Source organism: Schistocerca cancellata, chromosome 4, assembly GCF_023864275.1.
Source record: "Schistocerca cancellata isolate TAMUIC-IGC-003103 chromosome 4, iqSchCanc2.1, whole genome shotgun sequence".
NCBI classification, from domain to species: domain Eukaryota; kingdom Metazoa; phylum Arthropoda; class Insecta; order Orthoptera; family Acrididae; genus Schistocerca; species Schistocerca cancellata.
Window position 1 is genome coordinate 543,545,855 of NC_064629.1, and position 144,179 is coordinate 543,690,033.

Below are 144,179 nucleotides of genomic sequence, written 5' to 3' on the forward strand. Positions count from 1 at the left end.
ACGAGTGGAAATGTACCCGTGAACGGTATCGGAGCCAGTCACTTGAACCTGGCTAAGATGATATCAGAGAAGCACTATTAGAAGAAAATGAGTATAAACTACAGGGGGAAATCCACCCCATTGTGAAAATAAAAGTAGGACAAGTGTCATGCACAGCTATAATCGATAGCGGCTCTCAGCGATATGTGGTAGCCTTTTTGCGAAGTGTCGGGAATCAGTTAACCCACTGACTCTCACAATACAGAAGAAGAAATTAAGATGTGATTTAATATGCAAATGTAGTGACATTTCGCAATAGACGCGTTTCGAATTCAAAGGGCATAGACTGACTGAGAATTTATTTTTCATCCCTAAAATGACCACTGATATAATAATCAACATGGACTTCCTGTGTCAGCAGAGGGCTGTGCTGGATCTAGCACATAGGGAGTTGACTCCTGGGGGAAAAAATAAAGTCAAAGCTCGATTTGATGAACAAGCCATCAAGCACAAATTCCGGTAAGCAGCTTGAAATTACAGTTCATGAACCGCAGTGATGATCAGGTCAAGAGGATGATGGAAGATTTAGGGAACCTTTGCAGATTGTACCGTGGGACGTCTTCCTAAAATATTTCCAGAACGCAATAAAAGTATTTCCACATGGCACAACCTTGTTGCCTCCTATAACTCTACTAAGAGCGAACATCTTCCTGCCGTGATCCATGAGCTACTGGACTTACCTCCAAGGACACACCAACATCATAGAGCCATTGGGGAAGTATATGGCTCACGGGAGAAAGCGCAAAGAGTGATGGGACCAGAATGCGCATTTGCAAGAGTTTAAAGTCGGGCAAAACTTGTTGCTAGAAACACATCGTTTGTCCAGTAAACAGAGTAAATTGTGCCTCAAATTCCTTGCAGCCTGTTACTGTCCCTTGAGAATACGTAGGATTGCGCATGCGAAGGCCGTCGTGACTGAATCTATCAAAACAGGAAAGTCGCTAGGGGTTCACCACGTGAGCCATCTCAATCCATTTGTGGAATGAGTTGAATTGCTTGAGGAACATGTGATGCAGAATTGTAAATATTGTACATAGATATTCAATAAGTCAGAAACAGGATTTACGTAGTAATAATTTGTGTGCTAATCCCTGTAAATTGTGGAAAGAAGAAGTAAGAACAGAGGCAAAGTACATGGATGAGATTAGGAAGACGTCGGTGATAATGTTTAATTGCATATGGAATGGTTTTGATGTTCAGTACCAAGGAATACAGCAAACAGAATGTATGTTATTCGATTCAGAATCACTTTGGTACACAGAAATATACTATTTGAGTGTGACGGGAGACTGTTTAGTGACAGAGGAATGTTTTCAAAAGAATATGTACGTTCGGCCGATGCTATTGAGCACCAGATAGCGTTGAAAATAAAGGTAACCAAAGAGAAAGGTACACATAAAATGTTATGATGTAAATGTTGTAGAACGAGTTTTGCGAAAGTCGTGTCAGAAAAGAATTGCATTTTAAAAGGTGATCATGAATCGCTTTTACGTGTTGTGTATGATCTCACTAGGAAGTGACTTACCATTTTGTTTGTGGTCTCACGGCAGTGTGCTTGGCCGCTATATTATGCTGGCCTTCAGTGGAAGAGACGAGAGGTGTTAGGAAATAGCCTGCTCTGCGTAACTACGTACGAGTGCACCGATATCGTGGATAAATATGTAGTTATTTTGTCTTCGTTGGTAGACATGAGAGACGTTATGACATGGCCTGCTCTGTACGATGATGTATGAACGCATCTTAATATTGGGGATTAAGATGTGACTCGGCACATGAAAGTTAAGTGGAAATCATGTTGCCGACACGTAAGATCTGAATAAATGATGTGGGAAAGGAAGTAGGTGTAAATCCTGAGTGCATGAGGCAGCTCTAAAGTATTCTGTGACAACATCTGTCTGGAAACATCTGTCTGGTTAATTATCAGTAATTTTAGATTTTGTACTAAAATGCTTGTTTTCCTCAGGCACCACCTTATAAATAAGAATGAAAGTTTTTCTGTGCGCAGCTCGTGGTATCGCGGTAGCGTTCTCGCTTCCCGAGTACGGCGTCCCGGGTTCGATTCCCGACGGGGTCAGGGATTTTCACCTGCCATGAGATAACTGGGTGTTGTTGTGTCGTCTTCATCATTCATCCCCATTTCGGTCGCAGTAAGGGAACGGCAAACCACCTCCATTAGGACCTTACCAAGTACGGCGGTGCGGGACTCCTGGATCGTTCCCCCTACGCTCTCTCAAGAAGCACGGGACTTCATTTCCATTTATCCACGGAAGATCTGTGTGGTGTATGGATGAAGAAAGATGACAGGAGCAGCGCCATGGAAAAAGATGAAATCGTGGAAAATAGCGTAAGCATTTAACTCAGCAAAAAAAAAAGTACTGATCATACAGAAATGAAGAAGGCAACATGTCAAAACTATAGTAAATCTACATTTGTGTTGTATCAGTATATTGGCCGTAAAAACTTTTATTAGAAAGAAGTGTCAAAGGGACCCACGAACATGCCTTCGTATATACTATGCGCAACCACATATTCAATCCTGTGTCCTGTTGGCAGATCCTATCACAACATCCGCAGCCAACAGAGGAGGGACGACATCGGGCCTCCCAGAGACTACGCACATCGACATCACATCTGTAGAAAAATGATTCTATGAAAAAAAAGGACTAGCTGTACCTCTGATTAGTATACGTAGGCGCCAACTTTAAATGATGCATGGACGATTAGCACTGTAATGGGAAAGAACTAACAGAGATGTTCCAGGAAAGGTGTAAGATTAGTATGTGACTAATCAATGAATTTTCTTTCATTTTGAAACTTTTGGAACAATCCACAACGTAATCATAGAATTAGTGGTTGTTGATGGATGTAAATGTTTTAAATCTTTTATACTTGGTTTCAGTAAGTATTACTGATTTATTTTCTTTCGTTTGACTAAAGTATATGTGAGAGTCCAGCGTTACTTTTATTATTTAACAAGTAGTCGCTGAAGTGTCGGCAGAATTGCCAACACTGTTTTAGAGGAGGCCGAAATGCACGCTATAAGCTCACTCAGGCTGGCGTGAGGTCTGAAACAGGATACGTAATGAATGCTATAAAGAAAAGCACGTAGCTTCTGGAATACTTAACTTTAATCCACATTTGGAGAACATTGCTCTTGATGATACAGAAGTATTATAGCAATTGAATACGGCGCCTTGCTAGGTCGTAGCAAATGTAGCTGAAGGCTATGCTAACTATCGTCTCGGCAAATGAGAGCGTAATTCTCAGTGAACCATGGCTAGCAACGTCGGCTGTACAACTGGGGCGAGTGCTAGTACGTCTCTCTAGACCTGCCGTGTGGTGGCGCTCGGTCTGCAATTACTGACAGTGGCGACACGCGGGTCCGTCGTATACTAGCGGACCGCGGCCGATTTAAAAGCTACCACCTAGCAAGTGTGGTGTCTGGCGGTGACACCACAGTCGCCAACTAAATGAAACCTGAATGGCCTCACTGTTGCCTGGACATTAAAATTTTGAATTTCAGTCAGGAGAGTGCTATAAAGAGTTACATTTTTATTTTATTTCTGTGTGTGTATACTTTTTCCATATCTAAGAGTTGGTACATTAGTGAATGCAGATGATACTGACAGTAGTCTTGAACTGGAGGCGGCGCGAGATGCATCACTGGGACACGCACGCACAGCGGGACGGAACGGAACCAGGAGTGGCAGCTAATCGAGCAGCCAAGGTGAAGAACAAGGCAGCCATTGACGACGGAAGTGGTGGCCGTAGCGCTGCAGACCGGTCCCGGGTCAACATGCGGCACGGCAACACCAAAAAAAAAAAAAAAAAAATAAAATAAAAAAAAATGGCTCTGAGCACTATGGGACTTAACAGCTGAGGTCATCAGTCACACACATCCATGCCCGTGGCAGGATTCGAACCTGCGACCGTAGCGGTCACGCGGTTCCAGACTGAAGCGCCTAGAACCGCTCGGCCTCACAGGCCGGCACGGCAACACAAGCTCATCCTTCAGGATTACAAGCGGTGGGCCCCACTGGCGCGTGCTCGCTAATGGCAGGCGCCGGCCGGAGTGGCCTAGCGGTTCTAGGCGCTACAGTTTGGAACCGCGCGACCGCAACGGTCGCAGGTTCGAATCCTGCCTCGGGCATGGATGTGTGTGATGTCCTTAGGTTAGTTAGGTTTAAGTAGTTCTAAGTTCTCGGGGACTGATGACCTCAGAAGTTAAGTCCCATAGTGCTCAGAGCCATTTGAAACATTTGAACTAATGGCAGGCAACTGCAGCGGCCTGACTCTCACTGAACTTGTTAAGACGTCGGGCAAGAATGTGCAAACTGCAGCTAAAACTCCTCTCAACGCCTGTACCAGAGTAACGAGGCATGAGAATGTTAATTGCACCGATGAACATTCAGTAAACGAACCACAGCTACGTTGATCGTTCTTATATGAGAAAGCCAGGCCAACTCTCGTCTTCTGCAGACAGATTGTTAGCTGGACAGCGGATGACATCACAGTCACAATCTGTACCATTTATTGTTAACTAATACCAATTTTCAAGTAGCAGAGGCCACTCGCAACGGCTTACGTTCGGAAAATAACTTTATCTTGCGGCGGCGCTGTTCCTTCCGTCCCTTTTACGACGAACCTGCTCCTACCTGCGAAAATTGTCTCAGCAGATCATCAGTAGGAAAGTCAAGTGAAACCTACTGTACTTCGACGTGAACGAGGCTGCAATTTAAGTCACTAATCTACGTTTCGGGAGAAAGTTTACACACGAAATGAAAGGTTGGAAATTTTGTCCTCAATTAATATATTCTGAAACTTAGGTGAACAAGTATCACTGCCAAGCCCGTGCTAGTCTTAACACAGTCACTCACAATCCCTTTCACTCACGTTAGCAAGTTTGTGGTGTTGCATTTCCCGAAAACGTAACAGCTACAAAAATACGGATCGTTTTTGATTGAGAATGCTCGACATATCGACATGTCGGTACCTAATGCAGTCACAGTTTTTAGTCACCGACCTGCTCAATACGCCACGCGGAATTTATGTCTTTTCTCGTCACAAAATTCACTAAAAAATTCCGAAATTTCTACACACCCATCGAAATAATTATGCCGTCACTCTACAACACTTTTGATGTATGAAACTCTGCTAGATCCGGCAACTTATCATTTCCAAAGGAACTATACTACACACGTCCGAACTGTTTCATGCCTAAGCTCCTACTCCTTCTCTACCAGCAGAGAAAGGCGCGCGAAGAATATTGCTTTACCATTGGTCAGTTTACACAACGGCCAATAGCAAAACAACATTCTCCCGCATCAGTCCGCGCTCTTCATCAATAACCAATCGCAAAATAGTAAACCTAACGACTGCACTTTTTACCGACGTAATTATCTAATATGCTGAAGTTTTGTTTATACATAAAATTATTTACTATTGTTATTTATACCTGAATTAACTTTCCCTTTACCATAAACTTACTTTACAAATCTATTCTACAAAAATCCCCCTTGTCCATATCCATACTTCTTCGAAATGTTCCCACACTAAATCCCACTACGTAACTCGTTAAACAATTATTTTCATAGTAACCTTAAACCACACTCACGCATCATTCATACTGCTAAAACACATTTATAACATTTTACATACACTAAAAGACATAATAACACTTTATGAAAATACTAGAACAGTTTATGAAAAACACTGTATTACTTTAGTGCACTCTAGTGGGCACAATCAAAACTAAATCACAGCCCCCTATCTAATACTGTCCTCTGTCGGCGGATACATAAACTACGTCACCATCTGTCACTATCCAGCTCTGAGACACATCTCCCACTTAACCGCTTCCAAGGCAGTATCGGTATACGGCGCTACGCCTCAATTTCTCCGCAAACTATTCTAGTATACTGTAACCGCCCATGTCCCAATTTCAACCACTATAGTCATCGAATCAAGATCAAAAGAACAAGAAGAGATGAAGATTAGGTACTAGCACAAATAACAAGAGCAGAAGAACAGGAAGAAAAGAAGATTAAGTACACACACGCACATTTATTCCCAGTCATTGCTAATTTCCTACTTGACTGTCATCCACTTTAATACTATGTGCAACCAGAATATGAACATGGTGACTCATACCGTTCAGACGAGCAGTTTGCCCACTGACCGAGGGTCGTTGCTGAATCGCCAATAAGCCAACAGTCCGTGGATCATTCTTCGCCACAGTTCTCCTCATATAAACTATCCAGTTCTGTTTACGAATATAAACAATTTCAGGAAATGTGCGTGAAGTGTGTCACTGCTGATGTCATTAATATAGAGTGCGAGAACGCATAACAAGAACCTTATGTATTTGACAAATTAAGCACCATGCCACCAACTTGAAGCCAGTCATGAAAGGACATGTCAGTTCACCTGGTAGCCTCGTGTAACAGTGTTATGAAGTCTTTTTGGCTCTGGTTCAAATGGCTCTGAGCACTATGGGACTTAACATCTATGGTCATCAGTCCCCCAGAACTTAGAACTACTTAAACCTAACTAACCTAAGGACAGCACACAACACCCAGCCATCACGAGGTAGAGAAAATCCCTGACCCCGCCGGGAATCGAACCCGGGAACCCGGGCGTGGGAAGCGAGAACGCTACCGCACGACCACGAGATGCGGGCGAAGTCTTTTTCCCACTTGCTGGGAACAATTCTTTTCTTAGTCATCCGACTCTCTGTTAATTTGTAATGATTTTGTATATTTTTTGTATGTGCTAATTTGTATGTATGCATTGCCTATTACATGTTTTTCCATTCTTGTACATTGTGTATATATGTCAACTGAATTTTAGTTCGTAAGTGTTGATCTATACTTTTTTTAGTTTAAGTAGTGTGTAAGTCTAGGGACCGATGACCTCAGCAGTTTGGTCCCTTAGGAATTCACACACTTTTCGACATTTTTGATCCACATGAGTACCAAATGGAATTCGCTAAATTTTGGTTACACGATAATTCACACAAATCTAAAGGCTGTAAATTCAACTAAAGGGTTTACAATTACGAGTAACTTAAGTTGGAACGATCACATAGATAATGTTGTGCGTAAAACAATCCAAAGACTGCGATTTATTGGCAGAACACTGAGAAACTGCAACAGGTCTACTATAGAGACGGCCTACATTACCCTTGGACGTCCTCTTCTGGAGTACTGCCGTACGGTGTGGGATCCGCATCAGATACGATCGACGGAAGACATCGAAAAACTTCAAAGAAGGGCAATTCATTTTTCACTATCATAAATAGGGGAGAGCGCGCCACGGATGTGATACCTGAATTGGGATGGCAATCATTAAGACAAAGGCGTTTTTCGTTGCGGCAGGATATTCTCTTGAAATTTCAATCACCAACTTTCTCCTCAGAGTGTGAAAATATATTGTTGACGCCCAGCTACACATGGAGGAATGATCATCATATTAAAATAATAGAAATCAGAGCTCGCATAGAAAGATTTAAATGTTCGTTTTCCCGGCACGCTGTTCGAGAGTGGGGCGATAGACAAATAGCTAGAAGGTGGTTCGATGAACCCTCTGCACGCAGTTAATTATGAAATACAGAGTAATCTTGTAGATGTAATACAGAGTAATCTTGTAGATGTAGATGCAGATATACAATGTATTAAATGCTATATGTCCGTTACTCTCCAACGTATCAAACCTAACAACTATGATAACGGCTGCCTCAGATGAAAATAAAAGTTGTAAGCTAGATAACTACAGGGAAAAGCAGGAAGGACTGCAGAGAATCATCAATTGTCGGAGAGACAGGCAGTAGACACTCAGCGTAAATAAATGTAACATAATATCTACAAACATCTACAAATAAACATCTAGGTTCTCGTAAAGTAGAACACCTATTTGCAATTAGTTGCCAGGAAAGAAGATGCCGGACTGAGATACACTGGATGAATTCAGAGGTAATATGATAAAACGTCAGGTAAGACGACGAATTTGATAATTTATGAATATGGCGATAGGTGAAGAAGGTCTTGTGCTTATAGTCTAGCGACAATCCACACGCGTTAAGCACAAATATGTCATTCTGTCATCTGTATACTTGTAGTTTGGAGCAAGCAGAAGTGTGTTTTGAAACCAACTGCACATACATTTTAGACGCCAGTTGATAAGCGGTAGCGTTTATATGAAAAATATCTTTAATTTCTTTATGTGATATTCGCGGACTTATATTTAAAACTCACCAACTACCGCATAATTTTCTTTTTCAGGTACGTTCACTTCCTGGAACGTTATTTGATTAAAAATGGTGATGACTAACAAGACGACATATTGGACGCAGGGTAACATGGCGATCGTCAACTTACATGCCTCTCAACTTTCGTCAAGGGTTCGTAATCTCATCTGATAATTTATCAATCCCCTCAGATTTTTAACATTAATTTATTGTCGTTTCTTTTGCATTATAATTACAATTTAAAGGAGCTGAACAACTCAACGTACATCAGTAATCTAATGGCTCAGATTCAATCAAGCTACATTTTGATCCACTTCTACGTAATGGAACTTGACAATCAATGCTCATTCCTCCACCTGAATCGAGCGTAGCGTCTAGTATTCCATAAATAGAGACTGTGCAAAGGGGAAAAATCTAGGAGACCTAACACACATTATCCGTTATGTAATCTAACCAGCACTCTAGTGAAAGAAATTATTTGTGTTGTGGTTGTTGTGGCCTTCAGTCCAGAGACTGGTTTGATGTCGCTCTCCATGCTACTCTATCCTGAGCAAGCCTTTTCATCTCCGAATAACTACTACAACCTCCATCCTTATGAATCTGCTTAGTGCATTCATCTCCTGGTCTCCCTCTACGATTTTTACCCTCCATGCTTCCCTCCAACACTGTACTGGTGATTCCTTGACGCCTCAGAATGTGTCCCACCAACCGATCTCTTCTTCTAGTCAGGTTGTATCACAAATTTATCTTCTCCCCGATTCTGTTCAGTACCTCCTCATTAGTTGTGAGATCTACCCATCCAATAATCAGGATTCTTCTGTAGCACCACATTTCGAAAGCTACTATTCTCTTCTTATCTAAACTATTTATCGTCCTGTAACCTCCCCCTCACTTATCGACCTTAATGACAGTGAAAAATTAAACCGCGTGTACCTAATGGAAATTTGGGAAAAGCAATCGTCACCGAGGTTAATTTGTCGGTAAAGAGGGAGGAAAGGGTTACATCTAAATGAAAGGAAAAATGCTAATGAAACTGGTGGAAATTAATTTTGAAATAGGGATAAAGATAATAAAGAAAGTAAATGTGCGGCCGTTACGTTAACAATCAACTAGCGGTAATTAGATATTTAAGATTTGGGGGAAATTACGGTCGCCAGTCCTAAGGACAATTACTATAGTAACTGAAAAAGAAGGGTTATTACACACATAATTAGCACTAGAAGCGTGGCAACTGAAGGTTGACACGTGTAGTGTGAAAACTGAAAGTTTGTCAGAAGTAATAAATTTCGCTACACTCTGACTTAAATTAGCAAAAGAATTAATAAAACCGGAAAATCGAAAATTAATTTAGTGACTGAAGTTAATAGTGAGCTTTCTTTCTGAAGCACATCGAAATTCAGTAAAATACGGTTAGTCTTGGACTACCTCAACAATCATTTCAAAAGCTACTTGAATCTACGCAATTTAGAAATAAGAGATTTAACTTTGAACTTGATTTAAATGATTCTGAACAATTAACAATAGTAAAATTTAGTACGTACCAAGCTGAGCTGCAGTCACAGGTAAGCTAAAATACGGTAACAAAACTTGCACTCTTAATTTGTGCTTGTGCAATCTAAATACTGTAGCCAGCTATGAATACCTTAACTGAACTTTGAAATTAAAGCAGTGAAATAAAATGATGTTGGCGTTTGAATTTCAACGACACTCGGGTTCATTCCCGAAAAGGAAGGGACCCTGCTTGGTAAAGCAACTGGGACAATGAGCAACAAAGGTTCATGTAATTTTGCGACGCAAATGGAACAATTTTAAAAGCTGAGGTCTGCCATACAGTTCTAAAACTTTACGTGCTTCCAGTCTTCCTTGTTGGTTGATTGAAGGTTTGAAGCCGTCGATCGAGGAGGTGGCGACAGTCACTCATTGTCGGCCGTCGCTGTTGCAGAAGCTGAATGTTGGCGCGTCTCCTTCTCGACCCGGTCACCAGGCGAAACGGGCTCTTGATGTGCGCCAGCTAATGCTTCCCGTCCGCGACACCATGTCAGAAACTACACTCCTGGAAATGGAAAAAAGAACACATTGACACCGGTGTGTCAGACCCACCATACTTGCTCCGGACACTGCGAGAGGGCTGTACAAGCAATGATCACACGCACGGCACAGCGGACACACCAGGAACCGCGGTGTTGGCCGTCGAATGGCGCTAGCTGCGCAGCATTTGTGCACCGCCGCCGTCAGTGTCAGCCAGTTTGCCGTGGCATACGGAGCTCCATCGCAGTCTTTAACACTGGTAGCATGCCGCGACAGCGTGGACGTGAACCGTATGTGCAGTTGACGGACTTTGAGCGAGGGCGTATAGTGGGCATGCGGGAGGCCGGGTGGACGTACCGCCGAATTGCTCAACACGTGGGGCGTGAGGTCTCCACAGTACATCGATGTTGTCGCCAGTGGTCGGCAAAGGTGCACGTGCCCGTCGACCTGGGACCGGACCGCAGCGACGCACGGATGCACGCCAAGACCGTAGGATCCTACGCAGTGCCGTAGGGGACCGCACCGCCACTTCCCAGCAAATTAGGGACACTGTTGCTCCTGGGGTATCGGCGAGGACCATTCGCAACCGTCTCCATGAAGCTGGGCTACGGTCCCGCACACCGTTAGGCCGTCTTCCGCTCACGCCCCAACATCGTGCAGCCCGCCTCCAGTGGTGTCGCGACAGGCGTGAATGGAGGGACGAATGGAGACGTGTCGTCTTCAGCGATGAGAGTCGCTTCTGCCTTGGTGCCAATGATGGTCGTATGCGTGTTTGGCGCCGTGCAGGTGAGCGCCACAATCAGGACTGCATACGACCGAGGCACACAGGGCCAACACCCGGCATCATGGTGTGGGGAGCGATCTCCTACACTGGCCGTACACCACTGGTGATCGTCGAGGGGACACTGAATAGTGCACGGTACATCCAAACCGTCATCGAACCCATCGTTCTACCATTCCTAGACCGGCAAGGGAACTTGCTGTTCCAACAGGACAATGCACGTCCGCATGTATCCCGTGCCACCCAACGTGCTCTAGAAGGTGTAAGTCAACTACCCTGGCCAGCAAGATCTCCGGATCTGTCCCCCATTGAGCATGTTTGGGACTGGATGAAGCGTCGTCTCACGCGGTCTGCACGTCCAGCACGAACGCTGGTCCAACTGAGGCGCCAGGTGGAAATGGCATGGCAAGCCGCTCCACAGGACTACATCCAGCATCTCTACGATCGTCTCCATGGGAGAATAGCAGCCTGCATTGCTGGGAAAGGTGGATATACACTGTACTAGTGCCGACATTGTGCATGCTCTGCTGCCTGTGTCTATGTGCCTGTGGTTCTGTCAGTGTGATCATGTGATGTATCTGAACCCAGGAATGTGTCAATAAAGTTTCCCCTTCCTGGGACAATGAATTCACGGTGTTCTTATTTCAATTTCCAGGAGTGTATCATCGCAAGTCGAGCGCAATTACATGCTGCCAAACCCCGAAAGCGCGGCAACTCGCGGGAGCTTCTCACAACACACCTGCTCCACTCGCTACTCCAGCCAGACTCTCTCTCTGCCCGCGCTCCACGCGACAGAGTTCACTCTACCAAAGATCCTACACACTTTGATTCTTCACACGACCTATCGATGTAATCGTTCGATAGCAGTTTTCCCTAGGCAAGACCCAGCGTAAAAATACAAATAATATTTACGAAACAAACCAATTATACTTCGATATAAATGCATAAATATATATATACAAATAGTAAAACATTTACAATATACGAAGACACAGAAATGTTATATATTCAGGTAACAAAAATAAGGAAAACAAATATATAGTACAATAGATGGAAATAGGAGGATATGCATTTCCGGCGTTACAGTCCATGTTTCACTTCTATATATGACTACACTCCATACAAATACTTTACGAAAAGACTTCCTGCCACTTAAATCTATACTCGATATTAACAAATTTCTCTTCTGCAGAAATGCTTTTCTTGCCATTGCCAGGCTACATTTCATATCCTCCCTACTTTGACCATCATCAGTTATTTTGCTCCCCAAATAGTAAAACTCATCTACTACTTGAAGTGTCTCATTTCCTAATCTAATTCCCTCAGCATCACCTGATTTAATTCAACTACATTCCATTATTTTCGTTTTGCTTTTGTTGGTGTTCATCTTATATCGTTCTTTCAAGACACTGTCCATTACGTTCAACTGTTCTTCCGAGTCCTCTGCTGTCTCTGACAGAATTACAATGTCGTCGGCAAACCTCCAGGATTTTATTTCTCCTCCCTGGATTTTTATTCCTACTCCAAATTTTTGTCTGGTTTTCTTCACTGCTTGTACAGTGTGCAGATTGAATAACATCGGGGATAGGCTATAACCCTGTCTCACCCCCCTCTCAACCACTGCTTCCCTTTCATGACTCTCGACTCTTATAACTGTGATCGGGTTTCTGTACAAATTGTAAATAGCCTTTCGCTCCCTACATTTTACACCTGACACCTTCAGAATTTGAAAGAGAGTATTCCAGTCATCATTGTCAGAAGCTTTCTCTAAGTCTACAAATGTTAAAAACGTAGGTATGCCTCTCCTTAACCCATCTTCTAAAGTAAGTCGTAGGGTCAGTAGGGTCAGCGTTCTAAGTTAGTATTTTGCAACCGTGACTTATTTAACTGATAGTTCGGCAATTTCACACCTGTCAACACCTGCTTTCTTTTGGATTGGAATTATTATATTCTTCTTGAAGTCTGAGAGTATTTCGCCTGTCTCGTACATCTTGCTCACGAGATGGAAGAGTTTTCTCAGGACTGGCTCTCCCAAGGCTATCAGTAGTTCTAATGGAACGTTGTCTACTCCCGAGGCCTTGTGTCGACTTAGGTCTTTCAATGCTCTGTCAAATTCTTCACGCCTTATCGTATCTCCTAGTTCATCTTCATCTACGTCCTCTTTCATTTCCATAATATCATCCTCAAGTACATCGCCCTTGTATAGACCCTCTATGTATTCCTTCCACCTTTCTGATTTCCCTTCTTTGCTTAGCTTTCCATCTGAGCTCTTGATATTCGTACAGGTGGTTCTATTATCTCCAAAGGTTTTTTTTAATTTTCCTGTAGGCAGTATCTACCTTACTCCTAGTGATATATGCTTCTACATCTTTACATTTGTCCTCTAGCCACCCCTGCTTAGCCATTTTGCACTTCCTGTCGATCTCATTTTTGAAACGTTTGTATTCCTTTTCGCCTGCTTCATTTACTGCATTTTTATATTTTTCCTTTCATCAATTAAATTCAATATCTCTTCTGTTGACAAGGAGTTCTGCTAGCCGTCATCTTTTTACCTACTTGTTCCTCTGCTGCCTTCACTACTTCATCCCTCAAAGCTACCCATTCTTCTTCTTCTGTATTTCTTCCCCCTGTTCTTGTTAATCGTTCCGTAATGCTCTCTCTGAAACTCTCTACAACCTCTGGTCCTTTCAGTTTATGGATGTCCCATCTCCTTAAATTCCAACCTTTTCGCAGTTTCTTCAGTTTTAATCTACGGTTCATAACCAATAGATTGTGATCAGAGTTCACATCTGCCCCTGGAAATGTCTTACAATTTAAAATCTGGTTCCTAAATCTCTGTCTTGCCATTATATAATCTATCTGAAACCTTCCAGTGTCTTTAGGCCTCTTCCAGGTATACAACCTTCTTTCATGATTCTGAAACCAAGTGTTAGCTATGATTAAGTTATGCTCCATGCAAAATTCTACCAGGCGGCCTCCTCTTTCATTCCTTACCGCAGTCCATATTCACCTACTACTTTCCCTTCTCTTCCTTTTCTTACAACCGAATTCCAGTCCCCCATGACTATTAAATTTACGTTTCCCTTAACTATCTGAATAATTTCTTTCACTGCATCGTATATTTCTTCAATCTCTTCATCATCTGCGGAGCTAGTTGGCATATAAACTTCTTCTACTGTGGTAGGCGTGGGCTTCGTGTCTATCTTGGCTACAATAATGCGTTGACGGTGTTGTCCGTAGTAGCTTCTCCGTGTTCCTGTTTTTTTTTTTTCATTCATCATTCAACTCACTCCAGCATTACCGTTATTTGATTTTGTATTTATAACCCTGTATTCACCTGACCAGAAGTTTTACTCCTCCTGCCACCGATCTTCACTAATTACCACTATGTCTAACTTTAATCTATCCATTACCATTTTTAAATTTTCTAACCTACCTGCACTATAAAGGGATCTGACATTCCAAATTTTACCCAAGATGACGCCATCAATATTTAACCATACAGTAAAGCTGCCTGTCCTCGAGAAAAATTACGGCTGTAGTTTCCCCTTGCTTTCATCCGTTCGCAGTACCAGCAGAGCAAGGCCGTTTTGGTTGATGTTACAAGGCCAGATCAGTCAATCATCCAGACTGTTGCCCCTGCAGCTAATGAAAAAGCTGCTGCCCGTCTTCAGGAACCACGCGTGTTTCTGGCTTCTCAGCAGATACCCCTCCGTTGTGGTTGCACCTACGGTGCGGCTATCTGCATCGCTGAGGCACGCAAGCCTCCCCACTTACAACAAGGTCCATGGTTCGTGGGGGGAAACATTTGGAAAAAATTATGTCACCTAATTAATTTCTCCAAAGTGACGATTCCTGCCATTGGAGCGTCAGCTCAACTTCATCGCTTCAGCAGATAGATTTACATTCGACTGGTGATCAATGCGTTGAAACATGTGATTATATGGACCTGGAAAGCTTTGAGAATGATAAAAACTGCATTAGTTGTAGTTAACAAGTGTAAAGCAAATTATTGTCCGAGTGTTTTGTTGTTGCCATTTTTTTCAGTTTAAAGACTACTTTGATCCAGATGTCCACGATAGTCGCTTCTATGCAAGCCTCCTCTTCTTTTAATAACTATAGCAACCTATATCTACTTGCACCAGCTTACTTCACTCAAGATTTGATCATCCTCTACAATTTTTACCCTCCGCCCTTCTTTCCATTAACAAACTAATGTTTTCTTGATCCTCCGAATATTTCCTACCAACCGATCCCTTCTGTTAGTGTGTTTGTGCCATAAATCCCCTCCCCCCCCCCCCCAAGCCTATTCAGTAGCTCGTCATGAGTTCTTTGATACATACAGGCGCTGTAGCACCAGATTTAAAAATCTTCTCTTCTCTTCTTGTATGAACTGTTTATCTTACACATTTCTCTTCCGTACAAAACTGCAGTCCTGACAAATTCCTTCAGAAAAGACTTCCTAACATTCAAACTTACGTTAGATGTTACAAATTTCACTATTTCAGAAATGCTTTTTTTGCTATTACAGGTCTGAATTTTATTTCCTTTCTTCTTCTGCCATCATCAGATATTTTGCTGCCCAAATAGAACAACTCGTTTACTACTATAGGGCCTCATATATTAAACTAATTGCCTCACCGTCGCCTGGTTTAATTCGACTACATTCAGTTATCCTGGTTTTACTTCTGTTGATGTTCATCTTTTGACTTCTTTTCCAGACACCATCCATTTCGTTCAACTGCTCTTCCAAGTTATTTACCGTTTCTCATAGAATTACAATGAAAGCAGAAAATCTTAAAGTTTCTATTTCTATTCCCTGAACTTTAATTCCCTTTCCAAATTGCTCCTCTGTTTCCTTCACAGCTTGTTAAATGTACAGATCGAATAGCATCGGTGGTAGGCTACGCCCCTGTCTCATTCCCTTCTCAGCCACTTCTTTCCATTCTTGACCTTAAACTCATATAATGTTGCAGTCTGGTTTCTGCATAAGTCGTAGATAACTTTTCACTTCCTATATTTTATCCCTGATACCTTCAGAATTTCGAAAAGTGTATTCCTCTCAACATTATCAAAATCTTTCTCTAGATCCACAAATACTATAAATGTAGGTTTGCCTTAACTTAGCCTGTTTTCTAAGATAACAGTGAGACAGTACGACCTTGCTTGTTCCTGCTTCGTTCTTGGTATTTACTGATAGTAGGCTCAGTGTAGAATGTGGTAGAACACCATTAGTACATAGTGTTATTGTTTCAAATTATTGCGTTTTGTTAAATCTAAAATTCCGTACTGTACTTAAGACTGAACTCCTGTTTTCATAATATTTCTATCAAAGTATGCACTTGTTGCTTGCCAGTAAGCCCTCTGTTACCACAGTGAATTCAGGCTGTGTCAGCCAATTAATGTGTTTCATATACACTTCCGGTGCGGATCGGAAGGTCACCTTCGACGCTGTTTGTAAATACACACACAGTTACCATGAGCGCTAACTAAAGATAGAACGCCGTACTCGAAATGAATGCAGCATTTCAGTTCAAAGAAAAGCACAGAAACGTCGCATTAAAGATGTCTGTGGAACGGTAGAGTGAACGTCCACCACGCTGCGAAGGACAATCGCAACCATGATCGCATTACCACGTTACGCAAAATGGCTTGTCAGCCATGGAAGTTGCTCGACGTGTGCACAGGAGTCAAAGTGATGTGGTGCAGATATGGAATCAGTTCTGACTGGAAGGTGGTGTTGAGGTCTTACACCCCACAGGCTGTCCAAAATCGATATCTGCGGCTTTTGAGTTAAAGGAATGGTGGGCTAAGTACTCCAGAACTGAATACGGCGTTCGAAGACGCTATAGGCTACAGGACCCATGTATCGCATAAAACTGTTGGGAGATGGTTGTATGATGCGAAGCTCCACTCCCGACAACCATGGCGAGCTCCACGTTGTACACCACAACACCACCGACTCCCTTACGAATTGGCAATAAATCATGCAGGATGGACTTTCCAGGATTGGCTTCGGGTGTTGTTTACGGACAATATTCGCATCTGACCGTATCCTGAGAATCACAGACGTCTTTGGAAACAACTCGTTAACATCGCATGCCTCCAACACTGTGTCTCACATGCACAACAAGGTGGTGACGGAGTGGTGTTCTGAGGTTGCATTACATGGGGCCTCCGTACACCCCTCGCCTGCCGGAGTGGCCGAGCGGTTCTAGGCGCTACAGTCCGGAACCGCGCCACCGCTACGGTCGCAGGTTCGAATCCTGCCTCGGGCATGGATGTGTGTGATGTCCTTAGGTTAGTTAGGTTTAAGTAGTTCTAAGTTCTAGGGGACTGATGACCACTGCAGTTAAGTCCCATAGTGCTCAGAGCCATTTTTTTCGTACACCCCTCGCTGTTGTTGTGGACGCTCTCACTGCTTTGTTGTGGACGCTCTCACTGCTGTACGGTACGCGGAAGAGATTCTGCAACCAGAATGGAGTGGCGTTGCCCAGACGTTAATCCAATCGAACGAGAGAGAGATCGATTGGACGTTGGGAACAACTACATATTTTGCGCGTCTTACGCCGAATTGCCATTGAAGAGTTGGACAATTCAGACTAGGGCTGGCTTGATGATCTCACCGGTGGTAAAACCTGCATTCGAGGAAGGAAACGTTCCACCACGTATTGATGCTGCTCAGGAGTACTGTGAAAAACTCCCCATGAGAAACAGACGATTTTATCGTTTCATGAAGGTGTATTTTTTTGATCTGGTGATCTGGGAGCATTGCATATGAATATATACGCTTGCCTCAAAGCGAATTTTTTCTGTGCCATGAATTTCGAAAAAAAAGCTATGATAGAAAACTTCGTTGATGTGTGTACGTCAGTGCATGTACCTCTTAGCCGGCTAAATGACTGCTATTTGAAGGAGGCAGAACAAATAAAATAATCGCTAGGTTTCCTCATTCAATGATGTTTTCCTTGTTCACGTTGTGTTTAAGGCTTCGGTTTTCTAAGATCGATGACGTAAGAACAAAAAGACCTGTGAGCTTCTGGCATTTATTGTCTTTCATCATGAATTATTAACTGACTTTATCAATTGCTATTGTTGTGGTCTTCAGCCTACAGACTGACTTGATGCAACCCACCACTCTAGTCTACCCTGTGCAAGGCTACACAGCTGCTTCACCCTAAGTCAGCTTGAAGCTGCTTACGGCAGTCAACTGTTGCCCTCGAAATTTCCTGAACTATCAAATTAGCAATGCTTCAATCCTTAGGATTTGTCCTGCCAACTTACAATTGTTTTAGACAGTTAATGTAATAAAACACTTTTCTTCTCAAATTAGACTCGTACCACTTCATTACTTACTCGATCTACCCACCTAACCTTTAGCATTCTTCCGTAATACTACATTTCAAAATCTTGTATTCTATTCTTGCCCGTACTCTTTATCGTCCGTGGCTCACTTTCACATAAGGCAACATCCCTGGCAAATAATCATAGAAAAGTCTTCCTAATAATTACATTTATATTACACTAGAGATCTGCCGCACTTCGCACGGGTAGCACCAAGCACAGGGTGACAATAATTGAACTTTATGAAATGAAACCGTCGTAACTTCTGAACGGTTTGCGTTAGGACGCTGAAACTTCACAATTGGCCGCGGGGCATGATTGGAATTAGCATGCGCATGTATGGTTTGATTTAGCGACGAAACCCACTTTCATTTTGATGGGTTCGTCAATAAACAAAATTGGCGCCTTTGGGGGACTGAGAATCCGCATTTCTCGATCTAGAAGTCTCTTCACCCTCAACGGGTGACTGTGTGGTGTGCAGTGTCCAGTCACGAATAATTGGTGCGATATTCCTTGATGGAACGGTGACTACCGAACAGTACGTGAAGGTTTTGGAAGATGATTTCATCCCCATTATCCAAAGTGACCCTGATTTCGACAAGATGTGGTTCCTGCAAGACGGAGCTCTACCCTATTGAAGCAGGAGAGTGTCTGATGTCCTGGAGGAGCTCTTTGGGGACCGCATTCTGACTCTGTGGTATCCAAAGGCCACCGGCATGGCCCTCGATTGGCCGCCATGTTCTCCAGATCTGAACATATGCGACTCCTTTTTGTGGGGCTGTATCAAACACAAGGTGTACAGCAATAGCCGCCCGGTGTGGCCAAGCTGTTCTAGGCGCTTCAGTCTGCAACCGCGCGACCGCTACGGTCGCGGCTTCGAATCCTGCCTCGGGCATAGATGTGTGTGATGTCCTTAGGTTAGTTAGGTTTAAGTAGTTCTAAGTTCTAGGGGACTGATGACCGCAGAAGTTAAGTCCCATAGTGCTCAGAGCCATTTGAACCATTTTTGTTCAGCAATAACCTAAAAATCACAGCTGCGCTCAAAACAGTCATTTAGGAGGTCACTGACTGCATCGAAGTTCCGACACTTCAGCGGATCTTGCAGAATTTCGCTATTCATCTGCGCCACATGATGGCAGGCATATCGAACATGTCATAACCTAAATCCGAATATCTGTAGTGACGTCTACTTATTGAATAAAGTGTGTGCACGCCGCAGTTTGTAACTAATTTACGTTTTTTTCATGTAGTTCAATAAGTGTCACCCTGTATATACAACCGGACGATTTGTCTGGCGTAGCGATAATAAATTATACACACAGTTGGTGGCAATCGTATTAATATCCCTACAGTAGTGTCTGAGATTAGTCTTCATAAACAGACAGAAAAGCGTAGCGGAAGATGTCAACATATTTCTTTCTCGCAAGGAAGCTTTTCTTGCTGTTACCAGTCTGCACTTTTATCCTCTTTACATCCACTGTCATCAGTTATTTTGCAGCCCATAGAAAAACTCTTCAGCTGCTTTCAGCGTTTCATTTCCTTATGTGACTCTTTAAGCATCATCGTGTGATTTAATCCGACAGCACTCTACTTATCTCGTTTTCCTTTCGTTGATATTCACGCACAACTTCTTCTCAAAATACTATCCATCCGGTTGCACCGACCTTGTAACTCCTTTGCCGTCTCTATCAGCAACACAATGTCGTCAGCAAACTTAATCGATTACACAGGTCTTTGCTGTTCCTTCGTAAGTTTATCGAGTGAACTCTAGAATAATTCACTGAGGTACAGTAGACGATGTGAAAAAAAATCGTCTAAATGAATTCATCTGTCAATGTATGAACGCGGTTCGGTTTATCCCCGTCTCCCAGCTCATCAGACAGAAACACGGCGTTGCTACCACTTTCAAAGCGACCGCGTTTGGTGTTGCAGAGTAACATCTATAAAAATGTCTTTACGTCAAAATATATAGAGAAATAACAACTCCGAAGACTTTTCAGAAGTAAGTGAGTAGATCAGAGAAACAATGTACATTTTCGATGTGCTCCCCGAATAACAGCTCTTATTGTTCCTAAGCAATGTAAGTACCAGCCACTGCCGACGCCAGATGTGCTGCGTCAAAACGCGCGAGCGAGAAAATTGCCGGTGTGGAGCAAAACACGAACGAAACCACGCTGTTCCGTCATTTCTGAAGGTCGCGTTTCTCGTTCTTGAGAAAGCTTCGAGTTCAGTGATATTCCACTCACCGGTTTCCTACCCGTTTTCCGCTTGTATGGAAAGCTGCCTTACAGGATCACGGCGAGCATTGCACACTACTGGCAAACGACGCTTGCAGTCGAACGGGCCCGGGATTTCCCGATACGCTCGAAACGTTATCGAGCGCAACTTGAACAATTCCGTGACATGTGTCTCGTGCGGTACGAGCGCAGACTATACACAAGAAACTACGAACTGGTCCCAGAAACAAACCATCGCTCTGCGTGAAATGTGACACATTCTTGACGCTCAGGAAGAAATAGTATTAGATAGCATCACCGTACGAACTCCTGTTCTATTTGAAGAAATGTAAACTAACTTCGTACGTGTACACACCATCGGTGGGTACGTAAATGGTTAGAGTTGCAATCTGTGACAGCTGCCAGAGTGCATTAGTGTTTAGCTTTGTTACCACGTCTGATGGGGTACATAAGGTGCGTAAAAAGCGTCAGATATTGAGTGATTTCTGCGAAGGACAAGAAGATCCCGCATACTCGTATGAGGCATTACTGTCAGCAGCTAACAGAATCTGAGAAGGGCCTCACTGTGGGTCTCCATTTGGCCGACTGGTCGCATCGCGCAGTATCCAGATTTGTCTGACATTCAGATGTGACAGTGAGCCTCTATTGGATTGCATGAGAACGTCAGTGCAGGCTTACATGTCGTCAAAACTCCGGTCGGTCACGTCTGATCATCACAAGGGAAGACCGCCCTATCTCGCACCAAGCACATCGTGACCCCTTCACATCTGTAGTTGTCATCCTAGAACAAGTAACATTCTGTGTCATGCCGCACCATTGGTCGAAGGCTAGCAGCAGATGAACTAGGCAGTGATCGTCACATCCTTAGCCTACCATTAACACCAAAACACAAATAGTCGAGATTGGAGTGGTGTCGTGACCGGAAAGCATGTACTGTTCATGAATGGCGTTGCATTGTGTTCATCAGTGAAACGCGGTTCTACGCTGCCCCTGATGACCATAGTCGGCGAAGATGACGGCGACCTTGGGTGAGGTCACACTCTTCCAATCGAATGGAGAGGCACAGTCATCTTAGTCCTGGTGTTATGGTGTGGAAAGCCGTTAGGTATGACTTCAGGTCACTGTTGGAAATTATTGAAGACACTCTGACGGTACAACGGTACGTCAAAGCTATCCTCATGTCTTATATTTCATGCGAGAGTATCGTGGTGCCATATTTCAATAGGACAATGCTCGTCAAAACATGTCAAGCGTCTCTATGACCTGTCTGCGTGATGTTGAGATACTTCCGTGGCCAGCAAGATCCCCACGTCTGTCTCCGGAAGAACATGTGTGGCATCAGATCAGACATCAACTCTGACTCAGTATCAAGGATATCGATAACCAAATACAATAGATATGAGCCACCTTGCCTCGGGAGAGGATACAACGGCCTAATGACACCCTTCACAACCGAATCAGTTCATGCATCTAGGCCAGAGGTGGTGCAAAGTCATAACGATAAGTGACCCGTAGTGCCAAGTTCATTGTAAATTTTACTCGGTTTTATTGTCACTGAAGTAATATCCTCCCTTTCTGAGTGCTTCACTCTTATTGTTTGGCAGTGTACAATGAAACATAGGAAAAACTCCTCCCTTTTACAAAGTCTGATGAAATCGATAATTCACTTTTCACCGCACCTTTTCATGGAATTAAGAGCAACTCTAAGAGAACAATAATCATCAATTTTTAAAATACTGTGGAGTGTAATTGTTCTTGGATGACTGTGCTTATCCCTTTTTTTAGTGTATGTATACTGTTCTCTTCAACAAGGCAGGAGTCACAACTTGGAAAGGCTATTAATTTTAGCTAGTGTCCCGTTTTATTTGTGTTCATGGGGTCTTCTCTTTATCTTTTAATGGTAACAATTTCTATTCTCCTGAGTTCAGGAAGGTGACTATCACAGCATCGACCTGCGCTCATCTACTTACTACCTTCTTAATCTTGTTAACAAACAGAAAACATTGACTATCACGTTCAATGCTTGCGGAAACAAAGTTAATTCCTCCAGAGTACTCATTCGGTGTCCTAATACAGTATATCACACGCGAGCACAAAACATTGTCTAAATTCTACGCGTATTGACGCTACTGAGACTGGTCCCTATGCCTTGTGACTCTGTCTGTAAATTGAAACGACTTGCGTCTTACGTAGCTGCAGAGGCCTTGGCAGAAGTCAGACCAGCTCTTCTACAAATTCGCTATCGAATCTATCACCCGTCAGATTTTGCAGTCTTTCCCCAGTCGAGCAACGCGAAGGTGTTTCCCCGTCTTAAAGGAAAATAAAAGTAATTTATTAAGTCCACTTGCTGTCCTTGAAACGCAGACCGGTCCACTTGGTGGTGATCGCGTACCTTGTCATTGCAATCATCATCATCATCAGCCAATTCAATCATTAAATGATGTGGTCTCTTCGAGTCGTGGATTCAGGTAGGCTTTCAGCAGTCTTCTCCAAGTGGGTCGATCTTGGGCAGTTCTCTGTCAGGTGTTGTCCCATCTGTCTGGTGGTCTTCCTCTATGCCTCCGGTGCTCTCTCGGACTCCACTCCAGTACTAGCTTCGTCCATCTGTTGTCTTTTCTTCTTGCGACGTGGCCAGCCCATTGCCATTGCAAGGAACCTAACGTCTCTAAAATGTCGTTAACCTTCGTCACAGACCAGATGTCATCTGCCATTTTCCTATCCTTTCTTGTATAGCCCAGCATTGATCTCTCCATGGATCTCTGTGCTGTCCTAAGTTTCCGTTTTGTAAATGAGTTCAGTGTCCATGTCTCGCAGCCATACGTCATCACAGGAAGAATGCATTGATCAAATACTGCTTTCTTCAGATTTACTGGCATTTTTTGTCTGAATACTGTTGAATTCTTCCCAAATGCTTGCCAGCCAAGCTTGATGCGTCGATAGATTTCTGGCCTTATGTCTCCCTTCATATTTATAATCTGGTCAAGGTAGAAATGTTCACTGACCTCTTCTAATAGACTGTCCTTGGCTTTCACATCTCCAGCTGGGACCCATTTGTTGGACATTACTTTTATTTTGGAAAGGTTCATGTTCAAGCCAACCACATGACATTCCGATGCAAGATCTGTAACTAAGTTTTGGAGCTCTGCGAAGTCTTTGGCCAGTAAGGCAGTATCATCAGCAAATCTCAAGTTGGTAAGCCTTCTTCCATTAATTCTAATTCCTTTACCTTCCCAGCTCAGCTTTGACATAGCCATTTCCAATACAGCAGAGAACAGTTTTGGGGAGATGGGATCGCCTTGCTTGACACCCCTCATGATGCGGAATTCTTGAGTTGATTCGCCGATGTTAACATAATTCTCGTAGATTTTCCTGAGCACTTCAATGTATCCTGCTCCCACTCCTTGCTCACTCAAAGCTTGGAGAACAGCTACATGGCTAACTGAGTCAAATGCCTTTTCAAAGTCAACAAAGGCAATGCAGAGAGGCAGTTGGTATTCACTTGCTCTGCTTATCACTTCACTGACGGTCAGAATGTGGTCAATAGTGCTACAATTGCTTCGGAATCCTGCTTGTTCTATAGGTTGGGCTGAGTCTGGGGTGGAACTAATTCGGTTTAACAAGATGTTTGTGAAAAGTTTGTACAGAATTGAGAGCAAGCTGATAGGACGGTAGTTTTTAATATTGTGAATACTTCCTTACTTGTGTATCAAAATAATCTTAGCCTTGTTCCACGATAGTGGGATTGAAGCATAGTGCAGGCAGGAAGTAAATACTTTTGCCAAGTGATTTATTGTTACCTCTCCTGCCAGTTTGAGGATGTCAACGCTGAGTTCATCATCACCCGGCACTGTTCCCTTCTTCATGCTATCTAGAGCACACTTGACTTCCGATGGGAGTATATCTGGAACACTAGGTACATCATTTACTTTAGATACACTCAAATTTTCCCTTCGATTGCCATACAAATTGCTATAAAAGTCTCTGATGAACTTCAAAACCTCCTCCTTTTCAGTGATTCGACTGTCATTTCCATAGAGTGCGATAATCTGCTTTTTAACGATTGTGAGTTTGCGTTTGGCTGACTTTAAACTTGTCTTGTTCTCCAAGCTTTCTAGTAAGGTGTCTTCAGTGAATTTCTGTATGCCAGTTTTCATTTCTCTTCGCACTGCCTTACATACTTCGGAATACGCTACCATGTCACGATCGGTTTGGATTTTCATTTCTCTCCTCTGTTGTAAAAGGGTTTCAGTTTTGGCACTGAATTTCTTTGTTTGTTTATTTTTTTGTCATAGGCCACCGACTTCTTGTGCACTTGAAACAATCATTTCCGCCAAATCACCATCTTTAGTTACGTGGAACTTGCTTTGGAGGACTTCTTGGAATTTCGAGGAATGTTCTTCCAGGTTTTTGAGGTTGATTACCCTTCTCTTCCCATTCATAAGTTTATTCCTTTCATTTCTCACATTGAGTTCGACCCTTGCTCTCAGTAGACGGTGATCACTGCCAGTGTTGAACTGATTTAGCACTGATACGTCTTTTACAATCTACGGAATGTCATTGCAATATATTACGTTAATTGTGGAACTCTTAATGATCGGCGAGGTCACGAGAGTAGGTGTACTACGGGTCCTTATTTGCTTCCACACAGTACAATGTACCCAATATCTTTCGATACTGGACATAAGAAGCGTTGCCACTTCATATCCAGCCGCGGAATCAGGGCTCGGTTCTGATGAGTGTAACAGTTTGATCGAGATGTCAGGTGATTTTCCAGATGTTGGATACTTGGCGTATTTGTTGAGAAGGCGACTGAAAAACACCCCGAGTGTTTCGCTGCTGTTCAATATGTAGGCTACTATCACTACAGATTATGCACTGATGAGCCAAGACATCATGGTCACCTACTTAAAAGCGTGTAGGTCCACTTCTGGAACGCAATTCAGCAGTAATTCTGCGTATCACGTATTCGACAAGTACCTGATAGGTTTCCAGTTGTTTGTGGCACCAGATGCCCACCCACAGGTAACACACTTTACCAGCTGTTGGTTAGTGGGTGTGGAGCTGGCGCCAATAGCGTCCCAGTTGAGTTTCACCGGATTCAGTTAAGCCGAATTTGATGGCCAAGACACAGACATAAGTTCACTATCATGCTCCTCAAACCATTGCAGCACGATTCTCGCCTTGTTACAGGGACAGTTATCCTGCTGGAAGATGTCATCACTGTTGAGAAAGACATCAAGCATAAGGAGTCACAGGTGGTCCATAATAATGTTCACGTAGTCCACAGCTGTTACCCCTTGGATTGCCACCGCAGGTCCTATTGAGGCCCAGTGAATGTCCCCGTAACATAATACTGCTCCCACTAGCCTGTGTCCGCGGCGCGCTGCATGTTTCGAGCAGCCGTTCGCCTGGATGACAGCATATCTATACACGACCATCGATCTGGTTTAACAATAAACAGGATTCATCCCACCAGGCGACACGATTCCATTGATCCGCGGTCCTATCTCAATGATCCCATGCCCGCTGTAATTATAAATGAAAATGTTGTTGGGTCACCGTGGGAACAAATAGGGATTGTCAGCTGCGGAACATCATGTTCATCATTGTGTGCTGAACGGTGTGCTATAAAGCACTTGTGCCTGTGCCAGCACTGGACTCTATCGTCAGATCTGCCACATATCGCCGCATATCCTGGTTTCGAGAGCGGGCAGGCCTTCGACCCCTATATTCTTGTCGCTTACTCGTGGTTTCAGCATTCTTCAACCATTTTCCATAGATGCTCCTGACAGTAGCACGCAAACAGCTGACCAACTTGCACGTTTCCGAGATGCTCGCTCCCAGGTAGACTACTGGGGCGCAACAATCTGTTTTTTGTCAAAGTCGCTTAAATCGGTCGATTTCCACATTTGCGCAACTTATCGTCTGTAGCATGATTCCCCATTCGTGTCTGCTCCGCACATATACAGTATTTCTCTTCCGCGTCACGTGCCCTTGGCGCCACCAGGTAGCATACAACCTCGCGGTGGGCAGTGGTCACAGTATTTTGGATCATCAATGTGCATATTCACAATTTTTATCTCTCCTCTCCCCCCCCCCCCTCCTTTCCCTCCACCACCCTACAAATGTAACTTGCTATTACTACAAGTCCTAACATGCTATAGCTGGCCGATCAGGTCGAGCGGTTCTGGGAGCTTTAGCCCGGAACCGCGCTGCTGCTACGATCGCAGGTTCGAATCCTGCCGCGGGTATGCATGTGTGTGATGTCCTTAGGTTAGTTAGGTTTAAGTACACTATATCCCATTAAAATTGCTACACCAAGAAGATGACGTGCTACAGACGCTGCATCACAGACAGGAGCGAGTGCGAGGGTGTACTCAACGACGAACCTGGGTGCACGAATGGCAAAACGTCATTTTTTCGGATGAATCCAGGTTCTGTTTACAGCATCATGATGGTCGCACCCGTGTTTGGCAACATCGCGGTGAACGCACATTGGAAGCGTGTATGCGTCATCGCCATACTGGCGTATCACCCGGCGTGATCGTATGGGGTGCCATTGGTTACACGGCCCAGTCACCTCTTGTTCGCATTGACGGCACTTTGAACATTGGACGTTACATTTCAGATGTGTTACGACCCGTGGCTCTACCCTCGATCCGATCCCTGCGAAACCCTACATTTCAGCAGGATAATGCACGACCGATGTTGCAGGTCCTGTACGGGCCTTTCTGGATACAGAAAATGTTCGGCTGCTGCCCTGGCCAGCACATTCTCCAGATCTCTCACCAATTGAAAACGTCTGGTCAATGGTGGCCGAGCAACTGGTTCGTCACAATACGTCAGTCACTAGTCTTGATGAACTGTGGTATCGTGTTGAAGCTGCATGGGTACCTGTACACGCCATCCAAGCTCTGTTTGACTCAATGCCCAGGCGTATCAAGGCCGTTATTACGGCCAGAAGTAGTTTTTTCTGGGTAATGATTTCTCAGGATCTATGCACCCAAATTGCGTGAAAATGTAATGACATGTCAGTTCTAGTATAATATATTTGTCCAATGAATACCCATTTATCATCTGCATTTCTTCTTGGTGTAGCAGTTTTAATGGCCAGTAGTGTAGTTCCAAGTGTAGGGGACTGTTGACCTCAAATGTTAAGTCCCATAGTGCTCAGAGCCATTTGAACCATTTTGAACCAATCTAACATGTTATAGGTACACAGGATTTTAATTGTAATAACAATAAAGTATGTAGAGTGTTTTGATGTAAAACGAGTAATTTACTTTCCTATACAATTTACTTTCCTACAGACACAACTGAAATCATACTCCAAAGTTGAAGCTCGCAGGACACTACGATTCTTACGGGCAAAACATCTAAATGGCACATAAGATACACCGTGAAATGCTGGCGATATATGGACAAATGTCGCCATGTCACGGATTGCGCGGTCCCTCCCGCCGGAGGTTCGAGTCCTCCCTCGGAAATGGGTGTGTGTGTTGTTCTTAGCATAAGTTAGTTTAAGTAGTGTGTAAGTCTATGGACCAAGGACCTCAGCAGTTTGGTCCCTTAGGAATTCACACACATTTGAACATTTGGACCAAATGTAATGTTGCGTCCAAGCGTAGTGGAATGTTGCCCAGCAATTTGACCTGGGGTGCACAGACGTGGGTGATGCTCATCAGGAACAAAGCCCATCGACCTCGACCACAGACGACAGTGTCAAGAAAATTGAGGAACTGATTTCGGACAGTCGCGGAGTGACAACCACGCGCATTGCTCTACACATGCGCCCTCTCAATGGGCAGAGCTCATTCTGACGTCCGAGATTGTCTCCAAAGTCAGAAACTGTGATTTCGCTTGGTTCCGCGATCACTGTCACCTGCACACAAAGGCGCTACGTTAATAGCGACTCTGGATTTCCTTGAATGCCACTTCGTGGAAGGCAACGATTTCCCAAGCTGCATCGGTGCTATCTGAGGGACATAGGCTCATCATTTACACCTGCAACAAAGAGAGCCTCTGTGGAACGAAGACACACCTACCCGGCTACTTGGAAGAAATGCAAAGTTACATAATCAGCAGGAAAAGTCAAGGCCACCGTTTTCTTCGACTGTGTACATAGAGTTTAAGGCAAAAAATACAACCATTAATGAAAAATCGTATTCTGCAACACTGACATCGCTGCGCAACTCCATATAGAACAAGAAGTCTGGAAAAGTGAACTAAGGCATTGTTCTCCTGCAACTACAATGCAACGCTCCAAACGGCATGTATAATACAATCTTTCTTTTGCCGTTTACGATGTGAGGGTTGGAAGCATCCTCCATAAAGCTCAGATTTAGCGCCGTAAGATTTTCATCTTTTCGGCAAGTTGAAGAACTTCTAGAGGTAAGAGATTTTTCAACGGTGAAGACGTTAGCACAGCTGTTGTCGAATCGAATGAGTCCGTAACCAGTGAACTGATTTCTATCGTGGAGAATTGACGGCTGATAGAACGTTCCGATCGTTATAATCAAATTTTTCTCGAGACATTTGAGTCTTATCTCTATCTATGATAATGATGTAAGCTGAAGAAATGAAATAAAATTTGTGCCATGGCCGTCCATGGCACAAATTTTAATTCGTTTCTTCAGCTTCCAACACTATCGCAGATAAAGATGACACTCAAATGTCCCGAGGAAGATTTGATTATATCACATCTATAGGCCACCTGCTCCTGTGGTACAGACAGGATTTCCCCATTACGTCCAACGCTCAGGTGCTGCTCCAATAACGGAGAGCCTCGGCAATACTCACGATCTAAGAAGGCGAAAATAAGCTGAGGATGTGCAACGAGACCGGGGTTCAAGTCCCGGTCATGACACTAATTTTAATTCATTTATTCAGATTCCATCATAATAGTTTCGACAGTCGTTTACAGAGACTTGATGACTATGTTCAAAACCAGTGTCACATACCTTAATCACTTTGAAGTGTAGTACAGCATCCAATAAAAGTTAGTTGACCTGCCATAATAACGTGGAACTTACTTTTTCAACTCCCCTCGTACATCGCTACAGCGTAACTTCAAGGAAATTGAAATGGAGAGAAATACGTAATTTGAAAAGTGTTTGTCAGAAAATTTGACACATTCATGTGTCGTGCAACTGCTTTAAGAGCTTTGGCAACGTCATAACTTACACAATATAAAATCGAAGGTTGCGCTCATAATTATAAGTGTGTCACTTAGCATTACGTCTCTGAACACAGGTCTGTAGACTGCTAGTTCAATCGGATTCGGTTGCGGAAGTTACACAGAACTAGGACTAGACCATCATTTTAACGTCCCAGCACATTTTACTGTCACTATAAAATCCACCTTCGAAGTTCTCACTTTACCGACAAAAAGTCTCGTCAAGAAGATTCATTAAAATATCCTTAATCCATAGTTACTTCAAAATTTAATGTAGAAAATTTATCTTATATTTTTTTATTTAAGCCAATGAGAGTTTTGACCTGCTTAAACAAAGTGGCACTTCCCGCCAGGAACACAAAAGGAAAACAATACGTTCGGCACAGGATATTTGGTACATTACCGAAAGAACGTGGAAACACAATTACTACCGATCTGAAAGAACTTGCTCCTCCTCTAGCAACAGTTTACCATAGGACATGGGAGGAGCGAAGTGTTCCGTGCGGTTGGAAAAATTCACAATTTATTCCAGTTTACACGAAGGGTCGACGAACAGAGGCGCACAACTATAAGCCTATACACCTGACGTCAGTCTGTTGCATTATGTTAGAACACGTTTTTGTTCGCATATTATGATCTTTCTGGACTTCGAAACTCTCCTGTGCAGGAAAAGAAAGGGATTTCAAAAACAACGACGGCGCAAAACCAAGCTCATTCCATTCGTTCACGAGACGCAGAAGTCAGTAGATACCGGAGCCTTGGTAAATACCGTAATCCTTGGTTTGCGGAAGGCGTTCGATAGAGTTCCGCACTGTCATCTAATGAAGATGTAAGCTGCATATCGTTGCATACATCGACAGGAGCGCATATACACAGACATACAGAAAACAGGGCAAACGATCTCCGAATGTGGAGGTGATTGGATACAGTCGAGTACAGTTCTATATTATGCCTCCCGATCAGTGCATTTGGGCTAGGTGTTGGCAGCTGGGCTACATTTACAGGCAATTTTAGAACTCAGAATGAGATGTTCTGTCGTGATAGCATGGATGGATCTGACCTAAAATTGACAGAATTGCGAAAAATGACGAGGGAATAGGTATAAATTGACTGAATATACGCCGAAATGCTGTGAAATTGAGGAAGTACTTGCGTATCTTTTGGATCGCTCAGAACAATTTGTACATGGGGACAACTATGCGGCAACAGGAGCAATCTGGGAAAACGTCGACATCGAAACGAAGGGAATCAGGGATGTCGTAACAATTTTTTTTTTCCCTCGAGGCCGTATTATACTGTATGTCTGTTGAGGTATCAGTGATACACGCGAGTTGACTACTGTATTTGATGCTTTTCAGGAGGAAGGAGAACCATTCACCTCTAAACTTAATTGTATTTGCGTTAAAGGATAAGGATTGAGATAGAGCTGTAACGAGTCACGATTTAATGGTTGACTGATTCATTCTAGAGAAGGAGAAGTTGCTGGAGATCAATTTTTTTCCAGTGTTCTGTCCGGATGCATCAGGTGCGTGACATATCATGCGCTCTGCTCGTATACAGCCACGTGGTCTGTATGCGGTTTAAAGCACTGTCTACTTGCGATCGTTAACGGTAAACCTGTTGGTCATCAGAGGACTTCCATCTCATGTGTGATGAAAGTTGACACATTCCTCTAAACGAACTTTGATTTATGTGATGTATTCCATCCCCGCTATCGCACCTTGGGTGTAAAATCGAGACTTCAGCGTCATAACCAAGTTAGAGACGGGAGCTTGTGAGTCGATGCAATCCCTTTGTACACATTTGCCCGACAGAGGTGCTGTTTACAGATTTAGTGATGGAATTACTTGTAATTTTCACATGTCGGACGCTGCTGCTATGCGTTTATTTGTTTCCTTGTAGGATGTATCCCCACTACTAACAATCATTTTATATAGGTCTGATGCAGACATTGTATAATTTCTGAACGGTGTTCGAATGTGGACAGTGGACACTATACGTCTCCGGAAAGCTACATTGTGTTCGTATCAGGCACAGCCAGTGTTCTACCGTTCGATAAAATAGTTTTTCGTAGAGAAAACGGGAAGGAAGATGTATGTCATACGCTTGGAATATATTTCTTACAAAGGAATATTAACAAAGCTACATTTGATACGTCTGATAGGTCGGAAACGCAGGTGATCTAACATTATAGGCCCGTTTTAAGCGCAGAACGTCGTAGCCTTAGGAGTGCGTGTGTTTATGTTCTCTCTTACCAGTACCTTCCAGGTACCGATCCTAGAGTCTAGAACAGTACTTTATAGTTGATAGCTTGGTTGATTTACGTTAAAATGCGTCGAAATCCATTCGCCTGGAGCTTCATCGCCTATAAAAATTATTCCTTTCTTGTTCTTCTTAACTGTCCGCTATTACATCACGGCTCTTTGAAATCTGTTACTATTATACATCGATAAGGAGTGCTAAGCTCTTCCACATGGATGCATCTCGAGATGGGTGAGGACTCGGAAAGCTACATTTATTCACGAGAGGTGGAGTATAGCGGCCTTCTTCTGGTCGGTTGCAGTTTATTTCGGTAACGGTGCTGCAGGGCGGGTTGGTCAATGACAGTGTGAGGAGGGCCTTTTACCCTAAGACAGCGAGAATGCTCTGTGACTCTCATACGCAGAGAGGTAGATCGTAAATTAAACACAATGCTCGAAGTGTTAGAAATATGTAGAAGGCTGTCTGGTATACTTTGATGATTTATGTGGTCGAGAATTAACACTGAATGGACGTACTGAGCACTCATGTATGTACACTCGCAATGATACTCGCAAAGTAGAGAAGGGGTGGTTTAGCTATGATACTGAAATTGGAGGAGACATGCTGTCACATCACTGACCGGTGTTGAAGTTACTGTAAAATTGTTCGCGGTATCAACTGTGATGCTTATTATTACAGTACATCAGCGGTGTCTTTTCCATCCCATCCGTGCATTGGTTACCACATAATTATTGACTGAAATCGCTTGTTTGAGTCGGGAAATGAGTTTTGATGGATGGACAGCAACTTCTGGGGGGTTGCTAGCAGCGAAACAGTGATCGCGTACATGAGTCCAATATGAGGAATCAGTCGAAAAGGAACGCAGAGTCGTCAGCTATTCTGTCAGTGTAAGAGATGAGTCTAAATGTATAGCTCGTGAATAACCTTCGGACTGTAGTTTGGTGACCTACGCCAACGCCGTAAAAGTCTTCAAGTTCGCTTATGTTGAAAATGTCTTTCATTTAAAATGATCCTGTGTTACGCTATCCGCCGTAAGAATATGATTTAAAAAGTGAAAAATCTAGTTTCCTGTGAGAGGCTGTGGATCAAAACTTCTTAATGTCAGTTTAGAATCTGGCCCAAGTCTCGACGTCGTGGCCGGCCGGAGTGACCGAGCAGTTCTAGGCGCCACAGTCTGAAACCACGCGACCGCTACGGTCGCAGGTTCGAATCCTCCCTCGGGCATGGATGTGTGTGATGTCCTTAGGTTAGTTAGGTTTAAGTAGTTCTAAGTTCTAGGGGACTGATGACCTCAGAAGTTAAGGCCCATAGTGCTCAGAGCCATTTCAACCATTATTCGAAGTAGTGTCAGAAAAAAGGAAATTTTTGACATTGTACAAAAGCGTGTTAGGAAACAATGTTTGAAGCAACTAAACAGGATCAGAGGGAGCGTCCCATATGATCATTCGCCTAGAGTATAGGTGATAAAACTTTAAAGTGGCCTCTGCGGTGCCTGTGTATTTAATAGGCGGCAGTAGCAGTAACGGTTTGAGGTGAGGTACTTGGTAAACCGTTAGGAATGTGTGGATGGCAGCACGCTGCGGTATTATGGGGGAGCATAGCGAAATCTCTTTCTCCACGCTGGAGCCGCATCGCAGCTTTGCGTAAATGCGTCAGCATCGGTGTCTAGGTGACTTCTACACTCCTGGAAATGGAAAAAAGAACACATTGACACCGGTGTGTCAGACCCACCATACTTGCTCCGGACACTGCGAGAGGGCTGTACAAGCAATGATCACACGCACGGCACAGCGGACACACCAGGAACCGCGGTGTTGGCCGTCGAATGGCGCTAGCTGCGCAGCATTTGTACACCGCCGCCGTCAGTGTCAGCCAGTTTGCCGTGGCATACGGAGCTCCATCGCAGTCTTTAACACTGGACGCATGCCGCGACAGCGTGGACGTGAACCGTATGTGCAGTTGACGGACTTTGAGCGAGGGCGTATAGTGGGCATGCGGGAGGCCGGGTGGACGTACCGCCGAATTGCTCAACACGTGGGGCGTGAGGTCTCCACAGTACATCGATGTTGTCGCCAGTGGTCGGCGGAAGGTGCACGTGCCCGTCGACCTGGGACCGGACCGCAGCGACGCACGGATGCACGCCAAGACCGTAGGATCCTACGCAGTGCCGTAGGGGACCGCACCGCCACTTCCCAGCAAATTAGGGACACTGTTGCTCCTGGGGTATCGGCGAGGACCATTCGCAACCGGCTCCATGAAGCTGGGCTACGGTCCCGCACACCGTTAGGCCGTCTTCCGCTCACGCCCCAACATCGTGCAGCCCGCCTCCAGTGGTGTCGCGACAGGCGTGAATGGAGGGACGAATGGAGACGTGTCGTCTTCAGCGATGAGAGTCGCTTCTGCCTTGGTGCCAATGATGGTCGTATGCGTGTTTGGCGCCGTGCAGGTGAGCGCCACAATCAGGACTGCATACGACCGAGGCACACAGGGCCAACACCCGGCATCATGGTGTGGGGAGCGATCTCCTACACTGGCCGTACACCACTGGTGATCGTCGAGGGGACACTGAATAGTGCACGGTACATCCAAACCGTCATCGAACCCATCGTTCTACCATTCCTAGACCGGCAAGGGAACTTGCTGTTCCAACAGGACAATGCACGTCCGCATGTATCCCGTGCCACCCAACGTGCTCTAGAAGGTGTAAGTCAACTACCCTGGCCAGCAAGATCTCCGGATCTGTCCCCCATTGAGCATGTTTGGGACTGGATGAAGCGTCGTCTCACGCGGTCTGCACGTCCAGCACGAACGCTGGTCCAACTGAGGCGCCAGGTGGAAATGGCATGGCAAGCCGTTCCACAGGACTACATCCAGCATCTCTACCATGGGAGAATAGCAGCCTGCATTGCTGTGAAAGGTGGATATACACTGTACTAGTGCCGACATTGTGCATGCTCTGTTGCCTGTGTCTATGTGCCTGTGGTTCTGTCAGTGTGATCATGTGATGTATCTGACCCCAGGAATGTGTCAATAAAGTTTCCCCTTCCTGGGACAATGAATTCACGGTGTTCTTATTTCAATTTCCAGGAGTGTATATGGCATGAAGTTAGTGGAAGCTCTACAGTTCGTAATTTTTCTCTGCTTGGAGAATAACGATGATAGCATGTTGGGGATCTGTAGTACTTGTATCCAGTTTGGGGACGTAGCACATTGCGCGCATTTCCGTCGAATGGTCAAAACACGGTCCTGTTGCACTAACTGAGGTCGTTCTGTTTCTACACGGGTTGCAGAAGGCGGTGGGTATGGTTTTCTCCGACTTCTCCTCAATTCCGACTTAAAATGGAATGATCACATGCGCGAAGCTGTAGAAATGGGATCAGGTGCAAGATGCGTAGGGGCTAGCTAAAACTAGGTTGGAATTTTAATGTAGCAGCTAGGTTCGGTGAAGGTGACTCGTTTTGAGCTATAAGAGTGTGCGAAATATGATTCACTTGTGGGTGTGATCTGATGCAGGTATGTGCTTGAATCGAGAGAGATGATTGCAGATGATTTACATCATCTGTAGCGGATAGCGTAACACTAGAGATCTGAGAAGCTAGTGTACATTTTTCTTCTTACGACCTCAATCGGCACATCATCTACCACTACTGTTTATGCTCCTTCTCAATCAGTCGATATATCGCCGAAGCTCTGATATGGTATCGAGAGAGAATGCGCTACAAATACTATAGAATTATCTATTTGGGGCGGTGTGAGGGAGTCAGAAATGCCACTTACATACCACGTTCCTTAGCCAAATCACTTTCAAAGTTCAGTGATTTTATCACGAGGTTGCATCGTGGACGTATAATACGTATGATAACCGTCACCGTATTTGTCCGAAAAAAAACACCTCATTCAGAGGTCATGTCGTACATCGGTTTGTAAAGTGGGTCTAGCTTTTAACATGGATACTTGTGTGCACCTGTAGAACAAAGACGGCTTGTGATAGTAACATGCAGTGGTTGGTGCCATCGGTTTTTTCTTCAAAATCTCGCAGATTACGTCTCTCTTTCTAGGACACGGTGGTATGATTCGCAAGAAAAACCTAAGAGACATGCACACCCACCGTTGATTTTGGTTCAGTATTATTTCGTATCGTAGGCAATCAGTTATTGACATAGTATTATACTTAGTAGTAAGGGATTGGTCATATGTTCGCATTCGAGGATCAGGTTTTATAAAATATGTGTTTGTGGGAAGGAAATGACTATGTGCAGTCGTAAGGAGGGTATGGATTTGACTTGGAGTACTGTGACAGCAAAGGGAAGAGTATGTACAGTCGTAAGGAGGATATGGATTTGACTTGTAGTACTGTGACAGCAAAGGGAAGAATATGTCCAGTCGTAAGGAAGGTACAGATATTTCCATTTCAAGAGCCACTGCCGACAGCAGGGTGTATTTCCTATACTTGGCTCATTGTCGAATGCTGTTCAGTTGAGAGCGCGATCGTAGCATTTAATTGTAAGTATAATGATAAAAGATATAAGTGACGGGTTTTCTAGAATGATTGCATGTATGCATGGTCTGTGGTGGTAATGATTCACGTTTCCCGTTAACAGAAGCACCCGTCCGAATGCATAGGCCTGTTGGAGTGTAGGAATGTATCTGTGTTAACTTTGCAGTCCTCTAGACGACCGAATAGTGAACTAATACTTATTATGCGTTGGCTGGCTTTCGTGATCAAGTGGAAATTTTAGAAGATGATGCGTTTGCGCTGGACCATTATTCTCTTCCATGTAAATTGTTCGGTTGTCTGCTTCTGTACGTTTCGCGCCCTTATTTATTTGAGAGATGATCGATTGTGGTGTGTGGAAGACAAGTTTGCCTGTTCTTTAGACATGGGAAAGAACTTAGTTGGCTTGTAAATTAGAGGGCTGATTTGGGATCTGTTACATCACTGACATTGGTATTCGAGAGTGGAAATATCAGTTTCATCTATTTCTTTCTAGTTACTGGGTGGTTTAGAGCATTCTGCACCTCGCTAAAGGAGAAATAATTTACAGTCAATATCTTGGGAATTATGTTGCGCTAGCAATAGGTAGGATGCTGTCTAGAGCTTGATATCGAGAAGTACCGCGAAAATGGTATAATATTATGGCGACAATAGCGTGTTCTTGTAATCCCTGAGACTGGAGATGTGTGTATAAAAAAGCGAGCAAGCGAGGAAGCAAGAGCAGTAACGCATTTGTGCCGAGGGGAAACGAGTGCACGTTAGTACACGTTTATGTACGTTAATGTATGTGACACTCTCCCCTTGAAATACACGACTTGGAGTTCATTCTATCATGTAGCCGTTGTAGTTCAATATTAAAGCTCCTGTCCTCAGTGGGAGAACAGTGTAGTTGAGTAAGAGTCTTTCCATATTTGACGATATGTATGGTAGTTTGTATGATTTAATTGTCAGTGCAATATGACGATCTGTGTAAAATAACGGCTGAAAGTCTCATCTGCAGAAGGAAAAAAAAGCAGAAAGTGCTTCGATATCGGCAGTATCAGTAATTCGGCGGGTAAATTCGATAACAGCCAACCAGAATGCTCCATTCATTCACATCGTTTGTGCTGAGATATAGGAGCCTCTACATAGCGGATGGAACATTTGCATATGTTGGAAGCATGAAGGATAAGACGTGATGGACTGGGTATCACGATAGGCCCGCGAGGAAGACTGCGGTTGGCGCTATTATAATAGACAGGTTCTGATAGGATAAGAATTTTCAAAGCCGTGTGACATAAGAATAACACTGGGAACGTTTTAGATGGTGAGTCGCCATGCAGACGTTTCGCAGCGTGGTGTCAGTGACGCTGGGGCAGGTACGCATCTCGTATGTTCCATTAGGGGGAGAGCAGGCTGTGCTATTCTATCATGAGCTGTAAAGACAAGTGCTGCCCTGAGGTGTCTCGCGTATGGGGTCTGCGCCTTGGATTTCTGTGACGTCGGTATATAACAGTAAATGTATACTCGAAAATGGACGCAGCTTTCACCTGCGTCAGGCGGCAGTTCGCGTCTGCGCTCCCGCCCGTTCACGTCGGCCGCATCCATCACACTCACGTGTGGCTCAGCTTGGAGCATCTGCGCTCTGTAAGTAAGACCACGCTCCCGTCCAATCGCGTCATCATCGGCGTCTAGGTGACCATGTATTGCGATGGGAATTTCTCTGGTGTCAAGTATGAAATGGGATGTGACCGCCTCATGCCTGAGGGCACCTGTGTGTGGTTTGACAGCTGACGGTCGCATCACTTGGCAGGGGTTCCCGCTAACCTCCTACGTGCGGTGTCTGTGTACGTTGTTTGCATTATTTTGCGAGCAGCCCTGCAGGCTGTGTCATGGGCTATTTGGGCAGTTTACGAGTACTGAGTGTGTCTACGCATTATTGTGCTGCATTATTTAGGATCAGTTTGCAGGTCTGTACTGAAATTATTTGGGAAAATTAAGAGTTGTCTGCATGCCCGCAGTTTGTGTATTGAGACCCCAAGCACAAGATGGCGAGTGTTTTACGTCAGTGTGATAAATATAGACCATCCCTAAATAAAATGTTCCAAACTAAATAGAGTACACTCCTTCCTTACTCTCCCAGCAGTCCAGCGCTGTCTGAGTCTTTTTCGCGCCATTTTCCCCCTACAGACCACCATCTGGGATTAAGTCACAGGAGGGATGACAGTACCCTCTGGTGGCAGTAATGTGTGCTAGGTCAGTTGGAGTCTAGATCTCGTGGAGGAGACATTGATTGCAAAATAAAAACTTATGTCCATAATAGAGAGGGTGGTTTTCGCAACATTTTGCCCCACTATCTTAGATTACGTCATGCACTATGCACGTTAGTACACATTAGTGCTCATTAGCCCGACCACAGGGGCTGGTAGGGGCATGTGGCGGTCGGTTGAGGATCGTGGTGGAGAGTTTCACTATTTCATTCCAAGTCCAGGGGGGTGTGACATTCGCGAAAATTGATTCCAAGTCCTGGGTTCTATGAAGTCGAATAACATAACTAATGCAGTAGCCAATAGGAGAGCAGCATTCTAGGGGTGGGGGATGCTACACCATGAATGAACACTGCGCCCCTAGTGGGAAAATGTGGAACTTCTCATTTGATCACTGAATATGGAAATGGTACATTCAGTTATTGAATATCATTAAAATTGAAGTGGGATTAAGTACTTATGTAATTAACACATTAGATGCGCAATGTGGGTGTTACATTAGTTAGGATATTTGCAGAAGACTCTCTCAGGCTGTGATGTCAGCGGTCGTGCTCACGTGGACCGCAGACGCGTGACAGAAAGCAGAGGATCTTGGATTACATAATGGGACCGTGCAGTGGCTGTGTGTGCGAGAGCACATGGCGAATACACTGCTTGCAGCCATGTTGAATAATGGTACTTGCATCATCACCTGACAACGCGGTAGCGCCCTCTGGTAGTGGCGATATGTACTAAGTCAGTTGGAGTCCAGACCCAGTGGTGAACACACCTGCTTGAGATCGGTTAAATAATAAAGACAAGTTTTTTTCCCGCAAATCCTTAGGAGACAGTCGGGTTAGTACAAGTTTCCTTTCTTTCACACCAACAGCAAAACCCCAAGTGACCTATCTTCCTGCCAAAATTCAAACTTGGCGCCAGTTCATAGGAGGAAGTGGCAGTCGGGTGACTTAGGTTAGTGCAGGTAGCACAAGTGGCCTATCTTTCCGCCATTTTCTTTGCTTAGTAGAGATAACCACAGTGTGATGCATTATCCTGTTGAACTTCCCACCATTTTTTCTGGTGGGAGGGTGCTGTAGCACTTTCCCACCAAGGTTCAAACTTCCTGCCAAAATCCGCCATCTTGAATGACGTTATCGCCACCATCTTGGATGACGTGACACGCTGTTGCCAAGTCTACACGACGCCATCTCGGATGACGTCATTGCTGCCATCTTAAGGACATCTGGCAACAATGCAGATTGGACTCGAACTCTCTTTGTCCCAATACTAACCTGTATTGAAACGTACTGTTCTTATTTGGATCTTCTTCATTTCCTTTATCCTGGCACGGATCCTAGACTGATGAGCAATATTTAAGCTTTTGCCAAATAAGTGTTTTGTAAGTTACTTTTCTTTTTGATGGACCACATCTCCTGAGGATTCTTTCAATGAATCTTAGTCTGGGATCGGCCTTAGCTCCGAATAGTATAGTCGTTTCAGTTCAAATCGCTCACAACACAAACTCAGAGATATTTTATGGAAGTCACTGCTTCCAGTGATTGTTCTGCAATCGTGTAATGACACCTCGTATTCGCAACACGTTACATTTGTTTATGTTGAGGGTCAATTGACACTCCTATAGCCGGCCGGGATGGCGTAGCGGTTCTAGGCGCTACAGTCTAGAACCGCGCTACCACTACGGTCGCAGGTTCGAATCCTGCCTCGGGCATGGATGTGTGTGATGTCCTTAGGTTAGTTAGGTTTAAGTAGTTCTAAGTTGTAGGGGACTGATGACCTCAGAAGATAAGTCCCATAGTGCTCAGAGCCATATGAACCATTTTTTGAACACTCCTATACCAAGTGTAGATCCTCTGCTGGGCTCGCTGTATTTCGCTACACTTTTCTAGCGTTGCGACTTCTCTGAGTACAGCTTCATCCGTGAAAAGCCTCATGGAACTTCCGACGTTATCTACTACGTAATTTACATACTTGTCAAAAGAAATGGACCTCTAACACATCCGAAGTTAGTTTTGCGTCTGAAGTTTTCTCTCAGTTGGCAATCACATGCTGTGTTCTCTGTGCCAGAAATTCTTCAGTCTAATCACACGTTTGGTCTGATATTCCGTACGTTCGTATTTTGTTCACTGGGCAACAGTGCGTAACTGTATCGAATGCCTTCCAGAAATCAAGAAAACGGCATCTGTCTGGGCGCCTGTATTTGCTGAATTATGGGTCTTGTGGACGAACAGAGTGAGCTCGCTTTCACACGATCTTTGATTTCTGGACCCATGTTGATTCCTACGAACGAGATTTTCGGTTTCCAGAAATGCCATATCAGGCGAGCATGACACGTGTTCAAAAATTCTGCAGCTGAACAAGTCTATAGTTTAGCGCGTCTGTTCGATGACATTTTTTCAAAACGGGAATAACCTGTGTAACTTCTTCCAATCATTAGGAACGCTTCGCTCCTCCAGAGACCTATGGTACACTGCTGCTACAAGAGGAGCAAACTCTTTCGCATACTCTACGTAGAATTTGATTGTTATCGCATCATATCCAGTGATCATTTCTCTGTCGAGCGATTACGTTAGCTTTTCTTTCCCTTGGTCTCTTATTTCGAAATCTGTCGTTTTGTCTATAGTGTGACGATTTAAAGGAGGAATTACAGCGCGATCTTCCTCAGTGAAACAGTTTTGGAAAGATACGTTTAGTATTTAGGCCTTCTCTGTGTCATCCTCTGTTTCAAAACCATTATGCTCAACGAGTATCTGGAGTATGGCTTCGATCCGTTTACTAATTTAACATAAGACCAAAAACTTCTTAAGATTTTCTATCAAGTCGATAAATAAAATTTTCCTTTCGAGTTCTTTGCATGCTTGATGCATGACCCTCCTTACGCTAATTTTACCTTCGTTCAGTTTTGGTTGGTCTGTGAGGCTTTCGCTATGTTTAAATTCTCAGTGCAGCTCTCTTTGCCTTCGTAGGCGTTTTCTAACACGGTAAATTTGGAAATTTGTGGTAAGTTCTATGGGACCAAACTGCTGAGGTGATCGGTCCCTAGGCTTACGCACTACTTAATCTAACTTAGACTAACTTACGCTAAGGACAACACACACACCCATGCCCGAGGGAGGACTCGAACCTCCAACGGGAGGAGAGACACGAACCGTGGGAAGGTGCTTGAGACCGCACGGCTACCCCGCGCGGCTATAACACGGTAGTCGAACCACAGCGATTCTTTTCCATTCCTCACAACTTTGATCGCGACATACCTCTCTTAGGGGTATCGTGATATGATCTGGAACTTTGTCTATTCATGCTCAACATTGTCACTGCTGGAGATGAAATTTTCATGTTGACCTGTCAGATAATATGAAATCTCTTTCTTGAGATCTTCCTGTCTTTATTTGTATTCCTATTTACAGCTGTAATCAATGAGACTGTAATGGCCTTATGATCACTGCTTTCCTGTTCTACGGTAACTGAGTCGAAATTATCGGGTCTGGTTGTCGTAGTAGATTTAAGATGTACCTTTCACAAGTCGGTTCTCCGAATAATTTTTCGATAAGTAATTTAGTACAATTTCATACGATTCCCCATCCCTGCCACCAGCCCTAATCACTTTATTCTCCCAGTCTATAGCTGTTAAGCTGAAATTTCCACTTCAAACCATAATATGACCAGAAAATTTAAGTGAAATATACTCCAAGTTTCCCCATTCTCCTACTGAGGCAGGGGGTCTATAAAAGCATCCGAATACCATGTTTGATCCACCTTTAACACTTACCTCAATTATTTATCATTCTGAACCTGTACTAAGCATAACTAGACGTTATCGTATTTTTTGGCTATAAACACGTCTCCACCACCAGCATTCAACCTATGATTGTGATATAAATTTCAATTGGAGATTAGAATTTCACTGCTATTGACATCTAGTGCTATGCCGACATTGTTACCGTTGATAAGTGAGACTAGTTCCGGGACATTTCGACAGACGCTCCAGCAGTTAACTAATGCTATATTAACATTTTCCTTCTCCGAACTGCTATTACGAAGGCTATCCGCTATGGAAACAGAAGGCATCTTCTCGGGCCTGTGGAGACAAAACTCACATGTGCATATCAAATGTACTCTAGCACCCTAGTAACCACTTCCTGCGTGTACTGCACATCTCACCTATTCAGTAGGGTCTTAGATTACTCTACTCGATAACGGAGATGGAGAAATCCGCTTCCGAGATCGTCACAGAATCGTCTGAAAATTTGGTTTAAGCCTTCCACTCGGCTCCAAATGAGAGGACCGCGAGTGAGGCTAGCTGTCTCCACCAAACCACACAGCCGCCTATAGGCACCGAGAATGGCCTCTGAACCCAGGCGGCAGGCGTCTTTCATGCTGACGTAAGCAAAGATTTGCAGCTATATACACCCACTGCACTCAATCGCTGCCAGCACAGCCTCCTCCACATCTCTGAGGAGACCACCTGGTAAGAAAACAGAGTGGACATTGGCCTTCTTTCCTGAGCAGCCCGCTTATTCCATCAGGGTCTCCATCACCCACCTAACATTGGAGCCTCCGATGATAAGCAATCCTAACCTACGCACTAGTTCGGACCTCTCAGGAAGACTGGCCACAGGCCAACCAGACGAGGCACCCTGTGCTTGTTCAGATGTAGTTTCAGCAGAAGGCAATACTTCAAACCCATTTTTGAGGCCTAAGGGGACAGCCGTGCGTTCGGCACCCACTTTCACTTTCCGTCCAGAGATTATCGACCCCGCCACTGTATGTCAGTCGCCGTCAGGTATGTGAGAACGGGCCAGGACGTGCGAATCGGAAGGTTCAGTGGCATCAGGGATGTCAGAAGACGCTATAGGTTCCAGAGGAGCGAAAACATTCGTCTGAGGTGCCCAACGCCTCCGCAGCCCAGGGCCAGCAGCCTGAAGCCTGTCGACTGTGGCCAACGCATCTTCCATCTGTTTACGGATAATGGCCAACTCCCCTCCATTTTTACACAACAGACACAGCTCCCAACCATCCTTAACGAGTTTTTGTCTGTATTATAAGTAATGTAACACTGATCAAAGGAGTCGCAGGGTGCAGTTTAAGTTCTGTTGCTACATTACCTTTTAGTTTATACTGCACTAGAAATTTGACTCACACAAAGATAATGCGCTAGGATTAACGCAAAAAGTTAGTAACACTAGTGTAAACAGTAATATACACAGGTACAATTTACTTCTTCACAAAAATATGTGAAAACAAAAACTAAACGAAATACTGTGTATAAAACAGAAATCACTGCTATTGCATCAAGTGCGTGTGTTCGGCTCCTGGTCAGCCGTTACACTATGTAAGCACTGCGTTTCCACATAAAGCGATCAGTTCTATTGGAAACAATACATGCATAACGCAAATACCCGGTAGACTTAGGTGCCACCTCATTAGTTTCATCACTTACACGATTCACATTTGGCCGATAGCGCAACGCTCGTCTCACCTGTCTTTCACTATAACAATTCTGGCGAAAGGTGACTTCACGTTTAGCCGGATGGTGACTACTATTAGCCTGACGATGCAAATCGATGTGACATGGATTCCAATAACTGGCATGCTTCAACGTACCGTCGACCTTCCTCTTGACTAACACATCAAGGAAGAGAAGAAGGCCACTCTTTTCCATCTCTATAGTGAGGTCAATATTCAGATGGACTGATTTTAGATGCTGCCAAAACTATGCGGAAACCCATGGACATGAGGCCAAACAACAAAGGTATCATCGACATACATCTTAAAAAGCGTGCATGTTTCAATGCCGCCGACCCCTGGGCACGTTCATCGAAATCTTCCACAAACAGATTGGTAATAACATGTGACAAAGAGCACCCCACCGCACCTCAATCTATCAGCTCATAAATCACCACTAAATAAAAAGAACGTGGAAGTCAACGCGTGTCGAAATAAGTTATTTAATTCATTATCGAACTTATCCTCAATTAACCGCAACGTATCAGTTAGGAGAATACGAGTGAAGAGAAAGATCACATCAAAACTTAGTCATTCAAACGCAGTCCCTCTAGTGAACGTCAGAAATACACCGAATTTCTAATGGGATGTACACATCGACCAACTGTGGGCTCAACAGAGCAGCAAATCACTTTATGAATAAGAGATAGATATTTCTGCTTAAATTCTGCTTGGAATCCTGCTCTCTCCCTGGTCAATCATAAGAGAGACAGAGTTAACATTGCCTGTTCACCCACTCATAACTAACATTCTCCATCGATAACTTCTGACACTGGTGGCGCTAGTTGATTCGGTATGTGTGTTGTCTTTGTACATACGCTAAGTTATGATGTTTGGTCGACTTAGCTCCTTGTACAGCGCTCTCTCGTTGTACTTGGGGCTTGAAAATGGCAGAGAGCTCACCTGTGGAAATAGCAGCGGTTGTCAGAGATGACACCCGGCTTAATTCCCGTAATTTGTCTATTCGCATCTAGCTGAGGATCATTATTATTATTATTAACCCCGTGGAGGCCCGGGAAAAGAATAGACCTCCGGTATGTTCTGCCAGTCGTAAAAGGCTACGAAAAGAACAAACCACTAATAGGGCTAACCCCCCTTTTAGTGTGATTACTTGGTTCAGGACAGAAGTAATGAAGCCTCGGACAAGCGCTGTCATGGTCGGGGACGGCGCTTGCCCGTCCACAACGGTAACGACACTGCTAGCCACACGGAAAATGATTTAGATCCAAATAGAGGTGTTTTGCAGGATATGCTTCCTGCAACCACCGTAGAAGGAAAACAAAGACAGAGGATGAGATGGTCAGATGAAGTTAACCGACACCTCATGTTCTGTTATTACCAAGCAACAAACTTAGGAACCAACACAACTGGATACAGATCACAAGTATACCAAAAATTTATTACGAGATACCCAGAATTAAAATTTTTAACAGAACAACGACTAACTAATCAGATCCGTGTAATAATAAAAAATAACAGGATACCCCAGACAGAATTAGCAAACATCAAACAACAAGTACAACAAATACTGGGACAAAATAATGGGCAATCAGAAGAAGAAGAAAATACAGTAATGGACTCAAACATCCCAGAGCAAACAAACAAAGAACAACACGCATCAATTAAACAATCAGGGGAAAACGAAATCTTAAGACAGCCGCCAGAACAAGCACAAATAGAACACGAAGTGACACATATGTTAGATATAGAAGAAAAATTTCAGCTGACATATATAGAATACAAAGACACAAATACAGACATTAGACCATTCTTGCATAGACCACCAAATAACCCAAAAGTCGAAACAACAATAACAACTATCAACACAATCATACACAACAAAATAAATGAAAATACACTCCTGGAAATTGAAATAAGAACACCGTGAATTCATTGTCCCAGGAAGGGGAAACTTTATTGACACATTCCTGGGGTCAGATACATCACATGATCACACTGACAGAACCACAGGCACATAGACACAGGCAACAGACCATGCACAATGTCGGCACTAGTACAGTGTATATCCACCTTTCGCAGCAATGCAGGCTGCTATTCTCCCATGGAGACGATCGTAGAGATGCTGGATGTAGTCCTGTGGAACGGCTTGCCATGCCATTTCCACCTGGCGCCTCAGTTGGACCAGCGTTCGTGCTGGACGTGCAGACCGCGTGAGACGACGCTTCATCCAGTCCCAAACATGCTCAATGGGGGACAGATCCGGAGATCTTGCTGGCCAGGGTAGTTGACTTACACCTTCTAGAGCACGTTGGGTGGCACGGGATACATGCGGACGTGCATTGTCCTGTTGGAACAGCAAGTTCCCTTGCCGGTCTAGGAATGGTAGAACGATGGGTTCGATGACGGTTTGGATGTACCGTGCACTATTCAGTGTCCCCTCGACGATCACCAGTGGTGTACGGCCAGTGTAGGAGATCGCTCCCCACACCATGATGCCGGGTGTTGGCCCTGTGTGCCTCGGTCGTATGCAGTCCTGATTGTGGCGCTCACCTGCACGGCGCCAAACACGCATACGACCATCATTGGCACCAAGGCAGAAGCGACTCTCATCGCTGAAGACGACACGTCTCCATTCGTCCCTCCATTCACGCCTGTCGCGACACCACTGGAGGCGGGCTGCACGATGTTGGGGCGTGAGCGGAAGACGGCCTAACGGTGTGCGGGACCGTAGCCCAGCTTCATGGAGACGGTTGCGAATGGTCCTCGCCGATACCCCAGGAGCGACAGTGTCCCTAATTTGCTGGGAAGTGGCGGTGCGGTCCCCTACGGCACTGCGTAGGATCCTACGGTCTTGGCGTGCATCCGTGCGTCGCTGCGGTCCGGTCCCAGGTCGACGGGCACGTGCACCTTCCGCCGACCACTGGCGACAACATCGATGTACTGTGGAGACCTCACGCCCCACGTGTTGAGCAATTCGGCGGTACGTCCACCCGGCCTCCCGCATGCCCACTATACGCCCTCGCTCAAAGTCCGTCAACTGCACATACGATTCACGTCCACGCTGTCGCGGCATGCTACCAGTGTTAAAGACTGCGATGGAGCTCCGTATGCCACGGCAAACTGGCTGACACTGACGGCGGCGGTGCACAAATGCTGCGCAGCTAGCGCCATTCGACGGCCAACACCGCGGTTCCTGGTGTGTCCGCTGTGCCGTGCGTGTGATCATTGCTTGTACAGCCCTCTCGCAGTGTCCGGAGCAAGTATGGTGGGTCTGACACACCGGTGTCAATGTGTTCTTTTTTCCATTTCCGGGAGTGTACAACTATGGAAGAGTTACAACTACTGGTTTATATAGGAGCACTCACTACACTACACTAAATATTATTATTATTATTATTATTATTATTATTATTATTATTAATGATTTTGACAAGTTCGTTGACGTCATCTTGTTGTTTTCGTAGAAGGAACCTCAACGTAAACTGAAGTATGTCAGAAATCATAAGTACCTATGCCTGAATCCATCCAGAATCCGTAGAAAAAAGAATAAAATAATGAAACATGTACAAATAGATATTTCAATATTTTCAACATTTCGCGGTCCTGTCAGCAACTGTATAAATATTAATTTTTAATTTTAAAAATCAACAGCATCAGTTGCACAGATTACCTAGATTTACCTAGGTTTCAGTCGGGATAACCCAACCTCCTTCAGAATAAAAGTAACTATCGTTTGTCCATAGTGGACAACATCAAGCTAAAACTACAAATCCATAATTATCGTCAGACTGTAAAAACTTATCTGAAACTCCCTCGGCCCCACTTCAAGACCGCGATGCGGCAGCCACGAGTGCTGTACTGGATCCTAGGTAAATCTAGGTAATCTGTGCAACTGAGGCTGTTGATTTTAAAATTAAAATTAACAAGTAGATATGCAGTTGCGTGCTAGGAACGAAGAGTATGACTGTGATCAAATTCGATGGGTTACAAGCTCGTATGCATAAACGGAGGTTTGCCCCCCCCCCCCCTCCACAGTTATTGGCAATAGTATATAAGTAGTTTACTATTCAGACAAAGCCTCAAAAAGCAAACAGCCAATGATGTGCTTGTCGGCGCTTTTTTGCTGTGAATGCTAACCTAGTAAACGATAATTTAATTCGGAGCACCGGGTGAAGTAGGCAGCCGTACAATAAAACATTCTCGATCGTTCCAACGCTCAGGACAGGTTTCATTAAGGCACTGGACCACTTATAACAAACCAGATCGTCGTGTGGTTTTACTATATGCTTAGCAAATATGGAACAGATTAAGAAAAGGATTATATCCATCAATTTTGACTGCTTTAAGATTGCGCCACATTTAGAATATTATTAAGGGACTGAAAAGAATCGAACTCGTTAGTGTTGCATGCCTGATTCCCTACAACCGTGTCCCAATCCAGTATTCCAATAACAATAATCTTATCTGTGCTAACCAGCATGGATTACGAAAACACTGGTCATATGAAACCAACTCGCACTTTTCACGCTTGACATCCTGCAGCCATGAATAAAAACAGTAAAATAGGTAGAATATTTTTTGAGTTACGAAAAGCATTTGACTCATTAGTACGCATATGCTTATATCCAGAAGTCCGATGTATTCGGAAATACAACTGGCAGCTTGCTAGGAACCCCCGTTGATAATGAAATAAATTCAGTTGACAGGACTACCGTCGCAGACCAGAAAGGGATAGTATATCGCCCACACCCGTTGAAACGCTGACAGTGATTATGAATTTCAACTGTGGCATTTGCAGGAAACGTTATTTTAAACCTTGATTTCCCACCCCTGGTTCAAATGGTTCAAATGGTTCTGAACACTATGGGACTTAACATCTGAGGTCATCAGTCCCCTACAACTCAGAACTACTTAAACCTAACTAACCTAAGGACATCACACACATCCATGCCCGAGGCAGGATTCGAACCAGCGACCGTAGCGGTCGTGCAGTTCCAGACTGTAGCGCCTATAACCGCTCGGCCCCACGGCCGGCTTCGCACCCCTGCCTCGTGTGAAAGGCTACTGTTTCCCAGATGTTGGTGAATCCCCGTGGGCCGAAAGCAACAAGATACAGAAGGTGTTGTAGGTCGTTGGAAATTTAATTGTAATTGTGGGATAAATACTTGAATCATAGAGTTGATCTGCTAATAACGTACATTAATAATTCATTAATAACACGTAGAAAACATACTTTTTATGCACTGACATTATAACACAAACCAAAGAGCACATTTTTCAGAATGACAGACTAGGGTCGCCACCAACCTACTGCTGGACAGTATTGGCAGAATTAATATTTACTTACTGTCAGAGGTAGCACATGAATTAAACCACAGTTTCATTAAAAATACTAAAAAAAGGTCCAGAACCTGAACTGGCACAAAAAAGCACTATTAAAATAAGAGGGAAATAATCATAGTAGCATGATCTCAAAAAAATTATTCATCGTACCAAAGGCGATTCATGAGTAATGCTTAATAAAAGGTTTCCCCCGAATTAAATACGATAGGAAAAAAAAGGAAGTATGTAAACACTAACGTGAAGCGCATGTTACAGTAAGAGATTAGTGGAAACTAAAGGATCGGAATGGAACCCTCTCTCCTCTCATCAGACAGCAGAAATTACTGTCGTTGATCGATCACATTGCAGTGCAAGCTTGATATATATAAGACTGGTTTGATGTGAGCTCTCCATGCAACTCTATCCTGTGCAAGGCTCTTCATCGTCTAGTAATTGCTGCAATATATATATATATATAAAAATTGACATTAATCTGGATTAACAATGACATGAATGTACAGAAACAACCAATATTTGACTTGATATTTACACCCATAAATCATGTCATCTACATCTGTATAAAGGTGAGGATTAAAAACTTCGTGTTTACATGAATTTTCCGTGACATCACTTCCGTTAATGTATGTTCCGAATTGTCACTATAAAATAAACGACACAAGAACAATGTGTATATGCAGGCTTTATTCAGTGTAGACATGTGTCGTCACATGTCAGAACAAAATGTACAGAAGACATCACTATCAATTACCTGACATGTTTAGTACAAAATGAAAATAACTTATGTATAGACCAAAACTGTAGAACAAGTGAGACGTGTTGTACAAGGCAAAGAAAATTAAAATATATACAAAAACATGACTATGAAAAGAGTAGCATATATGTGCACATGAGTCTTAAATGAGTCACAAACAAATCAAAAAATAAACCCCACAAAATAATGCAATGTGCAACAACGAATATCATAAACAAATGAATATATACGAAGACACATCAGGATAACTGATAAGCCTGGGAGGCTGTACAGTTGTGGGAAATTTGAAAGAGAATTTTAGACGTTAATTACAAAAATGACCAGCTGTAAAATTTTGAAAGAAACACAACAAATACAATAAACACTGCCTCGGGTGGAGGTTCATATGAATGTTCTGTTTGGGGTCCACATTTTATCGTTTGCGATGCCTTGTTTTGTGAGGAAGTCATATTGTTTGTGTTGTCTTCAGTCCAAAGACTGGTTTGATACAACTATCAATGCTACTCTATCCTGTGCAAGCCTCTTCATCTCTGAATAACTACTGCAACATACATCCTTCTGAATCTGCCTACTATATTCATCTCTTCGTCTCCCTCTACGATATTTACTCCCCACGCTACCCTCCAACACTGAACTGGTGATCCTTTGATTGCTCAGAATGTCTCCCACCAACCGATCTCTTCTTCTAGTCAGGTTGTATCACTAATTTCTCTTCTCCCCAATTCTGTTCAGTACCTCCTCATTGGTAATGTGATCTACCCATTCAATAATCACGATTCTTCTGTAGCACCACATTTCAAAAGCTTCTGTTCTCTTCTTGTCTAATCTGTTTATTGTCCATGTTTCACTTCCATACATGGCTATACTTCATACAAATACTTTCAAAAAGGACTTTCTGACATTAAAATCTGTACTCGATGTTAAAAAATTTCTCTCCTTCAAAAACGTTTTCCTTGCCATTGCCAGTCTACATTTTATATCCTCCCTACTTCAACCATCATCAGTTATTTTGCTACCCAAATAACAAAACTCATCTTCTACTGTAAGTGTCTCATTTCGTAATCTAATTCCCTCAGCATCACCAGAGGAACGCACACAGCACAGTTGAGGATGGAGTGTGGAACGTTCAAGAACATTGTTTCCGGTGAAAAAGCAAGTGACTGGTGTCAGCATGACGTTTGCATCAAGATATGACGTCAGGCAAGCGTCCAAACGCCTCTACGACTATGGCAGGTTTAGTGCCGAGGCTGCTCTGATGAGTGGTTGTAGCAACAAAGAAGTCATGGTCATTTATGTATAATTGACAAAAAGTGAGGATAGGCGTAGTAGGTTGTTTATGCATAACCAAGCGAGTGAGTGTGAGTCACTACACATAATTTCTAACACAGATCTCGCTGGGAGACAAAGATGGTGCTATGAGGTACTGGATGCCGTGACAAACTAGTAATCACATGGTTCTTTCCCTTACGAGAAAAGCTAGCCGTACCAATTACAAGTAGTACCTCGCAACTGTGCATGACGAGTTACACGAGTCTGCCCGCATAGTGCGGAAAATCGGTTGCCCTGATGGTGTTTTTTCAACCGCAGTTGACATGTGTAAGGTGGAGCTTCTTTGCATTTTTTTGTGACTCGGGAGCAGTGAACTGCTTTAGGAGCGTCACCTGCGGCCGGCTCTGTAAGTCGGTTCCCTTGACCTTCCTTTCATGGTCGTACATCGGCCTGCAGTGATGACCGGCATGTTAGTGTAAAGAGCCATTGTTCACACGTGTCATTGCCCGCTAAAATCTGCTACCTGCCGCCCTCGCCGTCAGGACCCAGGAGTGTCAATAAGCGGAGCGGACCGCGCTCTCGCGTTGACGTGCTTGTCAAAAAATGGTTCAAATGGCTCTGAGCACTATTGGACTTAACTTCTAAGGTCATCTGTCCCCTAGAACTTAGAACTACTTAAACCTAACTAACCTAAGGACATCACACACATCCATGCCCGAGGCAGGATTCGAACCTGCGACCGTAGCGGTCGCGCGTTTCGAGACTGTAGCGCCTCGAACCGCTCGGCCGCCGTGCTTGTCCTTCGCCCCTTAAGTTGTACGTCTTGCCACACGTTCCCATCTCATATTTGTGGTGTGTGTGTGTGTGTGTGGGGATGGGTGGGTGTGTGTCTGCTCATTCCCTATTGAATTTAAAACTAAAACTATAACAATGTTTCATACAGAGATTTGCAACATGTCGTAAACTTCACAGTGAGTGCTACGCAGAATGAATCATACTAGCATAAAGTTACAAGCGATTTAGCTACCGTTCCTTTTCAGTACCTAATGAACAAGTTACTTTACATCTATGTAACGTCACAGGCAGACGTTTGACACTGTCCGCCCCGATAGCTGAATGGTCAGTGTGACGGATTGCCGTCCTACGGGCCAGGGTTCGATTCCCGGCTGGGTCGCAGATTATCTCCGCTCATGGACTGGGTGTTGTGTTGTCTTCATCATCATTTCATCCCCATCCGGCGCGCAGGTCGCCCAATGTGGCGTCGAATGTAATAAGACCTGCACCAAGGCGGCCAGACCTGCCCCGCAAGGAGCTTCAAAAAATAGTTCTAATGGCTCTGAGCACTATGGGACTTAACATCTGTGGTCATCAGTCCTGTAGAACGTAGAACTACTTAAACCTAACTAACCTAAGGACATCACACACATCCATGCCCGAGGCAGGATTCGAACCTGCGACCGTAGCTGTCACGCGGTTCCAGACTGAAGCGCCTAGAACCGCAAGGCCACACCGGCCGGCCGCAAGGGGCCTCCCGGCCAATGACGCCTAACGCTCATTTCCATTTGACACTTATTATCAAAAGTACTATCGTATGGCGTATCAAGCGAAAACAGTGATACGATTGAGATGATGATGGCTGGTTTGTGGAGCGTTCATCTGCGCGGTTATCAGCACCCGTACGAACTGCAAATCTTTGCTCAGCCCAGTCCCGGCACTTTCAGGAATGATAATGAAACGAGGAGGACAACACAAACACCCAGACATCTCGAGGCAGGTGAAAAGTCCATGACCCAGCCGGGAACAGAGCCCGGGACCCCGTGCTCTAGAGGCGAGAACGCGACCGCGAAACCACAAGCTACGGACGAGAGGATTGAGGATTTCTTGGTAGGGAAGACCCAGCATATTACATTGGATGGAGAGTCATCGACAACTGCAAAAGTAACTTCTGTTGTGTCTCAGGGAAGTGTGTTGGGACACTTGCAGTTCATGTTGTACGTTAATGACATTTCAGAGAGCATTAATAGTAACTTAATACGATGCAGTTATCTATAATGAAGTAATGTGCGAAAAAATCTGCTCAGATATTCAGTCAGATGTCAGATCTTGATAAGATTTCAAAGTGGTGCAACGATTGGCAACTTTAAATGTTCGGAAATGTAAAATTTTGCACTTCATAAAACGAAAAAAACAGCCTCAGTGGGTCACAGCTGGAATCCGTGAACTCATACCAATACCTGGGTGTAGCAGTTCGTAGAGATACGAAACTGAGTGATGACATAGTCTTAGTCGTACATAAAGCATGTGGCAGACTTCGGATCATCGTTAGCATTCGAGCAAAATGCAATAATTCTACAAAAGATACTGCTTACCAAACATTGTGCGACCCATCTTGGAATGTTGCTCAAACATGTGAGACACGTACCAAATAGAACTAAGAAGTGTTATTGAAAATATACAAAGAAGGGCAGCACGAGTGGCCACAGATTTATTTGAGCCATGGGAGAACGCCTCGGAGATGCTGAAAGCACTTAACGGGCAAACGCTTGAAGACTCGACGCATATTATCCCGTGTAAACCTATTTAGTAAATTTGTAGAAGCAACTTTAAGTGATGTATCTAGACATCTACTACAACTCCCTACGTATTGCTCCCGCACAGGTCACGAATGCAGTATTTGACTAATTACAACGTGCAGTCAGGCTTTTGAGGAACCATTCTTCCTGCGCTCTAGACGTGAATGGAACGGGAAGAAGCCCCAGTAAATCATGCAATCGGAAGTACCCTCTGATAGGCATTTTGTCCAGTGTTCCAACATATACTTACAATTTCATTTTTGGAATGTGTAGATGGGCACAGAGAAACAAATACTGCTCGTCTCTTGCTTGTCGTGAAGCCCAATGTCAACGGATAACATCGACTTGTTTCTCCTGACAAATAAACTATTCTTATGGTGGAATTTTTGCTTGTCAGTTCCATAGAGTGGTCTCAGATAAGGGTTGTTCCATATTCGGTTTAACAATATCTCCTCTATCGCTTGCCGTACAGTTAGGTATATATTTCTTTTTCCTTGATTTGCATATGGATCTGATATCTAGATACTATTCAGCACACCATATCTTGTAACTATTAATTGTAAGTATTATTCCAGAAATATATTTAATAATGATTTTTGGAGAAATGAAAATTTCCCTGCTAATTCCTTATGACTATTACACCATTACCTACTAAAAATATTTAACTACTTGTTACCTTAACTACCTACTAGTTAAGGTCTTTGTCCTCTCATTTTGCTTAGATTATATGCTACAAACGACAAATTACCTTGATGAGTCAAAATACAATTAATACTGCCTTACCGGGAGACTCTACCAAAAACGAACGAGTCGAAAGTTATAAGCGAAAACCTTTCTGATAGCTCTGACGGTGGAATACATGTACTGGTACTGTTGTTCCTTAGATTGTAGGATATGCAACTTTTAGAGGTGGTAGTATGGACCAAAACATGGAAAAATGTCCAGTAAACATATGCTCTAAAATGCATGCCTGAGGAACTATGAGCACTTGTTTGTCTTCGCTACTGTAAAACACATCTCTTCTATGGAACAAATGTTCATAGCTCTTAAGGTATGCATTTTAGGCCCCATGTTTACTAGAATTTTGTTCCTGTTTTTGGTCCATATTATCACCTCTGAGAGTTGAATAACTTCCAATCTTAGCAGCAGCAGTACCTGGACATGTATTTCACCGTCAGAGATATCAGAACGATTTTCGCTTATAACTTTCGACTCGTTCGCTTCCGGTAAAGGGACCCTTACCTCAGATCGATACATTTACCCTTCTCCTCGTCTATAAAATTTGCAATATCATCACGGAATCACCCAGGATACACGTACATTTACAGGCGCCAGCGCCTATCGTTTTGACACTCTGAAGCGTCGTTGGATGACGTTTCTGGACGTGAGTTCCTATATAAAACTTGATCTACAAAGTCCACTCTACAACGCCTAGAATTGTGTAACATGAATTGTGAACTGCTCTGTACAAAATACCGACGTCAGCGACTTACGACTGTAGTTGCGCCCATAATTCTGATGCGCCCATCATTCTGATGATCGTTCTTGACCAGTTAGGTACTCTGCACCTTGTTTAGTCGCATGTTACACTTTGTTTTTCATCGATATTCATTTGCTATGTGTCCAAACCACCCAATCAAAAAAAGTAAATAAATAAATAAAAAAGATTTGTATAACGACAAAATGGTATGTTCCGCAAGAGGGGCTTTTCACAAGACTCCTGAGCAACGCCAATACGTTTCCAGACAAAAAAATAAGAAAACGAACTTTTTGTGTAACGACAAAATGGTATGTTCCCCTTGGGGGTATCCACAGCACCCCGGAGTAACGTCAGTACGTGGTGGAACGCCCTCCTGCTCGGATGGTTCAGATGGCTCTGAGCACTGTGACACTTAACATCTGAGGTCATCAGTCCCCTGGACTTAGAACTGCTTAAACCTAACGACATAACACACATCCATGCCCGAGGCAGGATTCGAACCTGTGACCGTAGCAGCAGCGCGGTTCCAGACTGAAGCTCCTAGAACCGCTCGGCCACAGTGGCCGGCTCTTGCTCGGATGCAGACTTGCCTCTCTTGTGGCATACCAAAGATGAGGTCATCAAGCCAGACCTGGTTCTAATTGTCCCACTCTTCAATAGCGATTCTGTGTAAGTCGCACAGAGTACGTGGCTGCTTTCGATGTCTAAAAACAGCTCCTTTCAATCGACCCCACTCGTGTTCAGTTGTGTTCATGTCCGAGAAACAAAGATGCCACTCCATTCTCACAGTTCTAGCATGCTGAAAGAACTTGTACACGGGAACAGCACGATGAGTGCGAGAGTTACCGTCGATCAAGATGAAATTGTCATCAAAATGCTGGTTACTGTACAGCAGTCAGATTTCCCTCTACAACCAGGAGAGGTGTATGGTGGCTTCAAGTACTTCCACCTCAGAACATCATTTCACCACCACCTTGTTGCACATGTGAGTAGCAGGGAGATGGCGGTATCAGCCCACTTTTGATATCAAATTAATAAGCAAATTAATTAAATTTATCAACCGATTACACGCCCACACTCCCCAAACACACCCACCAACAAATCCACGCCCAGTTGACGTCATTTGTTTTCCCCAGCCGGAACGTAGGTCCCCTCTCCCTCCCTCCCCCTTCCCACCTACCCTATTTGTGGGAATTTCGAATTTTAGCGGCAGTTTCGAATTTTGATGGGAATTTCGAATTTTGGTGGGAATTCCTTAGTCGCAGGGCTGTGCCGACGTCCCACTCCATCCCCCACCCGGCAACTGGCCGGAAATTAAAAATGACAGTGCCTTTTCCAGGACTCGAACCCTCATCTTTCTGGACAGAAAGACCAAGTACAACCCTACAACACATGGAAACTGTCCAAATGCAGGAGAGGAAAGTTAGATTAGTGTACTTTACTTATTTTGTTGGGAAGCTGAAGTGGAGATTAGTAATAATCTCGTAATTAATCACAGATATCAGCCCCAGTTACACAACTATATGCATAGCGCTACACAAGGAGTGCCTAAAAATCGCAATACAACTGAAAAATAGAAATGCCATACAACTGATGTTATCCTTTAACAATAAATCCCTCACATAAGAAGATGCTGACGAGACGATTGCTACGTCATTTTCACAAACACCTTCATATCCTTCCGTCGATACACGACAAAATTCATCTCCAGCTGACTTGACTACAGCTTCGCCGCCTTCGTAGATAACTTTACCTACTTTCTCCGATACAAAATCATCTACATTATTTTCACCTACATTACTATAATTGCCGCTGCTGACTACTGCCTCATTATAATTCGTCGTACATTCCACCTCCACCAAATTTAGATCCATGTTAGCCTCTCTTGTGATCACAGAATCTTTAAATACTAATACATTCATTTCATCATTCACTTCCCTTCCAGAAAATAAATTTCTCAACCCCATATATTCATTGACGAATTTTTCTACGCATTTAACAACCTTTCTTGCACCCTCTTTACGGTTGTGCTGCTTAAAATTATTCCCCGTTTCATTTTTCCTTGTTATAGCCTCTACCTCCAACATTTCGTGGCTTCTTTGCCGCATTTTCGACACCCACAGAATTTTGAAAATAACGTGTGCTTTTCAATGTCGATTTATTTCGCAATCGCCGGACCTGAGATGCGGTGGCCTCTAATTTACCGAACTCGTATTCTGGTGCTGCATTTCGTGAGGTTCCTGCCTCTCAGATCTTCGTTCCCGATTTTTATTTTCTTTATGAAAATTCCTGTTTCCATTTCCCCTGCGCAAATTTTTATTACAGTGATAACTATTTTGGTGATTATTATAATTCCCCTTCCGTTACCCGTTTGCCTGTCTATTGTTGCCATTATATGGCTTGAATTTCAACGCCTTTTCAAGTTTCTCTGGTGTTGAGTTAATGTATAATGATATAGATGCAGTTCTTCATGTCTTTGCAACACAGGAATGTATGCACAACGATTTTGACAATATTTTGTGAAAGTAGAGGTTAAAATTTTGGTAACTCCGGCATTAAAAAATTTTAATATCTGTTCTTTAAGCAATTTGAATCCAATCGAACTCAAACTTTCAAACTGTTTACATTACAGACATCTTAATTGTTGCATCTTTTGACCCACCACAGCCGTTAATTCCTGTATCTCTAAAGATGCATTTGTACGTGGGCTGCTTCTGTGTTGGCAGCGCTGTGTAGCGCTTTGCATTGGATCTGACTGCGCTTTCTTTGTAAGAGACTCTGTGGATGGTTGGACTCGTTGTTGGAAGTCAATCGCCAGTAGTGTAGGGCAGTTGGAAATTAGTTGCCAGCAGTGATGGAAGTACTGTTGGGTAGCTGGAGGTGAACAGCCAGCAGTGATGGATGTTAAATGTGAGAAGTTAGCATTGATGGAGGGTAGAGGTCTAAAGTGTTAGCGTAGGCTAACGATCTGGAAGTATCCGACTTGGAGATTGAAAATTATTCATGATTATATATCTCAGTACTGGATGTCAATGACGATTTATATTCGTGTTTGAAATGGTTGTCATATTATTAAGGTAAAAAATACATTATTTGGTTTGCAACAAAATCTTTCCTTTGCTATTCACATGCCTATTAGTAGGTAGTGGCTTTATTAGATAGAATCTTTTATTTAGCTCGCAGTATTGACGCTCGCTGTGTTGCAGTAATGAAGATTTTTGTGAGGTAAGTGCTTAATGAAACTAATAGGTTACTGTTAAGATTTCTTTTAGTCAGGGCCATTCTTTTGAAATAATTATATGAAGTCAGGTTGTAATTTTTTTAGCAGTAAGACGGCGTTGCGCTAGAATACTGTGGGTCAGTGTTGACAAGATAAGAAAAAGTAAAGATAAAGTGGGCTCAGTACGTTCAGTTTTATTCAGCTGTTTCAGGATCAAATAACGTAGAAGTTTCGTCTTCTCAGTCATTCAACAATTTAAGTACAGACTTACACATTTAAATAATGAAGTTTCACATTTTAGAGAGTACTTGGTCGTAGAAACGACGGGAAATCCATAGGATTTCTTTTTAAGTTGCTTAGGATTATACTGTGTTGATACGGTGATGTCGTCTACAAGAAATATGGCCGACATATAGTTGAGCCTGAGCCTGAGCCTCATAATACTGCTCAGAGCCTGTCGATAGAATTTCGAAGTTTTACATCTACATCTACATCTACATTTATACTCCGCAAGCCACCCAACGGTGTGTGGCGGAGGGCACTTTACGTGCCACTGTCATTACCTCCCTTTCCTGTTCCAGTCGCGTATGGTTCGTGGGAAGAACGACTTTCGGAAAGCCTCCGTGCACGCTCGAATCTCTCTAATTTTACGTTCGTGATCTCCTCGGGAGGTATAAGTAGGGGGAAGCAATATATTCGATACCTCATCCAGAAACGCACCCTCTCGAAACCTGGACAGCAAGCTACACCGCGATGCAGAGCGCCTCTCTTGCAGAGTCTGCCACTTGAGTTTGCTAAACGTCTCCGTAACGCTATTACGCTTACCAATTAACCCTGTGACGAAACGCGCCGCTCTTCTTTGGATCTTCTCTATCTCCTCCGTCAACCCGACCTGGTACGGATCCCACACTGATGAGCAATACTCAAGTATAGGTCGAACGAGTGTTTTGTAAGCCACCTCCTTTGTTGATGGACTACATTTTATAAGAACTCTCCCAATGAATCTCAACCTGGCACCCGCCTTACCAACAATTAATTTTATATGTTCATTCCACTTGAAATCGTTCCGCACGCATACTCCCAGATATTTTACAGAAGTAACTGCTACCAGTGTTTGTTCCGCTATCATATAATCATACAATAAAGGATCCTTCTTTCTATGTATTCGCAATACATTACATTTGTCTATGTTAAGGGTCAGTTGCCGCTCCCTGCACCAAGTGCCTCTCCGCTGCAGATCTTCCTGCATTTTGCTGCAATTTTCTAATGCTGCAACTTCTCTGTATACTACAGCATCATCCGCGAAAAGCCACATGGAACTTCCGACAATATCTACTAGGTCATATATATATTGTGAAAAGCAATGGTCCCATAACACTCGCCTGTGGCACGCCAGAGGTTACTATAACGTCTGTAGACGTCTCACCATTGAGAACAACATGCTGTGTTCTGTTTGCTAAAGACTCTTCAATCCAGCCACACAGCTGGTCTGATATTCCGTAGCCTCTTACTTTGTTTATCAGGCGGCAGTGCGGAACTGTATCTAACGCCTTCCGGAAGTCAAGGAAAATGGCATCTACCTGGGAGCCTGTATCTAATATTTTCTGGGTCTCATGAACAAATAAAGAGAGTTGGATCTCACACGATCACTGTTTCCGGAATCCATGTTGATTCATACAGAGTAGATTCTGGGTTTCCAGAAATGACATGATACGCGAGCGAAAAACATGTTCTAAAATTCTGCAACAGATCGATGTCAGAGATATAGGTCTATAGTTTTGCGCATCTGCTCGACGACCCTTCTTGAAGACTGGGACTACCTGTGCTCTTTTCCAGTCATTTGGAACCTGCCGTTTCTCTAGAGACTTGCGGTACACGGCTCTTAGAAGGGGGGCAAGTTCTTTCGCGTACTCTGTGTAGAATCGAATTGGTATACCGTCAGGTCCAGTGGATTTTCCTCTGTTGAGTGATTTCAGTTGCTTTTCTATTCCTTGGACACTTATTTCGATGTCAGCCATTTTTTCGTTTGTGCGAGGATTTAGAGAAGGAACTGCAGTGCGGTCTTCCTCTGTGAAACAGTATGGACTAAGTGGCGCCGCAGTAACCATTACGAATGAGCTGCTTATTGTCTGACCTTTTGCTGGGGTCTTAATTTAATTACATTTCATGTTCATTTAAATTAGTAAGATGTGCGAACATGAACGTTGTTGTAACGCACTGTCATGAAATCTTGTTATTTCCGTGCACCATTTGCGTCACAGGAAGACGTCAGCACATATCAACAGCTGAAAACATTGTCAGCACTGAGCGAGATCTTCTCATATCCCTCCATCGCAATATCTCGCAGCCCAGGGCTCCAAATGTGCTTACCCCTTCACTCCCAACAAGATGCGCAGCTCATGTCTCAAGAAAAATTCGACTGACTCTAACTTAATTTGTATATAACTTTTGTCATAGATACTTTCCAGTCAATTGGCAGCGTTTTGATGCAACGCCTTTCGTGCAGGAAACACGAATGTCCTTCAACACGGTCTGCCGTTCTACAACGTCTGTCCAATATTAATCTTCATAAAATTGGCATCACACGGTACAGTCTCCAGGGAGGTGGCCTCAGACACGGCCAAACGGCTCAGCTCACATCCAGCAGGCAGCTTGCGTACAACTTAAACTGAAAGATTATAAGATATTTTGGCTCAACACCACTCTAGTTTTGGGGAAACTATCCTTAAAGTTCATGACCCACGAGCGACTCACAATGGACGGGATCGATAAATAACTGAAAATTACACGTTTTTCATCGTCATCCACTGAGGTGACAGAAGTGATTGGATAGCGATATGCAGATATACACATGGCGATAGTATCGCGTACACAAGGTATAAAAGGGCAGTGCATTGGCGGAGCTGTCATTTGTACTCAGGTGATCCATGCGAAAAGCTTTCCGACGTGATTATGATCGCACGACGGAAAATAACAAGACTTTGAACGAAGAATGGGACATTCGATTTCGGAAATCGTAAGGGAACTCAATATTCTGAGATCCACAATGTCAAGAGTGGGCCGACAATACCACATTTCAGGCATTACCTCTCACCACGGACAAAGCAGTAGCTGACGGCCTTCACTTAACGACCGAGAGCAGCGGTGTTTATCAAGAATTGTCAGCGCTAACAGACAGCAACACTGCGTGAAATAACCGCAGAAACCAATATGGAACGCACACGAACGTATCCACTGGGACAGTGCGGCGAAGTTTGGCGTTAATGGGCTATGACGGCAGACGACCTACGCGAGTGCCGTTGCTAACAGAATGACGTCGCCTGCAGCTACTCTCGTAGGCTCATGACCACATCGACTGGAAAACCATGGCCCGGTCAGATGAGTCCCAATTTCAGTTCGTAAGAACAGATGGTAGGGTTCGACTATGGCGCAGACTCCACGAAGCCACGACCTAGGGTGTCAACAGTGAACTGGGCAACTGGTGGTGGCTCGATAATGGCGTGGGCTGTGTTTACATGGACTGGACTGGATCCTCTAGTCCGAATGAACCGATCATTGACTGGAAATTATTATGTTCTTCTACTAGGATATCAAACATAGATGGAATTTTTGTGGACGATAATGCGCCATGTCACCGGGTCACGGTTGTTCGCAACTGGTTTGAAGAACATGCTGGACAGTTGGAGCGAATAGCCGCCCAGATCGCCCGAAATGAATCCCATCGAACATTTATGTTACATAATCGAGAGATCAGTCCGTGCTAAAAATCTTCTACCAGAAACACTTTCGAAATTATGGACGGCTATAGAGGCAGCATGGCCCAATATTTCTGCAGGGGACTTCCAACGGCTTGGGGAGTCCATACAGCGTCGAGTTAGTGCACTACACCGGACAAAAGGAGGTCCGATACGATATTTGAAGGTATCCCATGACTATTGTCACCTCAGTGCTTATGGTGTCTGCAAATCCATATTTTCCTAGAAATCGAGGAAAGAATGTGTGCGTGAAATCTTATGGGACTTAACAGCTAAGGTCATCAGTCCCTAAGCTTACACACTACGTAACCTAAATTATCCTAAGGACAAACACACACACCCTTGCCCGAGGGAGGACTCGAACCTCCGCCGGGACCACCCGCACAGTAAATGAGTGCAGCGCCTCAGACCGCACGGCTAATCCCGCGCGACCGAGGAAAGAAACTGTTCCTCCTGCCGCTTATGTACCCATAAGGTAAACAGTTCACCGAAAGCGCCGCTGGCGCAGCGACCACGGCATCTGGTTGAAACAAAAAGCCTGGGTTCGTTCCCAAATACCTTCTCCTTTTTAATTACAATTTTCTCTGTGTCGAAATTAGTAATTAGAGAGTTAATGAAGTCATCACCGAGGAATAATAACAAGGTAGGAAAATAAATTTCTCAAATGACTTGAGTTAGTAAAGAATTAAAATTTCAGTCATAGACTTTTCAAGCGATGTTATCCTATACGAGGTACACATTAAAATTATTGTAAATGAAAGCCAATTCTGTTTCCCGCCAAATCTTCGAAAGGAACACTGTAGTTGCCCGAAGATTACATTCATTAGATTTTTTTGGATCCGTGAGTTTATTTTCTTCGAATGTTTGTATAGTAAGTAGCATCTACGTAGTTGTTCGAAAGAAAGTGATGACATGTAATAGAACAAGGGAAAGAGCCATTGTAAGGACACCTGAAAATTCTGAGTACGAACAGTTTGTTCACAATAATGTACAGTGAGGCCTGCCCTGAAAGGAAAGTAACTTCTATTTTATTTCTAATGAACTGACATTCTCGAAAGCAAATTTAAATCAGCAAATGCAACAGCTAAAGAAAAATAATCTACTCACTACTAAATTTTTCTTCGCTTGTCAGAAGAAATCTGTGGCTGCATGTGGCGTAAGGTGCAACACACACAAGACAAAATATTTAAAACTTTACTGAGAATTGTGGAGAATGTTCTTAATTCTGATTATTGTCAAAAAAACTGTACAACATAAGAAGCCTCTAACAGTTATGAAATTCACTCTACAAAAATCAGACATTTAAACCTATTGCGTTATTTGTGTCATAATGAAAACAAAGAGATCAAATTGACACTAATCACGAATATTATTAGTTATGTAAGGGGCAAAGGTTTCCTTCAATTAATAGTCCTGAGAAACAAACATTTCATTCTTGCACGTGCTTTGTACCTTGAAATGCTCTTCCAAAAATCTTCTCCAACCATATAGTCAAGAAAATATGGTTACAAACAAATTTTCATCTCCATTATCAAGTATTCCAGTTGCTGGAATACTTGATCAACTGCTCGCTACTATGCCTCTAATAGGACTGTTCTAGCGCTGCACAGCTGATAGGCGACCAAGCGCTCCACAGATTAAATCTGAGTCAAGAAACTTACCCACTGCTCGTGCAACGCGCTCATGCATCTTTGCCCCAGTACAATAAAGATGAAACGTTTACAATGGCAAAGTCAACAACAAATCGGATCAACGAAGTAAACAAGGGTTTAGAAAAAAATAATATAGAAGGTGAAGAAACAACTAGTAGCGACGTATTTAGGGAGAAGGTATTGAAAACTGAAGAATACAGGGCAGAAAACAAAACTGGTATGAAGTGGTCATAAGACAAAAAGAAACAGCGTAGTGAACAGATGCAAGAGTACTGGAAGAAAACAAAAGAACATCGAATAAAGTATTGTAACTGGTACGTCGTCCTTAGTTGGCCCATCCGAGACGATAAAATATTCTTGATTGCTATAAAATATACTGAGTGTTTCAGGAGGAATAGTAAATATTTTAAAAGGTGGTAGCATAGACTAGTTCGAAGAAAATATTCCATAGAAAATGTGACAAATTTTCATTGCCTGCACAGACACAACTGGTTACAGAGATAAGTTACCATTTAACATGTTGACATTCCAGCTGCTGTGTGTTTATTTATCGACTGCTGTTTTTGTTTTGAAGTTCAAGGTGCAAAGTTTTGCTTGAGTTTACGTAATGGAATTTTTCAACAGTGATTGTGATTGCGGTTTATTGGCCAACTGGTCGTGTTGCGTCACCGCATCGTCTTACAGGGCCCGGTTACCTAGACTTCTTTGAAAACGAGCTTCCAGCGTTACTGGGAGAAGTTCCTTTGGCTACAAGGACGATTACGCTCTTCCGAGCCGGCCGGTGTGGCCGTGCGGTTCTAGGCGCTTCAGTCTGGAACCGCGTGACCGCTACGGTCGTAGGTTCGAATCCTGCCTCGGGCATGGATGTGTGTGATGTCCTTAGGTTAGTTAGGTTTAAGTAGTTCTAAGTTCTAGGGGACTGATGACCACAGATGTTATGTCCCATAGTGCTCACAGCCATTTGAACCAACGCTCTTCCGGCATGACAGGTTCCTGCACATTCTATTCGTCAGACAATACACCATGTGAACCTAACATTCCCTGGAAGATAGTTCGGTAAATATGGTCACGTCTGTTAGCCACCGAGGCCAAAAATCCTTCAGACTTTTGCCAGGGAGCGGGGGTTAAAGGCGAGATCTACAAAGAAAAAGAAAACGCAAGAGACGAACAGATCGTTCGGACTATGAACAGTGCCCCGTGAAAGAATACTAAGACGATCGCAGAAGGACTACACGTGGAGTTGTCAATAAATTAGAAAGTGTGTTTAGTAGGAGCCGGAATTTAAGAAAATCAACTTGGAAATGATTAATGAAGTTTCCTTTACATCTTCTGCACGTTTTTGGTTCCGGTTCCGTACCTCTGTAACTAATAAATATTGGACAAATGTTATGTGGATTGTCTTATTCGAACTGGTCTATACTACCACTATACTATACTATACCAAATATTTACAATACCTCCTGAAACATCCTGCATGAAACGTTTTAGTATAACAACATCAATAATATTAATAATAGTAATAATAATAATAATAATAATGATAATTTGTTAACTTCAGTGCTTAGTACATCGCTTTGTCATAACTTCTAAGACACTGCAAGTCAGAGCAGTACAGAAACAGAAAAACATTCTTTCGAAAATCTGGGAAATGTATGCGTCACGCAACTTATCAGGGAGGATCGGAAAGTAACGTTCAAAAATGGTTCAAATGGCTCTGAGCACTATGGGACTAAACATCTGTGGTCATCAGTCACCTAGAACTTAGAACTACTTAAACCTAACTAACCTAAGGGCATCACACACAGCCCGCATCTCGTGGTCGTGCGGTAGCGTTCTCGCTTCCCACGCCCGGGTTCCCGGGTTCGATTCCCGGCGGGGTCAGGGATTTTCTCTGCCTCGTGACGGCTGGGTGTTGTGTGCTGTCCTTAGGTTAGTTAGGTTTAAGTAGTTCTAAGTTCTAGGGGACTTATGACCACAGCAGTTGAGTCCCATAGTGCTCAGAGCCATTTGAACCATCACACACATCCATGCCCGAGGCAGGATTCGAACCTGCGACCGTAGCAGTCGCGCGGTGCCGGACTGAGCGCCTACAACCGCTAGACCACCGCGGCCGGCGGAAAGTAACGCTCAATAATTTTTTCTCCCCTGGTGTTGCAGCTGAAATGTTTAAATTTCACGACGACTTAATATGAAGTTCGCGCTAAAGAGATTTTTTCCTTCATTGGCAGCTCTACCTAGAGAAGTCTGAACTACGAAACAAACATGGCACGCATGTTACTGTCGTCAGCTTGTGAAGAGCAACGAATTGCAGTTCGATATGTGTGGGCGAAGGGCATAAACCGAATGAAATTTACAAGGACATGCGTGGCGTGTATGGGGACGACTGTATGGACCGTTGCAATGTCTCCAGGTGGTGTGCCCTCTTCTAAGAGGGCCATGTGACCCTTAGCGATTCGCCACGCTCCGGGAAGCCTGTAAAAGCTGCAACCTCTCAGAATGTCGGAGCCATTGAGGCAGCAATTTTGAACGACTGGTGTGTGCAATTGCGTATCTTTTCGCAGCAGTTTAATATTTCCTATGGTGCGGTGTACGATATTGTTCATGAAAAGCTGAAATTTCGTAAAGTTAGTGCTCGCTGGGTGTCTAAGGACCTGACGGACAACCACAAGGGAAAGCGAGTGATGAAAAAATGTCGTGGGACGAGGGCCTCCCGTCGGGTAGACCGCTCGCCTGGTGTAAGTCTTACGATTTGACGCCACTTCGGAGACTTGCGCGTTGATGGGGATGAAATGATGATAATTAGGACAACACAACAGCGGAGAAAATCTCCGACCCAGTCGGGAATCGAACCTGGGCCCATAGGATCGACAGTCTGTCGCGCTGACCACTTTTTTTTTTTTTTTAATCTCATTTTGTTCGTATCCGTTCGTTGCATGTGTTCGGGGCGGACGTCGCAAGACATCCGCTTCAGTTCGTCGATGATCCATTAACTCATATTTTTTTTAATTACAGAGGGCAGCTAACCCTCTGACCGAACACGCTGAGCTACCGTGCCGGCACCACTCACCTACCGGGGGCGGACAAACCGAATGATGAAAAGCTTGGATCACTTAATACGTTAAACCCTGGGGAATGACTTTCTGAAATGAGTTTTGAGCGTACCGCTACACGTCCAAACCAAGTGGGCCTCTATGGAGTGGAAAAATGTCGTTTTCCCAGCACGAAAATAATTCAAAGTGTCTCAGTCTGCTAGGAAAAGTGCTTGTGAAAGAGTTCTGGGATATGCATGGTGTATTTTTAGTGGCTTTGCTGAACACGAGGCCACTGTGGATGCTGCAGCCTACTTTAAAACTTTGGTTAAGTTGCGCCCTGCCCTTCTTGACAAACGTTACAACATTAATTCTGACGGTGTAAGACTTGTTCATGACAATGCTCGCCCCAGTGTTGCTACTCCTTTTATTGACAAAATCGTCAAATTTGAGCGGGAGGTGCTCCAGCATCCACCATACCAATCCGGATATAACATTGTCGGACTTTCATCTATTTGGTCTCGTGAAGAAGTTCCTGGCCGTCTCAAGATTTACGACAGATGCGGAAGGGAAATCAGCAGTCCACACGTGGTTACACTCAAACCAAACGGAATTCTAAGAACAGGGCATGTTAAAACTGGTACCACGATGGAAGAAATGTGTGAATAACGTTGGTCAATATGTAGAAAAGGGGTAAACGATATAAGTTCATTTGTGATTTTTTTTTACTATTAAACTTTTTGGTAATAAAATTATTTTGCGTTACTTTCCGATCTTCCCTCGTATTTAAAAACTATAGCTGCAACAAATTCTCACAACTTCGACAGTGTGACACTATAAAATCGTAGTGCGCGCTCCGTACTTCACTAAGCTGTTTGAACCTGCGGACTCACTCGCCATGTAAGATTTGTTGACAGCAGGTAGCGCTATGGTCAGCGCCTTCACCTAGCTGGAATGTCCCTGCAGGCGATCAAGCTGCAATCCCGCTCTGTGAACGAGCCCTCATGCAAAGAACTGAGAAGTATTTTGCGTTAAGCATCGCTTGTAATTTCTACAATTTCTTGCCATATTAATTAGTCTCCATCCTATCTTATACACTGAAAGTTAGTTGAGAAATTTGGAAATAGGTATACGTGGAAATATAAATGCTTTTACCAAAATGATTTTTGGAGGGGGTGACGTGATCCGTATAACTTCTTTCCCCTAGGAATCGCACCTGTTGACATGTCAGACCCGAATAAAAACTCTACCTATCGACGATAAACTCCATCATGTTAGTCAGAAACATCTAATTGATTTGCCAGAAATCGTGTCCATGTACTATAAGAATAATTTCCACTGTCTCTGACACTGAAACCGATGGTTTGTTTATTTTGCTTACTTTTACTCTGTTATCTCCTATTGTATCCTCGTATTTTTGGGGAACTCCGTGCACTCACCAAGAATATTCTTTGCTCAGAAAAGGGCGGTCAGGCAGATCTGCGGTGTAAGTTCGCGAACTTCGCGTAGGCTGTTATTCAGGGGTCTCGGGATTCTAACCCTGCCATCACTGTACATTTACTCCGTCGTGGACTCTGCTGTTAACAACATTGACTCATTCAAAAGAAACCGCAACACTCATTCAGTGAAAGCTTCATCGAAAAATCGATTTGCACTTCATTAATCATTCTACAGAAAGGTGTGCACTATTCAGTAGGCTTCACTTTCAATAGGCTTCTGGCACAACTGAAAAACATCGAGTGATAAACCATAAGTGTTCAAATCGGAGTTTAAAGGTTTCGTTCTAGCACACTCCTTCCTTCCATTCCTTACCAGAGTTCTTCACAGTAGTTGAAAACTTTTCTCTGCGATGTGTTATTTATTCGTATACTCTCTCACTACATTTTTTTCGTGTTTCCGAAAGTCTTTAGTTTTCCTTGTTTATAAATTTCCGAATCAGCATTCTGTAAACTACGTACTGACTCGTTCCATCATAAGGTAAGTTTGGCTCATATGGTCCCAAAAACGTGGTAAATAAATAAACAAATAAAGAACATATACGCAATGCTGGTCGCCCCTGGAACGTAGACTATTCGGCAACTTACTCTCAGTTTATAAATGTCTAAGCCCAGAGTCATGCACCACTAAGGTTACAGCCTTTGTCCCGATTAAAGTTACTGCTATACATTCTCTACGGAGGCCCAACAAGTTTGTACATGGGACACAAGCTTTTTTCATCCAACATAATTTTATTGTAATTTGTTAGACAGTGCTCAGTAACAAGAGATTTATTAAAAAAATCACTACTTTGAATATGGTATTGATGTTCTGCACAAAGTTCAGAAACTGTGCAGATAGATTGTCCTATACAGAGTGAATCTGAACTGAAAATGTTTAATGATGCTGCTTTCGTTTTAGTGTTCATGTGGGGGTTTTCTTCTGATTAAAATAAAACAGCAGAATAAGACATTTATAGAAAACTAATCAAGAAACTACAAGACCACAAAGCAATCATCACCAAAGCAGATAAAAGACACAATTAGCAATTATAAGTGAAACAAATTACGTCAGTAGAACAGAATAGTTGCTATATGAGAACAATATTATTAAACTAACTACTATGAGGTGAGGATATTACAGAAAGTTATAAAACACTCAAAATAGCATTTTTCTGTAAATGACATAAGGTCATTGTAGAAGTCTGTGATTATTATCACTTGCAAACATAATTTTCCATCGCGAGACTTATTTACATTTTTTTTAATATACAACTTAATGCATTTTGGCCACTGCCATTGTCAGAATCTGTCAGATAAAGAGAACAAACAAGAAGTAATATTTCTAACAGAAATACAACAATACATACAGAACAAAAGAAAGGCATACCGCATTTAAAACTTGATACGCTTTATCTCGTGAATTCACCTGTACATTTGTACGATGACTAATGCTGTTTAGTGAGACAGCCAATTTTAAATTACATTCCGTGGCTGTCAGGTGGCATTAAATGCAACTGTAAGTGTCAACAAAAATTCAAATTTACGTCAATAAATTAAGTATACAGGCATTTCAATAAATAATCTGTAAAATAACTAATTAGTAATTACAACGCTAAAATTCAAAGTAATATCCACTAATTCAAAAATATAAACAGCGATCAAGATGGAGAATTATGCTGATTAAGAATTACCGTCATATAAATTCTCCCAAATTGCATGACACATAAGAGCCACAAAGTGCCCAAACTAAATTGTCTTTCAAAAATACATAAACCAATCACTCCAGTCGGATGATTAATCAACTGAAAAATGTACCATTTTACCACTTAACTAGACATGCTCGTAGATTACTACACAAATGGTACACATTCACAACTTCAGAAACTGTTAAAACATCAACAAATTAGTTTAAAAAATGAAAGACAAATATTTACCATTAACAGCAACCGTTTAATCTTTTCACATCACATCTATGTACAAAAATGTCACAGGAGGCGAAACAATCAGAATCATCAAAGAACCAAAGGAGAAACATGGGAAGACAACAGATATAGAAATGGGAGAAATGGCAGCCATTCTAAAGCTTACAACATAACGGAGCTACTTCACTTTCAACAACGAATTCTGTTCATAAAAGAAGGCTTACAATTACCTCGTGCCGAATAAATGATTATGTGACGAAACACGCCGCTCAATTTTGGATACTGTCTGTCTCTTCTATTAATACAGCCTAGTAAGTGTCCCATTGATGAGCACAGTGCCTACTCAAGAACCGGTCGAACAGATGTTTTGCAATCCTACGTGGGTGAATAACGTGTGTTACAAGGCATGGTTGAAGTGTAAAACATGTGAAAAACAGTGTACATAATTACAATCAAAAGATAAAACTCACCAATGATCTATAACAGGACGGATATGTAAATACAGCACACCACTACCCTCGAAAAAGTGCTTTAAAATTAATAAATCTCTAAGCAAAATTTTCCGACTACTTTTAATACGACTTAAAGTCAAATCATAAAAAGGCATAAATGCACGCTGACCTGTACAGTTCACTCTCATAAGAAATCAAAACAAAAAAACGCACGTTACAGTTTTTAGGTTTAAAATGGAAGAACAACCATTATCTTTTTATAATATGTATACAGAAATAATAGCTAGGTCCATAGAAGACGACACATAGGTATCGAAGTATGTTTGGAAGGCAGAGAAAAGAAATAAAGTGTATTTTACAAAACGCTGCATTAAAAATACAAATTTATTTCGCAACACAGAAAAAACATCAGAAGTAGTTCCCTAACCCAGCAAGATGAGATGATGAAGTCACCAAAATACACACCACAAACACATACACAGATGAGCCAAAACGTTATAAAAATTTGTTTAACGGCGTGTAGGTCAACCTTTGGAACGCAGTACAGCACCTACTCTACGTTAGGCTACGCGCAAATTGAGAAGCGTATAGCACGTGTGACGTGACACGACACTACAGCGCGACTCGCAAGTGCCGCACGGGTCACGCGGGTCCAGCGCATATTGCGACGCGTACACCATACTTCGAACGCGCCGACTGGCGACGCTCTGCGCTGACTGAACCGAAGTGCGCGCAACCTCTTATCTTTCACCATATGTTGCTGCGTATGAAATTTAGCTAACATGCTGAATTTTTGTTTAGACTTGGGAGGAGTTCTCTATCCGCCCCCGATCTCGAGAAAATGGATCCCATGTAGGGCGCTCACTTCCGATCTCACGCCCGCGAGAATGAAATACTCGCAACATCTCTCGTATCTCCTAAACCGCTCGAGACATCGAAACTAAAGTTTGGCGAATGATAGCACACAAGGAGGAGAGACTTTTGCCAGTAATTAAACACACGCAACTTTCTTATCTATGGCGATATATCACTACTTATACTTATTTTCTTATTTATTTCACTTCAGTGACTGTAATTTTTTAAGAGTTATCGACAGCTAGCGAAACAAGAGCTTCCTAGTATGAAAATAAACATGAAATTTCTTCTTTTATGTTACTGCAAACCGATACTATGAGGTTTTTCGTAAGCTATTGAGCTCTGTAATTGCCAATTACTTGTTTAATGAGGCCTTACGTTTCGGAATTCTGTCTCAATAGCTGCTGTGAGATGAGTTTGGCAAATTACATTGTGACAAAGAAAGCACAATTAAACCAGTCACCAAGAGAAATGTGGCCTTTACTCATAAATGGTGATGCTTCTTCGAATGAGAAAAGGTTAACAACTCACACAAAAACATATTGGCAATTCTGTTGGAATTTTGGTGGATTCCCCGTAACCCATCGTATTTTTAACACTGAGCGACTGGAATGGAAACTTACCGAAGAATTTTATTCCTTCTCTTGATCTGAGCAGTATTAAAATAATGACGAGCGTTCCTTCAGGCGGATTAATAGGCACATGCCAGATACTGGTTACTCACCTAGGGCTTGCCAAACTGACAATGCGTGATCGCGAATAAAATAGTTGTTATTGAGAAAAATAAACAAATGATCTGTCGCACAACACAATGGTCAGTGTATTGTCAGCAGCGAAGGATAATGCGCGCGACAGGAATGCACAAGCTAGCCACGTGTGCCTTGTGAGATGGAGTTCGAAAAACATTGTCATGAAAGTAGATCTGCCTTTGTCAGCAGCACATTTCAACAAATTAAACTTTTTTAGGATATTCCTACTTTCGTAATAATACCGACCATTTTCTTCATCTGTGTAGCCTGTTGTTGTATAATTAGTTTATTAATGCTGATAATGTCCATGCAACAATTGAAATGCTTTTTCTCATCACGGCGAACCAATTAAAACATTGTCATTTGTGACTGATTTTCGACTGTTTCTAGCTTGCAGTGGAAATATGTTGTTCAAAAATGGTTCAAATGGCTCTGAACACTATGGGACTTAACTTCTGAGGTCATCAGTCCCCTAGAACTTAGAACTACTTAAACCTAACTAACCTAAGGACGTCACACACATCCATGCCCGAGGCAGGATTCGAACCTGCGACCGTAGCGGTCTCGCGGTTCCAGACTGCAGCGCCTAGAACCGCACGGCCACTTCGGCCGGCGATATGTTGTTCACATGCATGTAGTGTAGTGTGTCGTATTACATTATTACATACATGTCAGACTAATCACAGTGAAACTTCTATACTTCAGATCTTGGACGCTTTTTACCACAAGAACAAAGGCATCACACCTGTGGAGATTATCCCTTTCTAAATTTTTGTAACAGATCGTACAGATACGCTAGCTTACTAGGCAGCAAGAATATAACCTTGCTTTACTTTCCTGCCTTGATTCTTAATCACATGATTTTATAATATTCCTTGCTTCCTTATTCACTACCCTCTGTCCCTTCCTGCGATCTGAAAACATCACGGAGGCATATGGTGCAAATTCCAGCGGCCAATGGCTCATCAGTTACTGAAGTATACATTTTTCTTGACAGAAGAAAAACAAAACAAAACTATGCAGATATAAATAACAGGAAAGTATAACGTGCTAACGAAGAAAGCTGGAGCGTTTAAATGGCGAAAAACGAAACACTACCCAAAGGCAATAAAATTCAGTACACAGTAAGGCAAAATTTATCGTACTGGCAATACTACCACTGCTGATATGCGCCGTTCCGATGTGAGCATATGGCTGGGCTACTTTTCCGCTCCCCTCCTCAAATTTCCCACGATGCTAGCGAGGCAAGCGCGACGCGCGGCGCGAGAAACTGTGCCTCAACCACAACGCCGCGCGACCTGGCGCAGGCGCGTGTCGCGTCCCAGTCGCGTCGCGTCGCAATTTGCGCGGTCCCATTTGAACCTGTGATGTTACAAAAACGCGCGCTGCGCTGCGTCGCGCCACACGCGCTATACGCGTCTCAATTTGCGCCTAGCCTTAGAGCACGTCAAAACGCTGCTCAGTCTCGCTCGCTTCTCGCTGAGTACGCGGCTCATTATTGCTGGCACAGGCGCTGAGGTGGGGATGACTGACGTCACGCTACGAAACTGAGCTGACAATTGTCGAATAGGACACGTGCCGGCCCGAGACTGCGAGAGCGCGAGCTGGCCGAGAGACTCGCATTATCGTAACGTAGCGGTAGGCTGTAAACTGTCACGGGACTAAACTCAGCATGAGTGGTTCCGGAACCGGGACCAGTGCAATGACTAGCATCACAAAAGATGTTGTGTTGAAGAAACTTGCTGATGGGACGTACATTTTGATAAATAAAGTGGCAGTAAAGCATGGCAGTTCCAGTTGGGAAAAATTTAAGGCAAGCCCTTCAATTATTACTAAATAATTGCAGAATATAGCTACCGAATTCGATACGTGATAGTATTTGATTAATCGAATCGCTTCGTTCGTCTAGCAATTTTAATGAATTGATACGTTTCTTGTGTCCGTAAACGAAAAGAAAAATTGTCTTAGCGAAACAAACATGAAGGTGTTTATTACGACTGTTTCAGGTGGTTGTTGAAAGAGATACACACCTTCCAGTTGGTTACGTTCAGTGCCAAAATGGAAATTGTGGAGCATTGCTTGCTTACAAAGGAAGCACAACTTGAAAGAACAGACATAAATGTAAGGATAATCGACACTTGTCAAGCGTTGCAGCTGCCAGTGCTGATAAAATATCTATTAGGGACAAATGTGTTTTAATGTGTGAACAGACCTCCGACCATTTAATATGGTAAGTGGTGAAGGATTCATAAGCTTAGCTCAAGAACTGATAAATACAGGAGCAAAATATGGACAAATCACCGCCCAAGACGTGCTACCTTCCCCAAGGACTGTAGCACGACTTATTAAGGAATTGGCTGATGAAGTCAAGAGTGAACTTATTCCAGTAGTAAAAGACGCAATGGGTAAAAACTAGTGTTCAATGACATGCGATCTGTGGAGAGACAGTTATCGTAAGACCCATTACCTGACTGTCACATCCAGCTATATTGATGAGTCGACGGACAAATGGATACCAAAAAACAGTGTACTCTTAACTACGAGGTTTCCAGATGTTGCCAAGACTGGTGAACATATCATTACGGAAATATATGAACAAATGGCAGAGTTGCAGATAACGTCCTCGGAACTAAGACAGGTTACTTTCATTACAGATCAAGGAGCTAACGTCATGAAAGCACTAGAAGCACACAAACGACTCCCATGTGTGATGCGCTGTATTAATACAGCACTGAGGCACACATTCAATGAAGGTTTCTTAATGGATGAGATTCCTGCACTGTATGACTCCATCCTGACTGTACGTAAACTAGTAGGCTTTATGAAGCGATCTGGCTTAGTCACGAGATTAGATAAAACCTTACACCATGATGTAAAAACCAGGTGGAACAGCGTGTACACGATGTTAGACTCATTCCATTCACAGAGAGACCAAATAGAGACGGTTTTGCGTGATTCAAACAAACACGAGATGATGACGTCGTATCAGAATGCGACTGTGGAAAGCGTTATTTAATTTCTGAAGGTTTTCAAAGAGGCCACGGACGATTTGGAAGGAGACAACGAGCCAACACTTCCATTTGTAGTGCCGTGGATTTTGAAACTGATAGGTCTCTGCGAAACTGGAACCGACGATGTGACAATGTGTAAGCTAAAGAAAAGGGCAGAACTGTTTATAAAACAGAAAGTTCTAAATGAACTACATGACATTCATTACGTGGCAACGTTCTTGCATCCCTGTTTCAAGGAACTATTAGTTTTTCCCGAAGAAAGAAGAGAAAAAATTCATCAAGATGTGCGAAAAATGTTAAATAACGTTGTTCATACGAACGTAACCAAAGAAGTCATGACTTCTCCCACAAAAAAATTTCAAAATTGGCGAACATTCACCTCAAAATCGAAAGATGAGATTGAGAAATATATGAACATGGAGAGTCCAAACGATGAGTTCACACACCTTCTTTCATGGTGGAAAACAAATTCGTGTACCCTGTCGAAACTCAGCAAACTCAGCAAAGAGGTTTTCTGTATACCTGCCAGTAGTGCTGTAACGCCGGAAATGCATATCCTCCTCTTTCCATCTATTGTACTATTATTTTTTTTCCCTTGCTTTGTTACCTCAAGATATGACATTTCTGTATCTTTGTATATTGTAATTGTTTTAGTGTTTGTATATATATATTTATACATTTATGTCGATGTATAATTGGTTTGTTTCGTAAATATTATTTGTATTTTTACGCTGGGTCTTGCCTAGGGAAAACTGCTATCGAACGATTACGTCGATAGGTCGTGTGAAGAATCAAAGTGTGTGGGATCTTTGGTAGTGTGAACTCTGCCGCGTGGAGCGCGGGCTGAGCAGAAGGAGTCTGGCTGGAGTAGCGAGTGGAGCAGGTGTGTTGTGTGACGCTCCCGCGAGTTGCCGCGCTTTCGGGGTTTGGCAGCATGTAATTGCGCTCGACTTGCGATGATAGTTTCTGACATGGTGTCGCGGACGGAAAACATTAACTAGTGCACATCAAGAGCCCGTTTTCGCCTGGTGACCGTGTCGAGAAGAAGGCGCGCCAACATCCAGCTTCTGCAACAGCGACGGCCGACAATGAGTGACTGTCGCCACCTCCTCGATCGACGGGTTCAAACCTTCAATCAACCAACAAGGAAGACTGGAAGCAAGTAAAGTTTTAGAACTGTATGGCAGACCTCAGCTTTTCAAACTGTACCATTTTCGTAACTATAATTACAGCAACTTAGCATGAACCTTTGTTGCTCATTGTCCCAATTGCATTGCCAAGCAGGGTCCCTTCCTTTTCCGGAATGAACCCGAGTGTCGTTGAAATTCAGACGCCAGCATCAAAGTAAGATCATTTCAATGCTTTAATTTCAAAGTTAGATTACACAAGCACAAATTAAGAGTGCGAGTTTTGTTACCGTATTTTAGCTTACCTGTGACTGCAGCTGTACTAAATTTTACTATTGTTAATTGTTCAGAATCATTTAATTCAAGTTCAAAGTTAAATCTCTTATTTCTAAATTGCGTAGATTCAAGTAGCTTTTGAAATGATTGTTGAGGTAGTCCAAGACTAACCGTATTTTACTGAATTTCGATGTGCTTCAGAAAGAAAGCTCACTATTAACTTCAGTCACTAAATTAACTTTCGACTTTCCGGCTTTATTAATTCTTTTGCTAAATTAAGTCAGAGTGTAGCGAAATTTATTACTTCTGACAAACTTTCAGTTTTCACACTACACGTGTCAACCTTCAGTTGTCACGCTTCTAGTGCTAATTATATGTGTAATAACCTTTCTTTTTCAGTTACTATAGTAATTGTCCTTAGGACTGGCGACCGTGATTTCCCCCAAATCTCAAATACCTAATTAGCGCTAGTTAATTGTTAACGTAACGGCTGCACATTTACTTTCTTTATTAACTTTACCCCTTTTCAAAATTAATTTCCACCAGTTTCATTAGCACTTTTCCTTTCATTTAGATGTAACCCTTTCCTCCCTCTTTACCGACAGCTTAACTTCGGTGACGATTGCTTTTCCAAAACTCCCATTAGGTACATGCGGTTTCATTTTTCACTGTCATTAAGGTCGGTAAGTGAGGGGGAGGTTACACGTGGCGACCTGGTGACAGGACAATCTTCGGATTTGAGGTTGTTCTGGACACGAATTTTGCATTGTGCAAATCTCGTAACAAAGTACTGGTTACGTACAGGCCGTTACGTCAGCGAGAATAAGTAGTGGGAGTAATCCTAATTATATTTGAGGTTTGGCATTTATATTGAAAATTATTAAAATGAGTGAAGGCAACAATTACCAAAATTTGGTAGACTTGGATACGGAACAATCGGTCGAACAGTGGGAAACGCGCACGGCGGTTCCCATTGTTCAGGGGCAGGCGGCTAGCATGAAAGACGCGACCGCCGAAACGCAACAAAGAGCAGAAATGGAATTCCAAACTTTAGAAAATGTTTCGGAATCGGAAGCGAAAATCAAATCTGTACCCCTTGATGATGAATACGGGGGAACATATATAGAGGAACCAGCTACGGAAGTAAAACCGGTAGTCTCCGGGAATTTAACTGATTTATTGAATGTTTTGATTAATGAAATCAAGAGTAAATCGGCAGAAATTATAGCACTGTCTGCCAAGCAAGAAGCTCAGTCTGAAAAAATTGAACGAAAGCTAGACAATCAGAACAAAGCTATTAATGTTGTTAACAACAATGTTGGAGTTGTTAATACAAAAGTTGATAAAATCAAAGAAGATATTGTTGTAATTAATACCGAAATCGGTAATCTTAAACAGGAAATGATAGGCGTTCAGGCGGAAATTGCGAGCATAAATACTCGTTTTGATTCCGAAATTAGCAGAATCGAGAAAAGTGTAGGAGAAGCAGTTGCTCCGATCATCCAGAATAAGGTGACGGAACAAATTCAATTAGTGAAAAAAGAGGATCAACAGAAGGTGGAAACTTTAAAGGCTTTAGTGTCCGAAGTAGACACTAAAGTGAGGGAGCAGGCTAATACCTGCGAAGAGAAAAAGAGGGAAGTGGAAACGCTTGCGACAACCACTTGCCAAGTAATTACGAGAGTGTCGGAATTAGAAAAGAAACTTGACGAAAAACAGAGCTATGTGCCAATCTGTGCACATAGTTCGGAATTGTTGACGAAAGAGGAGCGGTTCGACCCCTTGAAAAAAGGCGGTATACACGCGACGGATTTCATTAAAAATTGTGAAAGAGTTTTACCCAGATCATGGACTAATGAGAGAAAAATTAATGCGGTTATTGATGTGCTGGCTGGTGATGCCAAGCGTTGGGGCTTAAACCTCAACATTACGAACCTGACTTTTGACGAGTTTAAAAATTTGTTTCTGGCTGAATACTGGTCAGAGCAAAAACAGCAAAGTGTCTGGCGCGAATTTGTCGTATCGAGGCCTTTCGATGCGAATTCGCGCGGCTCGATGAAGGAGTTTTGTGAGGGCTGGATCCGCAAGTTGGAATATTTGCGTGATCGCCGCACGGAATCCGAAATAGTCTGGGAACTCTACAAGAAGCTTCCAGATGATACAAAACGCTACGTAGGAAGCAATTATAGGACAGTCAATGATTTCCTGGAAAGAGTTGAGGACGAGGACAATTGGCGCAATAATCGCGACAGTGGTAGAGGCCGTGGTAACAACCACGAGTACCACAGCAACCACAACAATGATAACCATGGGAATAATGCATACCGCAGCAATAACAATAATGGTTCGGACCGTAATAACAATCGGTACAATGCAAAAAATAACAGGAATGACAGAAACCAGTACCATACTAACGTGATACGGGCTTCACAGAATAGTAATAACGCCAGAGGGTGTGATCAGCCGCCTCAGCAGCATCCGGGGAGCGTATCTGCTGGGACGAGACAGGGAAACCATTAGCATGCGCCGGTGAGGGGCCGAGCGGGCGTGGAGAAATTTTGGCGGCCCAATAACAAGAGAAAACCCAGGTGTCGCCGTTATGAAAATTCCGTATGGAATAATCAACGGCGGGAGAGTGTGCCAGTGTTAAGAGAAAAGAGTGCGCCCACAAGTAGTAGATCAGCTGTATACACGGCAGTAGAAAATACATTCGCTGTCAGTGAGAACAATTTAAGTAGTGTTCCGGAAATCGATCATAAAGTGGCAGCTGTAATACCCACAGCGGAACTGGAGATTGAGTTTAATAATGATTCACAAGTGTTGAGAGAAGATCAGATGTCGGATAAAACGTCCGTCATCGAGCGAGGGGATGCAGAGAGGGATGAGGTCTGGTTAAGGCAGTTCGGTCGCTTATACGACGAACTAAGAGATTATAGGGGTCTGTATGGGAGAAGCGTTTGTGGGGAGCGCGGGCAGGATTTGCCGCGTCTCGTCCCGCAGGAAGATAGTGTTTGTGAAATAATAGAAAGTTCTGGCCCTAACCGGCAGACTTTACATGAAATAGTTGATGTTAATGGGGAGCACGAGCAGGATTCGTCGTGTTTCGTCCCGCAGGAGTTGGATGTTGAAGTAGTAACGGAAAGTTCTGGCCCTAACCGGCAGACTTTACCGAAAGTTATAGTGGTAGAAGTAGCCGACCCATCCGACGCAAAACTCCAATCTAAACATTGCGAAAGTATTAAGGAGAAAGATTATGTGAACTTTAGTGATAGCTGGACACGTTTGGTAGAAAAGCACGTACATTACAGCGTGTATGAGGTCAGAGCTGACGTTATACGGTCGGACGGTAGCAGTGTGGGTTGCGCAGATCCAGAGGAAGTAATTGCAGATACTACTGGGCACATTCCTCCAGGCAGATTGACAGATGAGGTCAATATGGCCAAAGAGGAATCAACGAAGGTGACAATTAGTGAAGTGATAGCGAAGCAACACTCACTAGTTGATGAGTTACAGGAAAAGGTTTCGGTATTTGAGGCGAAGCTACAGACTAAGCCTCAGGACAAACGTGTTGAAATTAAAACTGTATGTGAACAGAGGCTGAGAAAGCCGCCAAATAAGCCGGATTTAGGATCAAAGCCAGATGGTTTTTACTGGAATTCCCTGGATATAGACGAGGATTTATTGTGGGAAAATAAAGAAACAGTCGAGGACAAGTGTAGACAGGTAGCAGTGTCTGATAATATGCACGATCTACAACTAAACGTGTTGATTGACATTGGTGCGGAATTGAGTGCTGTATCTGGGAAAATATTTGAGTTACTGAAAGACAGACCTGGTATCATAGTTATGCCAGGCACAGGAGTGAAAATTATCGGTGCTACTGGGAAGGCTAGTGAACCGGTCACAAAACAGATTTTTGTCAACTTCGACATATGTGGGGCACGATTTGAACAAGAGTTTGTCGCCGTGCCAGACTTAACTAAGGAAGTAATTATCGTGTTATATTGGCTATTGAAGTACCGTGCAGTGATTAATTGCGAAAGAAAAGCTTTGACATGTACATCACAAGATAAAGCAATAGTAGTTAGTTTTGACGAGGCAGGAGACGGTATGCATAGTAAATTCCAGCCTATACACATTGTTAACTGGCCAGATGCCATTGACATAGGCATGAATTTGAATTACTGTAACGTGAGGAATCTCGGCACTGACTATAGTGTAGAAAGTGAATTGGAAAGTATTGTAGATGGTGTGTCAAACGTAACACACGAACAAAGACGAGGCCTGTATGAAGTAATAATGAGGAATAAGTGTGTGTTTTCAGACAAACCGGGACTTGTGGAAGGATATAAATGCAAGTTGCATGTAATTCCGCATGAACCATTCTTCGTGAGACCGTATGTTATACCGCTGTCCAAAAAGGAAGCAGTGCAACGGGAGATAGATAAGTTGATCGAAGGGGGAGTGATTGAAAGAAGTACGAGTCCATACAATGACGGTTTGGTCATTGTAGCAAAATGGAATGGTAGTGTGCGTATTGTGATTGACGCATGCACATTTAACAGGGTCGTTCACGCGAAACAGACAGCCCAGAGAGTATGGAGGAGATTTTGCAACGTTTTCATGACGTTAAGTTCATGACTAGCCTCGATTTCACGGATAGTTACTGGCAAATAGAACTCGAAGAAGAATCTAGGCCATACACCGCCTTCTTGTTTGCTGGTAGGTGTTATCAGTATGTGGGGCGGCGGGTGGAATAATACGAGGTCCATTCAAGTTCTAAGGCCTCCGATGTTTTTTCTAATTAACTACTCACCCGAAATCGATGAAACTGGCGTTACTTCTCAACGTAATCGCCCTGCATACGTACACATTTTTCACAACGCTGACGCCATGATCCCATGGTAGCGATGAAGGCTTCTTTAGGAGTCTGTTTTGACCACTGGAAAATCGCTGAGGCAATAGCAGCACGGCTGGTGAACGTGCGGCCACGGAGAGTGTCTTTCATTGTTGGAAAAAGCCATAAGTCACTAGGAGCCAGGTCAGGTGAGTAGGGAGCATGAGGAATCACTTCAAAGTTGTTATCACGAAGAAACTGTTGCGTAACGTTAGCTTGATGTGCGGGTGCGTTGTCTTGGTGAAACAGCACACGCGCAGCCCTTCCCGGACGTTTTTGTTGCAGTGCATGAAGGAATTTATTCTTCAAAACATTTTTGTAGGATGCACCTGTTATCGTAGTGCCCTTTGGAACGCAATGGGTAAGGATTACGCCCTCGCTGTCCCAGAACATGCACACCATCATTTTTTCAGCACTGGCGGTTACCCGAAATTTTTTTGGTGGCGGTGAATCTGTGTGCTTCCATTGAGCTCACTGGCGCTTTGTTTCTGGATTGAAAAATGGCATCCACGTCTCATCCATTGTCACAACCGACGAAAAGAAAGTCCCATTCATACTGTCGTTGCGCGTCAACATTGCTTGGCAACATGCCACACGGGCAGTCATGTGGTCGTCCGTCAGCATTCGTGGCACCCACCTGGATGACACTTTTCGCATTTTCAGGTCGTAATGCAGGATTGTGTGCACAGACACTACTGAAATGCCAACTCTGGAGGCGATCCGTTCAACAGTCATTTGGCGATCCAGCAAAACAATTCTCTCCACTTTCTCGATCATGTCGTCAGACCGGCTTGTGCGAGCCCGAGGTTGTTTCGGTTGGTTCTCACACAATTTTCTGCCTTCATTAAATTGTTGCACCCACGAACGCACTTTCAACACATCCATAACACCATCACCACATGTCTCCTTCAACTGTCGATGAATTTCAATTGGTTTCACACCACGCAAATTCAGAAAACGAATGATTGCACTCTGTTCAACTAAGGAAAACATCGTCATTTTAAGTATTTAAAACAGTTCTCATTCTCGCCGCTGGCAGTAAAATTCCATCTGTCATACGGTGCTGCCATCTCTGGGACGTATTGACAATGAACGCGGCCTCATTTTAAAACAATGCGCAAGTTTCTATCTCTTTCCAGTCCGGAGAAAAGAAATCAGAGGCTTTAGAACTTGAATGCACCTTGTAGAATAAAATGTTTTTGTGTTTATGCTGTTTGCCGTTCTCAACACTGGCTCTCTAACTACAATATTGGCAACCAGAAAGTGATTAGCAAAACGTGAAGCCTGTAATTAGAATTCCTAGTGCCCACATCATCTGAGAAATACATTTATAGCTACTGCTTATAGCTCTGAGGAATTAGGAGATTGTCTGGGATTCATAATCAAAAACCATTCTCTCTAAAATGTTCACTATATTCTGAAAGTCACAGACCAAAAAGAATTCAGACAATCCAACTACCAGAGCATTTCAGAGTCTAATGCGCTGATGCCACTATAACTGTTCAAATTAAATGTTTAAGTGAATGCTCGCCATAATTTGATGATAATGTTCATCAAACGCCACGCTAATAATGGTAGAATGTCTGTCCTACGATGGCACGTGAAAATACCACATACGCAAACTAAAGATAGATCATTAACGTCATCTCAAAATTAACACTTCACTCGAAAACGATTTCATGTTACGCGTATCCCAAGTAACTTATTCCTGCATCCGAGGCTGTTTATATCAACGATACCCACGCGACGCGACTCCCAGCACAAGTGGTGCGCTAATCAGTGTCTGGAGAGAACTGGGGCCTTGCTTTCTCGCGCAGCGTTCTTACATATAAAGCCGCGGTGCGGACGGCTAAGGGAACGCCTGATCAAATTTGCTCTCCTGACTAACAGCTGGGCTAGTAATGCACCACTTTAAGTTATCGAATAAATCATTGCTTCCTTTGCTGTTTGGTTGGTTGGTTGTTTTGGGGGAAGAGACCAAACAGCGAGGTCATCGGTCTCATCGGATTAGGGAAGGATGGGGAAGGAAGTCGGCTGTGCCCTTTCAAAGGAAGCATCCCAGCATTTGCTTGGAGCGATTTAGGGAAATCATGGAAAACCTAAATCAGGATGGCCGGACGCGGGCTTGAACCGTCGTCCTCCCGAATGCGATTCCTTTGCTGATGGCCGATGGAGCTTTCAATTTAATTGTGCGATCAGCACACAAGTAAGTAATCATAATAAAAATCTGACGTGGCTAAGTCAAATATCTTGGGCGAGAGAATTAATTTAATTACACTACACGCAGTAGACAAGCTGTGAACTTGCTCTTTGGAGACACACTATAGCTATAGTTTTATAGTTGTTCTGTTGAAACTTCTCACATTTTTATGATTATAGCGGATCTCCCTTCTACTTAAATTTAAACATCCTAGCTTTATTTATTCGCCTACTTAATCTATCTTGCTTCCTTAAATTCTAAGACAAAAACCAGAAAATCATGAATTTCAACTAAAATTTTAATTTGTGAGATCCAGAATACTGTTTCTACTAAGTTATTATGCAAAAGGAATCTAAATATAAATTTTTAAGTTTCTAGCTCTTTTCTGTTGCGCCAATGATTTTTACAGAAAAATGTCCAAATTTCCAAAATGATTAAAGTTATTGAACTGATATTCAACACATATTGATTCAGTATTACTCCTGACATGCTAGAAACGTTTCAGGTTATTTACTTGATTTTTTAAGTATTTCGCAACATTTATGATGTCAGAGCTAGTTACAGCGGACTGTCTGGCACACAATGGAGAGACTGTAGTGAATTTCATAAGGTGTGAGTAGATTGCTTCGTTCATCACCCTCTACTTAATTGTTTTTGAATCTAAATGAAAAAAATTAATAACAAAAAGGGAAGCATGAGTACAGCTTAGCTCCCTGTGAAAAATTAAATTTGAAATATAAACATATAGAAATATTAAAAGAAAACTTATTACCTACTTCAATTATTTAAATTGCTGGGCTGTTCACTGCCTCTTAAGCAACATTATCACTCAAAATTTAAGCAAAAATCAATGAAACACTTTGGCATACCTATTGCCTTAGACAGACAAACACATAAAAATATGTAAAATTATGAAAATCTTAAATCCATCAAATTGTCTGTAAATGTTTTTACATACACAATTTCAAAGAAAATAACACAGTTATTCATGATACATAAACAGATAATTATATCTTAGCAGTCTTTTCTAAACCTGAAAGAAAATTTCACAAATCATGACAATTTCATTTTTACACAGGTGCTTGTAGCCGCTTTGGCTGGCGCTCTACACTTCCATTCACAAGGATAGAGGAGGGGAAGTTGCTATGGTGTGCGTCCTTCACGTTCACTCTAAATTACATGGGGAAAGGGGAGGGTTCACTGTGAGTTGTGTCCAAGTCACTCCACGCTTTCACGCAGCTACCAGGCTGCCATTATCTGGTTTGTCCTGTAGAACAAACAAAAAGTGTGCCTCAGACTTTGTTCACTTAATATCTAAGAGTGGGTCACAATGAAATGGGGATATATACATTTTATCTTTCAATATGTTACTGGAACAAAGTTAACAGAACTTTCTCAATTTACTCTCGCAGTTACTTAACTGCCATAAAATCGATAAACAAATGGCTCAAAACGCCGTTAGTCATGTACTAGAGAAAATTTATGCTCAAGGTATACAATCATAAATCCTATTTAATCTCAATTTATTATTTCTGAGCCGGAACACTGAACCAATGCTCGGTACATTCCTGACAAATCTGTATTTTTTTTGCTTAACTGACTCATCTTCGATTACCTTATTCTTAGATATAGTATGAGTGTATTTGATTAGCAGTTGTATTCTCAGCCTCTTTGTACATGTGAGTAACTTGTGGTAATAGTACAGTTCTGAGTGTTCAAAACACACTACGTTTAGTTGACTACTAAATCCACTTATTGGTCTTCTGCTGCTGTGTCAGTTCCACATCTGCAATTATGTACTTAATTTGCTAGTGTATGAACTTAAATAATACTCACTCCATTAAGATTTAAAGCATAGGATAGCACATTTATTTCATATCTATAGTGTATTGCAGCTGATCAGTTTGCTCACGTTGCAATCCATTTCCACTTGATTGGATGCTGAAACCACAGGTAGTCTCTCTCGACCTACCACTAAAGTGCATTAAGTAATTATGGCCGAGCGTAATGCTAAATTCCTTAAACCTATAGGACACCATGAGCTCCTCTCTCATCTAACATAAGGGTACCTATGGTCGCATTCACGCCTCCAACTCCTAACCTCAATACGTGTAGGTGTGTCCTGTCACACACTACACCAAGTAATGGCCAGCTCCAACGTTATAAATACACTCCTGGAAATTGAAATAAGAACACCGTGAATTCATTGTCCCAGGAAGGGGAAACTTTATTGACACATTCCTGGGGTCAGATACATCACATGATCACACTGACAGAACCACAGGCACATAGGCTCTGGCTCTGAGCACTATGGGACCCAACATCTATGGTCATCAGTCCCCTAGAACTTAGAACTACTTAAACCTAACTAACCTAAGGACAGCACACAACACCCAGCCATCACGAGCAGAGAAAATCCCCGACCCCGCCGGGAATCGAACCCGGGAACCCGGGCGTGCAGTCACATAGACACAGGCAACAGAGCATGCACAATGTCGGCACTAGTACAGTGTATATCCACCTTTCGCAGCAATGCAGGCTGCTATTCTCCCATGGAGACGATCGTAGAGATGCTGGATGTAGTCCTGTGGAACGGCTTGCCATGCCATTTTCACCTGGCGCCTCAGTTGGACCAGCGTTCGTGCTGGACGTGCAGACCGCGTGAGATGACGCTTCATCCAGTCCCAAACATGCTCAATGGGGGACAGATCCGGAGATCTTGCTGGCCAGGGTAGTTGACTTACACCTTCTAGAGCACGTTGGGTGGCACGGGATACATGCGGACGTGCATTGTCCTGTTGGAACAGCAAGTTCCCTTGCCGGTCTAGGAATGGTAGAACGATGGGTTCGATGACGGTTTGGATGTACCGTGCACTATTCAGTGTCCCCTCGACGATCACCAGTGGTGTACGGCCAGTGTAGGAGATCGCTCCCCACACCATGATGCCGGGTGTTGGCCCTGTGTGCCTCGGTCATATGCAGTCCTGATTGTGGCGCTCACCTGCACGGCGCCAAACACGCAAACGACCGTCATTGGCACCAAGGCAGAAGCGACTCTCATCGCTGAAGACGACACGTCTCCATTCGTCCCTCCATTCACGCCTGTCGCGACACCACTGGAGGCGGGCTGCACGATGTTGGGGCGTGAGCGGAAGATGGCCTAACGGTGTGCGGGACCGTAGCCCAGCTTCATGGAGACGGTTGCGAATGGTCCTCGCCGATACCCCAGGAGCAACAGTGTCCCTAATTTGCTGGGAAGTGGCGGTGCAGTCCCCTACGGCACTGCGTAGGATCCTACGGTCTTGGCGTGCATCCGTGCGTCGCTGCGGTCCCGTCCCAGGTCGACGGGCACGTGCACCTTCCGCCGACCACTGGCGACAACATCGATGTACTGTGGAGACCTCACGCTCCACGTGTTGAGCAGTTCGGTGGTACGTCCACCCGGCCTCCCGCATGCCCACTATACGCCCTCGCTCAAAGTCCGTCAACTGCACATACGGTTCACGTCCACGCTGTCGTGGCATGCTACCAGTGTTAAAGACTGCGATGGAGCTCCGTATGCCACGGCAAACTGGCTGATACTGACGGCGGCGGTGCACAAATGCTGCGCAGCTAGCGCCATTCGACAGCCAACACCGCGGTTCCTGGTGTGTCCGCTGTGCCGTGCGTGTGATCATTGCTTGTACAGCCCTCTAGCAGTGTCCGGAGCAAGTATGGTGGGTCTGACACACCGGTGTCAATGTGTTCTTTTTTCCATTTCCAGGAGCGTATGTCAAGGACGTGTCCTTCACGTCTCAACCACAAACACTGTTCAATTCCATTACACTGCCATTCCTTGCTACACAAGGTGAGTTCATTCTTACAACTTATCTGCATATTTTTCATAACACTATGCAATCTCTTTTACTATTAATTAGTTATATCTACAGCATACAATAGGTTTCACTGCCACTTCATATCGTGCTTGTACACGAATTTGTATATCTTTTAAATTACTGTTGGTGGACCATTTCCAATAAAACAACAACTTTGTACTTATAATATGACTGGGGTTCTATACATACTTGTTACTCAAATACCTTTGTATCTTAATTACATCATACTTCTCTGTTGTTTATGTCACTGTAAGGTTTGTCACATTAAGTATTTTCTTCACTAATTAGTGGATAGAATGGTTACAGAACTCATGGCTTGATAGCCATGATGGAAAATTTTTGTATTGCAAAGAAGGAGTCGAAACTTTGGTGGATAGGAAAGATGAAGATAGAGTGAGACCTGAAATGGGAAAGAAGATCTCACCCATCTGGGACTGCACAGCTGCCACACTGTGCAGAGATTACAGAACAACCTCCTCCCTACAGAATTCATTAGTTTATTATTGTCTTGATAACCATAACGGAAAATTTAATGTGTTGGAAAGAAGAGGTCGAAATTTTAGGTGGATAGAAAAGATGAAGAGAGAGTGAAATCTGAAATGGGAAAGAAGATCTCACACAGCTGGGACTGCACAGCTGCCACACTGTGTAGAGGTTACAGAACAACCTTCTCCCTACAGAATTCATTCACTACCTATGAACTTCTTTAGGTCGATCACGTTCCTGACATCTAATAGCTTTTTACTCTTAGGGTACTCTAGCCTATATGCATTGGCATGTGGTATTCCTATGATCCTGAAAGGTCCTTGGTATACGAACATGAATTTCTTTGTTTCTGCATTTATTTTCTTTGATTTTTCCTTGGTTTTGACAAGGAGTAACTGACCTATTTCAAAACTGGTGGGTTCACCTTTTGCGACATGACGCTTCTTCCTTTCCAATGCTCTTTTTCTTATATTTGCCCTAGCCTTTAACTTCTTCTCGTCTGTGTTTAGCTTACTTTTACTATGATTAACACCGTCGTCCCAATATCTCCTATTTTTCAGAACTCGTATAGGCAGCTCCCAAGTTTCATCATTAGTTACTACATGTTTATCAATAAAAGGTACCGTAATTACTCCAGTTATCGGCAAGACGAATTTTAACTGGCTTCTTTCAAAGTCAACAACACTCTGATATTTCGACAAGAAATCTATGCCAATTAAAACCTCAATACTGAGATTGTTTACAATTAAGCATGGATGATCACATCTTGGGTTGTCGGGTGTTCTGCCGGATATGAGCGTCGTACTTGCACGATATTTCGGTCACGTAGCTCGTAACCTTCATCAGGCGCGACCTGAGACTGCTCCTCGAGTTAAAAAAATAAAGGATGGGGCCCCTCCACGCCCACACCAACGTGGTGACCAAACCAAAAGTTCTACTGTCACCTCCGTAAACATGTTAGTTTTTGAATTAGGCGTCACAGGATGCAGGCTGTGATGTTATCCATGCGTCTGGGTAAGATTACTCACTAACATGGTCCATCAGGAGATAGAAGTGGTCGAAAACGATTGAAGGGTAGCGGTTGTAAGGGCAGAGGAAAAAAAAGTGCCAAGGCCAGCGCCAAGGGAAAAAAACCTCTGCGACAGTAGGACGGGTAGTAAGGGCAGTAGCGGCTTGCCAGCTGCGACAGAGCATGCAAGGTGAGGGAAGGTTAGCGTGAGGTATCGTGTAACGTTAGCTATGTACTGCGTGGTCGTTAGCTGGGTCAGTCCGGTTGCTGCGGCTGGGCTCGCTTGTAGTCTCCTGGGCCGGCCGCAGTGGCTTCCTCACTGTAACATAAAAGTTCGGCGCGGCAACGCATGCGCTGCTGTTAGGCCCTCTGCTGCGCCTTGTCGTCAGTGACTTGGTGCAGCTTCATCAGGCTGGTGCAGAACGGCGGCGATCGGCTGCCGTTCAGCGTCCTCCTCTACCGCACGGCGCAGCCCTTCTGCACTGTAGCTTGGAGCAGCTCCGCTTGCTCAGCGAACTGCGCCGCTTCAGCGTCGGAGAAATGCACGCCGGTCGCTCTCGCTTGCGCGATGATGGCTGCCTTTCTGTCTTCTCGGTCACTTGGAGGGGCCGCTCCAGCAGCGGTCGGCGTCGCCACCGCTTCCGACCAACGGCTGCAGGCGCTTCCTCTGTGGTCCGCGCCCATTCCCTGCGACCTGCTGGGGCGTTGCTGCTCTGTTTTCCGTCCGTTGCGGTTCTAGGTGTTCCCTCTGCGGTCCGCGCCCACCAAACCCGCTCCTGGGGATTTCATCTACGGTCTGGGGTACCAAGCGTTCCCCCTGCGGTCCGCGCCCGCTCACCACGACCTGTTGGAGCGTTGCCAGTCCCTTTTTCATCCGCTGCGGCTCTGGATGTTCCCTCTGCGGTCCGCGCCCACCAGTCCCACTTCTGGGTGTTCCATCTTCGGTCTGGTGCACCTGCCAGTCCGTCAGGGGCTCGTTTTCCATCTCCATGTCTCTGGTTCTTCTGTTTCTGTGGTGTTGCAGCTGGCCCCGTTGCTCCTTTAACAATTCCAGAGCCGGATCCCAGGCTCTGCTTAGCTGGTACCCTGTGTCACGGTTCAGCCAGCGGTTTGACCGCATGAGTAATAAAGCACAGCAGATGGAAGAGAGACGCACTGTGACGAATCTGAGTGGCATACAGTTTGATGATACAACATTAAAGGTACTCAGCAAGGGTCTCAACTTTGCTACAACCCCTAGAAACGTACCCATTTCAGGTTTCGTCAGTGCAGTAGAGCAAGTTGCAGCCACACTTCCACCTAAAGTGGCAGAGGAAGTCCGCCGAGAGACCTGCAGGGCCCTCACCAAGGCCAGGCCACCGAAATCGAACATCACAACCGAGGAGAGGCTTGCACTCAAGAAACTCCGGGAAGACAACAGCATTGTGGTACTGCCAGCAGACAAAGGGAACTCCACTGTCATCTTGCAACGGGTGCATTATGATGAGAAAGTACGCCAACTTCTGGAGGACCCTGCATACAGAATTCTGGAGTGTGACCCCACGGACAAGGTGGCCAAGAAGACTAGTGCCCTCTTGAAGGAAACAGGGATGCCCGATAAGATCATCAGACAACTACGGGAAAAAGCGCCAGTGCCACCTAGACTGTATGGTCTGCCTAAAATACACAAGGAGGGCGTGCCCCTACGTCCAATTGTCAGTAATATTGGGGCACCTACGTACACAACAGCCAAGTACTTGAAAGGTCTCCTGTCTCCATATGTGGGGAAATGTATTCACCACATCCGCAACTCAGAAGATTTCCTGAAACGCCTCAAGCAACTGCACATCACAGATTCGGACATCATGGTTAGTTTTGATTTGGTATCGCTGTTCACCAGGGTCCCACTGAAGGACTCACTACAACTGATTGCAGAGAAATTTGACGGTGCTCTGTTGGACCTGTTCAGTCATACACTGACATCCATGTATTTCCTGTACAGAAACCAATATTACGAGCAAACTGAAGGTGTAGCTATGGGCAGCCCACTGTCCCCTGTAGTTGCCAACATCTTTATGGAGAGTTTTGAGGAGAGGGCATTGGAGACAGCCACATTTAAACCCACATGCTTCTTTAGGTATGTGGATGACACCTTCATGATCTGGCCACATGGGATGGACAGGCTCAATGAGTTTCTTGAACATCTTAACTCATGCCACCCTAATATCAAGTTCACCATGTAACTGGAGAAGAATGGCCAGCTGCCATTTCTGGATGTACTAGTCCAGAGGAAAGCAGATGGATCAATTGGCCACAGTGTGTACCGAAAACCATCACACACTGATTTATATCTGCAGGCCAGCAGCTGTCACCACCCTGCACAGAAGAATGGGGTTCTGAAGACTTTGGTCCACAGAGCACGTACCCTGTCAGACCAAGAGAATCTACCTATAGAGATAGAACGTCTCAAAACAGTTTTCTCCAAGAATGGATACACGGACAGACAAATTGAGAGGGCACTCTAACCAGCCACTATACCACAGGTTCCTGAAGAAGACCAAGATGAAGCCAAGAAGGTGGCATATCTGCCCTATGCTGGGTCTATTTCTGCCAGAATCAGTAGGATCCTCCGTAAACACAAGATCAAGTGTGTTTTCTGTCCATCCAACAAGATCGGGGGACTGCTAGGGAGTGTCAAAGACGACCTGGGGTTACGAAAACCAGGGATTTACAATATACCTTGTCAATGTGGCATGTCCTACATTGGCCAGACGACAAGAACTGTGGAGATCAGGTGCAAAGAACATCAGAGGCACACTAGCTTTAGACAGGTGACTAAGTCAGCCATTGCTGAACACTGTCTAGAACTAGATCATGCCATGAAGTATGAGGATACCAAGATTCTAGCACAAACACCCAGATTTTGGGACAGTGTTATAAGAGAATCGATAGAAATTAAAATGGCTGACGATCTTATAAACCGTGACACAGGGTACCAGCTAAGCAGAGCCTGGGATCCGGCTCTGGAATTGTTAAAGGAGCAATGGGGCCAGCTGCAACACCACAGAAACAGAAGAACCAGAGACATGGAGATGGAAAACGAGCCCCTGACGGACTGGCAGGCGCACCAGACCGAAGATGGAACACCCAGAAGTGGGACAAGTGGGCGCGGACCGCAGAGGGAACATCCAGAGCCGCAGCGGACGAAAAACGGAGCGGCGGTCACGGTCACGGTCACTTGTCCATACGGGTCTTCCCTGACCCATGTTGGGAGCAGGCTAAGCATACACTGCTGTTCCTGCATAATCCTGAATCTGTGGAGTGGCTTCCTCACGTTACGAATTGGCCTGAGGTGTTTACTATGGTGGAGTTCTCCTCTCTCTGCCACGAGATATTAATCTCGTAACAGGTCAGGCCAACGCGTGGTTGGCCTGTGGTGAAGAGGGTGGCCCAAGTCCCTAATGAGCCTATTGTCGGACTGCACAGTCCGCTCATAGAAGAGGCGCGCCGATTGTTTAAATCGGTCGCGGAGGAAGGGGATTCCGGTTTGGCGGTGTAGCCGAGCAGTGGAATAGAGCCTCGGTAGGCGCAGAGCGAGCTTGAGCGCCCTGTTCTGCACCCTCTGCAGCTTGTTGATGTGTGTGTCGGCTGCGTTGCCCCACACCACGGCCGCGTATTCCAGCACTGGGCGGACCAGCGCCAGGTACAGCGTGATGCCGTGGTGGGGAGGCAAGGCAGACGACGGGTTGAGCAGAGGGTACAGAACGCGTAGGCGCCCTATCGTTCTGCCCCTGACGTCATCGATGCGGTCTTTCCACGTCAGCTTCTGGTCGAGAGTGACTCCCAGGTAGCGGCCAGTCCTGCTCCACGGGACGGGGCTTCCCATGACGGTGACTGGCGGAAGATCTGGTGGCAGTGGTCTTCGCGTGAACACCACCGCCTGGCTCTTCGCTGCATTCTGTTTCAGGCGCCACTTCGTCGACCACGCACCAAGGGCCTCACATCCACGCTGGAGCAGGCGGCGCATCTGGTCTGCCTTCATACTCCGCACGAATAGCGCCGTGTCGTCGGCGTAGAGTGCCAACTTCACCGGCGCCACGCGCGGAGCGTCGGCCGTGTATAAGGAGTAGAGCAGGGGGCCGAGAACGGACCCCTGCGGCACTCCAGCACAGATGGGTCGGTGCGTGGACGTCCCATCGTCCAGGCGGACGTGGAAAGTCCTGTCGGCCAGATACGACTGAAGTAAGACCCCGTGCGACGTCGGGACCCAGTGCACAAAAAGTTTGTACACGAGGCCGTCATGCCACACGGAGTCGAATGCCCTGGAGACGTCGAGGAACACTGCCCCAAGGTATTCCCGTGTCTCCAGGGCGCGCATGGCCTCTTCCACCAGCCGCATCAGCTGATGGACCGTGGAGTGACCCCTCCAGAAGCCGAACTGCTCATCCGGTATCACTCCTTCTGCGGTCACGTGGCGAAGCAGGCGCCTGGCGTAGAGGCGCTCGAATACTTTGGAGAGGACCGGTAGCAGACTGATGGGTCTGTAATTGGCAGCGTCACGCGGGTCCTTGTTCGCTTTCGGGATGGCCACCACCTCTGCATGTTTCCACACAGAGGGGTAGACCCCGAGCGAAGGACCTGGTTGAAGATACCCGCCAGCAGCGGATGGGCCCCTGCTGGAAGGTTCCTCAGCAGGTGGTTGGTGACCCCATCAGCGCCTCCGACCTTCCTAGATACGGAGCGGCAACGCTCCAACAGGTCGTGGTGAGCGGGCGCGGACCGCAGGGGGAACGCTTGGTACCCCAGACCGTAGATGAAATCCCCAGGAGCGGGTTTGGTGGGCGCGGACCGCAGAGGGAACACCTAGAACCGCAAAGGACGGAAAACAGAGCAGCAACGCCCCAGCAGGTCGCAGGGAATGGGCGCGGACCACAGAGGAAGCGCCTGCAGCCGTTGGTGGAGGGGGAAGGCCATAGGCATAAATACTGGACCAGGTTCACTCGAGGAGCAGTTTCAGGTCGCACCTGATGAAGGTTACGAGCTACGTGACCGAAATATCGTGCAAGTACGACGCTGATATCCGGCATAACACCCGACAACCCAAGATGTCATTAGATTGAGGAGAAAGCCTGAAGCGTTACATGGATGATCAATTAAATTAGCATTAATAACAAAGGGCAGTAAAGCTTCTTGCTTTACCGTTTTTGACACCTTGCCAGTAGCACCAATTATTCTTAGTCCTGATACCCTCATTACTGTAAGCTTGTCTTTACCAGGTAATGCATCAAGGAAGGACTGAGATATCGCAGTCACCTCACTTCCACTGTCTAAGAGACAACGTACGTTGATACCCAACATATTCACTATTATTATAGGGTGGCTTATTCTAGGTTGTGCAGGTGGTTCCTCAAACTCATCCAATAGTTCCTTTTGGATTTGTCTCCAACTAAAGTTATCGACATCTGTCTTCATTACATTTAGGTCAAAGTGTGTAGGGGTTTCCTGAATTACATTTTCAGCTGCCTTTTCCAGTCGGTCTATTAATTTCAAATCGAAACATCGCACGACTTCATTACATTTAGTTTGCTGAACATGACCCTAATTACTGTAGTCTGAGCGATTCTGCCACTCCAGACCGGGCATAACACTAGTTACAGCTAAACCACTTTCACTATTATCGTCGGGTTCCTTATCAAGTGACAACTGATCACAGCTACTGGGTTCATCCACCCCCAACTGGCTATCCTCTACATTCTCACTTACCTCCTGTCCTAAATCTATTAGTACAGTATCAACATCCTGCACAGACACTTTAGATAAGAGCACATCATCCTCATCGTAAATATAAGCATGAATTTCTTCTGCTTCTTCACCTGACAATTCAGTATTTTGTAGCTCATCCCTACCGTTACACTGCTGCTCCCTCCTCTTTCTCTTCCCACTTAGAAAGCGTCTCTAACACGGTATCTATCAAATACTGTGAGTGGTTTAATATTTCTGCAGTATCATTGGATGCTACCGACCCATCATCCGAATCCTCAGTTTGAGTATTCTGATCTGTCATACTAATTACTGTAATTACTGGCTTAGGAAAAGCAACCGCCTGGTGAGCGCCAGTATCCTCATAGACGGGAACTAGTTTTCCAGCATCTGCCTACTACTGTTATCTTTATTTGCATTATAGTTAACTGGCACAGCATTGCTATCAACACTGTTGTTTACTTGCACATTTTTGTTAGGAACAAAGTTACTGTCATTTGGATGCCATTGTTGGTTCTGGTAATTATTTCTCCAATTCCTACCTTTCTTAGGATGGCGAACACCTACTGTTCTGATGTTTACATTGCCATTCTGCTCGTTTTTAAAATTACTACTAGTGTTATTACCATTTCTATTATTACGTGCTTGCTCCTCATTGGCAGCCACACGCTCTACACGTTCCAAATATGCAATGAAACGATCCAGATTGTCTCTAGGGGCAGATATAATTCTAGTTTGCCAATACCATGGCAGTTTGGCTTCAAGACCTAGTATTATCATTTCAGGTTTTAGCTTTTCGGCCGAATGTGACAAACGTGAGATCCATGACCTGGCAAACTCTTTAATAGATTCCTTGCCTGCATTGAAGCGTTTTCCACTCCAAAATTCTCTCAACACTTCATTTTGCGTATTACTAGACCAATACTCATTAATGAAAGCTGTTTTAAATTCCGCTAATGTTTTACACTTCAACATAACATCAGCTGACCAACGCATGGCGTCACCCGCTAAATGGCTTCTAATAAATGAGATTTTCTCTCGTTCAGACCAAGTTGGTGGAATCACATCTTCAAAATCGTTCCAGAAATCTAGCGGGTGGTTATTTTGATCTGGATCGAACCGCAAGAACTGCCGACACCCGATAAAAGCGGCATTTGCAGCTACAACTTGTTGCATACTACCATTACCAGAAGTTACTGAAGCTACTTTACTCTCAATGTTAGCAATGTTAGTACTAATATTTTCTACTCTCATTTCAACATTATCTACTCTTTGCACAATATGAGTAGTATTAGTTTTGATTGCGTCTACTTCTGCTTGACATATGTTTACTTTTATATTAACATCTTTAAACCTATCTGAGCACAGTTCAGATTCCGCCTCGATCTTTTCTGTTAACTTGTGCTCCAGCTTCGCTTCTTCCATTTGGAAGTCTTTGCGAACCTCAGCAACTTCGGATTTTACTGTTTTATACATCTCAGATAACTGTTGAGAAACCTTTTTCTTAATATCCTCATGGATGTAATCAATTTTATAATTTAAACTGTCCAGATCCTCTTTCAACTTATTGCAGCCAGTCTTGAAGGAAGTTTCTAATTCAGCTTTAATGGATTCTAATTTATTATCCATTGCCTCAAACCGTTTATTAAAATTGGTTTGGCTGGTCACAATCCTGTTATTTACCTCAATTATATCAGATTTTAACTCAGCTGTCATTCTTGCATTACTGGCTGACATTTTTGCATTACTGGCAGCTATTGCTTGTAATATTACATTTAAATCAATAGCCCCAGTATCTTTGGGTTGCTAACTAGCTGGCTTTTTATCACACTCAGGTGACGAAAAACTAGCTCCAATACCAGAATCATCAAAACTACATGAAACTTCTGATTGATCAGTCATATCTAACTTCTCCTTTTTGAACTCTACCATCTCTGATGACTGTTTCATTTTTAATTCATCATTCAACAACTTAACACTTTCTGATTTCTGCTTTACTACAGGGGTCTCTACTACTGAATCATTGCCATTTTTCACACTACTGTCAGGAGACACTAGTTCGGATTTCACTTTAACATTACTATTTTCATGCATATTTTCACTTGAACCGTTGTCTGGATTTACAGTTCCTTCAACAGACATATGTCCTGATTTAGGTTTAACTTCTGTTTCTTTTTGCGGTTCCATCGCCGACAGTCTTTTAGTGCAGGTTAGTAAAAGCTTTAACAGCTTATCACTTAACTTAGTTCCTTCTCCACGACGTATGGCGTTGCCGGCGCGGCGTACCAGGATTACTGATGTGACGCAGCGCGTTGAACTGCAGACGGCACCACGACAACTGCTGTGTTGTGGGTGTAGCCCGCAACAGCATACGCGGCTCCGGTCGCTCCGACAGATGACTGCGGTGCGGCGAGGCTGACTTCTAGCGATGCCAGCAGTGTAGCTAGACTCAGCGCCAGCTCCGTCAATCCAGATGCATTGTTAATCCACTTGCGTTGTCCACATGCACACGTAACACTGTCTATCACTGTTACATTGCATTTCACTTCCGAATCCGAATATTTAAAAATCACTTTCACTTTTACTCAGTTTGTTTCCCGGTCGATTAGCAACATATGTGGGGCGGCGGGTGGAATAATTGTTAAATGTTCCTGTTATTTAGTTAATGCTGTTGATTGCCGTTCTCAACACTGGCTCTCTAACTACAATATTGGCAACCAGAAAGTGATTAGCAAAACGTGAAGCCTGTAATTAGAATTCCTAGTGCCCACTTCATCTGAGAAATACATGTATAGCTACAGCTTATAGTTCTGAGGAATTAGGAGATTGTCTGGGATTCATAATCAAAAACCATTCTCTCTAAAATGTTCACTATATTCTGAAAGTCACAGACCAAAAAAACTTCACACAATCCAACTACCAGAGCATTTCAGAGTCTAATGCGCTGATGCCACTATAACTGTTCAAATTAAATGTTTAAGTGAATGCTTGCCATAATTTGATGATAATGTTCATCAAACGCCACGCTAAAAATGGTAGAATGTCTGTCCTGCGACGGCACATGAAAATACCACATTCGCAAACTAAAGGTAGATCATTAACGTCATCCCAAAATTAACACTTCACTCGAAAACGATTTCATGTTACGCGTATCCCGAGTAACTTATTACTGCATCCGAGGCTGTTTATATCAACGATACCGACGCGACGCGACTCCCAGCACAAGTGGTGCGCTAATCAGTGTCTGGAGAGAACTGGGGCCTTGCTTTCTCGCGCAGCGTTCTTACATATAAAGCCGCAATGCGGATGGCTAAGGGAACGCCTGATCTGCTCTCCCGACTAGCCACTGGGCTAGTAATGCACCACTTTAAGTTATCGAATAAATCATTGCTTCCTTTGCTGATGGCCGATGAAGCTTTCAATTTAAGTGTGCAATCAGCACACAAGTAAGTAATCATAATAAAAATCTGACGTGGCTAAGTCAAATATCTTGGGCGAGAGAATTAATTTAATTACACTACACGCAGTAGACGAGCTGTGAACTTGCTCTTTGGAGATACGCTACAGCTATAGTTTTATAGTTATTCTGTTGAAACTTCTCACATTTTTATGATTATAGCGGATCTCCCTTCTACTTAAATTTAAACATCCTAGCTTTATTTATTCGCCTACTTAATCTATCTTGCTTCCTTAAATTCTAAGACAAAAACCAGAAAATCATGAATTTCAACTAAAATTTTAATTTGTGAGATCCAGAATACTGTTTCTACTAAATTATTATGCAAAAGGAATCTAAATATAAATTTTTAAGTTTCTAGCTCTTTTCTGTTGCGCCAATGATTTTTACAGAAAAACGTCCAAATTTCCAAAATGGTTAAAGTTATTGAACTGATATTCAACACATATTGATTCAGTATTACTCCTGACATGCTAGAAACGTTTCAGGTTATTTACTTGATTTTTTAAGTATTGCGCAACATTTATGATGTCAGAGCTAGTTACAGCGGACTGGATGGCACACAATGGAAAGACTGATGTGAATTTTATAAGGTGTGAGTAGGCTGCTTCCCTACAAGTATAGAGTACTGCCGTTTGGACTTAATATATCCTTGTCCATATTCATCAAGGCACTAGATAAAGTGCTAGGCCCGGCTTTGAGTTCAAGATTAACTGTATACAGGGTGTTACAAAAAGGTACGGCCAAACTTTCAGGAAACATTCCTCACACACAAAGAAAGAAAATATGTTATGTGGACATGTGTCCGGAAACGCTTACTTTCCATGTTAGAGCTCATTTTATTACTTCTCTTCAAATCACATTAATCATGGAATGGAAACACACAGCAACAGAACGTAGAAGCGTGACTTCAAACACTTCGTTACAGGAAATGTTCAAAATGTCCTCCGTTAGCGAGGATACATGCATCCACCCTCCATCACATGGGATCCCTGATGCGCTGATGCAGCCCTGGAGAATGGCGGATTGTATCACAGCCGTCCACAATACGAGCACGAAGAGTCTCTACATTTGGTACCGGGGTTGCGTAGACAAGAGCTTTCAAATGCCCCCATAAATGAAAGTTAAGAGGGTTGAGGTCAGGAGAGCGTGGAGGCCATGGAATTGGTCCGCCTCTACCAATCCATCGGTCACCGAATCTTTTGTTGAGAAGCGTACGAACACTTCGACTGAAATGTGCAGGAGCTCCATCGTGCATGAACCACATGTTGTGTCGTACTTGTAAAGGCACTTGTTCTACCAGCACAGGTAGAGTATCCCGTATGAAATCATGATAACGTTCTCCATTTAGCGTATGTGGAAGAACATGGGGCCCAATCAAGATATCACCAACAATGCCTGCCCAAACGTTCACAGAAAATCTGTGTTGATGACGTGATTGCACAATTGCGTGTGGATTCTCGTCAGCCCACACATGTTGATTGTGAAAACTTACAGTTTGATCACGTTGGAATGAAGCCTCATGCGTAAAGAGAACATTAGCACTGAAATGAGGATTCACACATTGTTGAATGAACCATTCGCAGAAGTGTACCTGTGGAGGCCAATCAGCTGCTCATAGTGCCTGCACACGCTGTACATGGTACGGAAACAACTGGTTCTCCCGTAGCACTCTCCATACAGTGACGTGGTCAACGTTACCTTGTACAGCAGCAACTTCTCTGACGCTGACATTAGGGTTATCGTCAACTGCACGAAGAATTGCCTCGTCTATTGCAGGTGTCCTCGTCGTTCTAGGTCTTCCCCAGTCGCGAGTCATAGGCTGGAATGTTCCGTGCTTCCTAAGACGCCGATCAATTGCTTCGAACGTCTTCCTGTCGGGACACCTTCGTTCTGGAAATCTGTCTCGATACAGTGCTAATCCATACATCAAATGGGCATCTGCCAACTCCGCGTTTGTAAACATTGCACTGACTGCAAAACCACGTTCGTGATGAACACTAACCTGTTGATGCTACGTACTGATGTGCTTGATGCTAGCACTGTAGAGCAATGGGTCGCATGCCAACACAAGCACCGAAGTCAGCACTTCCTTCCTTCAATTGGGCCAACTGGCGGTGAATCGAGGAAGTACAGTACATACTGACGAAACTAAAATGAGCTCTAACATGGAAATTAAGCGTTTCCGGACACATGTCCACATAACATCTTTTCTTTATTTGTGTGTGAGGAATGTTTCCTGAAAGTTTGGCCGTACCTTTTTGTAACACCCTGTATGTTGACGACCTATTGTTGGGCAATGCCACTTGGCATTTCCATTGTGAGCTGTTAGATGAAGTTTTTAGAGCATGGCGCCGTGGCGGAATGACTCTAAGGCTAAAGAAATGCGAATCTGTGAAGCAGGAACCTAAATTTTTAGGACATGTAATTACCGCTACTGGTATTACGAAAGACCCAGAGAAACTAGAGGCAATAAGGAATTGTCCTCCACCCAAGTTTAGGGAACAGTTAAAAAGTTTTCTAGGGCTCACAGGATTTTACCGTAAATTTGTAAAAGGACAGGTGTTAAATGATGAAAATTTGAATAACCTCTTACTCAAAAATGTTCCGTTTGTGTGGAGTGACGGGTGTCAGGCCGCTATCGAGAGTTTAAAAGACGAGTTGTTAAGATCTAACATACTATTTCATCCTGATTTATCGCTACCCTTCCATCTGCGGACGGATTCCCCGAATTACGGGGTGGGGGTAGAACTGTTCCAAGAAGTTGGTGAAGGAGAGGATAAGGAACACCGGACGATAGCGTTCGCGAGTCGAAATTTATCAAAAATTGAGCGAAACTACACGATTTCTGAGAAGGAGTGTCTCGCTATCGTGTGGGGATTCAAGAAGTTCAAGGGTTATCTATGGGACCGTAAGGTGATTATTCATACGGACCATAAGGCGCTCACTTGTCTGAAGGATTGTAAACTACTTCACGAAAGACTGACTAGGTGGTCGCTGTATTTACAGCAATTTAACTATGACATCTGTTACGTAAAAGGGACCGACAATTGCGTAGCGGATGAGCTATCGCGGTTGCCCGAGTCTAATCAAGATGTATTGAGAGATGAGTCAGATGAAGTGGTCAAATTATACTATTTTAAAGAAGTTGAGGGACGTAAAATAATAGTGAACATCTGTAAGAATCTACGTCGTCATCAGGAGGTTGTTCAAATATGGTGAAAACTCGATATGACGAAAGGAGTCCAGAAGGAGAGAAATTAAGGAAGTATTACAAGATAGTAATATTTGGCGGGTATGCTGGCCCACCAAACACGTCACGAAAGTAATAGACTACTACCATTTGGCATATGGTCACTGTGGACCAACGAAATGTACGAAAAAGCTGAGTGAAGTAGTGCATTTTAACAACATGTTAAAACTCGTTACTGACAGAGTGAAAACTTGCGATTTATGTCAGAAGGTGAAGGTTACCAACTGTACGAGTCGTGGTCCTATGCAAAGTATAAGGCCTATCGACACCTTTGAATTGCTATGCGTGGAATTGTACGGACGTTTGTCCAAGTCATCAGGAAACTTTGCCTACATTTTAGTAGTGCTAGAAGCTTTTTCCAAGTTCATCAAACTATACCCGATTAGGAAAGCTACAGCCAAAGCAATCTATGGGAAGCCTGTGAACGATTATTTTGTTCATATTGGTAAGCCCAAGGCGATTCTATCAGACAATGGGGCACAATTTACTTCTAAGTTGTGGAATGAAGGCATGGCAAGTAATGGGGTTGAAGTGATCCATATTTCAGCTTACTGTCCTGCTGGAATCCCGCTGAGAGGTATATGCGCGAGCTAGGCCGACTTTGCCGTACCTATTGCCATCACAACCATTGGGCATGGTAGCAGAATTTGAGAGAATTATGTACACCTTGAGACATGAATCTACGGGATTTTCTCCAGAGGAAATCCTGTTAGATGACAGCAGTAAATGTTTAGTGGAAGAGATAATCAAATTCCCTCCACGGATTGACATTAGTATTGGTGTGAAAAAAGATCGTTTGCGAGAAATAATGAAGCTAAAAGCCGATGCTCGCATACGTCGTCACGACGCTAAAGGCGTTTTGCTATGTTTGCAATAGGAGATTTAGTACTTGTAAAAGCTCATGAGAAAGCGAGCGAGATAGACAATGAAATCTCTAAATTTAAGTTTGTTTATAATGGACCATATAAAGTCATTGGTATACCTCACACAAATGTTTATTGCTTAGAGTATCCAAGCTCTGGAAAACTATTTAGTATACGGAACACTGTAGACGTGAAATTGTGCCAACCAAGGATTGATTTATACCACAGAATGGGTAATTTCTACATCTACATGACTACTCTGCAATTCACATTTAAGTGCTTGGCAGAGGGTTCATCGAACCACAATCATACTATCTCTCTACCATTCCACTCCCGAACAGCGCGCGGGAAAAACGAACACCTCTGTTCGAGCTCTGATTTCTCTAATTTTATTTTGATGATCATTCCTACCTATGTAGGCTGGGCTCAACATAATATTTTCGCATTCGGAAGAGAAAGTTGGTGACTGAAAGTTCGTAAATAGATCTTGCCGCGACGAAAAACGTCTTTGCTGTAATGACATCGATCCCAATTCGCGTATCATATCTGCCACACTCTCTCCCCTATTAGGTGATAATACAAAACGAGCTGCCCTTTTTTGCACCCTTTCGATGTCCTCCGTCAATCCCACCTGGTAAGGATCCCACACCGCGCAGCAATATTCTAACAGCGGACGAACGAGTGTAGTGTAAGCTGTCTCTTTAGTGGACTTGTGGCATCTTCTAAGTGTCCTGCCAATGAAACGCAACCTTTGGCTCCCCTTCCCCACAATATTATCTATGTGGTCTTTCCAACTGAAGTTGTTCGTAATTTTAACACCCAGGTACTTAGATGAATTGACAGCCTTGAGAATTGTACTATTTATCGAGTAATCGATTTCCAACGGATTTCTTTTGGAACTCATGTGGATCACCTCACACTTTTCGTTATTTAACGTCAACTGCCACCTGCCACACCATACAAAATCTTTTCTAAATCGTTTTGCAACTGATACTGGTCTTCGGATGATCTTACTAGACGGTAAATTACAGCATCATCTGCGAACAACCTAAGAGAACTGCTCAGATTGTCACCCACGTCATTTATATAGATCAGGAACAGCAGAGGTCCCAGGACGCTTCCCTGGGGAACACCTGATATCACTTCAGTTTTACTCGATGATTTGCCGTCTATTACTACGAACTGCGATCTTCCTGACAGGAAATAACGAACCCAGTCGCACAACTGAGACGATACCCCATAGGCCCGCAGCTTGATCAGAAGTCGCTTGTGAGGAACGGTGTCAAAAGCTTTCCGGAAATCTAGAAATACGGAATCAACTTGAGATTCCCTGTCGATAGCAGCCATTACTTCGTGTGAATAAAGAGCTAGCTGCGTTGCACAAGAACGATGTTTTCTGAAACCATGCTGATTACGTATCAATAGATCGTTCCCTTCGGGGTGATTCATAATGTTTGAATACAGTATATGCTCCAAAACCTTACTGCAAACCGACGTCAGTGATATAGGTCTGTAGTTCGATGGATTACTCCTACTACCCTTCTTAAACACTGGTGCGACCTGCGCAATTTTCCAATCTGTAGGTACAGATCTATCGGTGAGCGAGCGGTTGTATATGATTGCTAAGTAGGGAGCTATTGTATCAGCGTAATCTGAAAGGAACCTAATCGGTATACAATCTGGACCTGAAGACTTGCCCGTATCAAGTGATTTGAGTTGCTTCGCAACCCCTAAGGTATCTACTTCTAAGAAACTCATGCTAGCAGCTGTTCGTGTTTCAAATTCTGGAATATTCCATTCATCTTCCCTGGTGAAGGAATTTCGGAAAACTGCGTTCAATAACTCCGCTTTAGCAGCACAGTCGTCAGTAACAGTACCATCGGCACTGTGCAGCGAAGGTATTGACTGCGTCTTGCCGCATGTGTACTTTACATACGACCAGAATTTCTTCGGATTTTCTACCAAATTTCGAGACAATGTTTCGTTGTGGAGCCTATTAAAGCCATCTCGCATTGAAGTCCGTGCCAAATTTCGTGCGTCTGTAAATTTTAGCCAATCTTCGGGATTTCTGAACTTCGCATGCTTTTTCCGTTGCCTCTGCAACAGTATGTAAATATAGAGCGTAAGATTTAAGGATTTGCCATGTTGCCATGCTTTTGCCTGACCAAGAGTTCATTAAAGAAGTTGTAATTAATAAGTAATTAATTTTGATTAAATGATTTAAGAGTAACTGATTATTAATCAATTGAAAAATCCAAGCTGCTAGTTTAAGTTTTCAGCTGAGTCACAGTAGATTAAGGAATGTAAATATGATTTTGTAACTAGATGTAAGATTTCATGAGTATGTGTTTTACTAGTCATTGCCGATGTACTTAGACGCCGTTTTAAGTTTCAGGCTGTTCATGTGTGTGATGATGGACAGTGTTGAGTTATCCACTGTGATAGTGATAATGGACTCCTTGAGATTACTCGGGAGTGAGTTTTTCTGAAAGAATTCAGTGAAACGGACGTTCTAGAAATGCCGTTACAGAGGCTAGTGAGATCAAGCGTGCCGCACAGGCGGGCGCAACAATACTGGCGAGGCGGAGCCGCTGTCCGCTCTTGTGCCGCTGTCGGCATTCTTTGTACTTGGAAGTACGGAAGGCGGAGTTGTTTTTCTTCCCCGACAGCTGATGTGAAAGAATTCTGCTGTCAATATTTATGGTTTTTTTTTCGATCTGCTGTATATTATTTTCTTGTTTAGCGTTAAGTGGACTCTCATGGCGAGAATATTAATTATGAAAAGTTATATAAAAATGTGTATTCTATGTAATTAATTATTAATTTGCGTATTTTGATCTACTTGTTTTTATGAATATGTACTCCGATTAATTTTGTAAATAGTATTCCATTTCTTGCTACTGTTAGGAATTTTGCTGATTTTAGAATAGTAATCCATTTTCTATGTTTTCTATGAATTTTAATATGTTGTCAACCTGTTTTCTTTTGTGCAAGATGACAGAGTGGAATAAAATTAGGAGTGTCTCCACTCAATTATTATGGTCTAAAAATTGATTTATGATTAATTAGCCTAATGCTAAATTTTCTTGATGTTTTGAGCATATGCATTTCCGCTGTTTGTTTTTGTTTGGCGGGGGGAGGGGTATTTTCTGAGTCTGTTTAGGTTACACGAACATCCTCAGACAATGTGGGGCACGTGTAACCCCGGAAGTGCAGATCATCCTATTTCCATCTATTGTACTATAAATTTTTTCCTTACTTTGTTACCTGAAGATATGACATTCTGTGTCTTTATATATTGTAATTGTTTTACAATATGTATAGATATATACATATTTATGCATTTATGTCAATGTACAATTGGTTTGTTTTGTAAATATTATTTGTATTTTTACGCTGGGCCTTGCCTAGGGAAAACTATCCTATCGAACTATTACATCGATAGGTCGTGTGGAGAACCAAAGTGTTTAGGATCTTGGGTAGTGTTAACTCTACCGCGTGGAGCGCGGGCATATCACAGTCTGGCTGGAGTAGGGCGGTGGAGCAGGTGCGTTGAGTGACGCTCCCGCGAGTTGCCGCGCTTTCGGGGTTTGCCAGCATGTAATTGCGCTCGACTTGCTATGATAGTTTATGGCATGGTGTCGCGGACGGGAAACATTACCTGACACACATCAAGAGCCCGTTTCGCCTGGTGACCGTGTTGAGAAGAAGGCGCGCCGACATCCAGCTTCTGCAACAGTGACGGCCGACTATAAGTGATTGTCGCCACCTCCTCGATCGACGACTTCAAACCTTCAATCAACCAACAAGGAAGACTGAAAGCACGTAAAGTTTTAGAACTGTATGGCAGACCTCAGCTTTTCAAACTGTTCCATTTGCATCACTAAAATACGAAAACTTACCATGAACCTTTGTTGCTCATTGTCCCAATTGCATTACCAAGCAGGGTCCCTTCCTTTTCCGAGCCGGCCGCGGTGGTCTAGCGGTTCTGGCGCTGCAGTCCGGAACCGCGGGACTGCTACGGTCGCAGGTTCGAATCCTGCCTCGGGCATGGGTGTGTGTGATGTCCTTAGGTTAGTTAGGTTTAAGTAGTTCTAAGTTCTAGGGGACTTATGACCTAAGATGTTGAGTCCCATAGTGCTCAGAGCCATTTGAACCATTTTTTTTTTTTCCTTTTCCGAAATGAACCCGAGTGTCGTTGAAATTCAAACGCCAGCATTAAAATAATATCATTCCATTTCACTGCTTTAATTTCAAGGTTCAGTTAAAGTATTCATAGCTGGCTACAATAACCAAACAGAACTATATTTAGATTACACAAGCACAAATTAAGAGTGCGAGCTTTGTTACCATATTTTAGCTTACATGTGACTGCAGCTCAGCTTGGTACATACTAAATTTTACTATTGTTAATTGTTCAAAATCATTTAATTCAAGTTCAAAGTTAAATCTCTTATTTCTAAATTGCGTAGATTCAAGTAGTTTTTGAGATGATTGTTGAGGTAGCCCAAGACTACCCTTATTTTAATTTATTTCATAGTGCTTCAGAAACAAAGTTCACTATTCATTTCAGTCACTAAATTAATTTTCAGTTTTCCGGTTTTATTAATTCTTTTGCTAAATTAAGTCAGAGTGTAGCGAAATTTATTACTTCTGACAAACATTCAGTTTTCACACAACACGTGTCAACCTTAGTTGCCACGCTTTTAGTGCTAATTATATGTGCAATAACCCTTCTTTTTCAGTTATTATAGTAGTTTTCCATAGGACTGGCGACCGTAATTTTCCCCAAATCTCAAATATCTAATTAATGCCAGTTAATTGTTAACATAACGACCGCACATTTACTTTCTTTATTAACTTTACCCTTTTTCAAAATTAATTTCCACCTATTTCATTTGCATTTTTCCTTTCATTTAGATTTAACCCTTCCTCCCTCTTTACCGACAGATTAACTTCGGTGACGATTGCTTTTCCCAAATTTCCGTTAGGAACACACGGTTTAAGTTTTCACTGTCATTAAGGTCGATAAGTGAGGGGGAGGTTACACAATGACAAAAGCGTTCAACGAATTTCAGAGTAAAATCTTGCCAAACGATATGACTAAACATCCTAAGAAGTATTGGTCTTACTCAAAGACAGTAAACGGACCAAAATCGGTTATTCAGTCGTTCATTGACCATTCTGTCACAGAAACAGACGTCAGATCAGCGTGATCAGAAAATATTTATACACACAAATAATTATGCAATATTCTGTGCAAGATATAAAAGTAAAGCTTAGCAGGTGGAGCAAATATAAAAAAAATCTTATAATGGTGACAAATGTCTTTTGAAATGTACTGGAAAATCTAGTGTGCACACGATAACGGATGTTATGTTACCTAGTCTCTCAGAAAATGTCTGGTTACACAGAACCTAAGAATAACATGTAAAACATAAGAATAGTGGTAATAAAAATTCATCCATAAAAAAACCACACACGCAACACAGGAGCGAGAAGATATATAGACAAGAAAGAAAGGGTAAACAAACAAATGCGTTATGGTTCATTTAAATCAAAAAGGAAAGAGAAATGTGTGCACTTAGAGGCAAAGTCTCAGTCATTCTATGTGATATTTTATCCTAGTGCCTTGTATTATTCTAATGTACTGGTCAGAATATCAGATTTCTAACTTCTTTACTGTATGCATGCTTCATGAGCCTATACTTTCGCTGAAACCTCATACTTCTCTCATACTACTTTTTATCTCTGTTTACCTGCCAAAAACATCATGTGCAACATTATGCGACCTGTCTACTCACACAGTTTACTACTTCCACACATCGGTATTCGTTTCTTTCACTTTCCTAGGTGCGCCTTCTACATTCTCCATTTACTCTCTTCCTATACCCATATTCATAATTCTCTTATTACTCATGACACTAACCTTATTTATAACTTCTGTCAGTTCTAACTGTGCTCTCATAATACTATGGGCGCAGCGATACACATACATTCACGAAAATATTCCATCAGAAAAACGGTGCAACCAAATTCACTATCATACATACACGAACATGAAAAATATTTTATCAAAAAGGCAATGCGGCACAGTTACTTATCACATACATATGCAGCAGAAGTCATTATGGTAAACCAGTAGACAAAATTAAGTACACACTCTTAGGCTAAGGCAAATCATAAACAGAAAGTTGCATCATAGAAGCAATGCAGCAGCTACAGTAAAGTACGGCGTCAAATAAACGCAAGATACCACTGTCATCACAAAATGCCAATAAGAAAAAAATGTCAAAAGGTATGTTGGTGCACCAATAATCGTGTAACGCGTAAGTTCACTTAACGCAATATCTATGTTACACAATAGTCATATTATGCAATGAAATTATGTACATTTCACAACATTAACATAAGGCATGGCAAGAAAATTAATTAATAAATACTGTTGTTGTTGTTGTTGTCTTCAGTCCAGAGATTGGTTTGATGCAGCTCTCCATGCTACTCTATCCTTCTTCATCTTTCTCCTGATAACAACGTCCTCCTGAGTAGTCCCCACCCGGAGATCCGAATGGGGGACTACTGAAAATGCAAAAAAGGGGAAAAAACATTATGGATTGGTAGCATATTATTCATTAAAAACACATTTTACCATGAAAGTACATCTGTATTTCAATGCTCAAAGATGAAAAAGAAAACAAACGTGGTCAAAAATGCAGTTTAAATACTCGCATGTGGTATCTGTAGGGAAACCTTTGCATATCAGTAGTATTCACATTCATGTTTTCCATCTCTGCCTAGTACCAAATAGTAATGAGAATCTTTTCGCTCAACAGTGCATCCTATGTGCAGGCATGTCTCATAAATCTGGAGTATATGTATAGTAGCCAAGTTTATATAACCTGACCTGAAGGCAAAAAGATGTGTAATTAGTTGCAAAAAAAAATACATGCTTCCACAGGATAATGCTCTCGTATGTCATGTACAACAAAGTCAAAAAAAGATCATAAAATAACATAAGGAACATAATATGTCAGAAATATACGCCATGCCAATAAGGATTCAAGATAGCTTCCAAGACGATCATATCTGAGCAAAATACAGAAATCACTATTCTATAAATGGTTTGATGTGCGTTTATGTGATGGAGTCCTTTGCACTTTTTACTACATATTGTTTCCACTTCTCCTTTGCACTTTTTACTACGTATTGTTTCCACTTCTACTGCGTTGTCATGAGCTATTTGATGAATTCTGTAAGATCCATTGTACACCAAGAAAAACTTATGAGCTGGCTACTGTGACCGAGCGGTTCTAGGCGCTTCAGTCTGGAACCGCGCGACCGCTACGGTCGCAGGTTCGAAACCTGCCTCGGGCATGGATGTGTGTGATGTCCTTAGGTTAGTTAGGTTTAAGTAGTTCTAAGTTCTAGGGAACTGATGACCTCCGATGTTAAATCCCATAGTGCTCAGAGCCATTTGAACCATTTGAAAAACTTATGAATTAATTGCTTATTTTTGTGTAACAATCGATAGAAATTCACAAATACTTTCTGAGCAATCTATAGTTTTTTGACATTTCTTTCCTACCCCATGTAGGAAATACTTTAGGAATACATGTGATACAGTTTTTCCAGTGGCTCTGTGTAACGAGATGAGAGAGAAATTTTGAAGTTAGTTCTACGGCAACAAAAACATATGAAAATCGATTCTGAGTTTTCATGAGTGGGTCAAAAAGATCTATAGCTACTAATTCTTTTAACTTTGTAGGAATGATGAGAAATAGTGGTGCATCGTGTGTAATAGTGAATGGATTTGCTCTTTGACACAATTTGCATACAGAAAAAACTTTTCTGATTCTCTTTTCCTTGCCATTGAAATAACAGGTTGTGCAGAGTTTGTTGAAATACTTACATGGTCCAAAATGAGTATAACTTAGATGTGTGAACCATATGAGTTTGTTTAAGAATTCATCAGGAATACGTAAGACCCAAATTGAGTCGTTGATAGTATATCGCTTAAAGAGAATATTCTTGCGTACTAGTGATACTGTCTTGAGTTTGTTTTTTCATGCCACTTACTTTCCAGGTCCCTCTATACAGAATCTTTATCGTGTTCATGTGCAATATTTTTTAAAGATGGGGCAATGGGGTTCTCAAAGGCCACTTTCTGTATATATAGTACACTGAAGTTTTTTTCAAGATTAGTGTCTATATTTCTTTTTGCTAAGTCAATGGGTGCACGAGGTAAAGTGTCTGTGCCAATATTTTGCAAGCCAAGAATATAAACTACAGTAAACTGGAATTCTTGAAGATAAATGCCCAACGTTTTAATCTGTCATGATTCAATTTGGAAGACATTAAAAATGTAGTGCATGATGTCGGTAAAGACTTCAGTGTGTTCGCCAAACAAGAAAAAACGAAATTTGGAAAATGCCCAAATGATTGCTAGTGCTTCTAGTTCAGTCTCAGAATAATTTTTTTTTTCTGATTTCGTTACAACACGGCTAGTTAAAGCTATACTTCTCTACATAATGATATCATTTTCCTCAAACTCGTGGAATACTTGAGCAGCTTACCCAACTATTGATGAATTTGTGACCAAATAAAGGTCGTGTGACAGGTCTGGATGAGCAAGAATTGGAGCATTCAGAAGTGCATTGATTAAACTTACGAACTCTACTTGCGCTTGTTTATCCCAATGCCGTATAATGTTTTTGCCAGTACGAAAACGAAGTTTTTCGGTGGCAAGAACCTTAATAACGTCACTGCAGGCTTCCTCGGCGTATTCCGGTAACGAAAGCTTCTCGGGTGATCACTCAAGTGATCAGTCAAGTTTCGTACCCATCATATTCAAATGAAGTGTCGGGATGCTGTCACTGTCGCTTCTTTGGCGAACTTCCCATGCTCGGCATGTAGAGTAGTGTAAGCATGAAGATGCTGTTACTGCTGTTTCTGGGAGAAATTGTACCTGTACGAATTGGCCTTGGTGGTAATGATTTCCTGTGTGACCTGCGAGAAAATTATCCGCGCAGGAGGTCAGCCAACGTGTGGATAGTCAGTGATGTGATTGATGGCCGCTTGCGGGATTACCCCGCTTTCTCGTAGAACGATCTCGTGAAGATCCTGAATCCGTCCTGCAGGAGCGGGATGCCTGTCACTGGTCGGATCAGTGTTAGGTATGGAGTGATGCCGTGTTGAGGCGGCAGCGTCGACTGCGGGTTGAGCAGTGGGTGTAGAACATGAAGGCTTCTGACGTCCCGGATATGAGGCACCCAGGAGAGCCTTTGATCTAAGGCGGCCCCTAGCTAATTCGCCGTCTTGCTCTATGGGACAGGAGATCACAGGATTTCGAACGGTGGGATACCTGGCTGCAGCATTCTTCGTGTGAAGATCATTGCCTGGCCTTTCGCTGCGTTGAATTTCAGCCGCCATTTCGTTGACCGCGAACCCAGAGTGTCGCACCCAAGTTGGTGACGCATGGTGTGCGCGTTCATGCTTCGGGTATACAACGCTGTGTCATCGGCGTAGAACGTAAATTCGACGCGAGCCACCCTCGGAATATCGGCAGTGTGCAGCGAATACAGCACAGGCTGCCTACCTACCCCTGAACCACTCCAGCACGTATTTGCCGGTCTGTGGACGTACCATCATCTGCTCTGACGTGGAAGGTTCGTTCCGATAGGTAAGATCTAAGGTGAACTGCGTGCGACTTCAGAAAACCGAGTGCGAATATCTTGTACACGAGGCCGTCATGCCAGACGGAATAGAAGTCTCTGGACACGTCGAGGAAAACTGCCACGAGTCTCTTCTTTCCAGTGCTCTTATCGCTGGCTCTATCAATCTCAGTAGCTGGTGAGAGGTTGAATGGCGCTTCGAAAGCCGAACTGCTCGTCCTGGATGACATCCTTCCGTATGACGTGTCCCATCAGACCTTTCGCGTACGGCGTCTCGAAAACATTCGAGGGCGACGGGAGCAGGCTGATGGGCCAGTAGCTTCTTACGTGACGAGAATCTTTGCCGAACTTCGGGATGACTACAACTTCGGCGTGTTTCCACGTTGTTGGGTAGTAGCCAGAGCGGAATATCTCGTTGGACGCGTCAGACAAGTGCTGGTGTGCTCCTGGCGGCAGGTTCTTTAGCAGGTGGTTGTTGACTACATCACTGCCACCTGCTTTCCTGGTGTTCAGGGAACGGAGTTGCACCATGATTTCTTCCTCGGTAATCGGCTCCATTACGTCGTCTTCATTCCTGTCTGCTAGCGCGATGGGGAGCTGCTCGTCAACTCGCGGCTGGGGGCTTCGTCCACGACATCGGCCACTGGCGTGAAGTTTGCCGTGAATTCAACGACCAGAACGTGGCTTTTGCATCTGGCTCACCAAGGTATTCGTTGCCGACATTCAGTGGCGGTACCCGCTGCCGGCGCCGAAAGATTTTCCAGGCGCTGCCGTCGTCTGGGTTGAGCGTGGACACTGCCTGTTCTCTGGTCCGATGTTCCTCGAATGCTGCCTTTATCTCCCGTCGCATGCGGTTGACGCGGCGCTTGGTGTCGCGTTAGCGAGTGAATTGCTATTCACGGAACAGTCGGATCTTCTCGGTTAAAGCTGTCTAGCTGTGTGGCGGTAACTGCGGCGAGAAGTCTCGTGGCCGCTGCGGTCGTACAGGTATGCCTGCGTTTGCTGCTCTTAGTCTCCTTCGGTTGAGGAATGCTGGGGCTGCGTCGGGCCCGACTACTTCGGGGTTAGTCGCGCCTTCTAGAGACTCGAGTATTTCCGCTTGGAAAAGGTTGTCGGGAGGCTCTCTTTTCTCTCTCATCTAGCGCTTTCCCCTCTTTGAGGAAGTGTGTGGCGGTGTGTTTAGCCTGTTGGGTTTTACTCCACTTATTTACTTGTGTGCGTGATTTTCGGATGTCTGTGTATTCTGATGAATGTTCTGTGTGTGTCTGGTACTTGCCTGAGGTTGGCGAGGTGTTGATTTTTTAAGGGTGAAGCAACATAATTAGGGATTGCAATCGGGATTTTTCCCTTCGACATAGTCGTCGAAGATCGTCATCGAGAGTTCGTGCTTATCTCGGGACATGTCATACCGACCTAAGGAATGGATGAGGTCGTTTACAGATGTGGAAGAGCTCTCATAGAAAGCCCTTGCCAGATCTTGGAAACGCTCTTTAAGGAAGGGGATTTCAGCAGCGGCTTGCAGATTGTCTGTCGGAAACCCAAAAGGATGTGCAGAGCCCTCCTGAGGGGGCGATTCTGCAGCCTCTGGAGCTTATCCAGATGCTGCTTGGCCGCGTATCGCAAAACAGAGCACGCATATTCCATTATTGGAGGTATAAGTACCTGGTAGACGTTTTTCTCTATAGAACAGGGAAGGGAGCTGGTTGAGTTGAGAATGGGGCAGGGGATGGGCATTCTGGCACAGACCTTCCTGTGGACCTCGTCTATGTGGGGCTTCCATGTAAGATGAGAGTCTAAGGTTACGCCAAGGTACTTGGCATTTCTGCGCCAGATGAGCCGGGTTCCGTGTAGGTGTAGGTGGAGGGGGAGGAGGGGCGTTGAGTGGGTCTGTGTCTCCTGAGCCTCTGGGTGATCATGATCAGCACAGCCTGTGTCTTTTCATAACTGATGGTAATATGCCAGCGATGGGCCCAAGTTTCCGTGTCATCTAAAACCACTTGTAGCCTACGTGTGACCAGGTCCTTGTTCGCATTACGTGTGTAGAAAGTTGTGTCATCGGCATACCGTGCAGTGTGCACCATGGGGGCTGTGTGGGTGTCCGCAGTGTATAAACTATACAACACGGGTCCCAGGACCGACCCCTGCGGCAACCCAGCACGGATGCGCCTTTTGGTGGAGGTGGCTGTTTCTACTTTTAAAGAGAAAGTTCTATTCGTAAGATAGCTTTGGATTAACTGAACTGTGCTCCCAGGGAACCTTCGTGCGTATAACTTGTATAGTAACCCTTTATACCATTCTGAGTCGAAGGCTGCAGCTACATCAAGTAGCACTATCCTGCAGTAGCCTCTGTGGTTGAAGTCGTCTGTAGCTGCTTCAACCACTGTCATGATCTGTTGTGGGGTGTAGTGGTTCTGCCGAAATCCGAATTGGAAATTAGGCACAAGTTGCTCATGGGTAATATGCTCCTGTATGAGTATTGGCAGGAGTGCTCATAGATCTTGCTGAGAGTTGGCAGGAAGGTAATCGTCCTGTAGCGCTGCGGGAATAAAGGGTCTTTCCCTGGTTTGTGTATTGCGACCACTTCCGCGTGTTTCCAGCAAGTGTTGGAAGGGACCTGATTACTTTTGTCACGTCTTTGGGGGGCGAAAAGTGGGAGTCCGTCCTTTGGATCTTCCTCAGCATTGAGAAGACAGCCAATTCACGATTAACTACATCCTCACGCTCCTAATCCTGGGTTCTACCGGCTGGAACTGCTTTTGGAAAGCATTGGCGAGGGCGTCGATCTTTTCAGCATGACTGTAGACCATCCCCCACTCGCCACGCAGTGCTGGTATCCTAGTGCGTGTTTTGGTGAACTGTCTGGTAGCTTGCCAGAATGTGCAACTGTCTATTTTGAGAGCCAAGAGGCGGTTTTGCCATTGCTGGTTTCTGCGCTCGTTGAGCGCTACCTTCAGCTCTCTCTGTAGGCGGTTGAGCAGCCTCCTGGTGGCCTGATCTCTGGTGATCTTCCACTCCTTTGCTACTCTATTTTTGTACCGAATTTGAGCTATCAAATGTTCCGGGAGTTATATTTGCGGGGGCGGCTAGTCACTTTGTAGGGTGGAGGGTTGCCTCTTCTTCCGCTGCCTGCAAGATGGTACCTGTTCGGTCTTGTAGCGCTTGCTCTACTGTTTCGGCATAAGCTGGCACAGCGCTAGCAATACCCAAGGCGACAGTTTCTCGGTATCGCTCCCAGTCTGTGCGTTTGTAGGACTACCACATCGATCTTTAAAATCACTGGGTTGTGGTAGGAGGACAGTCTGTTTAATGTGCTCGCAGTCATGAACCCGTGAACCTCCTAGTGAGAGCTATGTCTACAATGTCGGACCTACCTCCATTTTTAGGAAAGTGTGTGGGCTCGATCGGACCACATGTTTCAAAGTGGTGGTCGCGCGCTAGTTGTTGCAATTTGGCTGTAGAGGTTACTCTAGAGTTTCAAACTGGGTGCTTGGCATTGAAGTCGCCTCCAACTAGGAGTTTGCCTTCGATCTGCCGTATTGCTACTATATCTCCCTTGTCGATCTCATCATTTGGGGGTCGGTAGATTGCAACAACTGTTAGGGATCCTGTGGCAGTGGTTACTTCTACTGCCACTGCTTCGATTTTATCGGTAGCTCATATGTAAACCTGATGGTGGGAGATCCCTCTTTTTATGTATATGGCCACTCCTCCACCTTGGGTTGGCCTATGTATACGATAACTATTGTAGTTGGGAACTGTGACTTTGATTCCTGACTTGAGTTGGGTTTCCCCTATCATGCATATGTCGATCCATAACTCCTTCATTAATTCTCTGAACTCGACCACTTGATTAACAATGCCGTCTGCGTTAAAGGTGCACATTATCAGGCCTTGGATATTTGGTCGTTTATCCATGATAGGGTTTTGCTGCTACTGATGAAGTCGCAGGGGTGCTCTCTCTCTCACACCTTTTACTTTCCCCTCCTTGGGGAAGTGTATGGAGGAGTTTGTAACCTATTGACTTCTACTCCACATTGTATGCTTGTGTGTGTGTGATTATCTTGGACAGTTTTGACTGTCTGTGTATTGTGATGGTGTTCTGGTTGTGTCTTGTACTTACCTGAGGATGGCGAGATGTTGGGTATTTTAAGGATTAAAGATTGGTATTAGGGCTTGGAGATTTTGGGATTTTTCTCTTCGACTTAGTCGTCGAAGATCGTCTTAGGGAGTTTGTGCTTATTGCAGGACATGTCATACCGATCTAGGGAGTGAACGCACATTGTCAAGCCTTGGATATCTGGTCGTCTATCCGTGACGGGGTTTTGAAACTACTGAGGAAGTCGCAGAGGGGAGCGACAGCTGGACTGCTTCCCAAAGGGCAACGTTGATCTAAGTGTTCTGCCTCTAGGCCTCCCTGAATTCCTTCATTATTTTCATGACGACGTTCATGGTCTGGACCATAATGCCTAACAACTGATGCGAGGGGGTGGACTGTGTGTGGGGTTCCCTAGAACTTCATCTGTCTTGGTGGACCTGGTCGTTGTTGTGTTTTTCCCGATGTTGTTCTTGCGTGTGTGTCTGGTGTTGTGGTAACTGGGCTTGCGTCGATTTCTCTACGTTTCCGTGGCTTTTTGGTGGAGAAACCACTTCTACATATGTTGCCCTTGGTGTGTCGGGCCTTGGTTTTACCAAAGTTTTGTCTGTGTGTGTTTTCCTGTTTTGTCTCTCAGCAGGGATGCTGTGTTTCACCTATCTACATAGTCCACTTCTCAAGGAGTGCCAATAACGCGCCTGCGGAAGGGGGTGACACAACGGTGGTGGGGGAACGCAACACAACTGGTGGTGGGAGATTGCAGCGCGGCCGTGACACGGGCGTCGAGTCCTGGTGGAAGTCCAACTGTCTGCAGACGTCGTCGTTTTCAGAACGGAGCGTTCCTGACGTATTTTCCCAATTACGGAATACCATGCTTCGTTAAGCCGAAATCCGCTACCACTGCTTACTAGATTGTTGTGCAGTCGTATTTCCATTGCATTTTGACGACCAATTCCCAGAAACCGTTTCCGCTACATAGCTTCTTTTCTTTTTTTTTTTTTTCAAATTGGAAGATGTGTCCCTCAAGCTTGATACGCTCTGCAACCATGGACTTGTTAGTCTGTCCTAGTCCTACGGCCGACCGCTGTGGTCGAGCGGTTCTAGGCGCTTCAGTCGAGTACCACGCTGCCACTACGGTCGCAGGTTCGAACCCTGCCTCGGGCATGGACGTGCGTGATATCCTTAGGTTAGTTATGTTTACGTAGTTCTAATTCTAGGGGACTGATGGCCTCAGATGTTCAGTCCCATATGCTTAGAGCCATTTCAACCATTTGAACTAGTCCTACGTTCCTGATGTGTTCTGTACGGCACTGCGAGATACGTCGCTATGCCTGCCCAATGTAGTGCACCCCGCATTCGCATTCGATACGGTAGATGTCCGGAGTCTGCGGGCCTAGCTGATCTTTGGTCGAGCCAAGTATGTCCCTAACGTTTTGGGTTGCGTGGAAGACTGTCGTTATTTCGTGCTTTTCTAATATTCTTGCAATGTTGGCAGTTGGTGGCCCAGCGTACTACAAGACTGCCACACGTTTTTCTTCGTCTTCGTTTGTCCTCCCGCTTCTTGTCTGTACGTAAGGCGCGTCTTATTTGTGTCCCGTTGTAGCCGTTTTTGCAAAAAGTTACCCGCAGATGCTGCATCTCATGCGGAAAGCTCTTCCTATCACAGATGGGCCTTGATCTTTGTACTAAGATGTTTAATACCGAGTTACGTTGCGCTGGATGGTGACAACTCCAAGCATTATGGTACACGCTGATGAGCCAAAACATTTTGACCGCCTGGGTAAACTATTGTTCGTCTTTGGAACGAAATGCATAGCGGATTCTGCGTATCAGAGATCCGATAGTTTATTGGTAGGTTTGTGGAGGTATGTGACATCATGTATCTTCGCACAGGTCATGTAATTCGCCTAAATAACGGACCGCTCATTTGCGCACGCGGTGACAGCACCCGATAGCGACCCAGATGGGTTCCATAGGATTTGCATCGGCCATTATTATAATTCTCCTTAAACTAATGTAGCACGGTTCTGGCTCCGAGTCATGGACAATTATACTGTTGAAAGATGAAAGATGGCTTCTCCGTCGGGGAAGACATCAAGCACGAAGGGATTCAGGTGCTCCGCAGCTTCGATTGCTACCATAGGTCCCACGCAAGCGCAAGAGAATGTCACCCATAGCATAATACTGCTACCACCAGCCTGCATCCATGAACGCTCTGCACATTTCGATCCGCCGTTCACCTCAATGACGGCGTTTGTAGAGACAACCATCGACCTGGTGTAGCAAAAATGCGATTCACCCGAAGAGCCGACACGTTTCCATCGATCGACGGTCGTATCCCGACAGCCCAGTGCTCATTGCAATTGTAACTGACGATGTCGTTGGGTCAACATGTTAACACGTAGGGATGGTCTGCTGCAGAACTCCATGTTCAGCAATGTACGATGAGTGGTATACTCCGAAACACTTGTGCGTGCAGCAGCATTTTGTGCTCTTTAGGCTGAGGTGCCATTTATTCTACTTCACAGAGCAGACAAGTCTCCGAACCCCACGTTCTGTGAAGAGTCGTGGACGTTTAAAAGTGCTTTGTGTTCGTTTAAAATGTGTATTCCAGTATTATTTCTGTCGGAAAAAGGCGGTACATTTAAGAAACTCATCACAAATTTATGCCCTTGACATATGAAATCAAAACAAGTTTGATGTCGTACATCAACACTTTTGCCTGAAATAGCACCTTGTACTGTAAGACAGTTTGTCGTCTTTGTAGATCTGTTGAATGCAATTTCGCTAAACACTGATATGGGCTACCTGATTCAAGAAGGGCAAAGTGGTGTTACCTAATGAAACATGTATCACTCTATGTGTGAATCCTTCTGTTTATTATCTGATTCCTGTAATAAAACATCTCTTATGTCTTAAAGATGGCCGGCCCCTGTTTCCGAGCGGTTCTAGGTGCTTCAGTCCGGAACCTCGCTGCTACTACGGTCGCAGGTTCGAATCCTGCCTCGGGTATGGACGTGTGTGATGTCCTTAGGTTAGTTAGGTTTAAGTGGTTCTAAGTCTAGGGGACTGATGACCTCAGCTTAGAGCCATTTGAACAATTTTTTCTTCAAGATATACAATATTTACTGCCTTAGCAACGATGTTTCCAGTTCTGTCTATAACGTCGTTATCTGCCGGCGTTGCGAGTCACTGCTGTGTCATTTTCACGCTGTTGATTGGTTACAGGGTTAGGCGTTGTTTCTTCACCATCTCAACGTCACGCTGTGGTCTTGAATTCTTTGAGTTTGATTATGTTCTTTTCTGTTATTAATTTGATAATGTTGCCTATTTTTGTAACCGTCTGCGTTATTTCTATTTTGTCACGTGTTCTGTGGGCTTGAGCTATCCAGATTGTATCCGTTAGAATACAAGTTGCGCCTGGTTAGTGCGACATTTCCTGTACTCGTTTTCATAGTTTCTGTTCTGTCGATTACCATGATCATCATCGTCACTACGAAAATGGCTTGTGTTGCAATAATTTTTTCGGTTGCGTCAGTATGAATCATACGGATGAAGCTAGTTTTGTCGTCTGCAACTGTCTCTGTTTCGCCAAGTTTTGCAAGAGCATTCATTATTTCTACGTTTGCAGGGCGGAAATAAAAGCCGCGAGTCATGATTTCTGTTGTCTTGATTTCCAGCGATACAGTTGGTGTTTAGTTCCAGTTCTTGTAGCAAACCTTGGAAAGCTTCCACGTTGTCCTTGCATGTTCCTGCTAACATACGTGACGCAAATGTGAAAGCAATTTCTTTAAGCAAATGCATATCAACTCAGACGGACTGTACGGGTTTGTGAGATATTGGTTCCTACGTAACATCTCCTCAAAATATCTCAAAGGGCTGTAAAACTCGAATTGATCAACATTTTTTATTATCACTGTTATACTACGCCTTACTTGATCCCAAGTAGCTTGCGACCTATAGACAGACAGGAAAGCAAGGTAAAAACCAGCTTCGTGATTACAGACCGCATCCTCACGGCTGGCTCGCTTTCGAGGTATCCGTACATAAATTCCAGTTTGTAGCCTTGTAGGGAAGCAGACTACTCACGCCGTATAAAATTCACATCAGTCTTTCCATTGTGTGCCAGCCAGTCCGCTGTAACTAGCTCTGACGTCATAAATGTTGCGCAATACTTTAAAAATCAAGTAAATAACTTGAAACGTTTCTAGCATGTCAGGAATAATACTAAATCAATATGTGTTGAATGTCAGTTCAATAACTTTAACCATTTTCGAAATTTGGACGTTTTTCTGTAAAAATCATTGGCGCAACAGAAAAGAGCTAGAGACTTAAAAATTTATATTTAGATTCCTTTTTCATAATAATTTAATAGAAACAGTACTTTGGATCTCACAAATTAAAATGTTAGTGGAAATTCATGATTTTCTGGTTTTTGTCTTAAAAATTAAGGAAGCAAGATAGATTAAGTAGGCGATTAAATAAGGCTAGGATGTTTAAATTTAAGTAGACGGAAGATCCGCTATAATCATAAAGATGTGAGAAGTTTCAATTGAATAACTATAAAACTATAACGATAGCGTATCTCCAAAGGGCACATTCAGAGCTCATCTACTGCGTGTAGTGTAATTAAATTAATTCTCTCGCCCAAAATATTTGACTTAGCCACGTCAGACTTTTATTATGATTACTTACTTGTGTGCTGAATGCACATTTAAATTGAGAGCTTCATCGGCCATCAGCAAAGGAAGCGATGATTTATTCAGTAACTTAATGTGGTACATTACTAGCCCAGCGGCTAGTCGGGAGAGCCGATTTGATCAGGCGTTCTCTTAGCCGTCCGCAACGCGGCTTTATATATAAGAACGCTGCGCGAGGAAGAAAGGCCCCAGTTCTCTCCAGACGCTGAATAGCACACCACCTGTGTCGGGAGTCGCGTCGCGTCGGTATCATTGCTATAAACAGCCTCGGATGCCGTAATACGAGGGCTGTCCAGAAAGTAAGTTACGATTGATCGCGAAATGGAAATCACATTGAATATCAGAAATATTTTATTTGTAATAGATAGCTACAACTTCCAGCTACTTCTCTACATAGTCGCCGTTCCCACTGAGACATCTGTCGTAGCGTTGAACCAACTTTCCAATGTCATCATCACAGAAGGCAGCCGCCAGTGCTTTCCGCCAATTCTCTACGCTGGCCTACAGCTCGTTGTCTGTGCCAAAATGTTGTCGTCAGAGCCAGTGGTTCATATGAGCAGAGATGACAATCAGAGGGAGACAATTACGGGCTGTACTGTGGGTAATCAAACATTTCCAATTGGAAACGATGCAGGAGCATCCTCATTGCCCCTGCAGAATCCGGCTCAGAATTGTCTTGAAGAAGAAACAGCACGACAGTTATGTAATGTTGGCTCCATAGCCTCAGGCGAAATTTCTCAGCAGGCCTTCGTACTTGGCGGGACACACTATTTTCTAAGACATCTTTACGCGCTCACTGTGAGCTCAGCAATGAGAAGACCGACGTGACGCTACCTAGGATCATACTAGAGACACTGCCCAACACAACTGTGCAAAGCTTTATCGGATTTTCATAGTCGTTTCCATTTCGCGATCAATCGTAACTTACTTTCTGGACAGCCCTCGTAAGTTACTCGGGATACGCGTAACCATGAAATCGTTTTTCGAGTGAAGTGTTAATTCTGGGATGACTTTAATGATCTATCTTCAGTTTGCGTATGTCGTATTTTCACGTGCCGCCGCGGGACAGACATTCTACCATTATTTAGCGTGGCGTTTGATGAACATTATCATCAAATTATGGCGAGCATTCACTTAAACATTTAATTTGGACAGTTATAGTTGCATCAGCGCATTAGGCTCTGAACTACTGTGGTAGTTGGAATGTGTGGATTCCATTTTTTTTATCTGTGACTTTCAGAATATAGCGAACGTTTTTACAGGATCGTTTTTGATTATGAATCCCAGACAATCTCCTAATTCCTCAGACCTATAAGCTGTAGCTATAAGTGTATTTCTCAGATGAAGTGGGCACTAGGAATTCTAATTACAGGCTTCACGTTTTGCTAATCACTTTCTGGTTGCCAATATTGTAGTTAGAGAGCCAGTATTGAGAACGACAAAAGACAGCATAAATAATAGGAACATTTATATAATAATTAATTCCACCTGCCGCCCCACATATGGTTAAACGGCAGGGAAATGAATCTGTTCTACATTACAAACCAAATATTATTAACAGCAACTAATTCCAGCCAGCCGCCCCACATATGGTGCATCGGCCGGAAAACAAACTGAGTAAAAGTGAAAGTGATTTTTAAATATTATGATTCGGAAGTGAAATGCGACACGCAACTGAGTAATAGAACAGTGATTGGATTAACAACGCATCTGGATTGACGGAGCTGGCACTGAGTCTAGCGGCGCTGCTGGCATCGCGAGAAGCCAGTTTCGCCTCACCGCAGTCGTCCGCCGGAGCAACCGGAGCCGCGTCTGCAGTTGCGAGCCACACAGCAGCCGTCGGAGTGCCGTCAGCAGTTCAAAGTGCAGCGTCGCATCAGTAATCCTGGTACGCCGCCCCGGCAACGCCATACGTCGTGCAGGAGGAACTACGTTAAGTGAAAAGCTGTTAAAAATTTTACTAACCTGCACTAAAAGAATGTCGGCGATGGAACTGCCAGGAGAAACCGAGGTTAAACTTAAATCAAAACCTATGTCTGTTGAAGGAACTGTAAATCCAGACAACGGTTCAAGTGTAAATATGCATGAAAGTAGTAATGTTAAAGTGAAATATGAAGTATTGTCTCCTGACAGTAGTGTGGGAAGGGGCAATGATTCAATAATAGAGACCCCTGTAGTAAAGCATAAATCAGAAATTGTTAATTTATTGGATGATAGTTTATCTGATGAGTTAAAAACGAAACAGTCATCAGAAGTGGTAGAGTTTAAAGAGGATTAGTTAGATATGACTGATCAATCAGAAGTTTCATTTAGTTTTGATGATTCTGGTGTTGGAGCTAGTTTTTCGTCACCTGAGTGTGATAAGAAACCAGCTAGTGAGCAACTCAAAGATACTGGGGCTATTGATTTAAATGTTATATTACAAGCAATAGCTACCAGTAATGCTGAATTAAAATATGAGATTGTGGCCAGCCAAACCAATTTTAATAAATGGTTTGAGGCAATGGATAATAAATTAGAATCCAATAAAGCTGAATTAGAAACTTCCTTCAAGGCTAGTTGAAATAAGTTGAAAGAGGATCTGCACAGTTTGAATTATAAAATTGATTACAACCATGAGGATATTAAGAAAAATGTTGCTCAACAATTTTCTGAATGTATAAGACAGTAAAATCCGAAGTTGCTGAGGTTCGCAGAGATTTCCAAATGGAAGATGCGAAGTTGGAGCACAAGTTAACAGAAAAGATCGAGGCGGAATCTGAACTGTGCTCAGATAGGTTTAAAGATGTTAATATAAAAGTAAACATATGTCAAGCAGAAGTAGATGCAATCAAAACTGATACTACTCATATTGTGCAAAGAGTAGATAATGTTGAAATGAGAGTAGAAAATATTAGTACTAACATTGCTAACATTGAGAGTAAAGTAGCTTCAGTAACTTCTAGTAATGGTAGTATACAACAAGTTGTAGCTGCAAATGCCGCTTTTATCGGGTTTAGGCAGTTTTTGCGGTTTGATCTAAATAAAAATATCCACCCGCTTGATTTCTGGAACGATTTTGAAGATGTGATTCCACCAACTTAGTCTGAACGAGAGAAAATCTCATTTATTAGAAACCATTTAGCGGGTGACGCCATGCGTTGGTCAGCTGATGTTATGTTGAAGTGTAAAACATTATCGGAATTGAAAACAGCTTTCATTAATGAGTATTGGTCTAGTAATAAGCAAAATGAAGTGTTGAGAGAATTTTGGAGTGGAAAACGCTTCAATGCAGGCAAGGAATCTATTAAAGAGTTTGCTAGGTCATGGATCTCACGTTTGTCACATTTGGCCGAAAAGCTAAAACCTGAAATGGTAATACTAGGTCTTGAAGCCAAACTGCCATGGTATTGGCAAACTAGAATTATATCTGCCCCTAGAGACAATCTGGATCGTTTCATTGAATATTTGGAACGTGTAGAGCGTGTTGCTGCCAATGAGGAGCAAGCACGTAATAACAGAAATGGTAATAACACTAGTAGAAGAACGAGCAGAATGGCAATGTAAACGTCAGAACAGTAGGTGTTCGCCATCCTAAGAGAGGCAGGAATTGGAGAAATAATTATCAGAACCAACAATGGCATCCAAATGATAATAATTTTGTTCCGAACAAAATTATGCAGGTAAACAACAGTGCGGAAAGCAATGCTGTGCCAGTTAACTATAATGTAAATAAAGGAAACAGTAGTAGGCTGAGGCAGGAAAACTAGTTCCCGTCTATGAGGACACTGGCGCTCACCAGGCGGCTACTTTACCTAAGCCAGTAATTACAATAATTGGTGAGACAGATCAGAATACTCAAACTGAACATGTGGATGAAGGGTCGGTAGCATCTAAGGATACAGTAGAGATATTAGATCACTCACAGTATTTGATAGATACCGTGTTAGAAACGCTTTCTAAGTGGCAAGAGAAAGAGAAGGCGGAGCAGTGTGACGGTAGGGAGGAGCTACAAAATACTGAATTGTCAGGTGAAGAAGCAGAAGAAATTAATGCTTATATTTACGATGAGGATGACGTGCTCTTATCTAAAGTGTCTGTGCAGGATGTTGATACTGTACTAATAGATTTAGGACAGGAGGTAAGTGAGAATGTAGAGGGTAGCCTGTTGGGGGTCGATGAACCCAGTAGCTGTGACCAATTGTCACTTGAGAAGGAACCCGACGATAATAGTGAAAGTGGTTTAGCTGTAACTAGTATTATGCCCGGTCTGGAGCCGCAGAATCGCTCAGACTACAGTAATTTGGGTCATGTTCAGCAAACTAAGTGTAATGAAGTCGTGCGGTGTTTCGATTTGAAATTAATAGACCGACTGGAAAAGGCAGCTGAAAATGTAATTCAGGAAACCCCTACACACTTTGACCTAAATGTAATGATGACAGATGTCGATAACTGTAGTTGGAGACAAATCCAAAAGGAACTATTGGATGAGTTTGAGGAACCACCTGCACAACCTAGAATAAGCCACCCTATAATAATAGTGAATATATTGGGTATTAATGTACGTTGTCTCTTAGACAGTGGAAGTGAGGTGAGTGCGATATCTCAGTCCTTCTTTGATGTATTACCTGGTAAAGACAAGCTTACAGTAATGAGGGTATCAGGACTAAGAATAATTGGTGCTACTGGCAAGGTGTCAAAAACGGTAAAGCAAGAAGCTTTGCTGCCCTTTAACATTAATGGTAATTTAATTGATCATCCATGCTTGCCGGCCGGTGTGGCCGTGCGGTTCTAAGCGCGTCAGTTTGGAACCGCGTGACCGCTACGGTCGCAGGTTCAAATCCTGCCTCGGGCATGGATGTGTGTGATGTCCTTAGGTTAGTTAGGTTTAAGTAGTTCTAAGTTCTAGGGGACTGATGACCTCAGTAGTTAAGTCCCATAGTGCTCAGAGCCATTTCAACCATTTTTTTTTTTCATCCATGCTTAATGGTAAATAATCTCAGTATTGAGGTTTTAATTGGCATAGATTGCTTGTCAAAATATCAGAGTGTTGTTGGCTTTGAAAGAAGCCAGTTAAAAATGGTCTTGCCGATAACCGGAGTAATTACGGTACCTTTTATTGATAAACATGTAGTAACTAATGATGACTCTTGGGAGCTGCCTATACGAGTTCTGAAAAATAGGGGATATTGGGACGAAGGTGTTAATTTTAGTAAAAGTAAGCTAAACACAGAAGAAGAAGAAGAAGAAGAAGAAGCAATTATTTTGGACAAAGTAGAAGTTAAATTGCAGGAAATCGATAAAATTTCAGCTAATCAGAAGGAAGAACTGAGACAGGTTTTAAAAAGGCATCATAAGGTATTTTCAAATAGACCTGGCGTGGTAAAAGGTTATGTATGTCAATTAAAGGTGAAACCTGGCCAAGTGTTTTTCAGGAAGCCATACCAAATACATGTAGCTAGGAAGGAAGCGGTTCGAAAGGAGATACAGAGAATGCTAGAGTGGGGTGTGATTGAAAAAGCGGTCAGTGAGTACAATAATCCTCTTGTTGTTGTACCAAAAAGAGACGGGAGTGTCAGATTGGTCTCGGACGCTCGTTGGTTGAATGAAATAGTGGTTAGGGAAAGTGATAGACCGCAGAACATGGACGAGTTATTGCAAAAGTTCTGGGGAGTAAAATTCTTAACTTCTATGGACATCACGTGTGAATGTTGGAATTTGCCACTGGCGGAAAGTTCAAGGAAATACACAGCTTTTTTGTATGAAGCAGTTTGTTACCGATACCGTGCGGTACCTTTCTGCCTTAATATCTCTGTTTGTGCCTTCGTACGTATGATATGCCATGTTTTAGGACCAGCCTTAATTAATAAAATAACAGTCTACGTAGATGATCTGTTAATAGCAACTCCTACCTGGGAAGAACACATAGTTTTGTTAGAGGAAGTGTTAGAGGCTATTGAGAGAGGTGGCATGAAACTAAAGATTGAAAAGACAGAGTGCGTTAAAGAGGAAATAGGTTTCTTGGGATATATGATAAGTGGAAAAGGTATTCTGCCTGACCCAGGCAAGCTAGCAGTCATTGAAAAAATTTGAGGCTCCCAGAAACAAGAAGCAGTTGAGATCGATGTTCGGTCTTTTCGGCTTCTATAGGCGTTTTGTTAGTGATCAGACTTTTAATGCGCCTTGTCTTCACCTCCTGCTGAAAAAGAATACCCCTTGGGTTTGGACAGGAGAATGTCAACAGGCGTTCGAGGTGCTTAAACAATCTTTAATTAATAGTCCTATTTTACATCATCCTGATTTTGAAAAACCATTCTGTACGTCTGTTGATGCTAGTGGCCATGGTATAGCTGTGGAGATATTCCAAGTAGAAATAGAGAACGAACAAGAAGTGCACAAGACTATAGCTTTCGCAAGTCGATCTTTACAGGCAGCAGAGAGAAATTATGGCATCTCAGAACTGGAAGCATTGGCAATTGCATTTGGGGTACAGCAGTATCTATTGGGCCACAAGACAATTGTTTACAGTGACCATAAGGCGTTGACCTTTTTAAAGATCTTTAAGTTGAGGAATGCTCGTTTGGTAAGATGGTCATTGTATCTCCTGCAGTTTGACCTTGAGGTTAGATATATTCAAGGGAAAGACAATCTGGTAGCTGATGGGTTATCTAGAAGTGCGGAGCTCTGTGATGACACGGGAATTATAGCAACAGACCTAAGTGAAGTACGAATGTTTCCGTTGCACGAAGTAAAGGAAGAAAGTGCATTAAATAGAGTGATTAAGAACTTGAGATGTGAGCAGAATGCAGATGACCAGCACAAATTAGTGAAGAGCTATTTAGGAAATGCGAACTATCCTAAGGTTTCGCAATACTATTGTCTGCATAAAGGTATTCTGTTTAGGAGGAAAAAGGTAGGTGTTTCTGAGTGGAAGCTGTGCTTTCCCTCACAACATGTAGACTTACTAATCGACTATGTACACCTGAGGTATGGGCACTACGGTGCAAAGAAGTGCATTGCAAAATTGAAAGAGAAGGTTGTGTTTGACAACATGTACCGCCGTGTTGCCAAGCGTCTAGCATCTTGTGTAGTGTGCCAGAAAGTCCGTGCTGCTAACACCAGAATACAAGGGGATATGCATTCAGTAGAGCCAACTGAAACCCTAGAATTACTGGCTTGTGATTTGTTTGGCCCTCTTCCTGCTTCGAGAGGTGGTTGCACCCATGTTTTTGTTGTTGTGGATGGATTTAGTAAATATGTTAAGCTATACCCAATTAAAAGAGCAAATGCAAAAACGTTGGTAGAAAAGTTGGAAAAAGATTTCTTCGTGAACGTTGGCGTTCCGAAGAATTTGCTGTCAGACAATGGGCCTCAATTTACTTCTGATAGATTTAAGGAATGTCTAGATAAGGCCGGAGTGAAACATCTGAAAATATCTGCGTATTTCCCCGAAGGAAATATGAGTGAACGTATTATGAGAGAATTGAATAGGCTTTTCAGGACTTATTGTGCTCGGAAACACTCAAGTTGGGCACAGCACATGAAGTATTTAGAGAATGTAATTAACAACTTAAGGCATGATGCAACTGGTTTTGCGCCTTGCGAATTGATGTTTGGCCAAGAACCGCACAATGTGATTACAGATATGGTAGAATTCCCTATTCTAACGCAAATATCCACAGACGAGAAGAAGTTAAAGACTAGGGCAAATATAAGGAAAAGAGCATTGGAAAGGAAGAAGCGTCATGACGCAAAAGCTGTACCCACCAGTTTTGAAATAGGTCAGTTAGTCCTTGTCAAAACCAAGGAAAAATCAAAGAAAATAAATGCAGAAACAAAGAAATTCATGTTCATATACCAAGGACCTTTCAGGATCATAGGAAAACCACATGCCAATGCATATAGGCTAGAGTACCCTAAGAGTAAAAAGCTATTCGGTCTCAGGAATGTGATCGACCTAAAGAAGTTCATAGGTAGTGAATGAATTCTGTAGAGAAGAGGTTGTTCTGTAACCTCTACACAGTGTGGGAGTTGTGCAGTCCCAGCTGTGTGAGATCTTCTTTCCCATTTCAGGTCTCACTCTATCTTCATCTTTCCTATACACCAAAGTTTCGACTACTTCTTTGCAATACAAAAATTTTCCGTCATGGCTATCAAGCCATGAGTTCTGTAATCATTCTATCCACCGATTAGTGAAGAAAATACCTAATGTGACAAACCTAACTGTGACATAAACAACAGAGAAGTACGACGTAATTAAGATACAAATGTATTTGAGTAACAAGTATGTATAGAACCCTGGTAATATTGTAAGTATAAAGTGTTGTTTTATTGGAAATGGTCCACCAACAGTAATTTAAAAAGATATACTAATTCGTGTACAGGCCGGATCTGAAGTGGCAATGATACCTAGTGTATGCATTAGAGCTAACTAATAAATAGTAATAGAGAGTGTTTAGTGTTATGAAAAATATGCAGACAAGTTGTAAGAACAAACTCACCTTGTGTAGCAAGGAATGGCAGTGTAATAGAATTCAACAGTGTTTGTGGTTGAGACGTGAAGGACACGTCTTTGAAATATTTATAAGGTTGGAGCTGGCCGTTATTTGGTGTAGTGTGTGACAGGACACACCTACACGTATTGAGGTTATGAGTTCGAGGCGTGAATGCGACCATAGGTACCCTTATGTTAGATGAGACAGAGCAGCTCATGGTGTCCTATAGGTTTAAGGAATTTAGCATTACGCTCGTCCATAATTACTTAATCACTTTAGTGGTAGGTCGAGAGAGACTACCTGTGGTTTCAGCGTCCGAAAAAAAAAAATGGTTCAAATGGCTCTGAGCACTATGGGACTTAACATCTATGGTCATCAGTCCCCTAGAACTTAGAACTACTTAAACCTAACTAACCTAAGGACAGCACACAACACCCAGCCATCACGAGGCAGAGAAAATCCCTGACCCCGCCGGGAATCGAACCCGGAAACCCGGGCGTGGGAAGCGAGAACGCTACCGCACGACCACGAGATGCGGGCTTCAGCGTCCGATCGAGTGGAAATGGATTGCCACGTGAGCAAACTGATCAGCTGCAATACACTATAGATATGAAATAAATGTGCTATCCTATGCTTTAAATTTTAATGGAGTGAGTAGTACTTAAGTTCATACACTAGCAACATAATTGAGTAACATAATGGCAGACGTGAAACATTATTTATAGCTCAGCATAAATACACTTCGATGAAGTAAGTACATAATTGCGTATGTGGAACTGACACCGCAGCAGAGGACCAATAAGTGGATTTAGTAGTCAACTAAACGTAGTGTGTTTTGAACACTCAGAACTGTACATTATCACAAGTTACTCACATGTACAAAGAAGCTGAGAAGACAACTACTAATCAAATATACTCATACTATCTCTAAGAATAAGGTAATCGAAGATGAGTCAGCTAAGTAAATAATGTACAAATGTATCAGGAATGTACCGAGCATTGGTTCAGTGTTCCGGCCCATAAATAATAAATTGAAATTAAATAGAATTTATGATTGTATGCCTTGAGCATAAATTTTCTCTAGTACGTAACTAATGGCGTTTTGAGCCATTTGTTTATCGATTTTATAACAGTTAAGTAATAGCGAGAGTAAAATTGAAAAAGTTCTGTTAACTTTGTTCCAGCAACATATTGAAAGATAAAATGTATAAATCCCCATTTCATTGTGACCCACCCTTAGATATTAAGTGAACAGAGTCTGAGGCACTCTTTTTGTTTGTTCTACAGGACAAATCAGATAATGGCAGCCTGGTAGCTGTGTGAAAGCGTGGAGTGACTTGGATACAACTCACAGTGACCCCTCCCCTTTCCCCACGTAATTTAGAGTGAACGTGAAGGACGCACACCATAGCAACTTCCCCTCCTCTACCCTTGTGAATGGAAGTGGAGAACGCCAGCCAAAGCGGCTACAACCACGTGTGTAAAAATGAAATTGTCATGATTGTAAAATTTTCTTTCAGGTTTAGAAAAGACTGCTAAGATATAATCATCTGTTTATGTATCATGAATAACTGTGTTATTTTCTTTAAATTTGTGTATGTAAAAATGTATTTAATGAATTTAAGATTTTCATAGTTTTACATATTTTTATGTGTTTGTTTGTCTAAGGCAATATGTATGCCAAAGTGTTTCATTGATTTTGCTTAAATTTTGAGGGATAATGTTGCTTAAGAGTCAGTGAACATGCCAGCAATTTAAATAATTGAAGTAGGTAATAAGTTTTCTTTTAATATTTCTATATGTTTACATTTAAATTTTAATTTTCATAGGGAGTTAAGCTGTACTCTTGCTTCCCTTTTTGTAATTAAATTTTTTTTGTTCATTAACATTAAAAAAATTAAGTAGAGGGCGATGTAGGGAAGCAGCCTACTCACGCCGTATAAAATTCACATCACTCTGTCCATTGTGTGCCAGCCAGTCCGCTGTAACTAGCTCTGACGTCATAAATGTTGCGCAATACTTTAAAAATCAAGTAAATAACCTGAAACGTTCCTAGCATGTCAGGAATAAACCTAATTAAATCAATATGTGTTGAATGTCAGTTCAATAACTTTAACCATTTTCGAAATTTGAACGTTTTTCTGTAAAAATCATTGGCGCAACAGAAAAGAGCTAGAGACTTAAAAGTTTATATTTACATTCCTTTTTCATAATAATTTAATAGAAACAGTACTTTGGATCTCACAAATTAAAATTTTAGTGAAAATTCATGATTTTCTGGTTTTTGTCTTAAAAATTAAGGAAGCAAGATAGATTAAGTAGGCGATTAAATAAGGCTAGGATGTTTAAATTTAAGTAGAAGGGAGTTCCGCTATAATCATAAAGATGTGAGATGTTTCAATTGAATAACTATAAAACTATAGCGATAGGGTATCTCCAAAGGGCAAGTTCAGAGCTCGTCTACTGCGTGTAGTGTAATTAAATTAATTCTCTCGCCCAAAATATTTGACTTAGCCACGTCAGACTTTTATTATGATTACTTACTTGTGTGCTGAATGCACATTTAAATTGAGAGCTTCATCGGCCATCAGCAAAGGAAGCGATGATTTATTCAATAACTTAATGTGGTGCATTACTAGCCCAGCGGCTAGTCGAGAGAGCCGATTTGATCAGGCGTTCTCTTAGCCGTCCGCACCGCGGCTTTATATACACTCCTGGAAATTGAAATAAGAACACCGTGAATTCATTGTCCCAGGAAGGGGAAACTTTATTGACACATTCCTGGGGTCAGATACATCACATGATCACACTGACAGAACCACAGGCACATAGACACAGGCAACAGAGCATGCACAATGTCGGCACTAGTACAGTGTATATCCACCTTTCGCAGCAATGCAGGCTGCTATTCTCCCATGGAGACGATCGTAGAGATGCTGGATGTAGTCCTGTGGAACGGCTTGCCATGCCATTTCCACCTGGCGCCTCAGTTGGACCAGCGTTCGTGCTGGACGTGCAGACCGCGTGAGACGACGCTTCATCCAGTCCCAAACATGCTCAATGGGGGACAGATCCGGAGATCTTGCTGGCCAGGGTAGTTAACTTACACCTTCTAGAGCACGTTGGGTGGCACGGGATACATGCAGACGTGCATTGTCCTGTTGGAACAGCAAGTTCCCTTGCCGGTCTAGGAATGGTAGAACGATGGTTCGATGACGGTTTGGATGTACCGTGCACTATTCAGTGTCCCCTCGACGATCACCAGTGGTGTACGGCCAGTGTAGGAGATCGCTCCCCACACCATGATGCCAGGTGTTGGCCCTGTGTGCCTCAGTCGTATGCAGTCCTGATTGTGGCGCTCACCTGCACGGCGCCAAACACGCATACGACCATCATTGGCACCAAGGCAGAAGCGACTCTCATCGCTGAAGACGACACGTCTCCATTCGTCCCTCCATTCACCACTGGAGGCGGGCTGCACGATGTTGGGGCGTGAGCGGAAGACGGCCTAACGGTGTGCGGGACCGTAGCCCAGCTTCATGGAGACGGTTGCGAATGGTCCTCGCCGATACCCCAGGGGCAACAGTGTCCGTAATTTGCTGGGAAGTGGCGGTGCGGTCCCCTACGGCACTGCGTAGGATCCTACAGTCTTGGCGTGCATCCGTGCGTCGCTGCGGTCCGGTCCCAGGTCAACGGGCACGTGCACCTTCCGCCGACCACTGCCGACAACATCGATGTACTGTGGAGACCTCACGCCCCACGTGTTGAGCAATTCGGCGGTACGTCCACCCGGCCTCCCGCATGCCCACTATACGCCCTCGCTCAAAGTCCGTCAACTGCACATACGGTTCACGTCCACGCTGTCGCGGCATGCTACCAGTGTTAAAGACTGCGATGGAGCTCCGTATGCCACGGCAAACTGGCTGACACTGACGGCGGCGGTGCACAAATGCTGCGCAGCTAGCGCCATTCGACGGCCAACACCGCAGTTCCTGGTGTGTCCGCTGTGCCGTGCGTGTGATCATTGCTTGTACAGCCCTCTTGCAGTGTCCGGAGCAAGTATGGTGGGTCTGACACACCGGTGTCAATGTGTTCTTTTTTCCATTTCCAGGAGTGTATAAGAACACTGCGCGAGGAAGAAAGGCCCCGGTTCTCTCCAGATGCTGAGTAGCACACCACCTGTGTCGGGAGTCGCGTCGCGTCGGTATCATTGCTATAAACAGCCTCGGATGCCGTAATAAGTTACTCGGGATACGCGTAACCATGAAATCGTTTTCCGAGTGAAGTGTTAATTCTGGGATGACTTTAATGATCTATCCTCAGTTTGCGTATGTCGTATTTTCACGTGCCGCCACGGGACAGACATTTCTACCATTATTTAGCGTGGCTTTTGATGAACATTATCATCAAATTATGGCGAGCATTTACTTAAACATTTAATCTGGACAGTTATAGTTGCATCAGCGCATTAGACTCTGAACTACTCTGGTAGTTGGATTGTGTGGATTCCATTTTCTTTTTATCTGTGACTTTCAGAATATAGCGAACGTTTTTACAGGATCGTTTTTGATTATGAATCCCAGACAATCTCCTAATTCCTCAGACCTATAAGCTGTAGCTATAAGTGTATTTCTCAGATGAAGTGGGCACTAGGAATTCTAATTACAGGCTTCACGTTTTGCTAATCACTTTCTGGTTGCCAATATTGTAGTTAGAGAGCCAGTGTTGAGAACTACAAAAGACAGCATAAATAATAGGAACATTTATATAACAATTAATTCCACCTGCCGCCCCACATATGGTTAAACGGCAGGGAAATGTATCTGTTCTACATTACAAACCAAATATTATTAACAGCAACTAATTCCAACCAGCTGCCCCACAGCCTAAAGGCCAATTTGGTGGTAGTGAAAATAAAAACTGATCCAATCAAACTTGAGGTGGATGTCGTTGCTAAAGTTTAAAAAAATTTGGAATTTAGGAACAGTGAGAAAGTGTTTGTACTCGAAACTGTCGTATCGGCCAGAGCTGGAATGTTCTCTACTACGCCTGAGGAGTGGCTCACTATTATGCGGTAGTGGTGGTTGTTGGGATGTTTAAGGGGGACTAAACAGCTAAGGTCATCAGTCCCCCAACTATTATGTCATACTAAATGTATTGTTAATTGGGAATGTCATAAAGATGCCACGAATTCGGTTTCATTACAAGTTTCTGATTGTGGGTGTGAATGGGAACACGTGTAGTCACTGGTGTCGTAATTACTGTTCAATACGTGTCAACAGTTCTCGCATATTGTTCATTTCTCTTTTCTGTTGTTGAATGACTTTAGTCTGACTTCCTTTGAAATTCATATTCTGTTGTGTCTGAAAATGGTACAGGATGTGCGACACCAAATCGCTGTCTGTGTTTGTGGACAGATTTTCCATCTTTCTCGCCAGATCTTCGACTTTCTTTGCTACCATACGAAGTTGTTCTTTTTGTTAGTCAGTGTTCAGTTTTAATGTGCCTACCTGTTCACTAAGTGCTTCAGCGATGATATTAAGCTGATTGCGTAGTTCTGTTAGTTGCGAGACTACTGCACTCGCTACAGTAGTATTTTTTTTTTTTTTTGCGAATAGCTGTTCTTTGTTGTTTTGTTGTGCAGTTTTTAAATTATTTTTCTTAATTTCAAGGCTGCGTAGTCGTAATAAAAGGTTGAAAGTCATCTCTAATCTCTTGTCGGATTTCTGCAGAAAGGTTTTGCTGTTTTTCCTCAGGTTTCTGAATATTTGATCTGCACTTATTTCTTCTTGTACTTTTGCGCTTTTACATTCTGTTCTAGTATTTTGTCTATTTTATTAAAGTGTTCACTGGTTTCCTCCAGCGATGTTCTGTTTTTTTCCCATGTGTTCTATTTGTGTCTTGCAGGATTTTATTAATGTTTAGTATCAACTCTAACAAAGTTGACTTATAGAATTCCGTATTCATGTTTATTGGATCTGCAACGACAGAGTGCGTATTGGCAGTAATTGATGTTGATTCGTGTACTGTTTGATTGAAAGAATCGGAAGCAAAAACCGAGTCGGATGTCTCAGTTAGTGGTTGAATTACTACAAAATAAAATACTGCTCTACTCGAAAGAAAATAACTGTTTAAGATTACCTTCCCTGTTCACTGTAAATTCATTTGCTCACTTAGCACAATCCCTGACATTTCTGATTACGTACTGTATGCTCACAAGAAGGCAAAGTAAGATCTGTCCAGAAAGAAAAGTAATTTACCTCTAGCTCAACATGCTATTTTGAGTGTGGTGTACTGACGTTCTCAAAAGAAAATTAAAATCATGAAATGCAGCAGGTAAAGAAAAATAATCTTCTCACTAATAAACTTTTCTTTGCGTATCAAAAACAACCAGTGGCTGCAGGTGGTGTAAGGTGCAATGCACATACGACAAAATATTTGTAACTTTACTAAGAATGATGACGGAGGTAAGCAGACTCTAACAATTACGAAATTCATCCATTGCAAAAATTACAGGCATTTAAACCAGATGAGTTATTTGTGACATACTGGAAACAAAAAGATCAAAATAACACTAATCATGAATATTATCAGTTATCTAAGAGGGAGATATTTCATTTAATTAATATTCCTGACAAACAAACATTTCATTCTTGCACATGCATTGGTTACCTCGAAATATCCCTCCAAAAATGTCTGCATCCATACAGTCAAGGAAATATCTTCACAAACAAGTTTTCATTCCATAATAAAGTATTCCATATTATTTCTCCCAGATTCGCAAACAGCATATCTGATTCTCTAAAACTCAACTGCTCGCTACTATGCCTCTAATAGCAATGCCCTAGTGCTGCGCAGCTGACCAACCGCACCACAGATTACATTAAACACAGAATCAAAGATCTTACCCACTACTCACCCAGGGCGCTCATGCATCTTTGTCCCAGTACAGTAAGGGTGAAATTCTTACAATGGTATAAAACATACGAAAACCTTACAATTCCTCAAACTAATCGCGAACAATTGTGGCCCGCTGACGCGACACATTGCCATCTACAAAAATTCCATCCTTGTTTGGGAACACGAGGTGTATGAATGGTTCAAATGATCTCTAAGTAACCGAATATCCAGAGGAGACAGTCCATTCCACGTAAACACAGCCCTCAGTATTATGCAGCCACCGCCAGCTTACACAGTGCCTTGTTGAAATCTTGGGTCCATGGCTTCGTGGGGCCTGCGCCACACTCGAACCCTACCGTTAGCTCTTACCAACTGAAATCGGAACTCATCTGATCAGGCCATGGTTTTCTAGTCGTCTAGCGTCCAACCTACATGCTCATGAGCCCAGGAGAGGCGTTGCAGGTGACGTCATGCTGTTAGTCGGTCGTCTACTGCCATATTCCATTAACGGCAAATTTCCCCGCGCTGTCCCAACGGATACATTTGTCTTCCGTCCTACATTGGTTTCTTCGGTTATTTCACGCAATGTTGCATGTCTGTTAGCAATGTCGACCCCACACAAATCCCACTGCTCTCAGTCATTAAGTGAGGGTCGTCGGACACTCCGTGATGAGAGGTAATGCCTGAAATGTGGTATTTTTGGCACACTCTTGACATTCTGGATCGCCGAATATTGAATTCACTAACAATTTCCGAAATGGAATGTCCCATGCTTCCAGTTTCGCGTTCGAAGTCTTAATTCCTGTCGTAATGCCACAATCACATCGGCATCCTTCTCATGTGAATCACCTGAGTACAAGTGACAGCTCCATCAATTCACTGCCCTTTTATATCTTGTATACGCGATACTGTCCCCATCTGCATATCTGCATATTGCTTCTGTTACCTCAGTGTATGATGACGAAAAACGCTAACATCTGCATATGTGCATATTGCTATCCCGGAACTTTGGTCACCTCAGAGTAAGATTACATAGAAGCGGAGTGGGAACCCTGCAATAGGAAATGAATTTAAAGAAATGAGTCATGCTTGGAGTACCAAATTACTCCATGAATATAGTTGAGGTTAAACGTAACAAAATCGACAAATGTAAAAGTAATTTCACGAATACAAGACAGTGTTATAGGGCCAATACTATTTACAGTTTATATTAATGATACATTGGATAACGTTGGACACTCAGTGAGCCTATTTGCAGGCCATGCTGTTGCCTATAGAAAGACTGATACGCCAGGAGACAGTAGAGAAATGCAGAAAGACCTGCAGAGAATCGACGATTGATACGGGGACTAGCAGTTGACCAACATAAAAATGTAATATATTACGTATAAATAGGTGGGGAGATCAACTGCTGTTCGATTACACCTAGGAGTAACCATCAGGAGCAACCTAAAGTGGAATGATCATAAAATAAACTGTAGGAAAAGCATCTGTCAGAGATACACTGGGATAATCTTAAAGAAATATAATTCACCCACCAAAAAGTGGCTTGTAATACACTCTCTCGACCGATTCTGGAACATTGTTCTTCAGTCTGGAACCCCTACCAAGTAGGATTAATAGAAGAGTTAGAGAAGATCCAAAGAAAAGTGGCGCGTTTCGTCACGTGATCGTTTACAGGGCGGCAGGGCGTTCAGCGAACTCCAATGACCCGACAAGAGGGCTGTTGTGCATCACGAAGAGGTTTTATGCTGAAATTTAGACAGCTTCCGTTCCAATAAGCGTCGGTCTACAAAATACTTCCTCCTGCATACGCCTTGTGAAATTATTTAAGACGAGAAAACTAGAGATGTTTGAGGTCACAGAAAGCTTTTTGCATAGTCATTTTTCCCTTGCGACATTCGTGAATGCATCACCAGAAGCACACTGAGGTGGCAAAAGTCATGGGATAAGCGATATGCACGCATACATAGGGCGGCAGAATCGAGTGCAAAAGGTATAAAAGGACAGTACATTGGCGGAACCGTCATTTTTACTCGGGTGATACATGGGTAAAGGTTTCCGACGTGATTATAGCCGCACGACTGGAATTAACAGACAGTTAATAGCGATTAAAACCGGAATGGTAGATGGAGCTAGAAGAGTGACACATTCCATTTCGGAAAGCGTTAGGGAATTGAATGTGCCGGGACCCAAAGGTGCAGAGTGTGGCAAGAATACCAAATTTCAGGCATTACCTCACACCACAGACAATTCAGTGGCTGACGGCCTTCACTTGACGACCGAGAGCAGCGGCGTTTGCGTAGAGTTGTCAGTTCTAACAAACAAGCAACGCTGCTTATTTAACTGCAGAAACCATTGTGTGACGTGCGCCGAAGGTATCCGTTAGGACAGTGGAAGAAATTTGGCGTTAATGGGCTATGGCTGCAGACGGCCGACGCAAATACCAATGCTAACATCACGACATCCCCTGCAGTGCCTCTCCTGGCCTCTTGACCATATCGCTGGACCCTAGACGACTGGAAAACTGTGGCCTGGTTAGAAGAGTCCCGATTTTAGTTGGCAAGAGATGACGACAGCGTTCGAGTGTGACGCAGACCCCACGAAGCCATGTGACCTAGCTGTCAACAAGGCGCTGAGCAAGCTGATGGTGGAGACATAATGGTGTGGGCTGTGTTTACATGGAATGGAGTGGAACCTCTGGTCATACTGAACCGATCATTCAGTGAAAATGGTTATGTTTGGCTACCTGGACACCATTTGCAGCCATGTTCCCAAACATGTCTCTGGGCCACAACTGTTCCCGATTGGTTTGAAGACATTCTGGAAAATTTGAGTGAATGATCTGGCCACCTAGATCACGCGACTTGAATCCCCTCCAACATTTATGGAACATAACTGAGAGGTCAGCTCGTGCACAAAATCCTGCACCGGCAACACTTTAGCAATTATGGACGGCTGTAGAGGCAGCATGGCTTAATCCTAAAAGGGACTTCCAACAACTTGTTGAGTCCATGCCAAGCCGAGTTGCTGCACGACGCCGGACAAAAGGAGATCCGATACGATACTAGGAGGTATCCCACTACTTTTGTCATATCAGTGTACGCTCCCCCACATACCGTAAAGTGACTTGCGAAATATGCATGTACATGTGGATGCAAATGTTCTGAGCACCCATTCGCCTTGATGACAGTATGTCTGGGCACAACCATTTACCTGATGTAACAAGAAGCATGATTCATTCCACCAAGCGGCACGTTTCTTTTGCTTCACGATCCAACCTCCACGATCCTACGACCACTGCTATCGTAAATGGCGACGTCGCGGGGTCAACGTTGGAACATGTAAGGGTCTTCTGCTGTGGAGCCTTACGTTCAGCAATGTGCGCTCAACGGTATGCACCGAAACAGATGTGCCTGCACTAGCATTCTGGTCCGTTGTCAGATGTACCACAGATCGCCCTTTATCCCGTAAAACCTCCGAATTCCACGTTCTGTGGCGAGGCGAGGATGTACAAAACCTTGTCACATACGCGTGGCTTCAATGTTCTTCAACCACTCTCCATAGATGCTGACAATAGTAGCGCACGAACAACGGACCAGCTTTGCCGTTTCCGAGATGCTCTTTCCTAAGCGCCAGGACATAACAGTCTGCCCTTTGTCAAAGTTGCTGTTGTTGGTGCATTTCCAAATTTGCGGCTGATATAGACACTATAATGATTAACCCTAAACAGATTCAGAAAGATATAAGTTGCAGTAGGAACTAGGAGATGAAGAAACTTGTACAGGATCGAGTTGCGTGGAGAACTGCATCAAACCTGTCTCTGGACTGAAGACCACAACAACAATAATGATTAACCAATTCCCTCTGCTTACCATGCAGCGTCACGTGCCCACAGTACCACTTAGTGGCATTCAGTCTCACGGTACGCAGTAGTCATAATACAGCCATCAGTGTACGTACGAGGGCTTGTTGAAAAGGACTGTCTCCGAGTTTTTTCTTCTGTTGTCAAGACTGGATAAGGTACTGCATGTCATGCACATTACTCGGTCGACTTTCCCACTTTGCTGACGCAAGCTGCAACGTTCTGCCGCTAGGGGGCGTCGAGATGTAGCGTGTAATACGGCGGTGTGTAACGTAACTGTGTCGGTGTCCTGCAGGACCATCATACTGAAAACACGAATTCTAGGAGTTCGTCCACACATGGAGCACCCACTCCTTCAGCACGACAATGCCAGGTCGAACACGAGCGCTTCGACAGCTGAAAATATCCGACGCCCTTGATTCACTGGCACCGATCATCCTCCATAGAGTCCCGTCCAACCCCAGTCAATTTGTAGTTGTGTCCAAAACTTAAAGAACACCTTCGAGACATCACTTTCATAGTAATGAAGCGGCGCCTCTGTCAACAACGTCAAACATTCTACAGTGACTGTATCGACAAATTGGCCTGTCGTTGGGAGAAATGTGTTCGTCGCCAGGGTGACTATATTGAGAAATAAATATGTAGACATGGAGAATAAACATATCGAATGTTAATGAAGTTTCTTTTAATTAAAAAACTTTACGAATTTTCACATAAAAAATTCGGATTGATTACTTTTGTGTGTGTGAATTCCAAAGGGACCAAACTGCTGAAGTCATCGTCGATTACTTTTCAGCGCGCCATTGTACATATGTACACATGCAAAATTACTTTGATATGACTGCTGTCGCTGCGGGAACAGCTAAGCAAAGCGCCGTTGTGCCGCTTTTACATTGCTTTCAGTGAACACATACACGAGGTGAACATCGGCCTCCTCTATCGTGCGTAAAACCATACATACAGCTTCCTATCACTGTTAACTCACAGTACTAAGGGAAACGTAATTCCGATGCAGACCTGATCAGTACTGAATGCAACTTTAAGAACGAAGAATAAAGTGGGGGTTGCTGTTGTCAACACCAAGTACCACGAATGATTTGAAAAAGTGTGTTTTCATAAAGAAGTTATTGGTTTCCAGGCATACAATTATAGGGTCTTTTCTTCTAGTTTTGACCAACACAACCTCCTGTAGAAGAATGTGTCGCTTTTCTTAACACCAAGTATGTATAAGGAAGTTCAAGAGTTCAGCTATCTACATTTATTTTACAATTACACCTGTTCCGTTTACCAATCGCCTTTTGCAGGTATTTTCAGTGCAATACAAACACAAAGATAAATGAGGGTAAGAAATCAACCTAAACGCAATCAATCTGCGACGACCCGTGAGAGATCTTGAGTCCCTGACAGCAAAATACTCATAAAATATCCTTGATGGTGAAGAAGCTTGTGTTTACCCTGCGTAACTGCGCCACACTGACATGTGTTGTAAAATGAACAGACGCTAAAGCCAGACTGTGGTTAACCGGACGCATCTCACTTATGTTTTTGAACTGGTCGTACAGCATTGTGTGTTTTGCGGGTAGGAAGGAGCGGAGTGGCCAATTCGTCTTCTGATTGTTGAAAATATTCTCGTTTATGTTCATTTCAGAAGGCTAATTTAATATCACGATTTGTGTAGTCGTTAAATTAATTGTACACTACTGGCCAATAAAATTGCTACACCACGAAGATGACGTGCTACAGACGCGAAATTTAACCGACAGGAAGAAGATGCTGTGATATGCAAATGATTAGTTTTTCAGAGCATTCACACAAGGTTGGCGCCGGTGGCGACATCTACAACGTGCTGACATGAGGAAAGTTTCCAACCGATTTCTCATACACAAACTGAAGTTGACCGGCGTTGCCTGGTGAAACGTTGTTGTGATGCCTTGTGTTAGGAGGAGAAATGCGTACCATCACGTTTTCGACTTTCATAAATTTTGGATTGTAGCCTATCGCGATTGCGGTTTATTGTATCGCGACATTACTGCTCGCGTTGGTCGAGATCCAATGACTGTTAGCAGAATATGGAATCGGTGGGTTCAGGAGGGTAATACGGAATGCCGTGCTGGATCCCAACGACCTCGTATCACTAGCAGTCGAGATGACAGGCATCTTATCCACATGGCTGTAACGGATCGTGCAGCCACGTCTCGATCCCTGAGTCAACAGATGGGGACGTTTGCAAGACAACAACCATCTGCACGAACAGTTCGAAGACGTTCGCAGCAGCATGGACTGTCAGCTCGGAGACCATGGCTGCTGTTACCCTTGACGCTGCATCACAGACAGGATCGCCTGCGATGGTGTTCAACGACGAACCTGGGTGCACGAATGGCAAAACGTCATTTTTTCGGATGAATCCAGGTTCTGTTTACAGCATCATGATGGCCGCATCCGTGTTTGGCGTCATCGCGGTGAACGCACATTGGAAGCGCGTATTCGTCATGGACATACTGACGTATCACCCAGCGTGATGATATGGGGTGCCATTGGTTACAATTCTCGGTCACCTCTTGTTGGCATTGACGGCACTTTGAACAGTGGACGTTACATTTCAGATGTGTTACGACCCGTGGCTCTACCCTTCATTCGATCCCTGCCAAACTCTACATTTCAGCAGGATAATGCACGACTGCATGGTGCTGGTCCCGTACGGGCCTTTCTGGATGCAGAAAATACATAGCTTGTTGTAACGGTGCTTTCACATCCAACACCCTACCATTCCACTTCCTCTTGATTAAGAATTGCCTGTTGAATATTGTGCTTTTCAGGCCTTTTGCGATACAAGGCTGTATTAATAACCTTGCCATGTGGAAGACCGCACTGGCACGTTACTATACTAATATATAATTTTTCTTACAGTGAAGGGGATTGGTAAACCAAACAGGTTGTAATTGTAAAATAAATGTAGATAGCTGAATCTCTTGAGCTTCCTCAAACATACTTGGTGTTAAAAAAGGTGACACATTCTCCTACATGAGGTTGTGTCGGTCAAAATTAGAAGAAAAGTCCCTACCATTGTACACCTGAAAACCAATAACTTCTGAGATAAGGGCCATTTTATATGCAACGAGTAATGTGTGATGTTGGGTAGTATAGATCGTCTTATTGTTGTGATGAATTGCCAGTGCTGTTGCAGAACGTGACCTTACAGGAAATCAACAACAGTGGTTTATTCACGACGGGGCACCACGACGTTTTCTACAGTTCGTGCACCAATACTGAAACGTTTCATGGACGATGTATTGGGCCAGGCGGTCGGGTAGCATGGCCTCTGCGTTCACCGGACCTGATTAAGGGGACACTAAAGACATTGGTGTATACCCAAGCCACCGACAATGTGCAGGCTTTACAGGAGCATGGCCACGCGGGATTAGCCGAGCGGTCTAAGGCGC